This window comes from Rattus norvegicus, chromosome 2 (assembly GCF_021556685.1).
Source record: "Rattus norvegicus strain SHRSP/BbbUtx chromosome 2, alternate assembly SHRSP_T2T, whole genome shotgun sequence".
In the NCBI taxonomy this organism is placed as follows: Eukaryota; Metazoa; Chordata; class Mammalia; order Rodentia; family Muridae; genus Rattus; species Rattus norvegicus.
In genome coordinates this window covers 237,758,934-237,903,112 of record NC_141535.1, presented here as the reverse complement: position 1 = coordinate 237,903,112, position 144,179 = coordinate 237,758,934, and the positions used below count along the sequence as shown (strand labels likewise).

General features: G+C 44.7%; 3 protein-coding genes, 2 long non-coding RNA genes and 1 pseudogene across 8 annotated transcripts; 4 read left to right on the top strand and 2 right to left on the bottom strand.

Annotated features, from left to right (window-relative positions):
- Positions 1-53,434: 53,434 nt before the first annotated feature.
- LOC120100965 (uncharacterized) lies at positions 53,435-56,168 on the bottom strand. Of its 2 annotated transcripts, none has more exons than XR_015672646.1 (3): positions 56,008-56,168; positions 55,670-55,784; positions 53,435-54,381 (listed from the first exon to the last, which is right to left on the bottom strand). It is a non-coding gene; the product is annotated as an uncharacterized LOC120100965 (long non-coding RNA). The 2 variants fall into 2 exon arrangements; XR_015672648.1 differs by having other exon boundaries at positions 55,523-55,784; positions 56,008-56,088.
- Positions 56,169-56,262: 94 nt separating this feature from the next.
- Samd13 (sterile alpha motif domain containing 13) lies at positions 56,263-62,089 on the top strand. The gene is given in 2 exon segments (NM_020089.2): positions 56,263-57,062; positions 60,938-62,089. Coding segments are annotated over 2 exon segments (672 nt in total). The 5' UTR covers positions 56,263-56,418; the 3' UTR covers positions 60,966-62,089.
- An 11,622-nt stretch (positions 62,090-73,711) lies between these two features.
- Uox (urate oxidase) lies at positions 73,712-109,020 on the bottom strand. 2 transcript variants are annotated; one of them, NM_001433782.1, is given in 9 exon segments: positions 73,712-74,543; positions 77,044-77,127; positions 79,042-79,165; positions 81,319-81,502; positions 93,146-93,224; positions 93,318-93,434; positions 95,261-95,479; positions 98,276-98,437; positions 108,937-109,020. In NM_001433782.1, coding segments are annotated over 8 exon segments (891 nt in total). In that variant the 5' UTR covers positions 98,285-98,437; positions 108,937-109,020; the 3' UTR covers positions 73,712-74,468.
- Dnase2b (deoxyribonuclease 2 beta) lies at positions 89,519-124,965 on the top strand. Of its 2 annotated transcripts, none has more exon segments than NM_021664.3 (7): positions 89,519-89,755; positions 109,629-109,849; positions 113,000-113,177; positions 117,389-117,467; positions 119,477-119,638; positions 122,216-122,413; positions 124,372-124,965. In NM_021664.3, coding segments are annotated over 6 exon segments (1,071 nt in total). In that variant the 5' UTR covers positions 89,519-89,755; positions 109,629-109,736; the 3' UTR covers positions 124,713-124,965.
- A 12,532-nt stretch (positions 124,966-137,497) lies between these two features.
- Positions 137,498-142,221, top strand: LOC147996610 (uncharacterized). Its single transcript, XR_015677126.1, has 4 exons — positions 137,498-137,593; positions 137,675-137,790; positions 138,122-138,307; positions 141,228-142,221. It is a non-coding gene; the product is annotated as an uncharacterized LOC147996610 (long non-coding RNA).
- A 427-nt stretch (positions 142,222-142,648) lies between these two features.
- On the top strand, positions 142,649-143,335 carry LOC134485809 (small ribosomal subunit protein eS12-like; annotated as a pseudogene).
- Positions 143,336-144,179: the final 844 nt, after the last annotated feature.

The following is a 144,179-nucleotide window of genomic DNA, read 5'->3' as shown; positions in this document are numbered from 1 at the left end:
AGATTTTTGATGCTCAAGATAATTGTTAACGGGTTGGGGATTTAGCTCAGTGGTAGAGTGCTTGCCTAGGAAGTGCAAGGCCCTGGGTTCGGTCCCCAGCTCTGAAAAAAAGAACCAAAAAAAAAAAAAAAAGATAATTGTTAACATAGTTATAGACATAATTGTTAAAATAGTTTTCGACAGCCTGGAGTCTGTCAGTCAAATTAAAAATACAAAGAATAAATCATAACTGACTTTCATATATTCCTTTCTAGTTTATGTTATTGGTCTTTTTGCTAAAGAATTTTAAAAATATTTCTTAAAAGTCATTTGTAATGGCAAGAATTTTCCTCAGTTTTTGAACTGAGAAAACTTTGTTTCTGCTTCAGATTTGAAGAACTACGTGATACAATACAGAAGTGTAGATGATTTTTTGTGCCTATAATCATTCAAGTGGTTCACTATCCTGGCCTCCTGATTGTAAAGTTTCTATAAAGAAGATTAGCATCAACCTGACCCAGGTGTCTACCTACACAGGTGAGTTTATTTCTATGCCTTCTTCAGGGTGTTTTCCTCCAACTTAACTTCCTGTCATCAAGTGGCATGTCTAAACAAAGTTTTTGTCTGAGAGTTTGTGTGTGTGTGTGTGTGTGTGTGTGTGTGTGTGTGTGTGTGTGTGTGTGTGTGTTTCTGGGTTGGTTGATGGGTAGAGTTTGTTTTTGTTTTTGTTTTTTGTTTTTTGGGGGTTTTTTTGTTTTGTTTTTTTATCTTTTTGATCCTCTAAGATCCCCACATTATAGGCAAAAGGAGATGTATTCCTAGATGCTTTGGTCACGTGGACTTCAAGATGTGACCCAACCATTCTGTAAAGAACACTTGCAGTCTGAGCCTACAGGGACCTGCCTAGAGTCATCAGGGCTTCTGCTCTCTGTACCTGAATGATTCTGGTTCTGCCACAGGAACAAGCTGAGGGCGGTAAGTCACCAAACCGGACGATCAGTTCAGGGTTCAAGAGAAGGCACCTGTACCTGCGGGGTTGACACTTTGTGCCCCTATCTTGTGGGATGAGCTTGCTTTGCTCTAGGCAAGAAGGAGGCCAAGTATATCAACAATGCCTAGAAAGGAAGGAGAGAGGTATCGTTGGGTCCATGGGCCACTTTTTCCCAAGATCACTCTTATGAACCAGTAAATTCAATTTTTTTGACGTTAAGATGTTTGAGATAACAATTGCGGTAACTTGCAGCCAGAATGTTCTAGCTAAGGAAAAAAATCCATAATTTTTTTAGGGATTTGTGGGCTGAAGAGATGGCTCAGTGCCTAAGCGTACTGGCTGTTCTTCCAGAGGTCCTGAGTTCAATTTCCAGCACCCACACGGTGGCTCACAACCATCTGAAATGGGATCCGATGCCCTTTTCCTGTGTGCATGAAGGTGTCATACTCATATACATAAAATAAATATTAAGAAAAAGAAGAGTGACTGGTTAGTTAATAAATATGTGGGACATACAAAATGACCACAATGATTAAAAATAAGAAAAATTCAGTTGTATTCTAGTACTTAGGTAGCTTACTGTTTATGTATATAAAATATATTCTATGGTTTGTTTTTTTTCAACTCTTTCTTCTTCTGTTTCACTTCTTTTGACTGTTAGTTGATTTCTGGAAGCCAGCTGAAGGAATAGTTACCATCCTGTTAGTTGGATCCAGGACTGGGCAAGTCTCTCGGTTCTGATCTAGCTAATGACAATGGAATGAATATTAATGTGCTTTCATGCACCTTCTTCCTGCTTTTCTCATCAGTGTAAAGAAGCATAAACAGACCTACCTCCACTGCTGAGCCAACCAACCCTATCCTGTCCTACAGAGTCAGTGAGAGACGCGTATGCACAACCAAAGGAACTTCCTATCAGGGTAAACTGTATTGGCAGGACATTTTGTTGTCTTACTAGTTTACCTGACATAACTTGAGAGAAGAAGGGGTCCCTATTGGAGGAGTTAGAGAAAGGATTGAAGGACCTGAAGGGGCTTGCAACCCCATAAGAACAACAATATCAACCAACCAGAGCTCCCAGGACTAAACCGCCATCCAAAGAGTACACATGGAGGGACCCATGGCTCCAGCCACATATGTAGCAGAGAATGGCCTTGTTGGGCACCAATGGGAGGAAAAGCCCTTGGTCCTGCCAAGGATTGACGCCCCCCCCCCCGTGTAGGGGAATGTCAGGTGGGGAAGGGGTGGGTAGATGGTGGGCAAACACTCTCATAGAAGAAGCAGGAGGGGGAAGGGGCTAGGAGGCTCATGGATGGAAAACTGGGAAAGGGAATAACATTTGAAATGTAAATTTAAAAAAATCCAATAAAAAAAGGCAAAAGAAATGTTAGTAAAGGAGATGCCAAAAAAGTGTTAAAAAAAAAAAACAAAAACTTGAGGTAAGAAACATTTATAGTTCGTGATGTTTGTCCTGAGTCATGAGGCAGACTATCGAAGTGGTGGAGGGCAGAGGGAGCAACAGAAAGCAGCAAGGGAAGAGCTACCCAAGGATCAGCACACAGCGGTCTTCTCCCTCCACCAAAAGCACACTTTTGAAAGTTCCAGCATCTGCAAAAGAAAAAAAAAAAAGGAACCACCGTACCCAAACGGTGACAGATGTGTCCAGAATTTAACCAGTCAATGAGAAAAGATCAAAAACCAAACATTACTGTCTAAGCATCATGATTTGGGAATGGTTGGGTGAGAACTCTATTCCGGCCTCTCTGCAGAGGTACTGAATGACTGAGTCGAACCAGCGAGCCAGAGTGCAGAGCGAGCCTTGACAGGCAGGCAGAGCTTCAAGTACTACCACTTCTGATTACTCGGGCTACAGAGACGCTCCGTTCAAAAGTCACTTTAAAAGAAGCCATTTTTGAGCTCGGACTTAGAACAGGACTTGGCTCAGCCCTTGTCAGAGACCTTTCCTCTTGACGTAGATGGGAATTAGGGTTTTGTAGAGAATTAGGGTTTTGTGGGGAATAGAAAGTCGGGAAGAGCCAAAGGTGGTGGATGATGCTGTGGGACCAGGGACTGGGAAGTGGGGGGAAGTAAAGATGGAGTCCACGATGGCCGGGATTCAGACTCCAGAGACCAGCATCAGAATGTAGATTAACTTTATTGTTTATTATACAAACTTACATATAGCTTTTAGCCACCTAGTGTATGTTTATGTATCCACGGGCAAATTGGGGTACAACCTGTGTTGTTTAGCCAAACCTGACTTGCCGGTCCAGGAGCGAACAGGGGAGGGTCCCATCGCCCGGGGAGATTTCTATGAAGACCGGAAGCAGTCACTGCCCTGTCCTTGGGTCCTTTGTGTTGTGGCACAGGTATACCCGTTGCCATGTCTGATCATATACTGTGTACAGTGGATCAGAGCTCTGCAAGGAGTCGCAGGAGCTTATGGTACCTCACTCTCCATCCCTATTTCCTCTACCTGGTTTATCTCCACATCCCCCACACGACCGCAAGGAAGCAGCATCTTCCAGACACAACAGTATCTATGCCAGTATAAACTCACAGAGACCCTGGCAGCACAAATGAGGCTTACACTGGTTAGAAAAGGCAATCTCCCAGCACCGAGTAGAGGAATCGAACACAAAGAAGCCAGTTGCAATTGATACTTGCTGGGAAAGGGAAAACAGTTTTCTCCAGTGGACTGTCACTAAGTTTATCAACCACACTCCAGGGCAGGCACCACAAAAGGGACTTGGTGTTTTGGACACTCTTTTGTTTTATTTCAATCGTCCTTCCTCCTTCTTTCCTTCCTTTCTTCCTTCTTTCCTCTTTCCTTTTTCCTTTCTTTCTTCCCTCCTTCCTCCCTCCCTTCTTCCTCCTTCCTCCCCTTTCCCTCCCTTTTTTTGTTACTTTGTTCTGGTTTTTGGTATGAGGGAGGGAGAGAGAGAGAGAATACATGAAATTTGTGAGGTAGAGAGATGGGAAGGATCTGAGACGAGTTTGGGGAGGGGAAGAAATATGATCAAAATATAGTTTATGAAAATGTTTTAATTAAAGTAGAGAAGCTATTCTTGGAGAGGGATTCCCGGCAAGAAAGTCGAGGGTGGCCACAAATCATGGCAGGTTAAAGATCAGCTCACAAGTATGACCTCACTCCCCTCTGAGGTGGGGTAGCCTCTAAGGAGGTGGATTTAGTGACATGGAAGTCTGAGGAAAGCAGGAGTCATAACTTTCTAGATCAGGGAAGTAACAGAACAACGCACATCTACCTACCAGCTTCTGGAATCAATAAGAAAAGTTAAATGTCTCTTAAAAATGTGCAACTTTCAAAAATTTGCAAAAAAGAAAAAATGTATTTCAACGCATGTAGCCACCAGCAGTCAAAGACAAACTGATCCTTTCTGGCACTGATGGGCCAGAAAGAGAGATAAAATGGACTGAGTCACAGGCAGGATGAAGTTCTATTTTCAGAAACCAGCAGCCCTCAATGCAAACCAAAAGGCAAGCAGTGTGCATGCATTTGCTCAGAGACCAAGGCCCACATCAATCCCTCTGGTCACAGCTGCTTGCAGAGATAACAAAGCCCCATCTTCCCATCAGAGGAACTGCGATGCACATTGCATGACAAGATAGCCTTTCCACAAAGCAAGCTTATGCTGACAGTCACACTGCCTCTGTGTTAAGAATCTTTCCACACTATCTGCAACCTCAAATCATCCCCCCACTCCAGAAGTCCCTTTGACACACTAATACTTCTGGACGTAATTTTCTTTCTAGAATTTCTCCTGTTTTAGCTGCTAATTGGAGCAAGACGTAGATCTCCATATATATAATCTGAGTTCAAAAATCTGTCTTTTCCCCAACACTTAAACTAAGATTTCTTTTATCCCAGGTTATCCTTTCATCCACATTCAGCCAGCCAGGTGAGTGACAGGCAGGTTCTGTGGAAACAGAGTCAGATGAGATATTACGGATCTGCCTGCACCTCTCCAAGCCTCAGGTTGTACTGGGAATTAGAAGTAATGTGTGTAATTGCCTATAATTGCTCAACAAATAACTTATTGCTTTAATTAATGACTAGAGGGGAAGACACGCCAGAACACTGAAGGTTACAGAGCTCTGCGGCCCATGCTGTGATATAAGGAAGGGCAGGAGTTACAGGAGGGCTTAAAATCAAGTTCTGGGATATTGAAAGTGGGTCCTAAGAACAAAGGTGTGAGGGTTACACAAACCAACCAAACAGCCAACAAACCAACCAACCATCCATCCATCCAACCAACCATCCATCCATCCAACCAACCATCCATCCAACCAACCAACCAACCAACCAACCAACCATCCATCCATCCAACGAACCAACCAACCATCCATCCAACCAACCAACCATCCAAACAACTATCCATCGAACCCACCAACTGTCCAACTAACCAACCAACCAACCAACCATTCATCCATCCAACCAACCAACCAACCAACCAACCAACAAACCAACCAACCAACTGTCCAACCAACCAACCAACCAACCATCCAACCAACCAACCATCCATCCAACCAACCAACCAACCAACCAATCAACCAACCAACCATCCATTCAACCAACCAACCAACCAACCAACCAGCCATCCAACCAACCAACCAGCCATCCAACCAACCAACCAACCAACCATCCATCCATCCAACCAACCAACCATCCAACCAACCAACCAACCAACCAACCATCCATCCAACCAACCAACCATCCATCCAACCAGCCAACCAGCCAACTAACCAACCAACCAACCATCCAACCATCCAACCAACCAACCAACCAACCATCCAACTAACCAACCAACCAACCAACCAACCAACCATCCAACCAACCAACCAAAACAAACAAATGAACACAAAAACTTGACAACGAAAAGTTCTGAGTGCATAATGATCAAAATATTAATTCAAAATAAAATTTGAACTGAGATGAGGTGATGCTGACAGAGCTTGCATGGCTTCCCTGCAGCCCTGGCTCTGAACAAACCGTATGACATGCGAGCCCTCCCCCAAGGCTCAGTGAACACGGAAGAAGAGGGGACAGAAGGCTGTAAGAACGGGAAGATGAGAAGGAGAGCTGTGAGAAGCCTGCCTTTTGGACGTAGCATTGCTGTTACACACTCGCAGATCGAGAGAGCTAAACATTCAGGCTGGCAAGTAAGGAATGGAATGTTTGAGGGTGAGAAAAATAAACTTTGCCAGGAAAGAACACACCAATTGGTTACCCAGTACTAAATGGTCAGTCCTGAAAATATAAACATGCAACCGTCCTTCTATGGACTGAGCAAGCGGATTGCACTTATGAATTTAGGGAGATGCACACACACACACACACACACACACACACACACACACACACACGGGAAGAGACAGAGAGAGAGAGAGAGAGAGAGAGAGAGAGAGAGAGAGAGAGAGCCAGCTTTCAAGCCACCCCATCATGTCAGAACATTCCACATTTTAAATCAAAACTTCAGTATAAATCTCACAATACAGGGGCTGAAGAGATGGCTCAGCGGTTAAGAGCACTGACAGAGGTCCTGAGTTCAATTCCTAGCAATCACATGGTGGCTCTCAGCCATCTGTAATGAGATCTCTCTTTGGTGTGTCTGAAGAGAGTGACAGTGTACTCATACACATAAAATAAATAAATATCATTTTTAAAGAAAAATCTCACGATACAGTTGAGCAGCTGAAATGTAATATAAGGTAATGGGTAAGAATAAGGGCTATAAGCCAGATTGTCTGTATGGATAAAAGCCATGGTCCTCCTGACGTATGATCTTTAGGAAGCTATGCTTCCAAGTGTGTCTGTGAGACTCTGTGCTGAGTACCCAGTCTGGGCAGAGAGGTCACTCACCCCAGCTGACCAGTGTGGGAATGGGACTGGGGCAAGAAAATGTAATTGTCCTCTGACACACTCCAGAGGAACATCTTTATTGTCCTTGTGGCTTTCACTCCACTGAGCAGGATCCAAAAATCAGTTAAGCCACATGGGCTTATGAGAACTCTGTTCCCAAGATTATGCAAAAATTGCATTCTTTTTTTTTTATTATTAACTTGAGTATTTCTTATATACATTTCGAGTGTTATTCCCTTTCCCGGTTTCCAGGCAAACATCCCCCTCCCCCTCCCCTTCTTTATGGGTATTCCCCTCCCCATCCTCCTCCTCTTGCTGCCATCCCCCCAATAACCTAGTTCACTGGGGGTTCAGTCTTAGCAGGACCCAGGGCTTCCCCTTCCACTGGTGCTCTTACTAGGATAAAAATTGCATTTTTAATGCTTACTTGAATGTTTGCGCAGATTGTAATGCCTTATAGGGCTCAGTTAATTATTTTAAGCACCATAAAACTGAGTCACGTTCTGATCACATTTAGTTTTCTCTTTATTCTTATCTATTTCTCAAAATTAGAAATAGTAGATACCTCCCAAACTGCAATAGACACACACACACGCACACACGTGCACACAGACACACATGCACATGAACATGCACAGGAACACACACATGTATGCATGCACATACACACACGCACACACATGCACACAGACACACACACATGAACATGCACACGAACACACACACGTATGCATGCACACAGACACACATGCACATGAACATGCACACAAACACACACGCATGCATGCTAGCACACACACACTCAGACACATGCACACATGCACACACATACACGAATGCACACTCACACACATACATGCACCCACGCATGCGCACATAAGCGTGCATCTGTCGTGGAAGGTTCGTAAGCTCTGCTCATGAAGCTGCATGTCCTCCGTTTGCATCAGAGTCAGTCATTCGTTTTTGTCACTCTTTTGCTTTTATTTGCATACTATATGTACTTAAACGGCATGTCTGGCCTTTAGACATTTGAACTTCCAATAAATGATATTTTGTTTGCCGCTGGCTGAACAGTCATGGTCATCCTGCATAGGCCGGCATTTGGAGTTCATTGGTTTCTCTGCTCTCCAGGGGTGGTGTAAACCCGTAGTTTTAGTACTCAGAGACTGGGGCAAGAAGACCTTGAGAGTTCAAGGCAGCACAGGCTTTTAACTCTACATGTATGAGTGTTTAGCCTGCATGTATGTTTGTGCATCATGTGTTTGCCTGGTGCGCACCAGGGCCAGGGGAGGAGATTAGAGTCCCTGCAATTGGAGTTACAGATGGTTGTGAGCCACCGTGTGGGTGCTCGCAATTGGATCCCAGTCCTCTTGAAGAACATCGGTGCTCCAAACTGCTGAACCTGAACCGGTGCCCCAAACTTCTGAATCGCCCCTCCATCTCTTGGTTAGCTAATTTCAACGTATTGTTCTTGTCTGGCATTTTGAAGGTCTTCGATGTGTTTGGGTCTGGAGCTCTCAGTTTCTCACTGAAGATTTCTGGGAGTTTGGGGATCTTTCATCAGCCTTTAAATGCCTCATTTACTGTCTCCCTGATCGTTTCCGCTTGGAGTCCTACTTGCAGGATTGACTGTCTCACTGCACACTCGGCAGCTGCTAAGCTCACGGCTGGACTTTCCATCAGTTGATGCCCAATGCGGCGTTCTCTGTCAGGCACCCCACTCTACCTGACACCCCTTCCCCATTCCCTCTTCAGGACTGGCCTTTCTGCTGGTAAGCCTTACACGGCTTTAACGTTTACGTCTTTGAAAATGTTTGATTTTTAGTCTTAACTGAGATATAACATTTATACTTAGTTGTGAGGTACAGCGCTAATCAATTTGATAAATGTAACCAACGTATGACGACCAAATCATAGTAATTAACTCTTCTCTCACCTCAAATATTATCGTCTCTGTGTTGGGAGCCTTCTTACTGTTGTCTCACTTCTAGAAATAGCATTTTGTTCCTTTTCATCTACAATGGGTATAATTTCCTATTTTTATCGATTTGTTTTTAACTGACAAAAAATTATTATACATATTACTAGAGTATCATGTTACTATCCAGTACACATTAACTATTTCTGTCTCCTCAGAAATGACGTCCTTATGGTGAACTCCTTCTTTTGAACTAAGTAGTATATCCCTGATACAGTAGTCACCTTGTATGCAGTACCACCCATTGGCTTATTGCTCCTCTGTAATGTACTTAGTAACTATGAGCCATTGGTGGCCTGTTCCTCCCCCATCTGCCCAAGCCTCCCATGACCACTGTTCTTCTCCCTCAACCTCTGAGAGCTCAACTAGTCTAAAGTCTATGCATGAGTGAGGTCTTGTGGTATTTTCTTCCTGTGTTTGGTTGCTTTAAGTGGCTCACTGTGGAACATTGTTCTGAATAGTTTATCTTAATATAATATATTTCAGTATGGAATGCAGGCTTGCCCTGACAATTCAGAGATATTTTATTCTGAAAAAAATATTTATTTCATAGTGTTAAATCCTTCAGAGTGGGTATCCTTTATTTCTATCATATTCTTATCATTAGAAATCATTCAGATATAAGAATCCCCGTGTTCACTACTTAAAACCCCTTTCTGGTTGTCAGAGAACCCATACCATTCCAACCTAAACCAGAGCCCCACCCTTCTCATTTCCGTGTATTTCTCCTGATGGTGAGCCTGGTTCCAATGGCTCATCCTTCTACTACAAACTTCGGAATGTTGATTCAGAGTGTGTAATCACGTCTACTTCTCAAGGGTCTTGCCCCATCTTTTCTGTCCCACTAGCCTGATGCTTTATTTTTGGAGAATGTCCAAAAGGTTGATCTTTAGATAAGGGGCTCTGTGCAAACTTTTGCTTCTTAATTGCCATTTGCCTGGGAATTACAAGAAAAAAAATCACTGCACAGGAAGAAATAGAGGACTTGGGACGATTTGTGGAAAGCACACACGCACGTTCTGACCCTCTAGGGAGTATGAGGGAGGCAGCCTGTGTTTCCATGCTGAGTTTTCGGTGATGGAGTAGTTTCAACAGAGAATTCGGTCTGCTATCCCTCATTGCTAAGCCCTGGTTCACCACTTATTCCAAAACTATTCCTCATTCCTCATTGACTTGTGGCTAGTAGCCACACGCCACCCAGCCCTTACAGTAAAGTGTCAGCATTGTTTTGTAGACATTCTAGACTAAATCACCTCAACCATGCTCATCTGTCTCATGTGACAAACACATCACACACTGGATTTGTTTTCAAATACATATCTGACTTCCTCCACATGTGGTGTGATGACCAGAATTCTAGGTGAGAACCTCAGGTGTTGTACTGTCCACAGGGATGTCAACTCCGACAGTACTGGCAAGTTCTTTTTCGCTGGAAACACATGGAACAATTTTTCTATTTTTATTTCTGCACCCCCCCCAAAAAAAAACCAATTTTGCCACATGAAACTCTGTTGTACAATACATAACATCTTGGAAGAGCTAACACTTAAGAAAGATGGCAGAACAAACTGTAACCATCTGCATTAGCTTCCAAACCCAACTGTCTTAGTCAAGGCTACTATTGCTGTCAAGGAACACCGTGATCAAAGAAATTTGGAGAGGAAAGCATTTATTTGGCCTACACTTCCACCACACTGTTCATCGGTGAAGGAAGTCAGGACAGGAACTCAAACAGGGCAGGAACCTTGAGCCAGGATTCAAGGCAGAGGCCATGGAGGGATGCTGCTTACTTGCTTGCTCTGAATGCTTTCTTAAATAACCCAGGCCCACCAGTGCAGGAATGACACCTGTGGAGAGCTTTTGGGGCTGCCTTCTAGGAATTCAGCAGGAATTTGGCATTGGGCTAGAATTCGAAAGTAGGCGCAAGATGAGTACACCTAAGGAATGTGCTCTTTGTATCTTGATGGGTCTTATTAAGACCCGGAATACAGTAATCCTGGGACCTTCTGTCTATGCTTTGTTCCTTAACTACTTTGTTTATGACTTAGGACCGAACATATTCTTTGTATGTACCTGGAATGATATAAAAGCAGACTGGAAAAAAAATAAACCACCTTCAGCCTCAGAACTGGCTGGACTCATGCTACAGTGGTGTCTAATTATCTTTTTCTTTTTAATCCTCGTTCCCTCCCTGGAGAACCTGTTGACTGACTGCTCTGGCTTGATCAGACACTATTCACCATGGACTGGACTCTCCCCCATTGATAACTAGTTAAGAACATGGCCTACATGCTTGCCTACAGCCAGATCTTATGGAGACATTTTCTCAGTTGATGTCCCTCCCTCTCTGATGACTCTAGCTTGTGTCAAACTGACAGGAAGCTAGACAGTGCAGCTGTTTTGTATCACAACCCATGTTACATGAAAACAAGCATTGACAAACCCCCGCTCCCTCTAGCTTCCCCAGGAATAGGTCTATCCTTGCCTCTAATGGGTCCTTGTTGCTGCTGGCATCCCTTGGCTTGTGGCAGCTGAACATCAACTTCTATCCCTGCCTATATCTCTCTGTCTTCATCTCTATCTCCTTCTGCATTTTAGCAAGGACACCAGCACCACTGGGTTAAGCTCGACCACCAGCGATTTTTATTTTATCTCATTAAGCCCACGGTGACAATTTCTGAAGGAGTTTGTATTCTGTGGTCATATGGGAGATTTTAATCTTCCAAATAGGGTTGACTCATACGGTCTCAGAAACAGCAATGTACTCTCTGGACCATGCTTGGCTCTCCTGTTTGTGCTTTCATTAAGTACTACTATAAATAGAAGGTAAATGGACGCCACTACTCCTTGTACTAATCCTGTGATTAAAACATTCGCTCCATTTGGTTATTTTTTTTCCCCTAGAACTAAGTGTTTTTTTTTTTTTAAAAAAAAAAAACTTTCTCTGAATAACTAGTGGGTTTTATTTTAGAGCCGAGGGAAAAAAAATCACGTCTAATTACATGTTTCTTATTTTTGTCAGGAAGCTTAAGAATTTACTGACTCCTTAATTTTAATAACTTTGCACGGTGTCATAACCACATATGTGTGTATGTGTTTTTGCTTCTCTTCCAGTGTTAATGTTTTATTTCCATTCTGGCGCTGAACAGATTTTAGAATTGGTTCCTATTACAAGTCACTCCTAATTCTCTGTGGGGGGGGAGGGGGAAGCCAGTGCTGACTAGAAGAGTGACATCCTGAGGCTCCCTCATTCACAGCCAGGTTTTTGTTGTCAACAAACCAACAAATAGAAGCCATCAGCATTGGGGGCAGAACGTGTGAAGGACTCCAGCTATAGAGAGGGCAATGGGCTCATCCCCTCTATTCTTAAGAAAATCAGGTAGGTAGGTCTGCTTCCTTCAGTAATGGGGCACTGTGAGAAACAACACAGAATCTATATAATAGTAAAAGTAAAAGACACCTGGAAAAGCAGAGAAAATAAATGAAGAGGATATTAAATACACCAAAGAACAGGAGTAAAAACTGCAGCAAGCTGCAAGGGGACAGAAGCTATTTAAAAGCAAACAGGGCCCGATGACACAGCTCGGTGCATACAGGTCTTGCTGTACAGCCTGACGACATAAGCTCGACCCCCAGGGCCACTTCATGGGAGGAGAGAACTGATTCCAGCAGGCTCTTCCACCGCCTATGTGGGCAAACTCTCACTAACACTCTCTCCTCCCTCTCTAAATGCAAGGAAAGAAATGCATTCCCTCCATCTTGACTAGGAAACGGTGACGTGGAATGAGACAGATCAGAGGGAGGGTGGAAGGTCTGCTTCACCCACAGTGAGAAGTACCCAGAATGCTTGCTGTCATTAAAGACGTAGAAGAACAAGTGGAAATGAAAAGAAATGCAGTAAGGGAGCTTTATGAAATGCAGGCAGCCTTCGATTCTCATATCGAAAAGGGCTGTGATCATGTTCCAAGAAAGGCTGTGAGGATTTTTAAAAGTCTCTACGGATTGTCCGACAGAGGATGAAAATTCTTCATAAACTAAGAAATGAGATGCATTTTAAGCAATATTGGGGGCTAGAGGAGAACAGAACTGAGGTTAGTGAACGGCAGAAGGGGAGAACACACCTGTGTGATCTGTCTCTCCTCTACAGTGGCAGCCGGATTGGTGCTCACATAAGCATCATCTCAACCTTTGCAATGTCTGTGGACTTCAGAAGGCTCTACCAGGAAAGCCGAAACAGTGGACAGATGAGTAAAATAAGGAATTCAGGAAATCACAAAGTTATGAAGTCACAAAGTACAAAATCCTGGGCTGGGCGCAACTTTGAGTCTGTTTAATACAGAAAACTACAATTAAATAGCTGGCATTTAATTCATAAAATTAAGTGTAATTTTTAATACTGAAAAGAAAATTTGCATAATATAAAGAAAGCTATTTTGATGCTAATGGACTAGAAGAGGGCCACCATTTGCTCTACTGATTGACTGGGAAAGAGTCATCTTGTAGCATCTCTTTCTTAATGTAAGGATATTATTTGGGTCATACATGACACTTGATTGCCACAAAACTGTGTTGAAAAGCCTTTGACAAAGCTCCCAATAGCCCCCACACCCTGGTATTAATGCCTTCTCTCTAGGTTACAGTGTGCAATCTTGCCTGACCAAGAGCCTATAAAATCTATTTCTGGAATGGGCCTGGAAAAGATTATAATTTCTGTCTTGTTTCACTCCAGCTTTTCATGGGTCCTTTCTCTGATAAGCCAGGTGCCATGATGCTAACGACCTCTTCTTCAAAGCCCAAGTAGCAAGAAACTGAAGACCACAGGGGATGTACACCGCCACCAACCCAAGAGGTGTATTGAAAATGCATGCTCCCTAAGTTGAGCCTTCTGCTGAGACTACAGTCCAGGTCAAGAGCCCTGTGAGGGACCCTAAAACAACACACATGGAGTAGAAGATAATATTATCTGAAGCTACTCCATTTAGCGGTAGTTTGTTACACAGCAATAGCTAATGACAACTTTCTTCTCTACCAAACTCTAGCTAAAGTCATCTGCGCCTTATCTCTATAAGGTCTCAGACTTGGCTCATAAGACTTCAACAAACAAGCCAAGACCACATCCCTAGTTTGTTCCAACCACCTTAGAATGTCTAGACCAAAATGCTGAAGGTTGACAAATGAATTTTCTATGACCACCTTTTAGCTAAAGAGAGTTTTCTATTGTGGGTCTTACCTTAGTCTGCCCATGTACACCTGTATTCCCTAGATGTCAATAGTGTTGTTCTCCAAGCCTGAAAACCATTCCACTAAAAGACCATCAGAAAGACCGGGGCTTTGATGGAACTCTAAATGACACAGTAAGTGGAAGGCACAGGGAACAGGGAAGGTGCATTCTGATTAAGTCTGACTCACTCCTGGCAGAGGTCATGAGTGAACATTGTTCCAGAAGATTCCTACTCCAGGCTCTCAAGAGTCTACTTGATTCTTAGCCTAATTCTTCCTTTCCATCTACAGAACACAAATATATATGCTCACTCCCCACACTCACAAACTCAAAGCCACTGTAGTTCCAAGGAAGACTTCATTATCTCTGTTTGTTCAAATATATCAACAGTCATAAGAAGTCCAAGATTGGGGGCCACAACCAAAGTCTCTTTCCTCCAAAGGCCTCACATTCTTTGTCTACATTTTTCCTCCATCCTGAATTTTCTGTGTGCTCAGAAATTCTTGGGTTGCACTTTCACATCGAATCATTTTTTAAAAATGCCTTGGCTACCTCAAAGGCTGGGGACTCCTAAAACTTCCCCTGCTACTGGTTGGCTTTATTTCTTGCCACTACTGCATCCCCTTTCCTTCCCCCAGCCCTGGCAACTCTTTCTATATCCTACCCTCAAAACCCTATGTGTCCCGCCTCATATCCAGCCATTGACTGCTGGCATCTTTAGTGATAGAGCAAAAACCAGTTGGGGACAAGGACCTTCAGTGACTGTACTCACAGATTCAAAGCATCAGCACTAATCTCCAAGAGATTTTTCCTTTGATAAATATGAAGTTTCTTTCCCCGTCTCTTTTGATTAATTCTGGTTGAAGACATATTTGTGTTAGATATTAGATTGGCCAGCTTGCTACATGTATCCATTTGTTTGGAAAATGTTTCTCCAGCTGTTTACTCAGAGGTAATATCTATCTTTGCTGCTGAGATATTTCTTTTTTATTCAATATTTTTAAATTATATTTTTCTTGGATATTTTATGTATTTACATTTCAAATGTTATCTCTCCCCCCCTCCTCTCCCAATGCTTCTTTGAGGATGCTCCCACTCACGTCCACCCACTCCCACACCAAAGCCCTGGCATTCCCCTACACTGGGGAAACAAGCCTTCACAGGACCAAGGGCTTTTCCTCCTATTGATGCTGGACAACGCCATCCTCTGCTACATATGTGGCTGGAGTCTTGGGTCTCTCTATTTGTACTCAGTAGTTGGTGGTTTAGTCCCTATGAATTCTGGTGGGGTCTGGTTGGTTGATACTGTTGTTCTTCCTAAGGTGTTGCAAACCTCTTCAGCTCCTTCAGTCTTTTCTCTAACTCCTCCATTGTGGTCCCTTTGTTTGGTCATCTGCAATCATCTTCATCTGTATCAGTAGGGCTCTGGCAGAGCCTCTCAGGGGACACCCATGTCTGACTCCTGTCAGCAAGCACTTCTTGGCATCAGCAATAGTGACTGGGTTTGGTCTCTGTATATAGGATGGATCCCCAGGTGGGGCAGTCTCTGGATGACCTTTTCTTCAGCCCCTGCTCCACTATTTGTCCCTGCATTTCCTCCCGTGAGTATTTTGTTCTCCTTTCTAAGAAGAAATGAAGCATCCACACTTTGGTCTTCCTGCTTCTTGAGCTTCATATGATGTGAATTTTTCCTTAGGTATTCAAAGCTTTTAGGCTAATATCCACTTATCCATGAGTGCAGGCCATGTGTGTTCTTTTGTGACTGGGTTACCTCACTCAGGATGACATTTTCTAGTTCCATCCATTTGCCTAAGAATTTCATGAAGTCATTGTTTTTAATAGCTGAGTAGTACTCCATTGTGCAAATGTATCACATTTTCTGTATCCATTCCTTTATTGAAGGGCATCTGGGTTCTTTCCAGCTTCTGGCTATTATAAATAAGGCTGCTATGAACATAGTGGAGCATATATCCTTGTTATATGTTGGAGCATCTTTTGGGTGTATGCCCAGGAGTGGTATAGCTGGGTCCTCAGGTAGTACTATGTACAATTTTCTGAGGAACCTCCAGACTGATTTCCAGAGGGGATGTGCCAGTCTGCAATCCCACCAACAATGGAGGAGTGTTCCTCTTTCTCCACATCCTCACCAGCATCTACTATCATGTGAGAGTTGATCTTAGCCATTCTGACTGGTGTGAGGTGGAATCTCAGAGTTGTTTTGATTTGCATTTCCCTGATGACTAAGGATGTTGAACATTTCTTTAGGTGCTTCTCAGACATTTGGTATTCCTCAATTGAGAATTCTTTGTTTAACTATGTAGCCCATTTTCTGATAGGGATATATGATTCTCTGGAATCTAACTTCTTGAGTTCTTTGTATATTTTGGATATTAGCCCTCTATCAGATGTAGGATTGGTAAAGATCTTTTACCAATCTGTTGGTTGCCATTTTGTCCTATTGACAGAAGCTTTGCAGTTTTATGAGGTCCCATTTGTCAATTGTTGATCTTAGAGCATAAGCCATTGGTGTTCTGTTCAGGAAATTTTCCCCTGTGCCTATGTGTTCAAGGCTTTTCCCCACTTTATTGGTTTTAGTGTATCTGGTTTTATGTGGAAGTCTTTGCTCCACTTGGACTTGAGCTTTGTACAAGAAGATAAGAATGGGTCAATTTGCATTCTTCTACATGCTGACCACCAGTTGAACCAGCACCATTTGTTGAAAATGCTATCTTTTTTCCATTGGATGGTTTTAGCTTCTTTGTCAAAGACCAAGTGACCATAGGTGTATGGTTTCATTTCTGGGTCTTCAATTCTATTCCATTGATCTATGTGCCTGTCTCTGTACCAATACCATGTAGTTTTTATAATGATTGTTCTGTAATACAGCTTGAGGTCAGGGATGGTGATTCCCCAGAAGTTCTTTTATTGTTGAGAATAGTTTTCACTGTCCTGAGTTTTTTGCTTTTCCAAATGAATTTGAAACTTGCTCTTCCTAATTCTATGAAGAATTGAGTAGGAATTTTGATCAGGATAGCATTGACTTTGTAGATTGCTTTCGGCAAGTTGGCCATTTTTACTATTTTAATCCTGCCAATTCATGAGCATGGGAAATCTTTCCATCTTCTGAGATCTTCAATTTCTTTCTTCAGAGACTTGAAGTTCTTGTCATACAGATCTATCACTCCCTTGGTTAGAGTCATACCAAGTTATTTTATATTATTTGTGGCTATCGTGAATGGTGTCATTTCCCTAATTTCTTTCTCAGCCCATTTAAGTAGAGGAAGGCTACTGATTTGTTTGAGTTAAAATTATATCCAGCCACTTTGCTAAAGTTGTTTATCAGCTGTAGAAGTTTCTGGTGGAATTTTTAGGGTCATGTAAGTATACTATCATATCATCTACAAATAGTGATATTTTGACTTCTTCCTTTCCAATTTGTATGCCTTTGACCTCTTTTTGTTGTCTGATTGCTCTGCCTAGGACTTCAAGTACTATATTGAATAAGTAGGGAGAGAGTGGGCAGCCTTATCTAGTCCCTGATTTTAGTGGGATTGCTTCAAGTTTCTGTCCATTTAGTTTGATGTTGGCTACTGGTTTTCTGTATATTGCATTTACTACGTTTAGGTATGAGCCTTGAATGCCTTATCTTTCCAAGACTTTTATCATGAAGGGGTTTTGAATTTTGTCAAATGCTTTCTCCACATCTAACATGAGTTTTTTTTTCCATTGAGTTTGTTTATATAGTGGATTACGTTGATGGATTACCATACATTGAAGCATCCCTGCATACCTGGGATAAAGCCTACTTGATCATGATGAATGATCATTTTGATGTGTTCTTGGATTTGGTTTGAGAGAATTTTGAGTGTTTTTGCATCAGTATTCATGAGGGAAATTGGTCTGAAGTTCTTTTTCTTTGTAGGGTCTTTGTATGGTTTAGGTATAAGTGTAGTTGTGAATTGGGTAGTGTTCCTTCTGTTTCTATTTTGTGGAAAAATTTGAAGAGTATTGGTATTAGGTCTTCTTTGAAGGTCTGAAAGAATTCTGCACTAAAACATTCTGGTATAGAATTCTGCACTACACCCTTCTGGTACTGGGCTTTTTTTTTTTTTTTTTTTTTTTTTTTTTTTTTTTTTGGTTGGGAGACGTTTAATGACTGCTTCTATTTCTTTAGGGGTTATGGGACTGTTTAGATGGTTTATCTGATCCTGATTTAACTTTGGTTCCTGGTATCTGTCTAGAAAATTGTTCATTTCCTTCAGATTTTCCAGTTTTGTTGAGTATAGGCTTTTGTAGTAGGATCTGATAATTTTTTGAGTTTCCTCAAATTCTGTTGTGATGTCTCCCTTTTCACTTCTGCTTCTGTTAATTTGGCTACTGTCTCTCTGCCCTCTGATTCATCTGGTTAAAGATTTGTCTATCTTGTTGATTTTTCTGAAAGAATCAGTTCCTGGTTTTGTTGATTCTTTGTATAGTTCTTTTTATTTCTACTTGATTGTTTTCAGCTCTGAGTTTGATTATTTCCTGCCATCTACTCTTCTAGGATGAATTTTCTTTCTTTTTTTTTTTTTGTTCTAGAACTTTCAGCTTTTTGCTGTCAAGTTGGTAGTTTATGTTCTCTCCAGTTTCTTTTTGGAGGCACTCAGAGCTATGAGTTTTCCTCTTAGTACTGCTTTCATTGTGTCCCATAAGTTTGGGTATGTTGACCTTCATTTTCATTAAATTCTAAAAATTCTTTCTATATTTCTTTCTTGACCAAGTTATCATAGAGTAGAATGTAGTTCAGCTTCCATGTGTTCGTGGGCTTTCTGTTGTTTTTGTTGTTATTGAAGGCCAGTCTTAGTCTGTGGTGATCTGGTAGGATGCATGGGATTATGTCAATCTTCCTATATCTGTTGAGACCTGTTTTGTGACTGATCATATGGTCAGTTTTGGAGAAGGTACCATGAGGTGTTGAGAAGAAGGTATATTCTTTTGTTTTAGGGTAAAATGTTCTATAGATGTCTGTTAAATCCATTTGGGTCATAACTTCTATTAGTTTCACTGTGTCTCTGTTTAGTTTTTGTTTCTATGATCTGTCTATTGATAAGAGTGATGTTTTGAAGTCTCCCACTATTATTGTATGTGGTGTAATTTATGCTATAGTAAAGTTTCTTTTATGAATGTGGATGCCCTTGCATTTGGAGCATAGATGTTCAGAATTGAGAGCTCATCCTTGTAGATTTTTTCCTTTGATGAGCATGAAGTATCCTTCCTTATCTTCTTTGATAACTTTTGGTTGAAAGTCAATTTTATTTGACATTAGAATGGCTACTCCAGCTTGTTTCTTAGAACCATTTGCTTAGATAATTTTTTTCACAGCCTTTTACTCTTAGGTAGTGTCTGTCTTTGTCACTGAGGTGTGTTTCCTCTATGCAGCAAAGTGCTCGGTCCTGTTTATATATCCAGTCTGTTAGTCTATGCCTTTTTATTGGGAAATTGAGTCCATTGATGTTAAGAGATATTAAGAAAAAGTGATTGTTGCTTCCTGTTTTGTTTGTTTGTTTGTTTGATTTTTGCTAAAGGTGGAATCATATTTTTGTGGCTATCTTCTTTTGGGTTTGTTGCAAGAAGATTACTTTCTTGCTTTTTCTAGGGTATAGTTCCCCTCCTTGTGTTGGAGTTTTCTATCTATTATTCTTTGTAGGGCTGGATTTGAAAGGTATTGTGTAAATTTGGTTTCTCCATCTGTGGTAGTTGAGAGTTTTACTGGATTTACTAGCCTGGGTTGGCAGTTGTGTTCTCTTAGCATGTGTAAAACATCTGTCCAGGATCTTCTGGCTTTTAGAGCCTCTGGTCAGAAATCTGTTGTCATTCTGATAGGTCTGCCTATATATGTTATTTAACCTTTTTTCCTTACTGCTTTTAATATTCTTTGTTTTGTGCACTTGGTGTTTTGACTATTATGGGATAGAAGGAATTTCTTTTCTGGTCCAGTCTGTTTGGCATTCCATTGGCTTCTTGTATGTTCATGGGCATCTCTTTCTTTAAGTTACGAATGTTTTCTTCTATAATTTTGTTGACGATATTTATTGGGCCTTTAAGTTGGGAATCTTTGCTCTCTTTTATACCTGTCATCCTTAGGTTTGGTCTTCTCTTTGTGTCCTGGATTTCCTGGATGTTTTGGATTAGAAGTCTTTTGCTTTTTGCATTTTCTTTGACTGTTGTGTTAATGTTTTCTATGGTATCTTTTGCCCCTGAAATTCTCTCTTCTATCTCTTATATTCTGTTGGTGATGTTTGAGTCTATGACTTCTGATCTCTTTCCTAGGTTTTCTATTTTCATGGTTGTCTTCCTTTGTGATTTCTTTATTGTTTCTATTTTCATTTTTAGATCCTGGATGGTTTTGTTCAATCCCTTCACCTGTTTGGTTGTGTTTTCCTGTAATTCTTTAAGGGATTTTTGTGTTTCCTCTTTAAGGGCTTCTATTTGTTTCCCTGTTTTCTCCTGTATTTCTTTAAGGGAGTTATTTATGTCCTTCTTAAAGTCCTCTATCATCATCATGAGATGTGATTTTAAATCCAAATCTTGCTTTTCCAGTGTGTTGGGGTGTCCAGGGCTTGCTGTGGTGGGAGAACTGGGCTCTGATGATGCAAATAGTCTTGGTTTCTGTTGCTTAGGTTCTTGCGCTTGTCTCTCGCCATCTGGTTATTTCTGATGTTAGTTGGTCTTGCTGTCTCTGACTGGAGCTTGTCCCTCCTGTGGGCCTGTGAGCCTGTGATCTTAGGAGTGAGAGGGCTCCTGGGAGACCAGCTCTCTCTGGGTAGGTTTTGGGTCTAAGAGCTGTGGGACAGCCCCATCTCTGGCCCAGATGGCAACTGGAAGGTTCCTGTGGCTTCCATGCCCTGTGCACTTCTGGCGTGTCTCTCCTTGGACAGTCATTGGAGAGAAATTGAGGTCCCACCTGTGGGGTATGGACTTAGGAGGGAGAGAGCTGCTGGCACATCAGCTCTCTGTGGGCAGGTTTTGTGTCCAAGGGCTGTAGGACAGCCCCATTTCTGGGTGCAGATGAAGACTGTAAGGCTAATCTATCATTTTTAAGATTTCTTTTGTGTATACTGGTGTTTCGACTATATGTATGTCTGAACACCATATGCACGGTTGGTGCCCTTGGAGGCCAGAAGAAGGCATCAGATCCCCCAGGAACTAGACGTATAGATGGTTGTGGGACACCATACACATTCTGGGACTCGACCCTCTGGAAGAGCAGCAAGTGCTCTTAACAGCTGAGATAGCTCTGCAGTACCAATATTTAATTTTTTAAATTATGTATGTGTGTCCTGTGTCAGGGGACATGTGTGTGTCATCTTTGGGGGACAGAGGCAGCAGAGTCCCCAGAGCTGAATTATAATTGGTTGCAAGCCAATTGTGGTGGTGGTGGTGTGGGCACCAGGAACCAAACTCAGGTCCTCTGCCAGGGCAGTGCACACCCTTGAGAGAAACCCCTCGTTTTAAGTGCTATCGCTCTGGTTCAAGATTCTATGGCAATGTCCCTGTTATGGCAATGCTTCTGTTAGTCTGTCCCTACTTTGTTCATGATTGATCCCTGACAGAGTAGCCAAAATCATCCTTTAAAAATCTGCTCTGCTGTATTACTCCTCTGCTCAAATCTCTCCAACAGCTGCTCACCTCAATCAAAGTGAAGTCCTTGCCTCACCTACAAACCCACAGCACCTGTCTCCACGTCCACGATCATCCATAGCCTTCCTCTGACCAGTTCTCTAGTGCCTAATCCAGCTGTGCTGGTGACCTGGCTATTTCTTCCTTCAGAGATTCACAGAGTAGTGCTCAGCTGATGCTGTGGAGATTAAGGTGGAGGGAGAAATGAGGAAGGTGCGGAGCACTAGAAATGATCTCCTTACCTCAACTAACCATTCCCTGGTACTCCCTCACAGATCTACCCAGATGCATGCCTTAGTTGATCCCAGATCTAGTCCAGTGACCATTCAAATTTAACCATCCCAGGAGGTAATAACTGTTAGGAAGGAGAAATAAATGCTGGTGAAGTAGATCTTTATGTCCACATGCTACAGTCATGGGGGTGGGGGATGGGGGAATGGGCAGCCACAAGGTGAACTGGTGGCCTGAATTCCATGGAAGATGTCATCATTCAAGCTGCTACACTCCAAGAAAAGTATTTTAAAACGTATCTTAAAGCCATGTGAAAAACACTTCATATTTAAGTGTAGGCTGGGATGATTCAACATGAGTTTTCCCCTATATGAACTGTGGGGCTGTGGAACAATGGGGACACACAGGGTGTAAGACAATTCAGGAGTCCTGGGCAATAGAAGATGCCCAGAAGTTTTAGCTCTAGCAACTTCACCCTTTCCCAGTCAGCAGCAAGAAAAAGCTCACCCCATAAACTTCCAAAACAACCCACAGGCCAGTCATGCATTCAATGGTCTCTTAGTGTCTCTGTGTGACTGTGCTTCTGGCCTGTCCCCTGTCACTGCTCCCTCCTTCCTGGGCTCTGCTGGACTTCGCCCCTGCAGCCCTTGGCTGCCACTATCACTGGACATCTCAGCTCCTCCTGCCCACTCCTGCTTGTCTTCTCTTTGTCTCTGCCTGGGCTTTCCAACTTCCTCTCCTCCACGAATGGCTCTGAAAATTCTGTATCACCACGTATATTCAAAATAGCCCTTCCCAACTGTTATGTGGTCATTCACACCCAGCCAAACTGGGTATTTTCCTCCAAAACTTTGTATTCTGATAGCTATGTCTGTGTCTGAAACGACAACTCCGAACATATTCCTGATCCAGGAAGTGATAACTTCCTTGGATTCCCTCCGCTTCTTCCCCCACATGCAGAGGATTGCCCTGCTCTGCCTATTCTCTCTGAAGACTCTCCTAGCTGCTTCCTGTCTGTCACTGCAGCTTAAGATGCTGCTGTAGCTTAGAACACAGTTACAGCCTCCCAACAGGCTTCCACGCCAATTCATTTCTTGATACTTCCACAAAAGGAATTTCTGTAGATAATAATAGTAGGCAACATTAGCTCAGTGCTTAGAATAGGGCCACGTACTATTCTAAGTGTCTCCTGCCTATTTTAATCTGAGCTGCCACTCAGAGCTATTGTTACACAACTGGTATTTCATACATTTTAATGCTGAGGTCAAAGCGATCTGGAGAGGTTGAATAACTTTTTGTCCCTAGACCTAACTCAGGAGTGACAACACTGGGATTTTAGGTCTCTGTGGCCTCTGATCTCCTGGCTGCCATTGGCCTCCTGTGACCCTGTGGTGTCATATTTCATCTTAGAATCTTGCATTAAATTTCTTTCCCACTGCTTTTTCCTTCCCACTTTGCTCTCCTAATGCTTTGGGTGGCTACCTATGTTATCTATCACTTACCATTAATTTATCTATGTATCTTATCATTTATGATTAATTTATTTTTATTAACATAATATATATATTTATTATCAAAAATGGATTTTTCTTCTTAAAATATATTGGTTCCCCTCCCCCAACTCCTTCCAGATTCTTCCCCAACTCTCCACCTCCCCAAATCCTTACCCTTTCTTTTTCTCTTTTATTAGAAAACAAACAGGCATATAAAACAATAAAAATAAAATATGGTGAAATAAAACAAACAGAATGAGACAAAACAAGTGCAGAAGCCAGCGACAAGAAGAGAGCCAAAGAAACATACAGAAGCAGAGGCACATGCTTCCACACAGGCAGAACGCCCACAAGAACACAAGACTGGGGGCCACAGTGTATCAGCATTGGCAATCTACTGCAACATGTGAATCTGATCTTTTTAAGTCTTTTTGTTGTTAGTGGTGTTTTGTTTGTTTGTTTGTTTTCTCCCCCGGAGCTGAGGACCAAACCCAGGGCCTTGAGCTTGCTAGGCAAGCGCCCCAACCCCCATGGATCTGTTCTTAAGTGTGGTTTATATATCCTTTACACATGATTATCAACTCAAGATAGTTTCTGAGTTGGGGATGTGGGCTTGTGCCCACTGGTAATCCATCCGGCTTACATCTGGAGCAACCCTTTACTAATCTATTTACCAACTATTGCAGATGGGGGACCGGTGTGTTGGGAGCGTTTCTTTATGCAAGTGTCTTTGCGTGTTTCTGTGTGAGTATAGAGGCCGGAAGTAAACCCAAGTGCTGGTCTAAAGGTACAATCTCCATTTGTTTGTTACCTAATCTCTCTTTGGTCTAGAACTAGCCAAGGGTCCGGTGCTGGCTGGCCAGCAAGCCTTAAGGATCCTCTGCCCTCACAGAACGGAAGTTACTATATCTGGCTCCCCCCACCCCCCTTTGCTCGTAAGTGAAATCTGCTGTCACCTTTATTTCTCATTTTTCATAAGATGGGCCTAATTTCTAGAAAACTTTCTTAGATGTTTACATTTAACGGGGAGGAAGGTTATTGCCCGAGCTAGCTCTACAGCCTCACCAACTGCTTCAAGAATATGCTCCATGAAAGTTCCTCTTTTTTAGATTGGTGTACTATAGCTTTTTCCAGGCCTCCCTCCCTCTCTCCTCCTGAAGAAGAAGGGTGGGAGGAGGAAGTGACTAAGCACAGGTGACTCCAAGCTCCTCAGGTGCAGACACACAAAGCTTCATCTTTAGCTTTTCTTTGCTAAAATCCCAGTGTTGCTTTATGAATGTTAACAGAAGGGAGCAAATAAACAGGGCTTTGTAACGAGTGCTACAGAGTGGTCTGTAAATGGAGTCCAACTACCCTGTGATGGAATGATGCAGTTTCTCCCACAAGAAAACCGGAGTTTCTAAGCAAAGTATGCCACACGTGCTCCCAGTGAAGGGGAAGCAGGGCCCTACAAAATAGGAACTTGGCCTGGAAATGTCTTGTAATCATTATTGCTAAAGTTCGACTTACAACTTCTGCGGGGTTGTCCACAGAAAATGTCCGTAACAGAAAACCTACGCTGTACTAATTTTCCCAAGAGGAGCCCCTCCCTTCTGCTCTCTGGAAGTTTTGAAGCATTCGTAAATGTTCTGATTGGGTCCTTTCACTCTTAAAGCCTCTGCCTCTCCACGCTCCCTCCGCCCCCGCCTCCGAGACCCCCGGTGCCACGGTGGACTACAACTCCCGGCGTGCCACGCGCCCCGTGCTGCTCTGGGCTCCGCGCGTGGCGGCCACCGGGCGGCTGGGTGGGAGGTAAGTGATGGGTTCGCAGGCCGTCCTGGGAACACGCCCGCCCTCCCTCCTCTCCAGGATGAAAGGAACCAGAGAACACCAGGATAGGATCAAAAACAAAAACAACAACAAAAACAACAACAACAACACCCATATTACCCCAAACGCCCGTCCCGCGGTCCCCGTGAGTTTGGTGCCCCGCGGACGTGCACTTTGTCACCTGTAGTGGAGCGGGACAGAGCTGGCGGGACAGGACAGGTCGTAGGTGCTAGGGTCTGCACCACACACCTAGCAACTCCCACGCAAGGCTGACCGCCCTGTTCTCCCTCACAATCTCTGCAGAAACTTTCCCCTCTGTCACCCGCGCCACCGCCGAGTTGCTTAGCCGACCGCTGGCCCGGAGGACGCCCGTCCTTTGCCCAGGAGACGCCCTTCGGTTCGCATACCCTGCCCTCGGACTTCGGTCCAGCACGGGACCAGGTGGAAGGTTCCTACAGAGCAGCCTGGCTTTCCTGGGCCGTCGGTGCTTCCTGGAGGTGGGTGCAGGTCAACATAGAAGCCACTCAAAGTACCTAGTCTCCCGCTCTTCCTGACTGGCCTCCCCTCCCCAATCCGAGGGCGCTTTCAAGTGGTCCCAAAGGTTCCGTTCTAGAATCCAGAGGCCAGGTTATCCACAGTTACCTCAGTTCAGATGTACTGCCTTAGAAAGTCGTGTTTGGGCGCCCCTCTACACACAGCACGCACACACACACACACACACACACAGTTCTAAAATCACCTGCGAACAACACATTCACGAGCTTCACGTAACACAGATACAATGTTAACATGATTAATATACAGGTTCCTCATATAAGAGCAAGTGCCCGAGTCCACACAGACATTCACAAATGCCCGTTTATTTCCAAAGTTAGAAACTAGCTACTAAGTGAAACCTGGTGCCATCATTTAGGACACCTTGGTGGTTCACTCTTGATGAAACAGCACCAATTTTCTGTAACACTTCCAGAAACACATTTATGTAACTCGAAAACTTTTGAACACAGCAGGCAGGAAGGGAGACGGTGGCCTTTTCTATGTGAAGGGGAAGGTGCTTGGAGAAACTTCAGAGTCCTTCCTCCAGTGAGTGTGCCTGAGGAACTCAGGCCTGCCTACTTCTCTTTGAGCCTTTCCCTTAGAGGATGTGATCAGAGCTACTTTGAGAACTGTTCTGAGCTGTGCTGTCCCCCTGTCTCTCTTACCCACCAGGCTTAAAATGCAAAGCCGCTCCTTTTAGCCGTTATTGGGAAATGAGTCAGGAGTTCCCACGAAGTTCCAGAGCGTGGATCTGCTATTTTGGTCATTCATGATAGTGCACCCACATGCTGACCCCTGCTCAAAACAGTACGAAGAAATACTGAGCACTTAACAATTCACCCCTAAAAACTTTCAGCTGCTTTTGCAATCAGAGCAGTAGCAAAGCCCAGAAAAGAGAGCCTTCGGAATAAATATTTCTCAGCTGTGGTCTTCGGGAAGCTGAAAATTTCCAATGCCCTTCCTATAAAATCAGGTGTGTGGGTGATTTAGGAATTCGGGATGGAGATTTGGACTAATCTTGTTGACTTTTGATCTCTGAATGTCCTTAAGGGTTAGTAGAGAAAGGAGAAGCCAGTTTATCCTGGGTTCTGTCTAAAATCTACACAGCACACTTGCTGAGAACTGAGGATCCTCAGGGTTCTTGCATAGATCTTTGTGCCATTGTTTTGAGTGGGTTTAATTAGTTTTGTCACCAGTTTTTTTTGGGGGGGATGGGGGGAGGCTTGGATTTTTCTTGGCAGCAAGTGTTGGAGGTTGGTGGAGATCTTGAATTAAAAGCTTCGAAATGTTGATACCTGTTTTCCACTTACATACAGAATATTAAGGTTTATGGGACAGGAATACCCACCCCCCACCGACCCCCACACATACCTGCAAACCAAGTAGCAGTTTCAAGACAATCCAGGAACTCTAAGATTGACCAGGTAGCGATCGAAAACTCATCCCCAGTCTCTGTGCTCTCCTCTGGCTTCCAGAACTGGACCTTAAGATGGGGGTAGGTTGGTGTGCCTTGATTATATGTGACCTGAGCAAGACCGAGTGCTCAGGGTTAGAAGTGTTAGCTGAAGTTTTCTTGGGGGTGGCCGTGGAGGTGGGGGAACAGAGTTAGGCTTTTTATGAAACTGAGACAACAGTTCAATTTGAAGATTTCCTTTTGTAGGAAAAAGGTTCTGCTTGTTTCTGTTTGGTTTTGGTTGGCTTCCTGGAGTGGAATATGAATGTTTGCAGGAGCTCTGGTCTAGTTCACTTTCTCTCGGAGAGATGCTGCTTCCTCTGTCTGACGGATTTGCTAGCTAGCCAGAGCCTTCCTCATCCTCACAAAGAGATTATTGAAAAGCCAGCTCTGGGAACTTTGTCCACGCCTCTGTCAGGGATAAAAAAGACTAAGGAGCTACTGCAGCTTCCTAGTGTTCACTGTGTATCCAGTAAGCCCTGGGGTTTCTTTTATGTTTCCCACGGGGAGAAAAGGAAATAGTTTGAAACATAGCATGGCTACACAGAAGAGCAGTAACGATCTATGTAGCAACTGGGAAGGTAGGGAAGTAAGCAGCTACTGACCGGAACAGTCTTGTTTGTACACGACATGTGCAAAGAGAATTCTGCCTCCTTGGAAGTGGGGCTCATCCCCTCTCTCTAATTGTGCTGAAGGTAGTTCCTCAAAGTGAGCAAGCACTCTGTAGCTTTAAAAAGTCAGCCATGAACCAACCAGAAGTCAGTTTGCTGCTTGTGTGTGATTCCTAACGTCATGTAGGCTGTGAGCCAGCTTGGCTTTATTGCACTGTGTCAAATTGTATCTCCTTATTCAATCCCCTAGTCCCTCTACTTTGTGAAAGAAAACATTGGTGTTTCTTCAGTCGTTCTTGATAAGCCTATAAAAATGATATGTTTTAGTTGCTTCTAGGTAGGTTTTCCTTTTACTCTTTCATGAAAGGAAAGGGAGAAAACAGTAGTGATGACAGACAGTGTGTCTGCTGTCCCAGAGCATTGCTGTGAGATCTTTTCTTTCTGAGATGCATAGAAAACGGTGATTGTGTAATAGTGTCCAACTAAAGAGCCATTCTTCCTGTGGCTGGACCAGCAGCTCTCTCTCCCTGTCTACTCTGTGACTCTGTGGATGGGTGCTAATGTCTACACTATTCTATTAAATATCGGCTTTCTTTAGCAGTGATCTTAGAGACTTAGCAGCTGGAAGTGTGTGTGTGTGTGTGTGTGTGTGTGTGTGTGTGTGCGCGCGCGCGCGCGCGCGCGCGCGCGCGTGCAGGAGCACGCTGATCTCACACTTGCAATGTTGTTTGCTAACCATCCACTTCTGGCAGAGTAACAGCATCTTGTGAATTTACTGAACAACACGACGCACTTGCTCTGTGTGTCACAGTGATCCCTGGAGGAGTAGTGTCAAAGTCTAAAGTGATCTGAGAGGAAATGTATTTAAATTATGGCTTCAGCAGAATTCAAGGAAACAGATTTCCAGACCGGCTTTTGGTTTTGACTTTCTTGTATCTAAAGCAGGTTTTCCCCCCTGATTTGCTAATTGTATATGAGTTGGGGAGGGCTTTTACTTTTCCCCTTTATTATTATTATTATCATCATTATTATTATGTAATCTCTTTCTTATAGTCCAGTCTTTATTTTCCCTCCCAGTCTGCCATCTGACAGTTCCATATCCCATTCCCCCAGTGGCTTTTATACACACACACACACACACACACACACACACGTGCATATATAATTATATATGTATATATATATGTATATATTTATACATTCCCTCATCTGATAAGCAAAAAGACAGTGATGTTACTGTATCCCAAAAGTTTTCATGGTTTTACGTAAATCTGATGAGCTGCCTACTCCCCCACCCCACACATCCTAACATCTCAACACCCCACCATCACCACCACCTCCATTTCTGTGATATGAGATCTGGGTTTTGTTGTTGTTGTTATTTTGGTTGTTTGTTTTGTAGTTGTTTTTGTTTTGTTTTAGGTCCTTTACTTTGGCATGGGTATCTCCCAGATTGAGTTTTGCTGAGAATATATGAGGTAGGGAATACTTTCTGACAAAGGCTTTAATTCCCTTCTGTATTTCATTGGACAATAGAAGCAGGGGAAGAGGACCAAAAAAGGGAAAAAAGGAAAAAACAAAACAAAACCAAAACCAAAAAACCTCACAGCAGGTATTGGGAAGGGGCCAGAAACGGAGGCTTGTTTTTCTGAGTATGGGTTACAGTATCTTCAGAGAGCTGGGCAGCCAGAGGCAGCCCTGCCAGGTCACAGTCCAGCGCCCCAACCTGTCCTCCAGTCTCTGAGCTGTGAGCCTGTGTCCCCAGCAGGAGGGCACTGGAGATGTAAAGAACCATGCGTGAGCTGTGTGGAGTTGTGAAGAACCACTTACCAGTTGGGAAGATATATTCCCTCACTTTGGAAGAATTAAACCCAAGCTTTCTTCCCTCATTGATTAGTTGCGGAAGTAAAGGAACTCTGCAGGCCACCCCATGCTCTCTGTTGACGTGGACAACAAGGGAAATGGCTGTGTCAATAAGTAAGTGAGGCTGGCTTCTGAGTTCTGCTTCTGCAAGCACTCAGGGGCCCGGTTTCTGCTCCTTAGCTGCTGTAGAACAGAGTTTGGGGGGTCTGGTCATCTACACTGGACACCAGCTACCTGTCCCTTCCCTCTTAACTCCAGCTGCCTTTTCTGTCGTCCAGCTCTATGACAAATGTCGACATCAGGCCTGTGTGGAAGGATGATGGTTTCAGGCTGTGGATCAAAGAGGCTTGAGGAATTCAGCCCCACCGTCTCAAATGATGCAAAAACTGAGAAGGCAGATTCCCAAGTCCAGAGGTCGCTAGGTGGGGGCCAAAAGCAGAGTTTGGGTTTTTGTGTTTGCTTTAATAATCATCGCCTCTACCTTCAAAACGGGGCGTGATCATAGTGGGGAAAGACGTTCATGGTTGATAGATGCTGAGATTAACAAGTTCTCTGCTTGGCTTTTGAACCTTTCCTTGAAGGTGACATACTTCAGCGCATACGGAGGGGGTTTCTGAATATCTCCTCTCACTCGGGCACCCCGAGTGCTAAGGGTATGTTTGCTTTCTAAGGGTTTTGTGCTGGATTCTTTTTAATAGGAAAATAAAAGGAGACTGTATTTTCCTATACACAGTACACTGAGAAAATAGTAAGTTGCAGGATATCTTTGAGTCCATCGAGAGGAACTGTACTGAAACTGTAACCCTTTCGGTTACAAGGAGGAAGAAAGTTCCAGGCCGTTGTCCTTTCTTTTGTTTAGCTTCTCCACAGGAGTCGTGAAGGTGAGCAAGGAGCCATGTGCTCCGAGCAGAGTGTGTGTTTTCCCTCACGGAAATATTGCATTATAATTAACTTAATGAAATCTGCTTTAAAACAGTCCCAGCAATGGGTGCGTTGCGGAAGAGCCGCCATCTTTTCCATTCCAGTTGAGGCAGCCAGCAGTGGGCGGGGCGACAGAATCACGTGTTCTTTATGGGCGGGGCATGTGAAAGATAAACTACAGAACAAGCAGTGACCGGTGTTATTCCCTACTCTCTTGTCCGGCGTGGTAGCTGTGAGCTCCACATGTCTGCTAACCACGTAGTAATCCGATTAGTGTACCTGATGATCCCAACTCTTCATTCTTGTTCTCTCAATTTGAAGACGTACAAGGTTAGTCAAACCTAATAAGAAAGGCCTGTGAACCCAGCTACCTGGGCGGCTGAGGCAGGTTGAAGGCCCGACATGGGTTCTAGAGTGAATTCAAGGCTGGCTTTGAGCGACTTATGTGTGGCCCTGTCTCAAAAACAACAGAGGAGAGAAGAATTGGGAGGTAGGTAGCCCAGTGGTAGAGCACTCACCTAGGAAGTGTGAGGTAACAAAAACGTGGTGAAATATGATGCACGTATATAACAATTACGTGTATTTAAAAGTTAACTTTTGATAAGTTTTACTGTTTTTATACCCATAAAACCAGTTACCATAGAGATAATGAGCATCCCTCTAATCTCCACGGTCTTCGTTACCCTCAGCAGTCTCTCCTGCCTATGGTTTTCCTGGGTCTGTATCCCTGGGCAACCATGGAATGTCATTGAAAACTAATTTGACTTTTCTAGAATTTTGCATAAGGGAGTAGACAGTATTCATAAGTGATATGCATATAAAACACATACTTATATGTGCTGGTATCTCAACAAAGTCTGTCATTTTATGCATATTACTATATTGCTGGTTCATTACTTTTGTTGTTTTTTTTGTTTTGTTTTGTTTTTATTTTGAATCAAGGTCTTACTATGTAGCCTTTGCTTGCCTGGGACTTGTTATATAAACCAGGCTAGTTTCTAACTCAAAGATCTGCCTGCCTCCCAAGGGCTGGGATTAAAGACATCTATTACCGTGTGCAGCTACAGAGTGATGTTTTATTAGATGGCCACAGAACTATTTATCCATCTTCATGATGCTAGAGAGTTGTTTCCATTTTTGTAGGTATTATCCAAATAAAGTTGCTTTGATTGTTCGTGTTCTATGTGAACGAATGCTTTATTTCACTGGTGAAAGAACTTAGGAAGGAATTAAAGTGCTTGGCTCTATACCTATATATGTGTGTGTGTGTGTGTGTGTGTGTGTGCGTGCGCGCGCGCGCCATAGGATTTCTGTGTATTCTGAATACAAGTTCTTTACCATGACTTGAAACTTTCTCACCAGTTCATGGCTTATTTTGTTGTTTTCCCCTTAAATTCTTCGATTTTTAATTTTGCTGTCTTCACATTTATTTTTTCTCTTATGGACAGTGTTTTGGGAACCATAGTTAAGAGTTCATAGACAAAAGTCTTGGTAACTTTCTTCTAAAAGTTTAATAACTTTAGGTTTAGGGATGTAGAACTATGATGTTTAAGTACATTTTTTTAAATGGGAGAAAGAATTTATTTTAGTTCATAATTGCAAGTTGTGATCTATCCCATCATCATCATCATCAACAACAACAACAATAATAATAAGTGCTTTTTTATTTTGTTATTTTTATTTGAACTTTTAAAATTTTTTTATTGGTTATTTATTTACATTTCAAATGTTATTCCCTTTCCCAGTTTCCCCTCTGCAAACTCCCATCTCATTCCCCTCCCCCTGCTTCTATGAGGGTGCTCCCCCACCCACCCATCCACTCCCACCTCCCTGCCTTGGCATTCCCCTACACTGGGGCATCGAACCTTCACAGGACCAAGGGGCTTCTTTCCCATTGATGTCAGATAAGGCCATCCTTTGCTATATATGCAGCTAGAGCCATGGGTACCCCCCATGTGTACTATTTGGTTGTAGTTTAGTCCCTGGGAGCTCTGGAGGGTCTGGCTGGTTTATATTGTTGTTCTTCCTGTGGGGTTGCAAACCCCTTCAGTTCCTTCAGTCCTTTCTCTAACTCCTCTATTGGGGTCCCTGTGCTCAGTCTGATGGTGACCTGCAAGCATCCTCATCTGTATCAGTAAGGCTCTGGCACAGCCTCTCAGGAGACATCCATATCAGCCTCCTGTCAGCATGCACTTCTTGGCATCAACAATAGTGACTGGGTTTGGTGACTGCATATAGGATAGATCAGGTAGGGCAGTCTCTGGATGGCCTTTTCTTCAGTCTCTGCTCCACTTTTTGTCCCTCTATTTCCTTTAGACAGGAGCAATGCTGGGTTAAAAATTTGAGAAGGGTGGGTGGCCCCATCCCTCAACCGGGGCCATGCCTAACCTCTGGATATGGTCTCTACAGGTTCTCTCTCCCCTTTGTTGGTCAATTCAGCTAATGTCATTCCCCTTGGGTCCTGGGAGGCTCTTGCTTTCTGGGCATCTGGGACTTTCTTGTTGGCTACCCCCAGTTTCCCATCCTCCATTGCAATACACCTCTGTTCAATTTCCTGACCCTCTGTACTTCTCCCATCTCCTCCCACATCTGACCATAACCAACCCCCCCATTTTTTCTTTCCCCCTCCTCTCTACCTCCAAAGTCCCTCCCATCCTTTACTTCCTGCGATTATTTTGTTCCCCCTTCTAAATAGGACTGACACACCCACACTTTGGTCTACCTTCTTCTTGAGCTTCATATGGTCTGTGAATTGTATCTTGGGCATTCTGAGCTTTTTTCCTAATATCAGTAAGTGCATACCATGTGTGTTCTTTTGTGACTGTGTTACCTCACTCAGGATGATATTTTCTAGCTCTATCCATTTGCTTGCAAATTTCATGAAGTCATTGTTTTTGATAGCTGACTAGTACTCCACTGTGTAAATGTACCACATTTTCTGTATCCATTCCTTTGTTGAAGGACATCTGGGTTCTTTCCAGCTTCTGGCTATTAGAAATAAGGCTGCTGTGAACATAGTGGAGCATGTGTCATTATTATATGTTGGAACATCTTTTGGGTATATGCGCCCACGAGTGGTGTAGCTGGGTAGTGCAATGTCCAGTTTTCTGAGGAACCACCAGACTGGTTTTCAGAGTGGTTGTACCAGTTTGTAATCCCACCAACAATGGAGGAGTGTTCCTCTTTCTCCACATTCTCATCAGCATCTGTTGTCACCTAAGTTTTTTATCTGAGCCATTCTGACTGGTGTGAGGTGGAATCTCAGGGTTGTTTTGATTTGCATTTCCCTGATGACTAAGGATGTTGAACATTTCTTTAGGTGCTTCTCAGCCATTCGATATTCCTCAGTTGAGAATTCTTTGTTTAGCTCTGTAGCCCATTTTTTTTAAATAGGGTTATTTTGTTCTCTGGAGTCTAACTCCTTCAGTTCTTTGTATATATTAAATATTAGTCCTCTATCAGATATAGGATTGGTAAAGATCTTTTCCCAATCTGTAGGTTGCCATTTTGTCCTATTAACAGTGTCTGTCGCCTTACAGAAGCTATGCAGTTTTATGAGATCCCATTTGTCTATAGTGGATCTTAGAGCCTGAGCCATCGGTGTTCTGCTCAGGAAATTCTCCCCTGTGCCGATGTGTTCGAGGCCTTCCCCACTTTCTCTTCTAATAGATTCAGTGTATCTGGCTTTATGTGGATGTCTTTGACTTTAAGATTTATTTTTTTATGTATATCTTTGGTGACCGTACGGGTATGTGAGCATGAGTACAGCTGCCTCTCAAGGCTGGAAGAAGACGTAGGATGCTCCAGAACTGGAGTGTAGGCTGCTGAGAGCTGCCCAATGTGGGTGCTGGGACCCAAACCCAGGCCTGCTGTGAGAGCAATAAGCACCCTTAACCACTGAGCCATCTCTACAGCCCCTCGAGTTAGTTTTGTTTTATGTTTCATGTGAAGCATGTGATGAGTACCGAAGTAGTTTTTTGATATTTGTGATAGCTGGTTCTTTTGGACCTAGGGATGGCCAATTTTTCTAGCACCATTTATTCAAATGCTTCTGTAACTTTTTCTTTCGATTCTATGTGTGAGTCTTTTAGTAGACTATTCTGTCCCCTTGATTGTTTGCCTATATGTGTCGCAATGTAACACTGTGCTGATCATTAGAGCTTCAATAACGTGGCCTCAAACCGAGTGGTGTTAAGTAACTTTGCTCATAGTTGCCATGTTCACAGTTCTTCATGTTTCCTTATGGTTTTAGAATTGGCTATTTCTGCTACCACCATTGCCACCCTAAAAACAGGAATCTGATGGCATTTACGTTGACAGAACCCACTGGCATTTTAATTAGTATTTCATAAATTCGTTTGGGAAGAACTGAGTGCTTGGTTGTTTTTGATTGTAGGTAGGCAGCATGAATTTTACTCTGTCTGGTCCTGGATTTTTCATAAAGTCCCATAATTGCATGATGCAGCTTTTTGGGTACTGTTTTCTTAGAAGCTGTTTCAAGTATCTCTTTAAATTTTGTTATCCCAGGACCAGAGCTGCATTTGATCTAGGGCTGCCTGGCCTTTTACTGAGACAAGACCGTTCTTTGTACCAATCCAGTGTTCCTGAGTTATGAAATTTTCTTTGTCAGGTGAGAAAGGGCACTATTTTTGTTCATGCATGAACTCCAGTGATATTTTTTTTTACCTCCCTCTAGTACTTCTGGGTGCGTTTTTGGCCTCAGCCTCAGGTAAGTTCTGTAGAAATGCCTGTGAAAGTTCTGCTGAGCACTTCAGGGATGCCCTGTGTAGGTCCTTAGAGTTGGTTTCTATGTATCTTTCTCCCTTCCTATCCATCTAGAGTGCCTGCTGAAAACCTTTTCCAGGCCGGAAGTCAATGGTCTTACATTTCTTCTTTCCCTTCTTTCAGGGTCATGGTCTTTTAGTGGCTATGACCGACGTTTTATATATTTTTGTCTGCTTGTTCAGCTCTCTTCTATGAGTAGAAGAGTAAACATGGCTTCCATTATGTCATCTTGACTTGGAAGTAGGCATCCTGTTTCATCCACAGGTCCACAGGTGGCTTTCCATAGCATGGGAGAGGGGACAGTTGGGTTCTCATGTAAACTCTCTAAAAGCTTGAAACCTGAAGTCTTAATGATGTGGCTAGGCATCGTCGGATGTTTGGCAGCGTCCACAGCCTCTGCTCTTGGGTCTCCATTATACCTACTCTCTGTCATGGCAATCAGACAAGCCTCCTGATACTGCTGAAAGTTTCCCAAGGCACCAAAATCATCCCTTGCTGGGAGCTGCCAGCCCTCCTGAGCAGAGCTGTGCCTGAGGAGCACATGACACTGACTTCACACACCATGACTCATTACATTCTTGTACTGCTTGCAACTGTAAAAGGAGCATACATTTTAAAGGTATTTCAATCTGGAGAATTCCTTTGCCTTCCCTTTTTGTGCTTCTTGCTTTATATTTTATAGAATAAAGAAAGAGACATACTAAAGCAAATGCTGTAAAATAGTAACGAATTGGGGAATCTGGGTGAAAGGTAGATGAGTTATTTGCACTGTTCTTTAGTTTTCTCTAAATCTGAAACTACTTTTTAAAAAACATTTTGTGCCAACGAAGAAAGTGAACAGAGATGATATATCTCCCTTTAGGAAGAAAGCAACCCTCTCAACCAGATTAGGAAGCCATAGGCCAGAATGCCTGACATCGAAGGTTTGAGACTGAGTCTTTGAATCAAGTCGTATCTTCAGAACACTTGGCGTTCACCTTGATTTTGCTTCTTAGATATCAGAAGAATAACACTTAATTTATCCCTGCTTTGATTTTCTTGACAATAAAGAAGAGACTGAGAGTTGTAAGGATCAAAAGAAAATGTGTGTGCAATGAATTATACAATGACTTGCAGTGACAGTCATTATGTTCCCAGTCAGAAACCATCACAGTACCTACTGTGAGTCAAGCCTACCTACTATGAGTCATGCTTTGTGCTGTCTTTACAAATAGCATTTCATTTGATTAATGTGGCCTTTGATATTTAAATATATTATGTCATTTATAATGAATAGCCCAAGGCCATAAAGTCATCATGTGAAATAGATTTTCATTTGAAAATCACATGGGAAAGTGGCAACTCTGAGATCTGAACTCGGCTGTTTGGAATCCAAGATGGCTCATTTGGATCCCAGACGGATCCTGAGCTACCAACCCTTTACTCAGCCCCATAAGCTGGAGTGAGTCTGTGGTAGGCATTTTGGAGCAGATTTGTCTCAAAGTTGAACCGGGTTCTGTGTGGTGGCTACAAGAGAATGAAAGGGAGATAGAAACTCCAGTTTCAGGTCTTGGCTTTTTCAAGCTTATTGTCCTCATAGGGGAAGGATGTTTACTAAAGCACATACTTGATCCTTCTAAGGCGTTTTCAGCATGCATATTCATTCACTATTTGGTATATGTGGTACTGTTTCACATACAGACATTCTCGTGTGATACCTTCACAAGTTTAAAGAAACACCACAGAGCAGTACTCTTCCTGCCTGCTTCTGTCATTCAGTCACAGTTCAATCCCCCAGACTTGAGCCACCAACCTTGGGTTTCTAATACAGGTTCTTGTTAAAAAGTTTTGTGTTCTTTTTCACCTGCATCAGGAAGATATTGGCAAGCAACAGCCAAAGCTTTGATTACACTCAGCACTTCCTGAAGGCCAGGAGATTCCACAGGAGGTGACATTCAAATGGCCAGTTAACAGGTGAAGAGTCTTAGTTAGGGTTTTACTGCTATGAACAGACACAATGACCAAGGCAACATTATAAGGACAACATTTAATTAGGGCTGGCTTGTAGGTTCAGAGGTTCAGTCCATCATCATCAAGGCAGGAACATGGCAGCATCCAGGCAGGCATGGTGCAGGAGGAGCTGAGAGCTCTACATCTTCACCTGAAGGCTGCTAGCAGAACACTGACTTCCAGGCAGCTAGGATGAGGGTCACACCTCCAAATAGTGCCACTCCTTGGGCCAAGCATATAACAAAGCATCACACCCAGTACCGAAAGTGACAGAGACAATCCAAATCAAGTCACAGTCATAAACTCATTCACTTGGCAAATGTTTAATATGAAAATACCTGTCACTATAAAGGTGTGTGTGTGTGTGTGTGTGTGTGTGTGTGTGTGTGTGTGTGTATTCTGTAGCAATAAGTCTGTAGCCACTTAGGTAATTTAAATGTTTCCAGAGGTCATTTGTGAAACAAACGAATTTCAGTAATGTATTTAATTTAACTATCAAAAATGTTACTTTAACATCATGTTACCATCATAACATTATTGGGCTATTATACACTTTTTGCCATGTTTTGTAAATCTGTTGTGTAGTTTCCACTGCTCTGTATCTCCGGTTGAACACAGATTGTCTTCCTAGGTCTGTGTTTGTATTTCATATAATTCACAGTTGGAAAAGGCGTGACCGCACACCCAGCCGACTCCAAAAATTACTGCTTCGCTAATGTCCTTTTCACGAGGCCACAGGTTCCGGTGTTTATCAAGCATCTTGTCTCATCATAGACCCATTAAAATTGTATTAATTAATAATTGGAATTGGACATGTACTGGAGGTATTCAGAAGGGGACATTTAAACTGCTTCTTTAAAACAAGTGGGTAGAACCCTCAGTGTGTGCAAGGTAAACAGAGTGGGAAGAAGATTTAAGAGGCATAAGCAAGGGCAAGGGGGAGCTGAGGCCGTTGTCCATTTGATTCAGTCCAAACCGAAGCTGTATGTAAGTCAACTCTGAATGTCCAGCCTCAGACTTCAGGATACACAGAAAGCTTGGTGAGCCATCTGCTTCCCAGAAATCTCATCCCTCGGGGATGCTGCAGCCAAATGTACTCAGCCCCCATTCGGCTGAACATTTCTAAATGAAAAAATACTCCGTCAAGAACCTTTGAACCGTTCCTCCCTTTTCCTGGGTCGGCCTTTAGCCAGATCTCTGCTTGTTGCTGTGATGGGAGAGGGGGGGTGGGGAATGGAGAGAGCGTGAAATCCCGCTTAGCTTTAAGGCTTTTTTTTTCCCATAAGCAAACAGATCAACATTAATTTATTATAATCGGAGTTAAATTACTTTTAGCCAAAGGCTATTTTAAAACACGAGCAAGGAGTAGCGTAATTTGACTTAAAAATAAGTCATAAAAATAAAGGCAGTACAAAATTAGAGTACATTTCTGAGTGTAAAAATAAGGAACGTTTAGAGTCTTTTGGAAAGAGCAGCGTGACAGATATATTGCTGTAGTCATTAGCCAGGGTCTGAAGCGCCTTTTCTCTCCTAAATCGAAGGAGAGGTGTAAGGGTTTAAAAAAAAGGGGGTTGTGGAATTCATATAGGTTATATTTATCCACAGTGTCCTTGGCCAGCCTTTTATTTGTGTGTCAAATACCTGAGAAATGCAAACTTAAAAGGAAGAGGAGTTTATCTGGGCTCATGTATCTCAGAGGTTTTAGTCATAGTCAACAGTCTCCATGACGTGAGACACAGCACCATGGTGGGGAATTGTTGCCCAACGGCAAAGTAGGTCAACTCATGAGGAGGTTTAACTCCGTGATCTACTTCCTCCGCTAGGCCCCACCCCTTAACAAGTCACCTGCCAATCATGTCATCAAACTATGGCTCCATCAGTGGATCAATTCAGTGGCGAAGTTAGAGCTCGAATGAACCAGTCACCTTTGCCTCTGGGGACCATGTACTCCACGTCTAACCTCAGGACTCCACCTCTGGTTCCCAGAGACTCGCAGCCTTCCCATAACCCAAATGCACCTAGTCAAACGCAAAGAAGACCCTTATTCTTAACAGTTCCAACACCGTTCAAAAGTGTTAGCCCAAAGTCTCCTCTGAGATGGGCTGCACCCCTTTCCTGTAAGCCCCTGTGAACACAACTTGAAAATTCCACAATTACGAAAGAATTACAGTACACAATTACCCAAGAGACCTTCTTAGTTTAAAAAAAAAATAAGATATGTGCAGAGTAGAGATGAATGAAACCAAAGTAAAGCCAAAACCCAGCAGGACAAATATGGCGTCTGTGGCTTATTCAGGGTAGAAGGATGTGGGATCTGTGGAGCTCGGACCGCCCTGCCCCGAGGTCTTGCCAGTCAGGGCATGTGTATGGCACATCCCTTGAGCTTGTACCCCTCACTGCCTGCGGCTCTTCCTGGAGATGCTCATGTTTACGGCAGACATTGGGAAGCTTCCTGGGCTCTCCCTCGCAGCTTCAGATTTACTCTCATAGTTTAATGCATTTCCCTCTCTGGGGCTGCCCCCAGGGAGTTCAAGGCAGCCGCACACTTCCTGCTCTCCAGAAAGCTCTGGGATTCCAGAACATTACATTCCACACGCCTGCCAAACCAGGGCTGGCCTCCAGCTCAAGAAGCGGCCAGGTCTCTTGGGCTGTGACTTTTGAGTGGCTGGATCTTGGGAAACTGTTCGCTACACAGACAGTACAAATGGGATGTCCTAGAGATAATTCTCTTCTCCAGAAAAAAAGTCTGTCAGATGAATTTACATTTCTGCACCCTACAACGGGGCCATAAAATGGGAAGGAGTCTTGCATTTTCATCAGATGTCCTCAAAGCTTTGTTCTTATGCCCAGGACAACTTCCTTTTAGTGGCCAATCTCTAACAAACTACAATTCTTTGATCTCAACATTGAACACACACCCTTTCTGGGCAGACTAGAAGTATTTCCAACTAACTCGTGCTGCATTTGCTCCCAGTCCTCACTGTGGCTCTTGTAGTAAACCGTAGCATTACAACAGCGTTGAGCATTGATGCTAAGCAGGAATGAAATGCCCTCTCATGGATTAACTACTGCACCCCCTTTAACCTCAGCCTCCGCCTGGGATACTCAAGGCACAGACAAGATGCAGATAAATGTGTTGCCATTATACAACCCGAGGACCACTAATCCAATTCCATTTTAGTTCTTACCCCGAGACCTTCTGGCCAGGCATTCCCTGTCTGAAGTTTTCTCCGCTCTCCAGTTCTGGTTCTCCACCAAACTCTGCTTAGAGCCTTCTAGAGCCCCTCTAACCTTTACGTCCACATGTTTTCTAGTTCTTCCCACAAACTTATCCCTAGTTTTTCTAACTCAAATGGACATGTAAGGTTGTAGCAACAACTCCATTTCCTGGTACCAGTTTTGTTTATCAAATACCAGATATGAGGACATTGCATTCCCCTGGCTTTGCGTTGTTCATCACTCCATTCAGTGTTGCAGGTGGACCTGTTACACACTTAAGGGAATATCAAAATGAACAGTAGTGTATCAGCATTCACTAGAAGAGCGCTCTCTCTCTCTCTCTCTCTCTCTCTCTCTCTCTCTCTCTCTCTCTCTCTTTGTGTGTGTGTGTGTGTGTGTGTGTGTGTGTGTGTGTGTGTTTTTCTTTGGGAACACCCTCACCAACGTTCCCAGAAGTGTGAAAATTAACGATGAAGATCATCCAGCCATCATAACCCTCTGCTCTGACCAGTCCCCAGAGTCTATACATCACAAACACCATAAGATACACCTGGGGTAGATCCTGAAGAAGTTTCTGCTTTTGTGCCAGCATCCATGGAAAGAGAAATGGAGACTTGCTCTGCTAGGACTTAAAATTATGATGTGTTGTTCACTTGGTGCGGTGGGCAGCGTCTTGGTCTCGTAAGATCACGACTGTGTCAATATAAAAATATTCACAACATCTTAGTAAGGTTGCATAAGTATTTTATTTATTGACTATCACAATTATCGCATCTTTATCTCTTCTTAAACGTGAGTTATTTCATTAAAGGAGAAGGATTTTCTGGTGTGTATTATTCAGTCATGATATAATTTTCACTGGCACATGGCGTTTCTAGCCATATGCCCATGAGCTAAAGGGTAACGGAAACACTGACTTGAGAAAGTAAGAATATTGAAAAGAAACCCTGTCCTTTATTTCCTTGATATTTTGAATGAAGAACAATATCTATACATTTTAAGGGTATCATGCCTATAAGTTACTCTTGAATGTAACAAGCTTATATACATTTTCAAAGAAAGGCTCTGCTGTGACAGTAAATTAGAAGTACCAAAGAGACCAAGGCACACCTTTGTCCCACTTCATCAGTGCCAAACTCGGGCCACAGGGGAGCCACCATCTCAGAAGTGTCTTGAACGGCGCCATTTGAATTCCTACTGGAATCTGATGTGTACTCGTGACAGTATGTGATGACAACAGCCTATTTATAGTGGGAAAAAGTTGAGTATCTCAGTTTGGCAACCAAAAAAAAAAAAAGTCTTTGAACCAGACATAGTACTTCTTCCCCAGCAAACAAATGGCCATATAAACCCACCCTCCAAACTTACCCAGCCTCAGATAATGTTTGGTCTTAAATCCTGCTTCTCCACATTCCCTTAATGTCACCTTGAACGATACAGTACTGTCCTTGAAACTGTTGCTGAAGTCTCTGGTGGGGGTCAGCAAACACAACCCTCTTTGAAGGCCTAGCTTAGAAGCTGGGCATTTGGAGTAACAGGCATCTTTTAAAACAACCCGCCTTTAACTGTTCAAGCAGGAGAGCTAACTAGCCTTCGATTGCGTACATCCTAGTTAGCACCTTGCAACCCCTCAGTTCTAGCTTTACTTGGCTGTTTGTTTTTCCTCATGTGAACGGTACCTCTCCAGGGGCAAGGATTGTGCATTGTCTATTCTTTAGCCCATGCTACTGAGAAGAGCAAAGCTGCCAATCAATAGTAGTCCAAATGGTGAGGAAGAGCACAGGTTTGAAGAAAGACTCATCATGGGATGATTGATCTAGCATACAGTGCTATCTGGGGTGAGTTCCTTCCCTGATCTGAGCTTTGAGTCCCTAAAAGAGGGTTTAAGAAAGTGGGTTTCCAGTTCAGATAAGTGTGGAGACCGACGTCTATGTCCCATGAGACGCTTACCATGCTCCAAGTCTTCATGTGTCCACACGAACCTGTGGTAGATGCCGGTAAACAATGGTACCAGCTGCCTTCCTTCTTAGGATACGAGTGGTCCCACACTGTTATATTTTTCTAAATTACCTCAGTCTTCTTGGCTATCAAACTTGTCAGTTTGCTGATTAGTATACTGTTAAATGTATCCTGATTAGTTACTAACCCCATTTATCCTGGGTGGGTTCCCTCACCCTGCCTGTGAGAAAGTGACTGTCCCTCGTCACTCCAGTACTTGCCCACACCAACAGCAATTTCGCCAACCATTTTCTTCAATTGTCAGAGTCATCTCAGAATTGTGAAAGTGTTGGTGTTACAGCAACAAAAGGAATCCAGGGAGCCTCCTATCTCGATATCATACCATATCGCACAGTTATCGCAATCAAACACCATGCTTTGTGAAGGCAGATGGCTAACTGAAGTCAACCACAGGAAGTGTGACCTCAAGTATTTCCCAGGCACTTAAAAGGCTGCTCTGTGGCACAGTCCTTGTTGTTGGAAGTGAGGCTGTTAGAAAATCTAAGAGATTTGTTAGAATAGCAAACTCCTGCAGAAACATTCTTCAAGCCCTTCGCAACCAAGCGAGGGAAGGAGAGTGGAGCCTTGAAGACGTTCCTCATGGTCAGCTCATGCTTGTTTATTTTACAATGATGGAAAATCTCAGCACGTGAATCACCTCACCCCCCAAATCACATTGGTATAAAAATGTATAATCAGTGCTTGATTATTGTTATTATAATCACTTCAGGAATATCACTTTTTAAGAAGTAGAAAGTCATGTATACAAAAATACAAGGCTGTTATGGCTGGTCTTAGGGTTTCTGTTGCTCTGACCAAATACTATGGCCAGAAAGCAAGTTGTGGAGAAAGGGTTTGTTTGGCTTGCATTTCCACGTTGCTGTTTATTATTGAAGGAAGAAAGGACAGGAACTTAAACAGGGCTGGAACCTGGAGGCAGGAGCTGACACATGAGCCATGGAGGAGTGCTGCTTACTGGCTTGCCTTTCATGGCTTGCATAGTTTGCCTTATAGAACCCAGGACTGTCAACCCAGGGATGGCCTCACCCACCATGGGCTGGTTCCGCCTTGTCAATCACTAATTGAGAAAGTGTCTTATAGCCTTATCTCTTGGAATCATTTCGTCAGTGAGGCTCCTACCTCTCTGCTGACTCTAGCTAGTGTCATGTTGACATACAACATGTTGTTTTTGTTTTGTTGCTTGTCAACTTGACACAAGCTGGCTTTATCTAAGAAGAGGGAACAACAACTGAGCTTGGCCAGTGTTCCTGCTGTAACTCCATGGGCATTTTCTTCACTGATGATCCATGTCGGGGCGGGCATTACAAGTGGCGCTACCCCTATGCAGGTGATCTCAGGGTCTAAAGAACATGACAAGGATGGAGTAGTAATCAGAACCATGGCTCTGGGTCTTACCCTGACTTCCTTTCAATGGACTGCAAGGTAGAAGTGCAAGCCAAATGAACCCTTTCTTCCCCATGCTGCTTTTGGTCATGGTGTTTTTCCACAGGAGTAGAAACTTGAAGACAAAGACGAACACTGCTTATGATTCAGGCTAAACTTAGAGAGGAAACTTATCTAACTAGCAAGCATTGGCTCCAAATGTTTGTACATTGAGTACCACGGAGAAATGAGCGATGGCTTGTCCTTGGGGAGACACATGCACCCTTTCCTCTGAGAACGGAGTTTGGTTGGCTTGCTTGGTTGGTGTTTTGCTGTAGTGGTGATTGTTCATTTGTAATTGAGTCTTTAGGTTCTTACTATGAATGAAACATTATGTCTAGATTCTGGCCATTTAGATGTGTGAAGCCTTACTGGGATCCCTCCAAATCTGGGCATTTTGTCCTAACAGTAGCAAAAATCTTTTCTACTTGCACTGAATATTGACCAGCCTAATTCCAAAATGTCAGTCTTCTCACCACACTAGGGGTGGTGGGGTTGGTTCGGTTGTCACCAAGCCTCTGCCTCCCGGATGTCCTCCAGCTCCGCCTCTACTCTTAAGTTTAGAACCATTAAACCCTGACATGACAAAAACCCAGGGCTGGTGCCAGTGAAGGCACCACCATCCATTCAGCTTCGTGGAATGTCTACCCCTGCATTCTCTGTGTCTTGCCCACCACTGAGCCAGGCTGATATTATCATGTAGTATTTTAGGCCATGCCTTTCTTTTTCCTTTTCCACTACTCTCATCTGACCTGCAGAGGTAACTGCAGTACATTTCTCATCCACACCCCGTCTCCCCATCTCACTCCTCTCCAATACTCTTGTAGATGTGCCTCAACTAGACCACCCACTTCCCATAAGGCCATTCACCAACTTCCCGCTTCTGTTAGAAGTCTGGACTTCTCAGTGTGGCCTCCAACTCTGTCATGGCTCCTTGGCTGACTGCATCCCTACGACAGATCTTGGAATAATCTTCACCTGATGTCTTTATGTTAACCCCTGATGATGGCCTTTTAGACCGTGCTTCTGATGAAATGTTCTAGATCTGACTTGTGGCAGAGGAGGGTCATGTCCTTCCTAGCTGTTCAAGTAACTTGCAGCAGCTGTACGTCTCCAGTCTGTTGGTGATCGGCATCCTCTCAGAACACCAGGTGCATATAGGGGTCTTTTGCTCCCAATTGCATTCCTAGTTGGGGAAGTGGAGGTTTTTGACCTGAAGGACTTCTGTTAAGCTTGTGGGAATTTGTCACAGGAACAGGAAGCTGTTGAAGGATTTAATCAGAGAAACAATATGACCAGATGGACCTCTGGGAACTCCTTTGGGTGAAGTATAGACAGATCCATCTGAAGTGAGTGTGAAAGGAGACAGCCCCAGACACTGCAGGGGGTGCTTTTCTTTCCTGCTGTCATTTTTCCCACCTCTCTGAACCACTGAGAAGGGTTACCTGAGCCTCTCAAACAGATGCCTGATTTCCACCTACCTAATCACTGTAATGCATTTGAACAATGCTGACTGACTTCCTCAAGCACATGCTTCACACTCGGAATGACACCGTGAGAACCAGCCAGGTTCATATGTGTATCTTTGGTCTACATTTCTCACTGGAGTCCTGAAAACAGTGTTGACCCCAGGATGGCAGGTACTACGATGGTAATTTGAATGGAGTTTTGGGTCTCAGAGCAGGTTATAGCTTAATTACTTTCTTAGTAGCGCCAGAAAGTACCTTAGAGCAGAGGAGACCCTTGAGTTGGGTAGGAATGGTAAGGTTTCATCAGGTAGAGAGAAGGAAGGGGCAGAATGCAGCAGAGAAGCCATCTAAAGGAATGGCTTTCTGAGTTACATTGTACAGTGACCATTCATACTAAATTTACAACAGGCCTATTAAGCTATAGCCCACCAAAAATAAGTAGAGAGAAGGCACTTGTGAGAATCATTTTCATTAAAGGTCAGATACCTCACTAAGAAAGCATTGGCTTTGGAGCATGAGTAGTGGTCACAAGAAACCAAGACGCAGAGGAAACATCATGGCTCCTTCTGTGGGTAGACTGGGCTAGGCTCCGAGGGAAGGGAGCACCAGGCTCCTGCATGCATGCCTCACTCTGACTGGATTTGTATTTTGCAGTTCCATGGAAAATGAGAGGCCTCCCGATCCCGCAGACTGGGCTGTGATGGACGTTGTCAATTATTTCCGCACGGCGGGATTTGAGGAGCAAGCCGGTGCATTTCAGGAACAGGTAACTGGAGAGACAAGGTTCCTTGCCACCTCAATCGTTCATACCTGATTGACAAGGATGTTGTTCTGACAATTTAAAGGAAAACTATACAAATTTCCCCCAAAGGTCTTGGCATGGTGTTGATACTCAAAAGTGTTAATTTCTTTCTCTGGGGCCCAGGAGTTGACATCAGAGACAGGGAAGAACAGGCACCTCTTCTCCGGGTAATCTATGACTCCATGGAGTAGGCTGAGCCAGGTCCCCGGGAATGGCCCTCCAAGAGGCAGATAGGGGAAGAGCTTATGGTCTTCCCTTCAGAACACAAAGCTCCTACCCCTCACATAGCAGCCTGCAGTCTCTGAGCAGTGTAGTTACCCTCACTGTCTCCTAGTCTGGGTGAGAGAGTGGAAGCTGAAGAGAGTGTCTGGCTATGTCTCATATCCCGTCACCAGAGCTTACTAGCACGGCCCAAATTCAGATAAAGTAACCCTTTAGACGCCACATAGGCCATCTCCTCCAGAGCATTTCCTTCAAACTTGGTCCTTCTACATATTTATCTTTTTGCCAGTTTGGAAAATTTGCCAAAATAGAAGCGTAAATGAGTCTACGCCCACCAGAAGAATCAAAATTAGAAAGAGAGTTGATGCCAAACGAGGGTGTGGAGCGAAACAGGATGCTCCCACATTGCTGGTGAAAGGAACACTCACACCTACTGAGATCAGCAGGTTGACTCCCCGGTAGTCACCAAAGCATGTCTGTAAGGAGACCTGCCCGCAATGGCTGTCAGCAGCTTTTCCCGTAGTTGTCCGTCAAAACTCGGAAGCCTGGGTTGACAGTTGAATGCAAACTGAGCGCTCAGGCTGAGATGCATACATAATGAAGTAGCACCCAGTAGTGAAAACAAATGAATCCCTGATGTATACGGCATTTTAGATAAATATCAACAACATCATACTGGATGAGAGAAGCATCATGCACCAGAGTTCATGCCAAATGGGCCCGATACATTTTCAGACTGGTTAAACAGATCAAGTGGCCAAATTAAAAAAAAGTCAGTACTTGGATATGAATAGGTGGGGATGGGGAATGATTTCTGAAGAGATATGAGGGGACCTTATGGTGATGCCAACATTCTTTTGTTGATAGAGGCTAGAATTACAGGTGCTGTGTGTGTCTGTGTGTGTGTGTGTGTGTGTGTGTGTGTGTGTGTGTGTCTGTGTGTGTCTGTGTGTCTTACTAAGGGGTAGTATATTCATTAATTTTCTAGTGTGATAAAACACACTGACCAAGACAACTTACAAAAGAAAGAATCCATTTGGACTGATGGTCCCCATGGATAAGAATTGTGTGTGGCAGGCATGGCGGCAGGAGCAGGAAGCTGATAGCTGACATCTTGAACCACACATACACAGCAGAGACAGTGTTGGGGAGAGCCTGTGAGTAGGACTGCAAAGCCGGCTCACAGTGTTACACTTCCAACAAGACCACATCTCTTCACCCTCCCAAACAGTACCACAAACCAGCCATCAGGTGCTTACAGTTGAGCCTATGGGAGACATTCCCATTCAGACCACTAGAGTTGGGACAAGAAGGCTCTGTACCACTCACTGTATCCTGATCAGGACGGAAGGTGTCTACATATGTAGTCACTGCACAGACACTAGCTTGTGCAAATTATTCCTATCCTTATGTTACATGGCCTATAAATTTTATATTTATAGGAAAATAAACTGCGGGAATACTCAACAGTGACATAAGAATTGAAGTATTGAGGAACGGTATATACATATATGTGTGTATATATATGTGTATATATGTATGTGTATATATGCATGTGTATATATGTATGTATATATGTGTGTATGTATATGTATGTATGTATATGTATATATGTATATATGTATGTTTATGTATATATACATGTACATTTAGAAAATTTTAATTGTGGAATTTAAGAGGAAGGATGTAAGTATTCACAGAACGTTATTTTCCTCATGCCTGAAAACTTTTATGTTAAAATCCTAGTGAAAAATAATAGCTCAAGTTGGAAAGTAGAAACTAATATGTCTAGAACATATTTTTATTTTGGTTTTTAATGGTACAATGTCCATTTGTGTCATTGAAATTGAGTAGCTTGCTTCTAAAATTAAATTTAAGTGATTCCGTAAAAGGCTTACAGAAAAGGGGCTCAGGTAAAAGGTTTCCTGGCCAGGTTCCCAGATGCTCAACCTTCCCAGGCTGCATCTAATGCTCAGACAACTGCAGACACCCCAGGTAGGGAACAGCATGCTCTCTGGGCCTTACAGACTCTACACAGTCTTGCAAGTGAGATTGGTCAGTACAGAGTTTGGCCCAGCAGTGGCATTTTCTTCCCAGGGATGACTCATTCTGGCACTGGGAACACTGAGGTGTAAATTGGAACCCTTTCATTGAGAAATCCCTCACAACATCGCTGTATCTAGTCTGCCAACTCTTGAGCTTGGTAAACGAATTCCCGGAAGATGGTGCCCGTCCCAAAATTTGATTCCTTCATTCATTGGAGGTAGCTTGGTGGATAAGGAGTGGGCCTTGAATTAATCTCTGGAAGTGATTCAGCTCTTTCTCCCGCTCTGATAGCTTCAGTCCCATTGGAGGAATTATAGATCAGGGGCTTGTCACATGACGGTATGCCATGTCATGATGTGATTCATAGGGATGGAGGCATGGCCTCTAACACATTTACCTGCGTCTTCCACCCATACCTTTGCCTCCAGCATCTCCCTGGCAATTATGTTCATGTCAGCACTCACTGGGCTTATCCTGAGATGAACACTGAAGGTCACCTCCAGCCCAAAGCTAGGTCCCTTTCAGGAACACTGTTAAGTCATAGCAACCAAAAACCCCACAGTAAAGCAGCTTTAAAATCTCCCCAGCACTAGACTCACCATTGGGCAGGAGCAGTGCAGAGACAGAGAACCACCATTAAACCATCCTTGAAAAGAACGGGCCCCAGTGCATTGCTTCAGAGCTGATCCCCACAGCCTGGATGTTTGAGTTCCCCAAGACCCACAGTGAAAACCTAACACTAAATGAGATGATCCGAGGAGCAAAGGCTTTTGGGAGGAAATGAGGCTTGGATGAGATCCTAAGGGTGGGGTCCCATGGTAAGATGAGTGCCCCTTCTGGAGGAATTGAAGTAGCTCGCTGTGCTGCTCTGTCTACTCTGCCCTCACGAGAGACTCTAACCCAAAGCTGGCTACCTGGAGCTGACTAGCCTCCTTTCCCACTTCACTTCGCACTTGGAACTATTAAGTTTCCCTGTGGCTCAAAGCCTTGCATCAGATTTTCTGACAAGCCTCGCTGAAGCCAAGCTTCAGCTGGAAGTGTGTCATCCGCACCACTAAGACTAAAGCCTAGCATCAGGACCACAGGGCTCAGGCCACATTGCTATTCTGACCAGGCCTCTCCATGGCTCGGGATGTGGTCCTCCCTGGCTTCAGCTGGTGGCTGCTGGCATTGGAACGCTGCTCTTCAACCTCTGGGGGACTTTAAGCAACTGGATTCCCTGACATGGCTCTGCAGGAGGATCCACTGGGAGGGAAAGTGGGTGGAGGCATGGATGACCAAGCACCAGCACCATCATCCCACAAACTCTGATAAAGTGACTGATTTCCCAAGTATCCTAGTAACAGCCATGAGTAGAGTCATTCCCTTGGCTTATTGTCTCCTCATTTCTTCACAGTCACTTGGTGGTCCTGCGATGTCTGCTTTGATAGGACGCAGCTGTCTACATAGTTGATGTTGAGTTAAGCAATGGAACATTGCCTACACTCCAACTTTGAGTCCAAGATACCATCTTGAGATGGGTCATCCTTCTGAAGTAGACCTCCCCGAGGCATAGAGCAAGACACGGAAGTAACTTGAGGCTTAGTGGCTTTTTTTAAGTGGGTGATTAAAGAAAAAAAAAAAAAAGAACTAATGCCTACCCAGGGGCATGGGTTGCCTGATGTCAGCAAAAATGCCTCCTTCTATCCCAGAACACTATGATGGGATTCACTGTATTAGACTCCAAGGCTAATATGCAACATGTTCTGGTTTAAGCAGTGTCACCTCATGACAATGCGTTCTCCACAACCCTTCACCACTCAAGCTGGATCTGATCCCAGGTCACAGAGGTAGTCCTCCCAAGGGTTGTGTTGTGCTCCCAGATTACAGAGGTAGTCCTCCCAGGATTGTGCAGTCATTTCACTCCTCTATCTCCATCCTTCTGACTCACGTGTATTCGCAGTGTGGAAGGAAGACACAGGCAGAGAATTGACATTTAGTCCCTGTCACGTGATTCTGACTGTGCCGCATTCCTGTGAGTGAGTGAGTGATATCAGTCATTTTATTTCTGGAACACTGTGTATCACTGAGATCATTTTCCCCCTCAGGGTATCCTAACAAAATAACATGCAACTCAAAGTGGCAAATTAATCTGACTCTTACTACCTTCCCTTACCCCACAGGCTGTCTCTCATGTGAGACACCCATCCGGGTAAGTCAGACTCTGTCTCTCATGTGAGACACCCATCCGGGTAAGTCAGACTCTGTCTCCCGTGTGAGATACCCATCCGGGTAAGTCAGACTCTGTCTCCCGTGTGAGACACCCATCCGGGTAAGTCAGACTCTGTCTCCCGTGTGAGATACCCATCCGGGTAAGTAAGACTCTGTCTCCCGTGTGAGACACCCATCCGAGTAAGTCAGACTCTGTCTCCCGTGTGAGATACCCATCCGCGTAAGTCAGACTCTGAAACCGGAAGGGTAGGCTTTGCTTTCACCTGGCTTGTGGCTGCTAACATTGAACAAATTCTGAAGGCACTATCCCAAAAGCAACAAACAGAACTTTGTCTCCCTGCATTTTGCCAAATCCACTTCTCAAAAGCCAGTAGCTCTGTGGGCAGCCTATCAGAACAACGGCGCACTCTGTGGCCAAACCCAGGCAAGTGCGGTGGCTGGAGGTTCAGGATCCTCATTAGACCAAGAGCCCTGCTTTCGTGAAGCTTCAGGTTCACGCTGGAGCCCTGCTTTGAATATGTCACAAAATTGTGACAAACGTATGTACGAAATTGTTGAAGTGGACCGTGAGTTTCTCTAGCTTCTTGACAAATTCAGCTCTAAATTGGGCCAAATTGGGCCTCACACCTTGGGGGGAAACTTGATTTACCTAGTCAGATTTTGTGTGACCAGCAGTGAATATATCCAAGGAACTCGGATGCTTGCTGGGGGAACTTGGAATTGCTTATTCTGTAGTAGAGTGCGTATATAGGGGATGTGGCAACTCACTCCCTTCAGTCCTTAAAGATTAAGAAAAGAGTTAAAGAGCAAGCAAATAAGTAATGCTAACAGAACGTAGCCAAAGGGAGTTAATTGAAGGCAAAATTGGTAATGAAAGATACTTAAAATATTTTTGTTTATTTAGTTTATTTGCATAGACTAAACTAAGCAGCTAAATCAGTTGTTGGAGACAAAACCAACCGTAAACCAGAAAGAGAGCCATGCATGGAACACTTACTTGTTTGTTTAGGGATTTCTGTAGTTGTGATGTAAGACCACGACCCTCGGTCAGTAGTACTTACTTCGAGACACCCCTGAGTGAGACTCCGAGATGTAGACCGATGCAAAAGCAAGAGGTGTGTTTTTGGGCTTGTGGGGGTCAACATTCAATTAGTCCCTCAAGGCGAGTGACTAGAAGGCAACCCCAAATGGATATTAAAAGCAGTTTTTATACTTTTTAGGGGCACAGATTACCTCAGCAAGGTTACAGTTCAAACTTATTGGCTAAGCATATTGACCTTTAAATCTATTGGCTAGCAAGCATCAGTCAGTACATTCTGAGAACTTTCTACTCAAGAGTGTTCCTGTGGGTGGAGAATGGAACCTGGCCTAGCCTAGACCTGAGGTGGATGCATGTAAGGCTGGTGAAAGCCCTAGGGCCCTTCACATGCAGTGGAAAGACCAAGCACCAAAATATGGGGCCGTGAAACACTTGTCTTGGCAACTCCAAGACACTTGTATTGAGAGCGCTGAGCAGATTGAAGAGCTCATGGGGCTGAAAGGCAGGCAGGGTATAGAGAAGAACTTGGCTCACCTAGCTGAAGAGAGGCCCTGAGGATCCACTGAGGAATTTAGATCCAACAGTGAGGGGTCTGTGACTATGACTGGGACTGTCTCACACACACGCACACGCACACGCACACGCACACACACACACACACACACACCTGAAAACTTGAACCTTGACTGGTGACACTGAAACATTCTGGAGCCTTTGGGAAACAATTGAGAAGACACCCTTAGAAATAGGGGGACACTGATGATAAGTTTTCTAGAAATCTCTGAAGGGGGAGGGTTTTATGGAGAGTAAACTAATCAACAAGTTCAAAATTCCTCTTAAAGGCCATGTCCAGCAGGATCTGGGAAGTTGGCCAGGGGAACTTCAGTGGTGCAGGTGGGGAGGAGGCTGGAGAACCCGACCTTGTTAACACAGGAGTAAGTGGAAGGCAGGCAAGTACAGGGAGAGACAGATACCGGAAGCTTGTGAGGATGTTGTGCTCTCTTTCATAAGTCTAGACTTATTTACATGCAGGAAGTGGCCAAAAGAATTAGACCAATTAAAATGACAGCAAGTGGAGAACAGTTAAATGAAGCAGAACTCCCCCTGGGAAGGGAGCTAACACTGCTTGTAGAGGAGCCCAAATGTAGGGAAACTGGAACTTTGTGTCCCGAAGATCAATATAAAATGGTATAGCACTCTGGAAAATTGTTCAGTGGCTCTGTAGAAAATCAGGCATAAATTACCATGGCTCAGCAGAAAGTTGGGCATAAATTACCATGACTCAGCAGTTCTTCAAAAATAAATCAAGGAGAAAGCTCGGCTGCCTGCACTTGTGCAAGGGCCATGGAAGCATCATTCACAATAACCAGGCAGACACAACCCAAATGCCATGAGGAAGTAAATAGGTAGAGAAGATGTGTGCATAAAATGAACAGTTATTCCTCCATAAAAAGGAGTACAACAGGGATGAACTTTGAGAACATGCTAAGTAATTGTTATATTAATTCATCTATATGACATATCTAAAGTAGACACTCATAGATCCAGGAGCATATTAGTGGTCACCAGGATCTGAGTCACCCATAATAAATATAAAGTTTATTAGAATGACAGCAAAATTAAGAGTAAACACTGAACAACATGGTAAGAATAATTACTATGTTACTATATAATCAGAAATGGTTAACATTGCATAGTTAATTTAAAATTTAATTTAAAAATCAAACATTCTTTAATTACTATTTATAATTAATTACATGTGTATATGGTACAGTGGAACACACATCTCAGAGCATATATGTGGAGGGCAGATAACAACATTAAGGAGTCACTTCTCCCCACCCACCTTCACATGGATTCTGTGGATGATACTCAGGTCACCATGGTTTTGGGGTCTCACCAGTCAACGATATAAATTTTATTACAATAAAATTTTATAATGTAATCCTAACCATAATATATGATGGTTCAGTTGGTTAATAAAACTTTAAAATATTTTATTTAAAACATATAAAAGAATGATCAAGGCAAAGCTTAAGCTGCACTGGAGACATAAGTGATGATCACTTTATGTGTGAACTTGACCAAAGTAAGGGGTACCTGGATAGCTAGTGCAGGATTATGGTCTGGGTGTATCTACAAGGGTGTTTATGGAGGAAACTAACATTTGAATCAGTGTACCCGGGTTAGCAGGCATCATCCAGCCAATGATGTCCTCAGTAGAAAGTAAACATAGAGTGTCTTAGTTAATGTAACTGTCAACTTTACGTAGTCTGGGGTCAGCTGGGGAAAATGTCTCAATTGAGTAATTGTCCTTGTCAGGTTGGGCTGCGCTCTGTTTGCCAAGGGACAGTCTACTTTGGTAGTTGTGTTGGAGGCCCCGCCCGTGTGGGCAGTCTTTGCATCAGAAGTACTAGAGTACTCAGGGACATAGCCATGCCAAGCCTGTGAGAAGTCAGCAAGCAGCCTTCCTCCGAGCTTCCTGCGGTGACACCACTTCCCTCTTCTTCCCTCAGCAATGGACCATTGACCTGGAAGTATAAGCCACATAAATCCTTTCCTGAACTCAATCACTTTTTGTCAGAACCTTTTATCATAGCAACAAAGGAAAGTAGAACACGGAGGAAGAATGAATCTCTCCTGTGGAACCTGAGGTATCTGTCTTCTGCCATCAAACGTAGTAGCTCTCACTTCTCAGGTCTTCAGATGCTCACCAGGACTTACATCATCCACCTCAACATTTTCCAGTCCCTAGACTTTTGAATCAACACCACAAATTACCTTGGAGTCCAAGTTTACAGTTTAGTTAGACCTAACTAATGAACCACCATTTGGATCATTCCTTGGAGGACCCAATGCGCCGTCTTGGGGAGACATTTTGGAAATCCTGCCAGTTTCTCTTTTTGTTTTTTGTTTTTGTTCTTTTGTTTGTTCCACTTAGATTGAAGTGGGGGCCGAGGTTTAATTAGAAACAAGAGAACAGCAGTAGCCCTTAAAAATGGCCGCCAAGGAGAGTGGAAAAGGAAGAAGTGAAGGAAACTGGCTCCATCTTGTACTTGCCCTGCTGTGGTTGTGGGGGGTGGGGGGTGTCATCCCGGCTTTGTTCCCTTGTTGTTGGCAGCAGTGAATTGGGAGTTAGAATCACAGGATCCTCCTGGCTGGGGTGCTCATAGCATAGGCACACAAAGACTTTAGTCTTAGAGGGATGCATTGAAGGATTAGTGGGAGAATGGCTGCCCTGTCAACCGTGGACTTCACATAGAAGGATGTAAAGGGGTCTTGGAATGTGGCAGAACATGGTGTTGGAATGAAAGGTGGGTTTGTAAGAGGGAGAGAAGACAGGAAGTTGGGTCTTGGTGCTGCAGTGATCAGGCTTATCGAGCTGATGGCGTGTCAGTAATGGGTTCTAAACATAAGCAGACCACTGTCACAAACCATAGACCAGTGTCCACCCCTCCCCTCTCCTCTACACCCCTCCCCTCCTCTCTCACCTCCACCCTTCCCCTCTCTCCTCCCCCTCACCTCCACCTTCCTGTCTCCATGCTATAAGTCAGTGGAAGGCTATACTAAACCATGCAGTATGGGGAATGTGAAGTTGTGTGTCCTATGGAATGGGCAATGAGACATCTAGTGCTCAATGTGTCAGGGTCTAGAATCACCTGGGAGACAAACCTGCAGCATGACTGCCTGTGGGGGGAGTATTCTTGCTTGTATTGACTGACATGGGAAAAGCCACGCACGCATTTGAAGTTGGGCTGTCCATACACAGAGCCATGGAGCCAAGCCATAGCATGTAGTCAGTGCTGTCTTCTTCCTCACCATGGATCCCATGTGATCATCTGCTTCAAGTTCTGCTGCCTTGATTCAGCCACCATGCAGGCACCTTGAACAGGAGGCCAGAATAAACCCTTTCTCCTTGTAGCCTCTGCAGACCCTGCATGCAAACAGATCATAGCACTGCACATAAGCAGTACACAGACATATGTACAGGCAAAACACATACACATAAAACAGTAAAATAAAATCATTTTAAAGACCACAGAGGCAAACCCCAGTGACACGGAAGAGGGCACGGAAAGCATTTGCTCCCACAGTGACCCAAAGTAGATGTTGAGTCTGCTGGCTTGTGGCTGTTAAAAACAAGCAAAGCAAAATACCTTTTAGCTACACAAGTGGCTTCTCTCTGTTCACAAGACACCGAGTGCTTGCTTCTTGTGCGTGTGTCTTTGAATCAGATACGGTCTTTCCAGTTTTTGGAGTGCCCTCCTCAGATTCCGCATCACCATGGAAACAAGGTAGGCACAGCATCTGAGAGTTTGAGTTGCTGAAGTGATGACCTCATAGTCATTTCCCCACCAACAAAGGCAGGACAGGGGTGTGGTAGCATGTAAAAGGCCAACGCACTGAAGAGCAGTTTGTCCACCAGAAGAGGCTTCACCCCAAGAACCATGTGAGGAAATTCAAACCTGTGAACCTGAGTAGTTGAACACCTTCCGTTCTGAAGTTATATGGAAATTCTTCAAAATCTCAACCCTGCATCTTGGTGGGGCCAGGCTATTTGAAGAAACATGGTGAACTATTACAAAGTACTCGGGGTGCCACAGGACGCGTCGTCCTCTGATATCAAGAAGGCTTTCCACCAGCTGGCTCTGCAGGTACACCCAGATAAGAACCCCGGAGACAGGGAAGCAGCCGAGGAGAAATTCAAGCAAGTCGCAGAAGCCTATCAAATCTTATCTGATGCCAAGAAGCGAAAGGACTATGACAGGTCCCGATGGAGCCGGACCAAAGAGGAGCTCATCAGAGGTGACGGCAGAGACGAAACCAATTGGGAAGAAGAAATATGCTCTCGGAGGCCACGCCGCACCTTCCAGACGGTCATCGAAGATGAAGACCTTTTTTCAGGAGATTATTTATTCACTGGTCCCATGACGCATTCCAGAAGAGGTTCTTCCAACTTCTTTACAGTCACCCCCATTATAGACACAGGGTTTTCTACTTTTGTGTCCCAAGAATCCAAATCGAGTCCCGATGACTCTGAAGCCTTTGTGCCGTATATAAGCCATGGAATGGGAAAGTTCAGACTGGTCACCACTTGTAGCCAGATAATGAATGGTAAGAGAGTTGTCACAAAGAGAGTTGTAGAGAACATTCAAGGACCAAAGAAAATAGAGAACGAACGGCTATTTCGTTGGAATCCCTCACGTGGTTGGTAAGGAACAGCCATTGTCGTCTTCACCAGGAGTTGCAAATGAGATTTGTGTGTCTTGATGGCTGTCGGAGACAGTTGGAATCTGGGAGGGATAGTATAGACAGGGGGGTAGGGGGTTGGTTAGCCCGAAGCTCCCTCCATGATGGAGTGTTGTCGTGGGTCAGGTACTAACACAGAGAGCCCATGAAGAGCAGAGCTGACCTCCGGCCTGTCCTCTCAGAACTGAGCTTTCTTTCCTCAGCCAGGGTGTGGGGCCGGACACCACACCACAGTGAAAAGCAGAGTCTCGGTGTTCTTCCCGTGCCGTTTCCCACACAGTGGTCCCCTTCTTGGTGACTGCTCCTGTACTTTCCTTTAGTCTCTCTTCCCACGAATTTCCCATGGTTCATATCATGATCAAGTGTCTTCCACATAGATTAATGCTGACAGAGACAGTGAGAAGTACTTCGTTAAGGGTTTATCTGCTGTCATGTGTTGGCTACTCAGTAGATGTTCTCTGAATCCAGCCAGAGGTGCAATCAGGTGCTGCTTTCTCCATCTAGAGGAAACGAGGCTTAAAGAGATGCAGTATTAGGTCCTCGGTCTAAGTGACCACTCCCTCTTCTTGATTTATAAATCTGGGTCCTCCTTGTCTCCATCAGGAGTTCACCCTGTATTTCTCTACCCCTTGCTTGAATCAGTACTTGCTGGAACTCTCTAAGTAGACAAAAATTTTAACTTTCTGGCCCGGCAGGAATGTGGAGTTTGCTTATCCAGGAGGACAGTGAAGCTAGCAAATGCTTGTCTATTAACACAGAAATCCCAGCCTACAAATTAATGATCTCTTTGCTCTGGCTTTAATTGGGATGTATTTACAGAATCTTGGGTTGTTTGTTAGGCTGGGCCGGAGTCAGTTGGTCTCACTTCACCCCTTCAATCCGTAGTAATGAGCGGCTGGCATCTGAGTGAGTTTCTCCTCAGGAAAGCTACTGATAGAGTCACAGTGTGGTCCTGGCTGCTTGGCGGGAAAACTGGGCTTCATTTGCAATTACAATCTATTATGGAAGTTAAATAACAAATTATTAGCTCTTTTAATCTAGGGGCTTTCCCTGTGCATGCGATTTTTGATGAGGTGGGTTATTTTGTGCAGTTCTTGAAAACTTTCAACTGGTGAATTTTCTCACCCCAAGTGGGGACACACCTACATCCCTCATTTCCGCAAAGATGTGGAAAGGAGGCAGAGAGTAGACCTGGGCTCAGAACGCACTGCTTTCTGTCAGTGCCTATCATTTGCAAAAGGGAGGAGAAACATCCCTGCTTTGGAGTGGGGTGTATTGTAGCTTAGTGCAGCTGGGGTCCAAGGTTGCTCACACATTGCTAGGTACATTAAGGGCACATGTGCTTAGTACACACAGATGAGGGCGTCACGCTGCCAGATGCACTAGAAGATGGATAAGTATATAGCTCAGAACGAACAGAACGCCCTGCTGCTACATCATTCCCTGTGCTTGTCTGCCCCCTAGGTTGTGGTGACAGGATTCAGATTGCAGCCTGCCTGACCCGAAGCTCACAATGCACCGAGTACTGCATTCTGGGTCTGAGCTTCGAGAGCATGGGTCAAAGGGGAAAGTGTGGGAGTTGATACCAATGCATTTCAGCACAGTGACATCTCCAGATGCATCCTTCTGCCCCCGCTCCTCTGTGAGCTTCAGTGTGTCTCCAGGACAACAGAAAGACATCAAATTGGAACATAAGACAGGATTTTTCTGTTTTCTCTCAAGTAAAACCCAGACATCAGCATTTTCACAGACACACTGGGCAGAAACGCCAAGTCGTAGAGGGATGCCTGGCCATCACTGATTTCTTCTGTCCGCAGTTTACTGAGTTAGTAAAGGAAGTCTGCTTGGGTAGAAATGAAAACGGGGTCTAAAAACAGAGGTGCCTGTTTGAAAAATAGAGGGTTGAGTCTTAGGCAGAGCTCTGCGTCTCAGGCGTTCCCAGTTACGGTCACCTTATCCAGAGAGGAGGCTGAGCTGACTGCTGAGGCCACCAAACTTTGGAATGCTGTGGTCACATTGTGGGAACACGGTGTCTTGGTTTCTGCTGCCATCACATAGTGGCTTCTGCTCTGCTCCTGGTATTCTGTAGGGACAATAACTCTTCTCAAGTAAGTTCACCTCAAATCATTTGACAGGTGACTGGAACTCACGCATGTCTCTTTGATGGGCAATCGTGACCACTGACTGCAGTGTGAGGTACGAACTTTAGAGTCAACCCTGGGTCTGTATGTAATGCTCAACTCTGCCCTGAAGGAGCAGTGGCTTTGCCCTGGGCAGTGGCTCTCTCTCACACATTAGCAGCCATTTTAGTAGCTGAAAAACAAAGAAAAATAAACATTTGCCCAAATGAAAAACACTGTAGGGCCACAAGAGGCAGTGCCCTCTTCTGGTGTGGTGACAGAGGCTGACGCATCACCTGAGGTATGGAGAGCACCACCGGAGGGGACAATGACAAGGTAGTGTCATTCAGCTCAAGGAGCACATGCAACTGGGTGCATGGAATCTCCCTAGAAACCCCATGTTCCCACATCTCCTAGAAGACAGTAGGAGGTCCTCCAGCCCTCCACCTGGTGCTATTTCTCCACACTCTTAGAACCCAACCCATTTTCTCCACAGCCTGATGAGGTCGATGAGAGTTGGAGCAATGACCTCCCTATGAGCCAGAGTAAACAGGAGTCACAGTTTATGTAGCCACTTGAGGGTCTTCTTGTATCTTCAACCCAGATCAGCCCAGGAGTACTCAGGCAAAACTATGACCGAAACTCAAGCACATCTGACCCATGCCTCCTAAGGACCTGTTCTGCCTTAAGAGACACGAAACGTCCACACGTAAGCAATAACAAAGGCAGGGCCACAGACGCCTGGAGCTTCCACTTGGTAAAGTCAGAGCGCCCTCTCTATTTGCAGCCTGCATCTCCTTAGGAGAAGCCCATTTTACTCTCCTCCTTTGTGGTCCCCACAATACCAGAAGGACCTGCCTGAGAGAATCAGCAGAGAGGGATTGGCAGCTGGCTGGGTCCTAGTGCTCACAACCTTCATCTGTCCAGAGGAAGCATGGTAGGGAGCCTTAGCATGGCGAGAGTGGTTTTCAGAATGCGGTATAACCAGAAGAAAGACTCTCCATGTTTACCATTGCCAAATATTTCAATTAACAAAATTTCCAGAAACCTTTGAGTCAGGCTCACTTAGGCCATCTAGATAACAAACTTTGTATGTTAAGTAGGGGTGGGCTGGGAGAAGGGTTTGGGGGTAGAGTGCTGGCCTAGCATATCCTTAAAGCCTTCTTTTCTTTCCCTGACAGGAGAAAGAGGTGTGGGGAGATAGGGAGACAGCAGCATACAAAGGCTGTAGACAAGAGTTTATCCCTCTTCCCTAATTCGTTTTGTCTCGAGCCAGTAGGCTTCTTGCTATATTCTTGTTTTGTCTGTAAATTAAGAGTGATTATCTCTGTCTGTTGCAATTAATACAGTGGTTTTAAAACTTAAAGTATATAGGGAATTTTAGCAAATTTTAATGTATTTTATGGTTGGAGCATGTCTGTATTCCTTTCAGAAGCAACTTCTGTCCCCTGAGGTAGGTAATACTGTTTTAAACTTGCCCCTGAGTTTCTTAAGACTTGTAATGGTATCTTGAAAACAATATCAGCTAGAGATTATGCTCAATCTCAAAACAAAGAGAGAAATTGGAAGATACAATAGAAAATTGCATTTCAAACACAGCAGTGTTTTAGTCAAGGCACAAATTGTGTGACTTCTGCCTTCAGCCTTCCCTTATCTTCATCCACAAGAATGCCTGGGCTTACTCACAGACTGGCTTTCCTCTCTGTTTCCCTTCTAGGAAATTGATGGAAAATCCCTGCTCTTGATGACGAGAAATGACGTGTTGACGGGACTTCAGTTAAAACTGGGGCCTGCTCTGAAAATCTATGAGTATCATGTAAAACCTCTTCAGACCAAGCATTTAAAGAACATCTCTTCATAGTAAAATCACACTGAGGTCTCAGTCCTCAGAACAAAATACACAGTGTTGTAATTTAGTTTTATGTTGTTCTGCAAACAGAATAGCTAGACGTGTATATGTAAATCCAGCGAAGTGTTATCCTGTTGGATAGATGAGGCAGTCCATCCACTGGCCTGATTCTGTCTGGAGGAGCAAAAACAGAGCAGACATAAGATGGCTGTCGATGACTCTTAGGTACTCCTCCACTCAGGGGCTTTGGTGTTATAAGAACTTCCTTTGTTTCATCATAGTGTTTTCCGTCAACCCCGTTTTAAAAAAGGGTGGGAGTGGAATGTGTGTCCCTGGATTATAGGCTTAGAAATGGGAATAAACAAAACTCCCTGGGGAGGGGAAGAGCGAGGAGGAATGCTGTCTCCCTGGAATCGCTCTGCTCCTAGACTTCTGTGCCTTGGATGGTGCTGCCAACACCCTTTTTCTGTAGAGGGTTCTCCGCTTGGCCTTGCTAAGGTTTCACCAGGATGTGCCATGCTGTGTTTGAATGGAACAGACACCAGGGCCCCCTTCAGGAGCAGAACTCTCTCTGAGAAGAGACACTGGTTTTGTACTGGAGATATCTGCTGTAATCAACTCACTGTCACAGGGTTAAGAATATTTCCTGCTCACGTCGGTTCCTTATTGCTGAAGAAAGCATTTAGTGTTTTGTTGTTATTTTGCTTATTTTTTTATGGTTTGCATTTATAATAATTTCTTTTTGAAGCAGTTTGCCAAGAGTTAATAGATGATCTCAAAGCTTTGTTGATAGCACAGAATATTTTTATATAATATATATAGCCTTCCATGATGCTGGAATAGTTTTTTTCTTTAGCTGTCCTCTGCTGTGTCTGGTCCCTGGTTTGAGTCCTGTCTTCCAGAACTTGAGAAAGTAGGCTTGCTACATCTCTGTTCCAAGAGACACTGAGTAATGCATGTCCATGCCTCGTGGATTTGGTGCTTGGTGATGGCAATAAAACACGGTTTCAGTTCACCAGATATGTCCTCGGTGTCTTCTCATTTGGTCCCCCCTTTGAGGATTAAAGATTACTATCTCCTTCAAAACACAGGGAGAAGGTTATGCCTTAAAAAGAAAACTTTAGAGTGAATGAGGTGGCTTAGTGGGTAAAGGTGCTTGCCACCAAACTTGAGGACTTGCGTTCAAGCCCTGGGTGTACTCACACTCACACACTTACGTCATGATGATGGTGGTGGTGGTGGTGGTGATGGTGATGGTGATGATGGTGATGATGGTAAATTTTAAATTCTTAAAAATAAACCATATGATTTGAGCATTGTATAAATTAAATCACCCCAGCAGATCTCATTCATTCATTATAGTTCGACAATCAATTTTTGGTGGGCTGTTAACAAAAACTTTTTTAATTTGCCTATCACTACTGTCAAGATTTTTTGACACAAGACTCTTAGCAGGAAGTTTGCCTCTCCCTGTTTTAGAGAGTACCCTGTCACTCTACAGGGATCATTTTTCTGAATAACAAAACCTAATTCTATTTTTTTATTATATTTTCTGCATATGGATGTTTTGTCTACATGCATGTCTAGGTATTTATGTGCATCTTTAGTTCCCACAGAAGACAAAAGAGGACACCAGACCACCTGGAACTGGAGTCACAGACTATCTCGAGCCAGCCTGTGGATGCTCGGAACCAAAGCCCAGGACTCCGCTCAATAGCTCTTTATGAGGACATAAAACCCAAAGACGAGAGAGGAAAGACCTAGAAAATGGGAATAATTCAAAATTCAAAGATGCCTTCCAGGCTAACGATGTCATTTAGTTGTTTAGAGTGCCTGCCTAGCACACACTGGTCCCTAAATTTGACCCAGGAATGGAGGCAAAACTCTGAAACTTAGGAAGGTACAGGGTGTCAGGAGTTCAAGCCAGCCTGGGTTGATAAACTGAGTTTGAGGCTAGCCTGGGTTGCAGGATATCCTCTTTCAAACAACAACAAAATGAGTTTCAAATTACTTCAGTTAAGGAGTTTATGGGGTATCTAGAACTTAAATGTTTTCACTTTGCACTGTAAATAGGAAACGTGACTATAAAAAGGATATCTTCTACTCCATCACAGGGCACAGACACAGTAGGCAGAACATAGTTAAGCACTGAGAAGTGACAGAGGGAACCAAGACAGCACCCTGAGCCTGTGAAGACATGGGCAGAGGAAGAAGAGGGCAGAAGGAAGAGTTTGGTTAAGGTTCCTGTAAAGGAATTAGCAACGGTGAAATTCCATCAGTGTCTCAGCTCATAGAGCTCAAGGGATCACTGAAGGGACACCCCAAACCTCGTCTGCTCTAGCAGCTCAGAGACAATGGGAAACAGCGCCTGTGAAGGAACAGAAACTGCCCTCCTCGCCCTCTTTACCGGCTGGTGTCACAAGATCCAGGTCTAGGTTGTCCCTTCCTAAATGTCCAAAGAAAGGGAACTGATGACACACCCTCGGCAAGCATGGCACATAGCTCTCCCTGTCTTCTTGCTCTGTCACTGTACAGCACAAATTGCTGTCATAGATGCTGCCATCACCACATGAATTTTAACCAATGAGAAAGCAAAGGAAGGAGGACTGGAACGTCTTTCTTTAGGACATTTCTGATGCTTGATCTTAAACTGAGTCAAAACATTCAGAAGCTGTGGAGACACTAGAAACACTCATTTCCTGGGGACCTAGAAACCCAGGTGAGAGCCCAAGCGTCATCATTCTGTTACAGAACTCAAATAGATTTGCCCTAACCCAGCTTGCATGAGCAGTAAAGTCTGGCCAGAGATGGTCTCTCTCTGTAGTATATGCCCTGCACCCTATTGATGGGCACATTGTGACCTAAGCCAAAGAATACCCTAGTGACTGGGACACTGAGCCTGAGCCAATCCCGAACTGCAGGTTGTCAAAGCCCTAACAACATATAACACCAAAGTGGAGCAACTGTGGTTATGAAAGCAGCCCCTCGTGGTCGGAAGGCGTCCAGCAGCTTCCTCAGCCTGCGGCAACGCCTGTTTCTAGAACCTCTTTCTTGCTCAAGCTTTCTTCAATTTCAGGGTTCTTTTTTTTTTTCCTTTTAAGGCATATGAAGAACAAGGGCTATTTGGGAACAACTTGTAGTTACTACCACCCAAGGGTCACCAGGCACTCAGAGCAAATGATACCACATGAGGGTTTGTAACTTCTGCAGATCAGAGCTTTTATTCCTCACGCTGGATGTCTGTGTGCGTTGCCTTGGTCTATAACTGGTCACAAATGCCTTTGCCACATGAGAACGCACACCATGTGTGCACTGGGAAAAGCCTGGCTGGATGCCAGGATCATTTATGGTAAAATGTATGTGAGAACTGATGGGTATTAATTTTAACAGCACGAGCACACAGGATACCAGAATGGGAGGGATTCAAGGAAGTCCGTGCTGTTCTGTTCTTCCCACAACACACTGAACGCTGAGTTCAGAGACCCTACAAATTAGATGCAATGGTTATTGCAAGTCTAGGTCACAAGCTTGGTCTCTGTCCAGTGGAATTTAAACGGACACGTTTTCCTTTGGCCATTATGTGTGCATGCGTGCGTGTGCATGCGTGTGTGTTTAAATGATACAAATAATATTAGGACACTTCTAATGGAACTGAAATTTCCAGTGTGTGAATGCCTTCCATTTTAGCTCCAGGCCTTTGCAATAATTGGATTCCAAAGGCACTTGGGTTTTAGTCACTTAACTGTGCTCCACACTATTTTAATAACACACACACACACACACACACACACACACACACACACACACACACACACAGAGAGAGAGAGAGAGAGAGAGCCTATTTAGATTAAGTTAATTCAGGAATTAAAGATTGCAAGCCAATTTAATTGAAAACAAACAAACAAACAAAAAAAAACCCACCACATTGCACCAGAGCATGCAACGAGCAGGAGCACTATTTTAAAAGAAATTTCGATTAAAATATAATTACACAATCACTTCCCTTTTCTCCCTCCAATCCCTCATGAGATTTAATTTTGGTAGCAGATAGCTAACGGGCATCAATGTGGAGAGAGGAGAAAAAAAAAAAGGTCACTTTCTGACACACTCTTCATTTTGTTTTTAACAAATAACCAAATGAATATAATTATTTTTATGTCCTTGGAGTTTAATATATACCGTCAGGAACACAAATCATCTTTTTACTGCATTAGTGAAATTCATCTTTGGGGGAATTTAATTTGCAAAAGTCTAAAACCCACTGCTGCCAAACCACTGCTAGATTTGGAAGGGAGAGAGAAAATGTCCTTACTGGTAGTGAGTGATTCATCTGCCTTCCACAGTCCTCACAAATGGGATCTGCAGGGGTCAGGGCTGGGCCCAGAGCCATGAAATGCTTCTCGGTAATGATGTGGGGCTGAAGTTAAACGTTCAAAGAGCTCACTCCTTCAGGACAGAAATGCTTCTTAGGGAAAACTTGTTCATTCTGCTTTGGGACAGCGAAGAGCAACCCCGGGAAGGAGAAGGAGGTGTATCCTGCACACTAATGGGCAGCTTGTAAGTTCAGGCAGGAGCTCCCTAGGCAATCTGGTACCAGTTCTGGCCAGTTGTGGCAGTGTGATAGCAAGAGGTAATGAAACCCAAGATCATTTGGCGATTCTGACAATTTGCCTCTTAGAGTCGCATGGAGTCAGTGAACCCCGGGGGAGAGCTGCACAGAGACAAGCAGTGATGTCCAGTGATGGACCACCCTGTAAGTAAGGACACAGAGGTCCTTGGTTACCCACAGCAGGTAGCTAAACTCCACCCCTATGAAGTGAAGTGGGGGTGTTTTACCGTTTTCTAAGGAGGAATCAAGAAAGCCTGGGATACAAATCCCTCTCCCCTTAGAAAATGTGCCTTTCTTCTGCAGAATGAGACCATAGGCTGGCCTCTCTCCTCAGCAGACAGGCAAGGCTGGAGAGTGTTGTAGGCAAAGACCTGCGTTATGACACTCAGCCTTGAGCTGAAATCCAACCCCACCGCTGGCTTGACACAGGGTCCCGGGCAAGGTGGTGGATAATGCCGAATGTGCCTGTCACTTGCAGGGCTTACATTGTCTGGGAAGCTATATCTGTGCGCCGTTTTCTAAGGGAGAACATGCATCAAGACAGGCTATGCTGTCTCTCAGGCACCACCCAGGGGGTACCTTGGGTTGGAGACTTTAAGCTTCCAGAAAAGTGAGATTAAGCAAGCAAGCAAGCTTTCGACAGGAGGCCTCCAGCTCTGGCATGGCGACCCATGTGAAACGTCGTCTTTGAGAGTCAAAGGCAGCAGAGGCATTTGGTAAACTGTGTTTCATACACTTTCCTCAATGGATTGCACTCAGCTCTTACATACTGGAAGCCAACTGACTTGAAATTAATACTACAGGATTTATAGGATCATAAACATGGTCTTAAGGAACAGCCACGAAGGCCAGCAAGCAGCCAGCGTCCCTGCTTTAAAGAAGTGGTGTTTGGGGTGTCATTCCCTCCGTCACGCTGAACCCAGTGGCTCCGGGTAAGATTCCCTGTATGCAGTTGGAGGAAAGCGTCCACTGGGATTCCTCAGGCAGCCAGAGGCATTTGACAATGCTGTCTGCAAGGCAAAGGGAACCACAGCCTTTGTTTCAGGGAGCCATGGGTCCACCTAGTCAGGAACATCAGAACAGATACTGGGGAAACCACCAGCTCTAACACCAGAAGCCTGAGGACAGGGGGGAGCTGGATGACAGTACCGAGGCAGTCACTGGAGTCGTACCCATCGTATAGTTTTAAATGCTTTTATCCTCATAAACCACAACAAATGAAATGAAGCCCAACATGTAGCCTTTAAGTTCCCTTTAAACATGTTTTGATCAGTCAAAGGAAACATTGGGCAAAGAACTGCACATGAATTTGTACGGGGTTCCAGAATCTACAGGAATTGATTCGAAACCCGGTGAGTTTAACGCTGTTTCATCCTCAGCGTGAAGTGGGCATTTAAAATGTGTTTGTGAAATTCATGAAAGAGAGGCTTTGTGGTGCCTGATTGTTATGCAGGTGGGCTTAGGTCAACAGTAAACAGGAAAATTTAAAAATCTGAATAAAATATTAATCTGAGCCAGTTTGGTTAGTAGTCAGTGAGGGTTTGTATATGCTTGGGCCAGGGAGTGGCACTATTAGGAGGTGTGGCCCTGTTGGAGTAGGTGGGTCACTGAGGGTGTGGGCTTTAGACCCTTATCCTAGCTGCCTGGAAGCCAGTCTTCTGCTAGCAGCCTTCAGATGAAGATGTAGGACTCTCGGCTCCTCCTGCACCATGCCTGCCTGGATGCTGCCATGTTCCTGCCTTGATGATAATGGACTGAACCTCTGAACCTGTAAGGCAGCCCCAATTAAATGTTGTCCTTTATAAGACTTGCCTTGGTCATGGTGTCTACTCACAGCAGTAAAACCCTAAGACAGACTTGGTCTGTTCAGTTGTCTGTTTGGGTAGAATGCAATGGTGCATTGTTAATGCTGAAGCGAGGTCTCCCAGCCACCAGAACGTCTGTGTTGTCCGTCTTACAGGGGTGTCGATGCAGAGTGAAGAGTTGATGAACACAGCCTTAACCCACCCACCATTGCCAGGGCAAGCTCCCAGAGCCACAGATCGCCAAAGGAGGAGGAACACAGAAATAAAAGCCAGGGAGCTGGCTTCTGGCCTCAGGCTCACTCTTCCAACTTGTCTATTTTGTATAAAGTCCACTTCATACAAATCTCTGAGGTTTCCCCCATGATCTAAAATGACCACAGGTTTGTTTCTACCCTCGAACTGTACTATGCTCTAAGAATACAGGGGTCTGGACTGTGCGCATCCATCACCCTCTCCACCATTCAGTTGGCACTCAATGATACACTCAATTCTACAGCATCTTTCCCTGCTCATAAGACCTCTTTGAATTTGGTTTGATTATGGCTCTTTTTGAAGAAGGCTAGAACAGCTGGTTTCTTTAAAAAGTGCCGATTGCATGATCCTGTGACTTAAAGTCTAAACCACTCCTGTTGTGTCCTCTGGTCAAGTGTTGCCCTGGGGATACCCCACACAATCCAGACCGGAGACTGGGAAGCATCATTTTCCAAGTGAATTATTAGAAGGGAAAGGGAAATAGATCCTTCTGACGATCACCTTATTCTGCCAAACCCAAATGTCCTGCCTTCTTGAAACAAAACCATGCGTATGTCAAGTGTTTAGAGACCACGCTTGCCTTCAGGACAGTACCCTATCATCACAGGGTACCAAGTTCAGATTGGCAGTACAGCTGCACCTCCAAGGGGTCCTTCTATCACTGTGGTACCCTCAACGCTGTGATACACGGTCACTCACAGATGGCCTCACTACCTTTAAGTGAGACTCTCCATAGGAAGTCCCTGGATTGTGGTGCCAGCAGGGTCCCTGTGGGTATAAAACAAGTGTCCATTTTAGTCGAGATGAATCACTGCCCCTTTTTAGAAAAAAGGAGGTAGTGTATTTAACGTGCCACCAAATTAATATTAGTTGCTACATCAAAGTCCCATTCAATATTAGGGTCTATTGCAGAAGGTTGGATATGGAAAGCCAGATCCCATTCTGCTTGACTCACGTGTGACTCGATATTGACTGTGAAATACTCCCAAGGAATACATACTAACTTGGATGAGACCACTTCCTTCTGCCAAAGACATCTTCTGCAGAGGGATTTGATAATCAGCCACCAAGGACCAAAGCTTCCATCCCTGGAGGGAATGAGTTCTTTGGTCTCAAGTGGTAGCATTCCCATCCTCTTTAGCAGTCACTTTATTGTCCATGTCTGAGGATGAAGATGGCAGAATAGAGGTGGGTGAGCCTGAGTTTTGGCAGCATCCCTGAGTCTCCAGTCCGTCTGGGACAGTCTATCTCTGTGGTTCTTCCGTCCGAAGACACAGATAGATATCCAGCTGCAGGGAATCAAAGGCGTTATAACTTAGGTGCCACCACAGATAACGCTGTCACACTGTGTCACTGTGTCCTGTGAGATAAGTGGAGCTATCAGCACCACCTCAGAAATGAGAACTTTGAGCGAACTCCAAAGCTCCAAAGCTCCAAAGCTCCAAAGCTCCAAAGCTCCAAAGCTTTGAGCGAACTTGCTTCGGGTCACACAACTAGGGACGGATAGAACCTATCCTGCAACTTGGTACCATCTGGACCCAAAGTCCAAGCCCTTCATGAATGTATGGGTGTCTACGTGAGGCCCGATCGTGGAGAAGGTGATAGCCATTCTCCAAGTCTGATGGGAATTGTAACATGTGTGTAGCTAACAAGCCACGTGTTCCAGCAGAGATGCCATCGAGAAACCTACTGACCTCTTTCTGGAGTGAGTTACTAAACTCAAATGCTAATTGCTGAGATCTATGTGGGAAAAATACCCTTTCTAGAGCCTATCAATTTAAGACTCTTAGATGGAGAGAGCACACTGAATGTCTGAATGGACCTGGAATCCAATGACAAGAGCCATACAACAACAGAGACCTGACAGAGGAATTAGTATGACCCAGGAAATAGAAACGGAGGTGATGCAGCTATGAGTCAAGAACCCCTGAAGGAGACAAGAACAGAATCTTTTCGGGTGAGGCTTTTCAGGGGGTGCACAACCGGGCTAAAACATTGACTTTGGACAACAAGCCACAGAAACTAACCAGGCTGGAATATATATCTGCTGTTTTATGCCACCATGTTCTTGGTGACTTGTTACAGCAACCCCCAGAAGCTAATCCAGCAGGAAGCCTACTCTTCTGTTCTTTCTATGTTTACTCTCCTTCTCATAAAAGACGAACAGGATACTTACCTCCGTGTTCGATTGCTTGCATTCCTCATGCAGTAAATTTCTATTGGATTCCTTTATGCTCTAAGGATAGAGTGGAAATGACTTCCTCAATGGAACCAAGTTCATGTCCTTACAGAGACACGAACCCATATTTTCTGGGAAAGGGTACAAAATGACTATATTCTCAGGCCTGAGCGGGCTTCAAAAACGCTCGAGCATTCCTAAGAGCCAGTCTGGGTGAAGGCTATGGGGAGAGATGCTCAAGAGAGGGAAGATGGGACACGGTGGTATACACATATACATACATGTACACATACACCTTAAAATACACATATCAATACATACACACGGAGAGAGAATTAGTGTGTGTGTGTGTGTGTGTGAGAGAGAGAGAGAGAGAGAGAGAGACGAGACAGAGAGAGAGAGAGAGAGAGAGAGAGAGAGAGAGAGAGAGAGAATATGCAGCTTACCTACAACAGACAACAACTCCCTTACTGGACAGGGGGACAGGATAATACGTAGGAGTTCGGTGCTGGGTATGACTGGCTTCTTTTGTAGCTGCTGGTCAGTAAGGTTCTGTCTTAGGCTTCCATTGCCATGATGAAACACCATAATGAAAAGCAAGTTTAGGAGGAAAAGGTTTATTCAGCTTACACTTTCACATCACAGCTCATCATCCAAAGAAGTAAGGACAGGGACTCAAACAGAGTGGGAACCAGGAGGCAGGAACTGACGTAGAAGCCAAGGAGGAATGCTGCTTACGGGTGGCCATTTTTTTTTAATGGAAGCATTTTCTTAATTGAGTTTCCCTCTTCTCAGATGACTTCTTCTTTGTGTCAAGTTGACATACTAGCCAGCCGAGTACCATAGAACCCCCCTGCCCCCCAGCATTGCAGGGTGTTTCCATGCTCTTAGCGACTCTTCAGAACTTGATAGCATGACTCTGTTGTTGAAGAAATACAAGTTTGAGTCACGGAACATGACAAAATCCAAGGTGTTCAGGCCTGGAAGCTTCATCCCTACTGGCTAGCTTGCATGGAGCTGGAAGGTGTTGTGCAAGCTACCAGAGAAGAAACATAATCTTCAGTCATTCAGCTGTGAGCCCTGTAAGACCCGCTAATGACAGATCTAGAAAGACGTGCCAGCTGCTGTAGTAATGGCATGAGTGAGTGTCGTGGAGTATCAAACAACTTTCCGTTTAAACCAGCCCTACTCTGTAGGATGAGGCCCATATCTGGCACCATTATTCAGCTAAGAGCCTATAGGTAGACAGGTCCCAAGCCCCAGGGGACACCGTCTTCTGTTGTGCTGCCAGATAATATTCTGACTATCACTGACTATCAGATAACAGGCTGACTCCTATCACTCATCGTGACAGCCACAGATGAAGGAGTCTCTCGTTCCTTGTCTGAGAAGCTTCAGTTTGTGGAGACGGTAATAGAATGAGCCGCCCTTAGCCACAGTGTGGAGAATAAGAGACTGCAGGTTTCTCAGGCCTAAAAGGAACAAATACGCTGCACTCCACTCCCAAGCCTCAAGGATGCTGCACTCCACTCCCAAGCCTCAAGGATCCCTCACGAGGAAGAGAGGGCAGGAGGAAGGTAAGAGTCTGCTGTGGTAGGGAGCTGTAAGGGACCAATACCCGCTGAGTAGAGCACAGCACTCCTAATCCCTGTGCAGGCTGAAGCCAGACAAATCCCCAGTAGAGAGGTGGATGAGCTGGACACACAATTCCAAGGCATAGCCATGGCGCTATTGGCAATTATTAGTCGTTGAGGGAGGGAGAAAGAGACAGAAGATTTTTCCTAAGAGTGCAGCCCCTGGTGAGTCAATCCTACCACACTGGAAGACCTCACATCCAAGAATATTTGAGTGGTGCAAGTTCGTTTTAAGGAAAAGAAAAGAAAAAGGGTGGGAGGGGAAAGGGTGACGAATTGGGAATTAGTTGGGGGACGTGGGCAATGTCACCTGAACATGTGGTTCAGTGCAGTCACCTTCAGAGACAGTCTTAAAGAGGATGACCACGGTAGGAAGATAAGGAAGACAGAGAGCTGGGACCAAGAGGTCTTATATAAGCTATGCCTTAAGCCAAGCAGCTTTATTAAGAGGATAGCATCTTATACCCTAGTTCCAGAAGAAAATGGGATGAAGTCAACAGGAAGCTAACAAACGGAGGGATGAAGTCAGCGGGAAGCTAAGTAAGCAATGTTGTACAAAGGGAGCACAGGATATCACAACTGTGTCACAGACCAAGCACACAGTGGCCTTGGGACTGATAGCCACAGCCCTTTAGGGCGGAAAGGGTTGGATTCTCAGGTTTGGAAGCTGTAGCTCCCCCATGGCTCTGGCCTCAGGATATTGCTGGCTTTTGTTAGTGCATTTCTATTTTTAGAGAAGGAACTGTGCTCCTTCTCCACATACCAGAGCCTTCGGGAAAGCACTGGGTTGGCCTGGCTCTCTGTAGAGGTATACTTTTTAAAAAATGTTGTATGAAACTGTAAAATAACTAATAGAAAAATATAAAATGAAGATAAGGCAGATGGAGGAAGGAGGCCACTGAGAGACCAGAGCCAGGCCATGAAACACATGAAACACAGGGGTGGAGTCTTAAAACCGATGTCGTTTAGAAGCTGGACTGTGTCTGGTGGGAACACTTGAAATACGTGGCTTTGGAACTGTATCTGACTTCCTCCTTAAACAAAGGCATAGAGGCAGAAGTCACAAGGGTTTGCAAAGGCCACTTACCAGGGCAAAGGTCACACAGCCACGTGTCATTCACATCAAAAAAAGCATTAAAAGGATTGGAATAAGAAAAGTTCAAATTTCTACACTTTGATGAAAGTCTAATTCTATTTCAAGGGCAAATATATAAAACACTATTTCAAAGGGGTAATTCATTTAAGACAGGGTAGACAAAAGGGAAGGGGAAGCCAGGTATTTTTTTTTTAAGTGAAGAATGATATGAGTTTATTCCAGGAAGGAAAAGAAAGGGGTCTTTCCAACAGTTCCAAGTTTTTCACTATGGGATGAGATTTGGATGGTATAAAAGAAACCTCCACCAGAACAGTAGCAAAATTCCAGAGGTCAGAGTTCAATTACGTGACAATTACACAACTGTCTGTAACTCCAGTCCTATGGATCAGTGCTCTTTTCTGGCCTCTGTGGGCACCAAGTAAACATATAAAGCACAGGTATATTCAGGCAAAACATTTATGCACATAAAATTGGCATGAAAGCACAGAAAAGATGGTGGGTTGTTCATATACACACGTCTTAACCGTGCATTTCTAAAGACCTCCTCTTAAGCTTTGTAGAGCACACATAATGAATCAAGCTAATCACCTCTCCATTCGGAATCCATTTTCAGTCATCAGTTAGGCTTAAATTCCTCTGATCATGAAAGCAGTAGGTTTTCATAATTGGAAGAGTCAGGAAAGTACATCATCCCAAGTAAATCTCATTCACGAATCCTATTTTCCAGAGTCTTAGGAAACATTTTCAGAGACCTGTGTTAGAGCCTCCTTTCCACGTGCATTTTCACCCACCTAGCTGCTGACTGTAAAAGGGACTCCACACCAGAGGGAGGGACACCCACTACTCAAGCAAAACCAAGGTGTACTCATTTTAAGGTCCCCGTATGTACTAAGTATTCTGCAAGGGTTGTAAAAATCATAAAGCCACACTACAAGGTCATAAAGTCATCATTAGCCTAGAAGTAAATTGTCAGTTACAAATGCCAAAGGGCTTTCTTTTTTTTTTTTTTTTTTATGTTCTTGCCTTTATTCATGTTGACTGGTAGAGGAACTTAAAAATAGTCTTTGAACATTTAAAATAATGTTTTTATTAAGTATTTGAGAATTTTATATAATGTATTTTGATAATAGTCACCTCCCATCCCAGTTCATCCCAGATCTTCCTCACCCACCCAACTTCATGGTCTTTCTCGCTCTCCCGAGGCCAGCTTGGGTTCATGTGACCCCTTCTAGATGTGCCCTTCAGTCTGATCCACAGACCAGGAGACTCACCCTTCAAACAAAACTGTCTTTCCTCTTGGAGCCTCAATCAAATGCAAATCACTCCTCAGCTGGGGTTGGAAGTTCAAGCCCCCCTGCCCGCCTCCATGAGGAGCTTCAGCCAGAGATTTTCAAAACACTAGGATGATTTTTTTTTCACATGGTTTTATTACGTTTTTGGTACAACCCAGACATCCCTAGGATGATGACAGTGTTTGATCTCATGTTCAGATCAACGGATGTGGCAGCAGCCAGTGCTTTACGACTATTTCCTTAACGATCGGATCCTAAAGACAGAGTCTGAGGCAGAGGGCACAAGAACAGCAAGGAGAAATATCGCTGTGATTCTCCGATCACAGTTTTAAAGGAATCTGCCCAAGGCCACGGAGCCTGCGGTGTCTGCTAATGCAGGGCTCCACGTGCGCACAGCTACAAGCCCCTTGCTAAACTAGAAACGGAAGAGCAATTACTTCACACAGAGCAGAGCAATCAGTATCCTGAGTTGAAATTTTTGCAGGTGAGCACACAGTTATCCCAAGCATCACAACTGGCTGGAGCCATAACGTCACAGCCTGGAAGGCAGCTTCCTCCTCACCGTCCCGGTTATTTTGCCGTAGGGGTTGTCCAGAGGCAGCAAAACCTGGAGAGGAAGCACACGGGGTAACTTCAGAGATTTGGGGCCAGCAGCGTTCTCCTTAGGACGCTGAGCCAATATTAAAGCAAGAGTGTCACATTGTCACGGGGAAACTCCTCTGCAGGACAATGACTTAAGTCTAGCAGAGCCTGCTTTTTCAGGAAGTAGAGGAATTTTGAGAGTTTTGTGTGGGGTTTTGGGTTATTGCACTTATGTGTAAATGTGTATATGTGTGTGACATATGTATATATCTGCGTGTGTACGTGTGTGTGTGTGTGTGTGTGTGTGTGTGTGTGTGTGTCAGAATTGAGAAGAGCACTGCGGGTGTCACACCCCTCTTGGGGAAGTCAGAGGGTAATTTGGGGTAGTAGCATCCTCCTTTACCTTTATACAGGGCTCAGGGCTCTGGCTCAGCATGGGGTTATACACCAAGTGCCTTTACCTCCTGAACTATCTCCCTGCCCTCAGCCCATCAGTTCAGCTAGACTGGCTGGCCCGTGACCTCCACGGGTCCCACAGTCTCTACTTTCTCAATGCTGTGACTACTGACACATGTCACAGTGCTTGGCTGTTCACCTGGATGCTGGGGACCCAAGCTCGGGTCCTCATACTCGCACAGCAAGTGGTCTACTGACCACAGCGCTCCGCCCACCGGCCGCCAAGAAGCATCTTATTTGTAAGACGTTAAGATATGGGTGTTCCTAAATGCATTATACAATCCTGGTTTTTTCTAGAATTTGGTGACCTTTTCTGATGATGCATTTTGCACATCAATCATTGTCCATAGCTACACTCTGAAGGAAGAGCCTCTGAGGCCCACAGGGCTGTGAGCGCAATGCGAAATGTCTAGACTGCTGTGTTATAATGTCTTTCTACCTTCCCACCCTGTCACTTGTGCTTCCTGCTTCTCATAGGTTGCCTTCACATGGTACACGTGCATGAGGATACTTTATTCATGATGTGTGTGTGTGTGTGTGTGTGTGTGTGTGTGTGTGTTTAATGTGGAGAAAGAGAGAGAGAGAGAGAGAGAGAGAGAGAGAGAGAGAGAGAGAGAGAGAGAGGCTCTCCTGAAAGAGCTTTCTCTGCAGCATTTTGTTTTGCTCTCTGCCCCCTCCCCCTCTCCCTCCTCTTCCCCTCCCCTTCCCTCCTCCCTCCCCCTCCCCCACCCCTATCCTTCCCACCCTCCACCTCCCACCCCCTCTGCAGCAATGACATCCACTTAGTTCTGGAGGGATGGATGCAAGCCTGAGGCTCAGTAGACATCTCAGAAACCCTCCTGAGCTGATGTACCCTGAGCTGAGCCTTAGTCTGGCTGTTTTTTTCTGTTTGGAGCTCATTTGTTTTGCCTCTGGAAGACATGGCTAAGTTTGGTTTCAGATTTCTCCCCTGCCATTCAGCAAGAAATCACTCCTGAAGGCTTCCTCCTTGTTCACAAATGCAGCTCACTGCCATCCTCTCCTTCCTCTGAGGTAAATAGTGCTGCCTGTCCTTTCCACTCAGTGAGCAGGAGGCCAAACTTTCCCTCTTCCATCACCAGAGCCCTAGGTCACCTCATACAAGATATGTATGCCTGGTGTTCAATGTCCAGCACCAGGGCAAGCATCCATGTGTTGTGTGGCTGATGGGTCCGAGCCCGTAGAACCCACCAACACTGTGTGCAAAAGAGAAATCAGGGACTGGAGGGAGGGTGACTCCTGGTCAGCAGTCTCGGGCTGTAAGTTTCTAGAGACTCCTCTGTTAAGCTTGTGCGTCTGACAGTGTGGTTTCCACCCACAGAGCCATTCAAAGCAACAATCTCTTCCTTCCCTCTCTCCCTCGCACACACTAAAAGCAGTTATCCAAAAAGATGCTGCAGACAGGTCAAAAGACCTGTGGCTGAAGATGTCCACGGAGCAGGAAATCAGTTCTGATTTCCCAGGAAGTGACCACAGAGGCCACCAATCAGGGCTCCAGGCTGCCTAGTCAGGCAATTTGATTGTCACAGCTAAAAGGAAGTCGGGCGGTATATTTCCTGAGACAAAGGCTCTCTTTGAAAGCATCCATTTCCTGTTCTTTCCATCCGTAGCACACACTTCCATGTCTCCCAAGCGTATTGTGTGCTGCTGAATCGACTGATTAATCGAAAGGTGGGCATTGATAAAAGAAAATGAATACAGCCTTCCTTTCCCGTTGCCTCCTGATGGGAGAATAACACAGCTGAGACCTTGGGTGGCACTTTCCCAAGGAGATCTTAGAGCTGCTTCCTTGGGCACACTCTGTTCCTTCTTTTTGTCTCTCCCTGCAACTAATGTGCCTCCCCTGTGATCACTCATCCATTTCTGCAGTACTCAGCCTCAGGCATTGAAAGACCCAGAGCCAAAGAGGCGTCTAATCAGTGACAGCTCTAAATATTGTCCCTAGCGAGCAGCTGCTACAGGTTTTAGGTGTTGATATTGTCCCAAATTGACGAGGAGACTGAAGGGAGATGGGGCAGAAATGTGCTTTCACTGTTTTTAAAGTCTCTTACCTCTTCCTTGTTGATCAGCCCCATTTTGGACATGTCGATGTTAAAGTAGTGAATGTTTGGAAGGCTGATTTCCATGTCTTCTATCTGGAATTCACAACAGCACGGGTTACACTGAGCACTGGAGATTCTCTCTTCCTCCGTCTGCCTCATCCATCCTGACCACTTACTTCCTGTGACCATGCTTGTTTCTTAAGGTAACCTCCCATGATCCTTTGCTGCCAATCGCTCCCTCCCTCCACACACACTAGTCGTCCTATGAAACTGATAGCAGACCCATTCCTCTCCCTTCAATATTAAACCTTCTATGAAGAGCTCAGGCTCCTTGAGATGGGAATCTGGGTGATCCCTTCCACATCCAATCGGCCTTCAGAAACTGGCCGGTCAACATTCTAATGTCTTCCCCACTCCTTCCCTCCCAAGGATGGTCCCTAACATTCATAGGTCCCAGAATGAGTGCAAAATTGTAGACCCATATACATGACATAAAGATCTAGTGACTATACTCTTCTAATTGACAAAAGTACTCATGTTAAAGGTCATATTGTAATTTAAAATTCTGACTCTTCGTCATACTGTGCCAGAACATGACATCATGGGAAAAGCCAGCCCAGCCCTTGGGTGACCCATCTCCTCCTTTGGATCATGTAGATAGATATTGTTTTTGTATGTCAAGCCATATCCACTTCTCCAATCCACTTCCAGCCCTAAGAATGTGCTGACTTGTGGCATGAGCCTTCTCTCATGGAACAGGTCTCTAGTAGAGATCTGGCAGGTTCTGGAAGGAGTCACCAGGTTACTGGGTTAAAAATTCTGGGGGAGCTATGGGCACCTGAAGAATCTGTCGGCTTAGTTTTACCAACCCCACCCAGTGGAGGTAGGCAAGGCAGAGGAAGCAATAAGGAGGATGCTATGGTGCTAACTAAGAAGGAGGAGTCAAGCTGGTCCAGGCGATGCTTCTCTTAATTCAACATAGCCTTGGCCCATGCTTTCTTGGCCACACCATCATCCCACAAGTCTTCTAGCCTGTGGTCCATCGTGACTTTTGTCATACTGCTTCCTGTGCTCACTCTAGAAGGCAAATCTTACTACATTATACTTTGCTGTGCTAAGAGGACCCTGTGGCTCAGAATAAAGTTTATTCTATAAACAAGTCTACAAATGTCCTCTTGACCCATTTCCACCTTATGCCTGCACATGGGAAAATGCTTCCCTCCTCGGGGGTCACATGTACTTGGCCCTTAACAGTAAATGTCTATGTCATGCCTGTTTCCCGTCTCCACATTTATCCTGTCCCCTAGCCCTTGAGTATAAACCCAGATTTCCCCTATTGTTCCTGAAGAGTCAGCACACTTCTCTCCTAGGAAATGTAGCTAGTGGCACCTCTATACCTCAGTGAGACTTCCCCAATATTCCCATAATAACCTATTATTGATCTTTTAAAATTTTTTACTTGTTTTCTGTGTTCGCATAATGATAAATATTTGAGGGTGGGGACCATGTCTAGGTTATCTTGGTATCTCTCGAGTCCTACCAGAGATACAATGTCCATGAATATCAAACAGATAAATAGATGGATGCATAGGTGGATGGATGGGTGGATAGATGGGTAGATGGATGGGTGACTGGATGGAAGGAACAATGGATTGAATTTCTTTACATCTATCATTTATGCCTTGAAACATACACCCTGTGTCTAATTATCCTTCCATCAAGGCATGGAAGTGGCCTGAACTTGAAGTTTAAGTCTGTGGTAGGTTGAAGGAACTCAAAGGGATTCTCAACAAAACTACAGCACTGTGGCGGCGGCCGGTGTTTTTAGGTTGAACAGATTTTCCCATGTTCTGCTGTCTTCTCACTTGCTATAACAAGCTTTTGAACAACAGCAGATGTCACTTCTCAAGTGTCTTCCACTCTCCTATTTTAACACTCAACTCTTCCTCAGAGCTGACAGGAGACACAGTTCCTCCCCATCCTCCAAATACAAGTGACAAAGCATACCTCAGGAAGCTGGCTCAGGGTCAGCACTTGTATGTCATAGAGGGTCTTCTGCACGGAAGGTGAGTATTCACCTCTGTCATAGGGCCCAGCAAATTTCTTCAGGACAATGTCCCGGACAGCGCCCCTAGAACACGAGGGTGGAGATTGGGGGAGCTCATAGGATTTGTTAAGAATGCATTATAAAGCTAGAAAGTAGGAGTGCCCAGAAAACCATTTTATGGATGGTTTTAGGAAGGATTCTTATTCTGTAATGCTAAAATCACACACACACACACACACACACACACACACACACACACACACACAACACTGCATTAAACAAACACTAAGCAGCTACCTCTTCTCATAGAGTGATACTTAGGCCAAACAGTGTTTCAGCATCAATCTTTTACCACGCATGCAGACACGTAAGGGTGACTCCCAAACACAGACCCTCTCCAGGTCATGGCTCCATCCTTGAAGCTTTAGGGGCTTAGTGTCATTCCGTAAACCAAACACGTTGTGTGATTAAAACCGTTAGAACCTTCAATAAAATGGAGGCAGTGCTGTGATCATCCCCCCACTTGGAGATGACAGATCCGAGCTCGAAAGTTAAGCAGTTCCCTTCTGAGGCCTGCAGCTCTCCCCTGCCTGGCACCTTCAGTGTGATGTTTCTCTCAACACCAGCACATCAGGCTCCGGCTACAATGGAGAGCATTTGAAATAAGCAAGGGAAAAGAGGACTGGGGTGAGGATCCTTTCCAAGCATTCAAAAGCTTCTCCATAATACAAAAGAGCAGACAAAACGACCAGCGGGGGAGAAAGTGCTTTGTAAAGGAGGAATAGATCCAGCTCATCCCAGGGTGTAGATGTCTAATGATTAGCATTTCAGCAAAGGAATTCAATCTCCATACTTCTGATAGCTCTGAGTTCAGAAACCAATTGTTCCTTCTCAGAGTTATGATAAAAACACTTTACATGGCTTAAGAATTTGTCATTTTCCCTCCCTCCTTCTCTCCGAGTCTCTCTCTCTCTCTCTCTCTCTCTCTCTTTCTCTCTCTCTCTCTTTGTGTGTGTGTGTATGTGTGCTTATGCAAGCACATGTGTGTGTTTGTGTGTGCTAGCATATGTGTGAGCATGTTTGAGAGTGTGTGTGTGTGTGTGTGTGTGTGTGTGTGTTTGTGTGTGTGTAGCACAGAGGTCAACCTTAGGTGCCTTTGTCAGTTGCTCTCCAAGCTTTTGATTCTGAAGACCAGGTCTCTGATATTGATCTGAACTTTGCTACTGCTTCAGCTATGCTGGCTGTCGTGAGCTGCAGGGACCTGCCCAGCTCCATCTCCCCACTGCTGGCTAAGTACACACCATTGTGCCCGCTTGTACGTATGAGTTCTGGAGATCAAATGCAGGTTCTCATGCTTGCAATGCAAACACTTTACAAATGAGCTCTCTCCTCAGCCCATTTACAGAATGCTTCTATAAATATTAGAGAACTTGGAGCTTGGCCTTGGGTGACCAATTGTCACCATTTGTCCAAAACCAAGGGGTTTTCTGGGCATGGAAATGTCAGTATTGAAACTAAGACAATCCCTCACAAACTGGGAGGGGTTGGGAATCTTAGTTCAGACCCCTGCGCACCACTGTACGACTAGATATTATCTTCATTTGATGGAGTCCAGCAGACGAAATGTCACTTGGGGTGTTGTCAGAGATACAAATTCTCTCACCACCAGGGACTCAGGAGCGGGCCCAGGAGTGAGTACCGTGATCTCTATTTTAACATTATCTTGAGTAATTCCATTGTACACATATGTCTGAGAGCCACTGATGTAATTTGAAAAAGAAGGCCTGGGAAGATAGTTTGCCGTGTGAGCTTAGGAACCTAAGTTCCATTTCTAACACTCACATCAAAAGCTATCCACTATGCTACCTGTTTAATTCCACCACTGAGAACACGGGCAGAGCCTGGCCTAGCCACTTAGCCTCGCTGAATAAACAAGTCTCAGGTCCCAGTAAGAGGCTGGTCATAAAAAGTGGGGGGTGGGGGGGGGAGATAACCTGGGAAACACCACCTGGAGTTGTTCTCTGACCTCCACATGCATGTGCATACAAGTGCATGCGTGCATGTACACACACACACACACACACACACACACACACACACACCCCACGGGGGGATGGGGTGCTGTCCTAAAGAACTAAGAATTGAGTTGACAGGCCTCTAAGTCTCCTAGTCTCCTCTTTGCTCCAGGATCCCTGTAAGCTGCCCCAGGTTTCGGTCCTAGCAGTTGTTTGCCCTACCAGGTAGCCTCGAAGTCCACGTCCCGATTCTGGTAGCGCCACTTGCAGTACACTTGAGTGGCAAAGCATCGGTCCTTCACCTCGGGGAGAGTAGTGAACTGGTCCTTGATGAATCCTTCAAATCCAGACTGGGTTGTTTTCAAGACCTTGAGGTCTTTGATTCCAGAGTGAATGATGGGAGGTCCTGTGTCAGACAGAAGGGGAGGGGAGGGTGAGTGTAAGCGGAACGGTGTCTTTACTGATCACTCGTCCCTGCAGATTCTTCCTCTCTGGATTGCCAGGTTCTCTGCCCTCTCCTACCTGAGGAAAATAGAAGGGTTAAGAATATATAGACTTATGCTGACATAGCTTCCTCCCGGTACCTGCAAAGGTGTCTCAGGCAAACCATCTTATACAATGCAAGATGCCAATCATTCAACTAGCAGTCTGATATGAGTTGATGGGGTCCCCTGGAGAGCGTCTGTCTTCTCTCTGACACTGCGGTCCCTTTCCTGCAGGATGTCCTCTGGTTGATCTACAGTGGCTGGTGGTGTCAGTCACCACTGTACCCTGAGAAGATCTTGATGCCCTGAGGGCATAATAAGCCCAGCCAAGACCAGACAACCTCGTTAGTGAGTACTGGCGTGGACCTGTCTGAGACTGAGACTACACAGAGGGGATGAGGAGGCCTCGGACCCAGGCATCGGTCTGTCTGCTCGATATCCACACAGACTTCTGGGTTGGGGCTGAAGCTGCTTCCTGAAGGATCAGGGGTTGGAGAAGGGGTAAACACAATGAAGAGAGCGATTTATCATTCTCTCTCCCCTCCTAAGAGAATGGGTGGTGGAAGGTGATGGGTACATTTAGAGGACACTGCTCACCAGAGGGCCAAGTGCTAGCTTAATGCCTGTGGCAATATCATGTCATTAAAAAATCCCTGACGTTCTAAGAAGCTAGGACTTGCACTAGACCTCATAGCCAGAGTTAATAATGCACCTGAGGTCACTTGAGACTTAAGTTAGCTATCCTACTGTGTGCCCAGACTGTTTGTTCAGACTGCCTTTAAAAGAAAGTTAAACAACCAACCTTACTTGCCCTGGATTTCCCACACAATTGATCTTTACACCCTAACTTAATGTATAGCTTTAACTGGAAATTAGGTCTGTGCCCCTAACCCAGAGAGCAAGGTATATGTGTTTGCATGTGTGCTATGGCAATCACTTGCTGTAAACGGCAAACAGAACAAAAGCGTTCTTAGAAACAACCATCAGTAGCCGCACATACTGAAGGCAGCATGCCCATATTGCTTGGTAACATTGTGTCTCGGTCAGCTGGGCTCAGTAGTGTCGGTCCCTATAAACCTCCATCAAAGATTTCCTTAAAACACCCCATGCCACATGTTCTGTGTCACACTGTTTAATAAAACAGTGTGGATAAAAGCCCCTTGTTAGGGATAAGACAGACAGACTGACAAGACAGGCAAACACAGACTCAGTCAGACAACAGACTGGAGATAACAGAAGAGAGAAGAAGACTCAGACCTGGGCTTGCTCTTGGTAAACGACTCCAGGAGGAAGTCTTTGATTCCTTTCCCTTCATGCAACCCTGACTTACCCTGGGCTCTTTGGGGTCATTACTGATGCATTTAACCAATACAAAGACCCAGATGATGGAGGGTTTGTGCTGAGTTAGGGAAGAGGGGTTTTTTTATCTTTACATTTTGAACAAACTTTAGCTTTAGCAGCATAATGGGACCTGGGGGGGGGGGGAGCATCACACTGACACACTGGGAGAGCCCAGGGTAGAGAAGAAGGAGATAAGGCAGCTGACAGCAAAAGCCAGGCAGAGTCCTGGGGCAACAGCTGTCCCCAGTGGATGGAAACTTCTTCCTGAGCATGGGTAAGGCAGCCTGGACAAACTATCACAAGGTGAGGGAATTTAGCTGGACCGAGACAACTGCAGAACCACAAAATTTCAGTAAAGCAAATCCCTAAGACCTTCTATGCATCCACAGGCTCGTGAGGACAGAGGACATTTAGGGAGCTATTAAAAACCATAAAGTCCAAAAGCAGGGTCCCTAAGCCTACTTCTCTTCCGTCTGTAAGTCAGACGGCTTCCATGCCCACCTCTATGATATCAATGCTTGGGAGCGAGACAAGACAACCGCTGAAAGTTAGAAGCCAGACGAGGCTACATATGGGGTTATATAGCAAGAAGGGTCAAGAGGCACCATCAAAACTCTTAAAATCCCATGGTTTCCCTTGGTATCCCCATGGCATCCCCACCTGTGTGGCTTCACTTGCTGGAACTCATTCCAGGGCCAGATCTGCAATGCCTATATTTTGATATTTTCGAAGCTATTTAAGGTCCTACCATCAGAGAACACAATGGCCAGAGGTTAGTGGTAGATCGGTATATTCTGATTAAATAAAGGGTTCTGTATAGAAAATCCTCAGATAAACTGGCATGACAGAAAAACTTAACTTTCAGAAGCTCTCCCTGGATGCTGTACTTGAAGAGAGCCCAGGAGAAAATGCCGGCAGCCTTCCAATGCCCTCATCCGGCCTGGTTTGTCTAATTTCATTTTTTGTGCTTTCCCTTTCTGTTCCAGGTACAGAACGGCACAGGTTCTTCTGCATGCTACGTCGGTGCTTTGCCACCACAAGTGCATGCCCAGCCTGGATTCTAAACGGATAAAGGCACTGGGCCACAGCATCCGTGTGTAACTGCAGTGTCTGCTTCAAACCTGAGAAAACAGCAGCGCCCACAACAGCTATCTGTTGACTGGAGAACTATAAGGTTGACTTAGGTCAAGGAGCAGCAACGTCACAATGGAGTCTCTCGCCTAGAGAGTGGACTTCCACCAGTGTTACTGTTTGCCTCCCCCGCCCACCTCTATTTCTCACACTCTAGGAAGCCAAGAAGAAGAAGAAATGGGCCTCAACTCGGACTGAAACCACCCAGTTTGTAGGCAAGCTTTTGGCAGATGCCTTTCCAAGATATTTTTTTTTTTACTTAGTCCTCAAAAGTCCCCGGAGTAAATGTCTTTGTGCAGGAGATTTTCATGTCTGTGTCCGTCCTCACACAGTTAGAAATGGGCGGAGGTGAGGTTTAAATTCAGCCGCACACCATGAGATTCCGTGATTTTCTGCTCCCCTTTTAGATCATTCCCCATCTGTGCAACGTTTCTCCTTCCTGAAGCTCCCTTTGTCTCATTTCAGAATGTCGAGAGGGCTTCCCAGGAGAGCAGAGGGTTCCTTCCTCCCATGCGCTTTGGGGGACTCAGCCATTGAAAAGTATCTCTGTCTGTCACCGGCACTGACTGGTGAAGCATCACTTTCCAAAATGGCTCCCGTGTGTCTTGAAAGCATGGTATTCCTTAAAAATTTACGGGGACTACAGAGACAGCTCAGCAGCTAAGAACAGTCACTGTCCTTGCAGGGGACACAAGTTGAGCTCCCAACACCCAGGTGGATGGATCACAAACACCTGTAACTGCAGCCCTTGCAGGTTTTGACACCTCTGGCCTCTGTGGGCACCTCGTGTGCACACACTCAACACAGAGACATACAGCACGCATAATTTTAAAAGGATAAAAACAGAGCTTTAGAAGAGCAAACCTCCTATGCATCGCCAGTGAAAAATAACTCCAGTCGTTACTGTACGTACAAAGTCATGTGATCTGACATGCTTTCCCCATCTCTCCTGGAAAACAACGCCCCCCCCCAAAAATGAAACATTAGGCAGCACTAAAACAAACCAATAGTAGAATCCCTCAAAGGTGAATGAGAAGATGAGGGGAAAAGAGGCGAAAGGCCCTGTGCTTCCCATCTTCTCAATGCATCTGCCTTTGATCTGCAAGCTCGGCTCCGCTCAGCGAGCTTCGGCTCCTCCCACGATCTTACTCCTAAGGACACTGTAGTCTAGCGTTGCGGATCTAGAATGCCCAGCTTTGCCATTCAAAGTTCCCTCAGATCAAGTCCCCGTGCCCTTCCTACCACAGCATTCTCCGTGCCCATGGAGACAGTGCCTCTGGAGAAGCCCCTTTCCCTCTTCCTATCTTGATTTTCTCATCTTTGAGACGAGGATGGTGGCCATGCCTGGATTTTGAAGTTGACATGTTTCTAAAGCCACTATATCCTAAACGCACTGGGAGAGTCTTCGTGGTGACCTTGCTGCAACTGGCTTTCCCACACCCACACTAATCACCTGTCAACGTTTCCTGTGCCCTACAGGCTCAACGGACCCTGGAGCCATAGCCTTCGTCCTGTGTTCCACCAACTCTGGAGTGACACATATCAACCCCGGCTGGCCATCTTGAGATGATTAACTCTCTCACTGCACTCTAGAGAAAGAGAAAGGCCTTGCACTTTCAAGTGTGCTCTGGCATCCGATTCCCACAGTATGTCTTCCGTTCCCGAGGACGATTGACTACTACCAGTTCTGTCGGAGCAGAAGCCACAGACTCTGATGCCCTCTGTCACTCTGAACAAAACCAACAAAAACTATCCTCTCTGACTGTTGAAAGCATTTTTTCCTCCTTGGCACACGTTAGACAGACTGGATGAAATCAGAGGGCTTATTCTATCTTCTCTGTTGGCAGTGCCCCAGCCTGCTGAGCACTGGTAAAAACCTGAGGCTCTCAAATGCATGGGGCCATCAACTAAAAATATGCCACCACACGCATACTCTAAAAAGATCCCAGTGTAGATCCAAAAGAAGCAATCCAAGCAGGAGCAGTGTCATCTGGGTACCGTGCCATGGGAGCACTGTGATCTTGCACCAGGAGCCTGTACCCCACCTTCTCCCAGAACCACCATGGTCGAGGGGTAATGCAACAGGAAGATTTTCCACATTTTACATCACTAGAGTATAATCTCTCCAGCTCCCAGTGTCCTCCTACACACTTAGCAGATTGTGGTTTATCTCTCAGAGAAGCATGCATCCACCCTTTCGCTCTCGAAGGGAGAGAAACTCACTTCAAATGAATAGGAAACAAGCCAGAACCTTACCTACGCATCAGGTGTCAAAAAAAGCACAAAAAGCTTTACTGAGCTGTGGGGGTAGGGGGGAGACTGTCATGAAGAAAATAATTGCTTCCACAGTTAACGCCTCCAAAAATGGACGAAAATAGCTAAAGGGAGGATATTTAAAAACTATATTAAGTCATTCTACTATCAAACCGACAAACCGCAAACTCGTGAAGGGCTAGAGAGAGGCAAAGATCAACTAAATCAGTGGTTCTCGACCAATGGGTCTCGACTCCTTGTTGGGGGGTGGGTGGGTTGTCAAACAAACCTTTTAACCTTTGACAGGGGTCACCTAAGACCATCAGAAAACACAGATATTTACATTATGAGTCATAACAGCAGCAAAATTACATTATGGAGCTGCAACAAAAATAACTTTACGGTTCGGGTCATCACAACACAAGGAACTGTATGAAAGGGTCACAGTGTTAGGAAGGGTGAGAGCCACTGAATTAAAGGGTCTGCCTCTGTGGATCCATTCTGCACCCCCAAGAATCTTCAAAGTCCATGCTGAGAGATTCTGGGAGTGAAAGAGATGACGTCACCAGGCAGAGGGCTAACTCAGCTTTACTTCAACTTGGTGCCAAGCAAGGTGATTTTAGGACCTTGTGTCTGCCAAGAACCAAAGAGCTGCAGTCTCTCTTGACCACCCCCTCCTTACTTCTTCATTTTCCGCTTGTCACCCCTTAAATCTACCTGCCCTGCTTTGATTACATCTTGTCCTTTGCTTATCTCTGCCTGCCAGTAGCCTTCAGTAAATGGGAGGACTTTCTTTATCCGACATCTAAGATGGTATCTCTTATCTGCAACCGCTCTTTCACCTTCTGCCTTTCTATCTAGCTCTGTGTGAGCTGGTACACTTTTGTTGTTTGGCTTTGCTTTGTTTTGTAGTTAAGAGTCAGAACGGGAGCCATTGAAATGCTTAAATAATTGTGAATTTTTAATTCAAATATCTCAAAGGCTCAGGGACTAATTCAGTTCAAATTAGTGATTCAGATCACGGAGGTGCCCGGGCTCAGCTAAGCTCCTGGTTTAGCAGAGCCTCAGGGCTCAGCACTCGTCCTGAAGATCCAATGACACTTACACTAGCAGCCTCTGCCGTGTCTTGTATGAAAAGCTTAGTTCTCTTATCAGGGCATAGGATGTTACCAACATCAGAGCAGCCTTTGACCATAGTGTTGGTAATTTCTCTTCCCTGATTCTCTCAAGGAAATATCAGACATTTAAATACTCAAATTTTCAACATGCTGAGGTCTCTGTAAAGGATACACCAAGAACAAACCATATAGTGAGTTGTAGAGCAGCATCAGGATCCACATCATCCAAGACTCAGAAACTTTCCCTGAACCAAAATTCAGGGAAACAGGAAGGAGTTGAGTCCACCAAGTGAAACTCATTCTCTTGTAAGGACCCCTGGGGACTCACATGGGTGACTACGTGTTGTGGGGGGAGGGCAGGATTCTCACCATTCTTTCTGGCCCCCAACACACCACAAGGGCATGTAGCACTGGCCTGCGCTGTAAACGTTGGAGTATATGGATTGACACAAGGACATTTCTTCTTTTTTCTTTGTTTTGCATGTTGGCACATGTGTTATGGATACATGTGAGTATGTGAGTGTATGCACCCCTGTGCACGTGTACAGTAGCCAGCACAGGATGCCAAGCGTCTTCTAACACTCTCCTCCTAACTGCCTGGAGACAAAGTCTTTTGGGAAGCTCACTGATTTTACTAGACTGGCTGACCAGAAAGCTCTTGGGATCAAAGTGTCTTTTCCTCAGTGTATGGAGGTTTCATGCGCAAACATCCATGCAACGAGTGTTAGGAATCCAAACCCAAGTTCTCGTGCCTTCACCGCAGGAGTTCTGACCCACTGAGCCGTCTCTCCAATGCTCCACTGCTTACAAAGATGATGACACCATGGATTCGTATCCGTTCCTTCCAGTTTAGCACTTAGATAATAAGCAAATTAGGAATTGGACTTTGCCACAAAGAGAATGTCCACCTGTACTCTCAAAAGAGGGGCTGAGTGGAAATGGTCTCACACACAGAGCCCTGTGTACACACGTTTGCATCCAGTGCACACAGGGACCTGAATTCACTTACTTCACATCAATCTTCTTACCCCAACCCTGCTAGCCCTGCAGGATATCAGGTCAGAGCGGCCTGAGCTTTAGCTCAGTTGACTGGAACTTCTGGACAACTGCCACAGATCTGTGTGTACCCAGAAGCTTGGGAGCCATCTGCAGAGACAAAAGACTTGAACCGCTCTGAGGCCGATCTCTCTACTCAGCAGTGCTGGCCTAGTGATCAGAACTCAGGCAAATGCTACCTCCTGGCATGCAGGCCTGAAGAGAAGTCTGTGCTCTTTGATCATCAGCAGTGTCCTGGACTTAACCACTGTCACATCCTCATCCACTCCCCTGCCCGAAGATATCTTTGTGGAAATCACCAAGGATGTTTACCAAGTCTAGAGTTCCTCTCCAGGCCGCTTTTAACCAAGATTTCTTAACCTTTTGTGGCAAATATCAAACCAGTTTCCACTTCTGCTTGGACACTAGATGAGAATACATTTCCGTGGCCTCCTGCAGTCAAATGTGACTGTTGGAATCTCCGCAGGGGACGTGCTAGGGGCCATTTATGACCTTGTGTCTGAGGGGTCTTGCCTGCTTTTCTTCTTCAGTGTCTGCATCTCCTACTTATCCAGTGTGGCAATTTATGACCAAGGTGAACCCCAAAATAAGGAGTAGCAACGTAAGATGGCCAAGGATTCTGTCCGACTTCCCCACAACCGAGATGTATCACCTGTTACTCCCCCTCCCCAAACTGGGCTTACAGGAAGAAGTCCTTCTGCCAAGCCATTCACATATGTGGCTCTTTGCTTCATGCTATCCCAAAAAAACATAGTTTTCTTCTATTTCCATGATACCACTTTATCTAGACATCTTCTTCTGCCAAAGTCTTGAACTAAGGAATGTCCCCAGAGCCTTATCATCTTATCTCACCTTTCCTCGTGCCACTATCTTGGTTGTCAACTGGACTGGATCGGGACACAGCTCCAACCCAAGGCACTAGGCATTCCTGTGAGAGACTCTCAATCAGATTATCTGAAGCAGGAAGACCCACCCTAACTGTGGGCAGTGCATACTGGAGGCAGCGCAGATAAAAGAGCACGGAAGATGGAAAGATCTGCTTTTTGCTTGCTTGCCTTTACTCTTGCTGGCAAGTGCATCCATCCTGTGGTGGAGGCATCCCTTCACGGGCATCAGAAGCTTGTCCTTGGGGCCTTCCAACACATACTGAAGACCAGCAGCTCTGCAGGAACGCTCCAGGCCTTCCAAGCCAGGTCAGGCTGCTGAGACATCCAGCCTTACAGACTAGGAAACTAACTACAGGCTGCAATTGTTGGACCACCAGGAGCAAATCATGTAAGCCAATCTACTAAATTACCTTCTGATAGACACATATTCATTCCATCAGTTTTGTTTCTTTGCAGAATATAGCTTATATGTTATTTCTGTTTTCCAGAACTATTTCCCTCCCTTTCCTGTCCCTGGGGCTTCAGTCAGTTATTGTCCACCTGTTGATGGTCCCCAAGTCTATTCCACCCCTCATTTCAAAACTCACTGTCTTTAGCCTCCAAACATTTTTCATGTGTATATTCTCTCTAGCTCCCAGTCTTTCCCCTTCAAGTCCTTCGCCGCCAACCTTCCAGCCCCTACTCAACCCCTATTGTGGTGGTTATACTTATTGAAGGTCACACAAAATGATCTCCAATAAGCTGCCAGTCCGTGCAACTCTACCTCTCCCGCCTTGTTCATCACTCCAATTCATCTCTAGAGCAAACCCCCAGGTGTCTCACTCGTTCCTCTCTGCCTTTCCGGCCTGCAAAGTGTGGCCACTTTGATCACAACTACTGAACAGAGAATAGGCACAGTCTATGGGAAGAAAGCTTTGTTTGGGGTCAGTGTTTCGTGGGGTTTCCACAAATGACATTGGGGAGAGCAGAGTAGAGCAGAGAGGCATGTGGTGGAGAGAACACGAGGCAGATTTGTGAATGTGGAAGCAGACCAGGAGCTTGAGAGCAGGGTCAGAACCAAGGGCTTGTCACCCCCTTCTGCCAGCTAGGTGCCAACCCTTAAATATGCCAGAGGCTCCCAACATAGTGAGCAGCTGAGAAACAAACATTCAAAATGAGTGTCTGATAAAGACCTTACAGATTTATACACTTCCCCTCCTCTCTCTCTCACACACACACAAACACTTATAACACACACACACACACACACACACACACGCACGCACGCTCGCTCGCTCGCTCGCTCGCTCACTGACCATTACAGACCTCTGATTTTTTTTTTGTTTTTGTTGTTGTCGTCGAGCTAAGCAATAATAATGGCTACCATTTAAGAAGTTCTTACATGCCAGATACTATGCCAACAGCTTTAATGAAATGGATTTAGCAATCATATTATTATTTTTCTGGACAATCATAGAGGTGGGCCTCAGAATCCTCATGCTACTGATGAGAACCCACTAAAGAACTGTGACTCATATGTTCATCATCATGCCATTAACTAACAGAGCTCAAACTCAAACACAGTTTATTCCACCCCCTAGGCTCTGGTCTTGACTAGCTATTCATTTGATAGGAATTAGAATGTGTTCTGTGGTTTATTATGCAAAATGCCTTAAAGTTAGATGATGCATGTTAGCTCAGCACTGGCAGTCCCCCGAGAAACCAGTCTCTCTGATCATAGTACTGTTCTACCAATGTCTTGCCCTTTCAACAATTAAATAAATACCTGTCCAGTGTGGGCTTCTCATGAGGCACGTGCTCAGAACGCCCTAACCCACATCCTCCGTTCCTTTCTCCATCCTGCCTCCACTCTAAATCCCAGTGCTTCTCCAGGCAGACACTTCCTTTTTGTGACCAGCACAGTGCAAATCACTTAGTCAGCAGAAACATTTCTTCTCTCCTGCCAAGGCCTTCTACACTACCTTGGGAAGAGTTGCATTTTGGACTATCTCTGTTCCATGCCTCTAAATCCCTCCACTGTGGTCTCTAGCCGGTCATGTTGCAATGAATTTGTTGGAAGTCTGTCTCCAGTGATGAAGTCTACCATAGATTCTCTGAGGTCAGGGAGAGGTCTGTGCGTCTCTCCTCATCTACCACCTTCTGTGGTAGTATAGCCTGCTTGCTCAGAGGATAGCTCGTGAATGAACGACACCAGCACTTCCCCTATATGGATTTGATCTTCATCAGCTCTCCTCAGGCAGATGTCCCATCATTTATAGTCTTTGAAAGGGAGTTGAAGAATGGGATTGAGAATGTGCTAAGTTCCCAGACGTTTGTGAACATGGATTGGGAACTCTGCTGACCAATACAGTGGTCTCCAGGCACCTGCCGTCAGTCAATATGAAAACATGGCTGATGTGACTGAAGCATTGCTGCAAATATACCACATCTACATGTTAGAGATGTGGTATTTCAAAGAATGAAAATGACTTAGATAGAATCTATTCCATACATAACGTTTTGGATTGAGCTAAATCTATTACTAAAAAATATTTTTCCTCATTTCTCTCTGGTTCCCTAAAGTGACTCTACTAAAAAAACTTTAAAATTATCCCGAGTTAAGCAGAGCTGGCTTACACTCTAATTTCATGACAGTAGTTAGGGTAGATTAAGCAGGAGAATGTTGCCTGTGAGCTAAAAAAAAAAAAAGTTTCCCTTTTTTGTCTCTAAAATCGCACATAAGGAAGGGAGGGAGAAAAGAGGCTGAGATTGAGGAAAAAGAAAAAGGCAGGGAGGGAAGAAAAAATGGAGAATACATCTGCGCCGTTTTAGAGAACAGCGCAGCGGGGAGCTCCACTTCCATGACTAAGCATCTGGTGATCAAAATTGTCCTTTTGGTTTAATACAACTTTTTGATTTCTCCCATAATAATGTTTTTACACTGTATAATATTATATTTTATTCAAACCCTGAGATAGCCTTAATTATATCTAGGCTTAATTCAAATAGAAATATTAATGGAGAAAGAAGGAGGAAAGGAAACAGAAATAGGCAAGGCTCAGAGCTGACTAACGCGTCTCTTATGGAGAGAGAAGTGTTTCCGCCATCTTGGCGTCTCTTATGGAGAGAGAAGTGTTTCCTGCCATCTTGGTCTCTGTGCTTCGGAGATCTTTGCTCCAAATCCGAATGGATTACTTAATTCTGCTTCTCATGACCTCAAAAAATCAATGAAACATCGGCTTTAGGAGTCTTACTTGATCAGATTAATTATCTCATCAAATAATGTCTACATTATAATGTTTCATAGTTTTAAATTGTAAATTTCTTGCTAAATAGCTGTTGCTATTTTAAATGAGACTCATTTTAAAGAGATTATAATACTATTAGTATTTAATTATGCAAATGAGATGTCAGGGAAACAGTCATTTCACATATTGGTTACTGGATCATTGGTACAGTATCAAGATTACTGTACAAAAACATTGGTTAGAAAATGTGAAATTTGTATTCTGGTCATTTCCAGTATTTCACTTCAAAACTGGGTAATACACAATTCCTACCACTCAAACTCCAGACTTTGTAATAGAAAGAATTACACATTTGTTATTTTTTAGCCAAAAAGTAGGTAAGTTTGTAATGTAAAATCCAAAGTCCTAGGGTGTAGCCGCATCTCAGATGTAAAAGCTTTACAAATTCTTTAAAGTTTTCCTCCTTGTTAAGAGAAGGAATTGCTTAGAAATAACAACAAAACAAAACAAAAAACCAAAGAAGAATAAAACGGTAGAACTCGGTTTCTTACCGTTCCTCACCTGCTCCACGTCACAGAAATGAGTTCCCGTCGGGGTGTGGATGAAGGCATGGACGTGTTTGACTCCATTCTGAAAAGGAGGACAAAGCTGTTGCCAATCCCATTCCAGCACAAACCACGCTAGCAATTTCTTTTATTAAAATAGGGACATAGATGATGAAACCTTTTCAAAACGCTTCCAGGGGACCTCTTCCACGTAGACATGGGCTCGGGTGACATGGCTAAAGGAAGAGAGGAAGTGCTCGCAGATGTTCATAGCGAAGGTCTCGATGCTTTTGATCTGGAGAGAGAGAGAGAGAAATGCTCACGATCAAAAACATCTTATTTAAACGTTTCAGCTGATTCGCTTGTTTTGTTTATTTTGAGGTCGGGGACTCACTGACTATACAACCCTGTCTGACCTTGAACTCATGACCCTGCTGTCTAAACCTAGAATTATAAGCCTCTGTCTTAAAGTATTTTTTGTTGTGTTGTGTTTGTTTAAAATAAGCCTCAGAGTTTAGCCTGGGCAAGCTTCAAGCTCATGGCAGCCCTTCTGCATCGGCTCCCAAGGGCTGGGAAGATCGGTATCCACCACTAAACCCAGCCAAGAGTAATTGCTAAGCACTCCTGGGGCTCTTTCCTGATGAGTTGTTTCTCCCAAGGAGAGAAACAGAGAGCTAGGATCTAAGGAGATAAAATAGCCCAATCCAGATTTCTCGCAACCGTTCCTGGGGGCGGGTCATAGATTTTTATCACTGAAGAGACTTTATCCTGTCAGTACTTTTTTTATTATTATTATTTTTTTATTTTACATGTATGGGTGTCTTGGCTGCATGCGCGTCTGTGCGCCATGTTCGTGTCTGGTGCCATGGTAACCAGTGGAGGGGGTTGGATACCCTGGACCTGGTGTTACAGGTGGTTGTGAGCTACCATGTTAATCCTGGGAGTAGAAGCCAAGTCCTCTGGGTCTCTTAACTGAACCATCATCTCACCAGCTCCATCGTGTGTTTAAGAGAAACCTGATTTGCATGACAGGAAGTTATCAGCAGCGAAGCAAAAAGTAACTGTGTTCCTGAATCTTTTCTCAGTGTGCTTGTAGCGCCGCTTCTTTTCCTGAGCTTTGCTAATGGGCCGCAGCATTCCCACAGAAACAGCCAATCCTTAGGCGTGTCTGCTTGAGCGTTTCCACAGTGGGAAGACCCACCCTGGAGGTGGGCGTGCCCATCCCATCTCCTGGGATTGCAGAATAAATAAAAAGGTGAAGGCAAACTGAGCCCCAGCTTTCACCTCTCTGCTTCCTAACTACAGATAGGACAGACTGACAGACTGCTTCACACAGCAGCATGACTTACCACTTCCCAACCACGCCACCGCTCCATAGCTTAGCAGCGGTTCTCGGCCTGTGCTTCTCTGCCTCTTTAGTGCTCACTGATCAGATATTTACATTACGATTTGTAACAGTAGCAAAATTATGGTTTTAAAGTAGCAATGAAATAATTTTATGGTTGGGGTCACCACAAATGAGGGTCACATATTAAAGGGTCACAGCATTAGGAAAGTTGAGAACCACTGGACTATACCCTCAAACCATGAGCCCAAATAAACTCCCTTCCTGCCCTAAGTTGCACCCCCCACATCCTGGAGTATGGGGTATTTTGTTACAGCAACCAGAAAACTAAAACAAGAAGCACAAAATTTGACAATTTATTTTTGCTAATAAGTAGAGTATCTTATAATCAGTGTTCTCTTCGGTCGTACAACAATGGCACTTTCTGCTACAAATGCACATTCTAGAAGTGATAGAGATCAAAGAAACGCATGTGTTAAATTTAGTCTGAAATCTTCCTGTGACCTTGACTTGCCCGTTATTCCAATGTGAGGTAACAAGTTAATTTGCCCAGAAGCTTCTTTTCCTAACTAACGAAGTAAATTAAATGAATAAAATGGAGCAAGCTTTTCTGTAAACCTGGAAAATTTAGGGTAGAAAGGAAAAAATCTAAAAATGGCATATACACAAAAATAGGTTAAAAGGAAATGAGAGCTTAAAAAAAGCAAGTTCCGCCCCCACACAAGCTCGCACTGAATTTGCCTCAAGAAGTAGCAAGCATCTAAGAATGATTATACCCCTTTGAACTTCGCCAGGACATGCACTGTGTTCTTGATGGTGTCTGTGGGGATGATGTCGGAATTATCACCATGGAGGTAATCCTTTTTGGACCTCAGAGTCAACTGCACCGAAGTCGCCACCTCTTTGATGCTGTGGTATTTTCCATCCCTCTGAATATGGAGAACTTTGACCATGTCCTTCCCATAGCCAGTTCGGACAAACTCCACTTCATCATTCTGTAATAAAAATATAACCGTCTGATTGAAGAAGGCTACGTGACATTAAGCATGCAGCTGCGGCCTTTCTAGCTTTTCATTCAATCTGACACCTAGAACAAGGGAGCTCAAGAACACTTAGGAAAGCAATGGTATGCCCAGTCTTTGGACACTGGTCTTCCATGGGAAAAAGAGACTCCTGCGAATCTCCTGATATATATATATATATTAAATATTATATATAAATATATTTATAATCTGATATATATATATATCTCAGATTACCCGCAGGATAGACAGCCAGATGGCTTTCTTGATAAGAAACATTCACTTATGAGTGTGCATGAAAGTTTGTGAATATGGTGAAATGAATGCCCATAGAATCCAAAGGTGTCAGGTCCCTTGAGCTGGAGTTAGAGGCAGTTCTGAGTCACCCGATGAAGGTTTGAGGAAATAAACTCGGGTCTTCTGCAAGAGCAGTATGTGCTCTTAACTCCTGAGCTCTTCTCCAAACTCTCTTGATAATATTTTTTGAACCTCCTGTTCCAAAGCTGCATCCTGTCTGTGACACGTGACCTGTCCCTGTAGCATCCCTGTAGTCAATCCCCTGTGGATTGACTCTCTTACCTGAGTGGACAAAGATGAAGTGGCTTGCCTTCCTTCACACGGTTAGTAAAGGCAAAGTTATATACACATGCAGGTCTGCTAACTCCGAACTCTACAGTGGCCACCATGGAAACCAGCTTTCTTCTAGAAAAATCCCATGACTGCATTAACTGGAAATATTTCCATGTTCCCACATCCACTTTTTAAAAAGTGATATTTCTGAGAAAAATGCTCTGTGATCATGGAAACAATTTGAAAATTGCCTTTTCTATTTGCTGCCAGGAAGGAGATGGGTAATTGGTGATAGGGTCCAGAATACTGTCTGGATCGCAGGGCCAGGGCCATTTGATTGCAGGGAGAGCTAAGCCTCTAATGGAGAGACATTTAATGAAGGGATGGTGATTTATTAAGACCTGTGTCTGGAGCTGGAGCCTTAGCTAATGAACACATCCATTTCTACAGCTGGCATCCGCCAGACTTGTTGCTAGGTGTTTGAGAGGAGCAACCAGTCGTAAATCTAAATAGCCCCTTAGCATGGATATTGAACATTAAAGTGGTTATCAAGGTAGTGAAAATGAAAACAATCAGAAAACAACGTACCATGCACACACGGTGCACATCAGTGCACACACAGTGCACATACTGTGCACACACAGTGCACATAGTACATATAGTGCAATGCACATACAGTGCATGTACAGTGCACACACGTACAGTGCATGTCTGGGTAGAATGTCAGGAAACCTCTCCTGCTGCTCTCATTTAGGATGCTGGGGATTGCCTAAAAATCTCTATATGAGAAGTCACCATTTCCTCTGAGGAGAATTTAAAGATATTAGCCAACATCAAAATTAATCTTATTTCCTTAAGGAACATGAGGTATGGGAGGCGGTCTTAAATCTTGCAGATGTAGTCAGCTGGGACAAGCTCTTGATCATTGACATATACCAAAGTGCAGCATGTCTGGATTTAATTATGTCTATCCAGGAAAGAGATTCTTAGAGATGCACCCTCAAAGTCTTTGATCGAATCTTTGGAAACATCTTCAAAACAAGGATCAATAGGGCTCTGGGGGATGTAGCTCAGTTGGTAGACTGTGCTAGGTTCCGCACTGTGTTGGTTCTGCACTGTGCTAGGTTCCGCACTGTGTTGGTTCCACACTGTGCTAGGTTCCGCATTGTGCTAGGTTCCACACTGTGCTAGGTTACACACTGTGTTGGTTCCACACTGTGTTGATTCCACACTGTGTTGGTTCCACACTGTGCTAGGTTCCACTCATCCATAGCACCACACGGACTGAGCACGGTGGTGCACACCTGCCATTGTAGCACTTGGGAAGTGGAAACAGCAGGATCAGAAGTTCAAGGTCATTCTAGGCCACTTAAGCAGGTCAAGGTCAGCCTGAGATACACAAGACCCTGTTAAAGAAACATTCATGTGGGAAAGAGGATGCCAGTAAGAAATGACTTGCTGTGCAATACAGAGTAAGAAATAATCATGTTTCTTTAAAGACCCCAATGCTGGCAGAGAAGGAGAAGCTGTTGTGTTGTTACAGTAGCTTTGGGTTCAGTTCAGACCCAATTCCACCTTGCTACGCCTAGCCTAGTGGCTTGGGACACGTGGTTGAAGGTCACCAAGCTTCAGTAACGTTTGCACCTAAGGGGGAAGCCACCGCCATCATGGCATGGGATGACTGGGGACTCGGCAAGCTCCAGCTTTGTTTCTAGTGGCAACAGTGGCCTTGCGAGGCAGTTGGATGTAGCCGCAGCCGAGATGATGTCAGTTAAGGATGATATTGACTAGTTGACTTGTCCTAAGCTTCCAGGGGTCTACCGAGGGGAGGAAAGGACGTGGATGCTTGAGCACCTGTGATAGCTGGGATGGTGATGGGGCCAGGACCAAAAGTCTCTGAGCATAAATCATCTCCACCTCACGGGAGCACTCTTCTCCTCAGCACCACCTTCTGCCATTACATATTCAAGCTGGGGTAGCTTGGCCTGTGCAAACACAGGGCATCCAGCAGACATGCAGATGTGACCCACCCCCAACCCCAGGCCTGTAGTCCACACATCATCTCTAATGGCTCTTCTGTTCTCACCTTAACTCTGCTGCTGCCATTCTGAACCCATTGTAGATCAGATACTTTCTCTGCCTTAGGCCTTGCATCTTTCCTTTCAAACCTCCCTTCCCTCTCACTCCCCGACTACCAACCTCTTCCATGCCTTATTTCTCCCAGGCATCTGTCTTAGTCTTTCAAACATGGAGTAGGTGGCTCCTCTGATGTATTGTCAAGATATTTGATATTACCTCAGAATCTTTATCAAATTGTATTGCAAGTACCTCCTCGTGTGTGATTCATCCTGAAGCAATAAACTGTGAAAGCAGGAGAAAGTTCTATGTTGGTCACCATGGCAACCCCAGCACTCAGCGCACTGCCTGGATCTTAAATAGGAGCTTGATAAATGTGTCATGAATGAATGGATAGTGCTACTAACCACCTCCTCTGCTTGCCGGATGACACAGAACGGCTAATGAAAACACACAAAAGATTCCAAGACAGGAAGAGTGGGTTCAGTTCTAATGCCACCAAAAACAGTCCTCTTCCTGAGAAAACAGGAAGAAGAAGGTGGGCCTTCTGATGGCCACAATCTAAGATCACAGGCATAGGCTGTCCAGAGAAGAGAGAGCCATGGCTGGTGAGATGGCTCAGCAAATAAAGGTACCTGCTACCAATTATGGTGGTCTCCAAGGACTCATGTGGGGAAAAGAAAGAACCAACTCCCACAAGTTGTCTTCTGACCATCACACACGCTAGCACGCATGCACTCGAACACACACACACACATACTACACACACACACACACACACACACACACACACACACTGATCAATCAATTAATCAATCAATAAGGAGTGGGGAGAATCCCAGAAAGACAAATGGAGTGTAGTGAGTAAAGAGAGAGCCCATGATACAACGTGTTGCTAATAGGACAGCAACCACATAGAAAGTAGCCATCCTAGATCAACAACGTTCAAGACTCATGAGGAAAAGAGGTCAGAGGTATTGAGTAAGATCCTAAGCCAGTTGTCAGAGGGCTTGTGTATAATCTCAGCTAAGGAAGAATGATCATTCATTCAAGTCCAACTGGGGTTTCACAGCAAGACGTTGTCTCAGAAAACTGGCCGCCTGTGCAAGCTTGAGTTGGCTGAGTTTACTGAGAAATGAGTTAGACTTAAAAGGACCTAACCACTGACATTAGTTACTTCTCCAGTGACCAAGGAAACTTATAGAAGATGTCTTAGTTAGGGTTTTACTGTTGTGAACAGACACCATGACCAAGGCAAGTCTCATAAAGGACAGCATTCGATTGGTGCTGGCTTACAGGTTCAGAGGTTCAGTCCAGTATCATCAGTGCAAGAAGATTGGTAGCATCCAGGCAGGCATGGCACTGGAGGAGCTGAGAGTCCTACATCTTCATCTGAAGGCTGCTGGTAGAATACTGGCTTCCAGGCAGCTAGGTTGAGGGTCTACCTACAGGGCCACACCTTCTAATAGTGCCACTCCCTGGGCCAAGCATATACAGACCATCACAAAAAACATAGTTTATTTGGTCCAGGGGACAAGAGTCCATAATGGCAAGCAAAGGCGTAGGAGCAGGAGGAGGAGGCCGTGTGCTCACATTTTGATCAGCAAGCATGAAACAGAGAGAGTGAATTCAAAATGGCACGAGTCTTCAAACTCTCAAAGCCTGCCTCCACTGACATACTTCCTCCAGCAAAGCCACACCTCCCCACACAGACTCCCCAGTCAGCACCCATCACTGGAACCAGTAGTCAAATGCACAAGATTATGGGGGGCTTCTCATTCAAACAACCATGGCCGTTGAACCTGAGGTGGGGGCACCAAGTCTGGCCTAGAATACCTGAGTCAGTAGATGAAGCCTCCATAAGAACTAAGGCCGTCCTCCCCCAGTTCCGTAAAGAATAGGAGGCCAGTGTTGGAACCTCACTGTGCCCAATGCAGGTAGAGATCTACAGCGAGGGCAACTATTTAGTGCATACAGAGGGCATTGTTTGGAGAGGGTGGGCTTTGATTGAGGCAGCCCTGGTGGGCGTCTTTGTTGAGCTACCATTGAGTCCAAATGGATATAAATTTATCCATCTACACGATGATGATGATGATGATGATGATGATGATGATGACGACGATGGTGATGATGATGATGGTGATGATGATGATGATGATGATGTTCCCTCAGAATCAATGTGAGAAGTAGGAAGGAGTAAGCATAAAGCAGCCAGGAGGGTGCCGGGCAAACATGTGCTCAATAACTGTTATCTATAATTATCAATGACAAGTAGCGATCACTTACCCCATTTCACATGAAAGGGTCCTTACAGATAGAGATAAACTAGGGTACACTCCAAACCAGAGCCCAGGCAGGTAAGACCAAGGAACATCCGTTCAAAGAGAGCTTGCTTCCAACTGTCTCCCCTCAGGTAACAATGGCCTGACTTGAATTTCTGTCATCACTGACATCCATACCTTAGGTTTGTAGAACTTAAGGAGCAAAGCACAAATGGAGAGAGACCGCCTGTGTCCTACAGTAATACTCTGAACAAATCCTGACCAGGCTCTGCAAAAGACAAATCTCATTTCCTGGATGGATTTTGAAATGTACCGGGATTCAGACTCGCAAACTGTCTACAGATGATGTTGGCAAGAGCTCTGAGATTTCAAAGGGCTCTTCTGAATGCCTGTGCCTACGAGTTTGCAAATGTTATTTCTAGCTGCCCTAAAGAGGGTTTGGTCATCACAAGTCTCAAGTCTGTTAAACTCTTGAGTACCCAGTAGACGCTTGTTAGGCAGAACTATGTACTTCATGAAGTTATAGCTAAATCTTCGTGTGTTTGTGAGAGCAGGTGTGGGGTTTTTTTAGGGCACACACACAGATTTCATTCCATGACAAAAGAGTTGATGGTCCATGAAACGTTAAGAACCATTTCTCTGTGTAACCGGGGCCCAAACGGTTCGGGTGGCTTTGCTCAGTCTGATTTTCTAGAATCTAGTCACCAGCCCTGAGACAACATGAAAGAGATGATTCATCATTCTGAGTGTATGACCTTCTGGAAGCAGGGAGGCCGTAACATGGGGCTAAGAACAGTGCCTTGGAGTCTGATAGCCTGAACCAACTGCCTGTCTAGGCCCCTGGGCAAGCACTGAGTTTTTTGTTTTTGTTTTCTTCATTCCTTCCCTTTTCCATCTATAAAATGAGATGGTGACCGCACCTACTGTGAATGCTTACTTGTGAGGTTGCAAGGAACTGCCCAGAAAAACGGCTGGCATGTGGTCATCAGTAAGAGAGCCAGCACTGCCATCTAGCATGTTTGACCAGATGTGATAGCCGCAGTGCTTTGACACCAACTCTGTTACCCCGCAGCCCTGCCTCTCCTTGTGATAACACAATGATGAGCTGCACAGTGGACTCTTTTTACTTTCTAGATTTGGAACGAGGCAGAAACCGGTTCATCTCTCTAGCTACACGACTAGGAATTTAATGTCACGTTTCTGTGACTTTCATCAGCTTGGTCAACACCCATCCCCTCTGCCTGGAATGCCCTGTCTTCATTAGGACACACCAGTCCATTGCACACCTCTCAGTTTTCCCAGTGCTGGATCCTGAGAGCAGAGTGGATCCTCTCCACACCCAGCCCAGCATTCAGTGGTGCCCTGTGCACTGCCACAGATGATTTGCCCAAGACACAAGACTTTTCCTTGGCAGACTATTTCAAGAAAGTTAGGTCATTTTTAGTTCATTAGGGGAAATTGTTTTGAATTCTAAAACACCCTAACAAGCTTCTAGTTCTTCTCAGGTGTCAAGAAGTGCTCCCCACATGAGTCTAGGGCAGATGGAGGCATACAGGAAGTGCTCCCCACATGAGTCTAGGGAAGATGGAGGCATACAGGAAGTGCTCCCCACATGAGTCTAGGTTTTCCTTATAGAAAGTTTTAGTCAGGGCAGGAGAGATGACTGGACAGTTATGAGCACTTGCTGCTCTTTCAAAAAACCCAGGCTCGGTTTCCAACACCCACACAGTGGTTCACAAGTGTCTGTAACTCTAATTCCAGAGGATCCGGCGCCCTCTTCTGACCTCTGCATGCATCAGACACACACATGCTGCACAAAAACGCTAGCAAACAAAACATTCATATACACAAAAGAGAAGTAAATCTTTTTAAAATAAGGATTCTTTACAAGAAAAAAAATGAGGTTGCCTCATGGACCTTAGGAATTCACATCATTTCTAGACAGTAAAAGAAAGAAAAACCCTTGAGCCAACAGGAACCAACCCCCTCTTATTAGATATTATCTGACGTTACAATGGTCTGGCAAGACTCATAACAACAGAACCCTCTAACACACACTAGTTTTCTTTCCACAGAGCCCTATTTTAGTAGCTTCTTCCAGTGCTCTGTCTTCCATGGTCTCCCCACTGTGCCATCCTTCAGTCCCTGAACCCCTTTACCCTGTCGACCAAGGATGTCACTTTGAGGTTACTGCCACTGTTGTTAACTTCAGCTCTGTTCAGTGTTTAAAAGCAAAGGTTGGTGTAGCCTGTTTGCATCCTATAGGAATAGATTTAATGTCAGGAAAGCTACTGGGATAATCTTAGGCAAAACAAGAAGAGATTTTTATCAACTTAAAGCAACTAGAGTTTTCTCTCAGGTCTTAGAACTAATTTAAGAACCATGTCTACCTTTGACAAGAGCGATTTTTAAAAAGCTTATCTACTTTGCATCTAAATAGCATAATTCAGTTATAGTGTGGTAAGTAAGAATTGTGGATAAGGAAATCGGTCTCTATCTGTCGCTCCTCCTCTTCCGCCTCTGTCCCTCTCCTTTCTTCCCTCTCCATTTATTTGTTTCCTTAAAATCTGTCAAGGAGAGTTTTCAAATTCTCTACCCAGGTTTCTCCTTCCTTGAATGTTTTCTTGGGCAATTGTGAATATAAAAATCTTCTCAGAGGGGAAGGAATGATGACATAATAGGAGAAAGGCAAGCAAGCACTCATATGACCAATGCTAGAGTCACCTTCGTAGACCTAATACATAGTAATGATAAGAAGATTGATAATGTTAAAATAAGAAGAGATGATGTTAGAGGCAGCCAGTGATGTGGTGTCTGTGTGTGTGTGTGTGTGTGTGAGTATGAGTGTGTAGTATGTGTGTGAATGTGTGTCTAAGTGTATGTGTATGAGTCTCTGTGTGTAGCATGTGATTGTGCGAATGTATGTGTATGTGACAGTGTGTGTGAGTGTGTGAGAGAATGTGTGTGTGAATGTGTGTATGTGTAAATGTATGTGTAGCATGTCTGTGTGAATATGTGAGTGTGTGACAGTGTGTGTGTGTGTGTGTGTGTGAGATAGATAGATAGAGAGAGAGAGAGAGAGAGAGAGAGAGAGAGATTGTATTATGTTTGCTTTGTTGCATGAGATCTACAAAATATACAACGACACTATGCTGTTGTGTGATCCTGAAGAGAGGTTTAACACTCAGGGCAGAGACGTGCACTCTGTTGAAAGTAAACCCTAAAGGATGTTTCAAGTGGTATTTCAAGAGAAGAATAAATTCTCGTCGCATCTCCATGGTGAAAAGAAAGGGTGACCTGTTAGCTCCCTGAGACTCCAACTGTAGGTGCTGGGCTATTTTTATCTTTTACTCATCATGAAAAAAAAGCCAAGGGAGAAGCTAATTTCCCTGCCAGCCTCTTCACCAAAGCCCCAGGATAGAAAACTGGGAGGAAGGTACACAGAGACTCCTAGAATAAGGATGGGAAAGCTCACATAGAGAACTGACACAGGCATCTGAAACGGACTGGACAGAAATGCTACTGTGCTGTAGACACTGGAAGGGTCTGCTTCGTGGGGGCTAGGCTTGAAAACAAACCCAAGAACAATAACCATGCATTGAGGGCCTGATACGTGTCAGGAAATTCACATGCACCATTTCCTCTAGATCTCCACAAGAGTGAATAAGGAAGACACCAGGACCAGTCAGGCTACCTTCTCAGGACACACTGTTAGGGGATAGAGAATCAAAGAGAGACCCATGTGCTGCCAAGCATTTAACCCTTTGTCACAGTCCCCTCCGTCTACCCTACAGTCCCCTCCTTCTACCCTACAGTCCCCTCCGTCTACCCTACAGTCCCCTCCGTCTACCCTACAGTCCCCTCCGTCTACCCTACAGTCCCCTCAGTCAACCCTACAGTCCCCTCCGTCTACCATACAGTCCCCTCAGTCAACCCTACAGTCCCCTCAGTCTACCCTACAGTCCCCTCCGTCTACCCTACATTCCCCTCCGTCTACCCTACAGTCCCCTCCGTCTACCCTACAGTCCCCTCCGTCTACCCTACAGTCCCCTCCGTCTACCCTACAGTCCCCTCCGTCTACCCTACAGTCCCCTCCGTCTACCCTACAGTCCCCTCCGTCTACCCTACAGTTCCCCTCCGTCTACCCTACAGTCCCCTCAGTCAACCCTACAGTCTCCTCCGTCTACCCTACAGTCCCCTCAGTCTACCCTACAGTTCCCCTTTGGCTCTTGTAATGAGTGAGGGGAAGAGCACACTGACCCTGACAGGAGGGATTGGCCACTACCAGACATTCACAGTTACATTGTGTTCTGTCATCTAATTTTCCACCCACTGGGACTGATGTCATCTTTCCTACTCCTCATGACAACTCTATGATCTGCCCCCCTCCCCAAAAAATCAGTAGCTTAAATGAACAGACTCATCAATGTGAAAGAAGCTGTCCAAAGTCACTCGAGGGACAGCCTGGGGACCAAGACTGGACTGTCTCAGGCAGAAACTTAACCCCAAGCTGTGTCTCCTCCCACACCACCAATCTTAATAGTGTGAGTTCTACGTCCGGATGGCATGTGTTGTTGGCATTTTGTGCATATGAATGTTTTGCCTGCATGCATGTGTGTGTGTGTGTGTGTGTGTATGTATGTATGTATGTATGTATGTATGTATGTATGTTCATTTAACACATGCATGCCTGATACAGAGGCCAGAAGAGAGCATCAGATCCTTTACAACTGCAGTTATGGAGCATTGTGAGCCCCTATATGGGACCTGGAAACTGAACCCAGGTCCTCTCTAAGAGCAACAAGTGCTCTTAACCACTGAGCCACCTTTCCAGGCCCCCCTCACCTACTCCATGCCTTCGTAGAGCTACACTGGCTTAGTGCCATGGAGTTGACAAAGCAGTGAGACATGCTCAGAGAGGGAAGGGCAGACAGGGCAGACAGTGCCCTGCCTTTGGAGAAATGTTCCCTTGAAACATTCTTCTCCTGTGACAATCAAACAGTCGATACTCTGGGCTTTTCTGGCTGTGTTCCAACAACTCGGCTCTGCCATTATTGCATAAGAGAAACTAAATACACACCCCAGTGGGTGCAACTGTGTACAAATAAAACTTTATTTGTGACAACAGCCCGTGGGCCAGATTTAGCCCATAAGAGTTCCCCACCACTTTCTAGGAGAAGACTCAAAAAAAGAAACAAGTCAGCAGTGACACATTGTGTTAACTACATTATGCTAAACATTAATCACTCGACTGGATTGATCACTCTACTGGTTCAGTAGAGTGAGCTCTGGGGACATGTGGTAGGGACACCAAGGCCAGACTAAGGATTGCTTCAAGAAGGAACTGGTGTTCCAAAGCAGCTTGGAGTATGAATGGGACCAGCCGGATGCAAGTGACTTCCCTCTTCCCCCGGTGACACTCTCCTTAACCGCACCCCTTGCGAGCATGTCTTTGTTTTACATTTGCTTGTCTTGCCTCCTTTTTTATTTCCTTTTCAACAATTCAAAGCCCCTGTCTTTGCTCACACATCGGGCACACATCAACTTTTCCTTCAGTCTGTCACGTTCTAGACTCCTCTTGGTCTATCAGCAGACTTGTAAAATCTGCTCAGAAAGAAAGCCGTGGTTAAACAGATAAGTCGTATGGGAACAAGTCAGACCTCAAACACATAATTAAAGCCAGCAGCTTGACTTACAGGAGCCCTCGCAGATGACTGCACATCAAGTCAGCAGCTGCAGAAGCTGAAAAACCCCCATCCTTATCTTTGTCTTTTAAGCAACTTCACAGCTAAATTTGCAAGGAACGAAAACTACAGCCAAAAGCAGAAAGTACACACCAGTATTGACGACAAGTAGCAGAAACAACCAGCCAAGTCTAACCTGTAAATCCAGGAGCTAGTAGAACCAGATGCAATGGGCGAAATAATACATTTAACATGTTAAGAGAAATAGATGATTGGGTATGAAGCAAATGACAAGCAAATGCTCGAAAAATTAATGAAGGGGGGGATAAGATGGAGATGGTTCAGAAGCCACACAAGCACAACGACTGGAGTTCAATCCCCTCCTCCACTTGCACACACACACACAGACATACACACACACACACGCACACACACACGCACACACAGACACATGCACACACACACACACACACATACACACACATACGCCTACACATGTGCATGCATACTTCATGTAGACACATAAAAAAGATTCTAGCAGTGGATTAATAATCAGATAAGAATCCATTGAGCACAATTTAAAAAAAAACAAATTGGTTATTTTTGAGAGGTAGACTAAGTAACAGATTAATTCTCTAGAGAATGCAAAAAGCCAAATAAAGAATCAAGAGCTGGGCTGGAGAATGGCTCTACAAATAGGGGCTATTGGAGCTTTGGCAAAAGGGCCAAGTTTGTTTCCAGCGTCCATGTCTAGTTGGCTATAACTGCCTGTCACCTCCAGCTACAAGGTGATCCAAGCCTCTGCACCCCCGCACACTCGCACTCGCAGTTACACACAATTAAAAATAAAGTACGATGTATGTTAGAGGAGCCCAGTGCCAAGGCAGACACCCAGGAGCTGGAACATGTGAACAATGAGAACACACAAGGGTGTGAGAAAGGCAGAAAGAGGAAGAGGCGCCTTCCAAACAAGCAGGACTCAGATCTTCCAGAAGCTCTGGGTGAACAAAATACAAGGTCAGTCCGTTTCCAAGCAACAAGCTCATCCCTATTTACTTGGTCACGGCAAGAAGAAAGCAATTTCTACTGTTTTTACAGTAGAAATCCTTAGGCTGGGAAGAAACATGGTATATACAGAGTGGCTTCAGAAGCGAGGGACATCATGAAAAGCATTCTGTCCTGTTTGCAGTTTCCTCAGTCTTCTGGTTTCTCTCTAGAATGTTGCTTCATTGGATTTAGTAAAAAGGAAAGGAAACAGAAAGGACATATTGGCATCTAGGAATTGAGGCCACACTGGAATCCCTGGAAACTCAAAAGGTGATTACAGGGTCTGACGGTGACGAGGTTGCATAAAGGGCGATGTTGACAGGCAGACAGACAGACAGACAGAAAGACAGGCAGACAGACAGGCAGGCAGGCAGACAGACAGCCTGTATGATAGAGGCAGCTGCACTAAAAAAAGAAAGTTTACTCAAAGTGTCTTTCTGGACCTTGAAATGAAATTGGATTTAGCAAATGAAACCTAACCACAGATGTCCTTTCGCCCCACTCACGGGAAGGTAAGAATAGCCCTGGCTAACACCTAAGGGTCGTTTACTAAAATGTCGCCGGCCCGGCATTGTGAGAAGTGTGCAGCAAGGAGGAGAGAGCAGAAATCATTCTCCAACCCGATCCCAAAGCTGCTGTTAGGTTCCGGAAGTGAGGGCGAGCTGCTTATGCTCTCCAAGTGAGCCAACAAGTCCCCATACTTGCTGTGCCCTGCCGTGTGTGTTAAGGTAAAAGGAGCAAACGATACCTTTTTCTCATTTCAAAATAAATTAAACTTCATGCCATGAATATCTCATTGTTGGCAGCTATTGAAATTGTTTTTTGGAACACTATTATAACCTACAAAGCAAAATGCAGAGATGGTAAGGAAAATGTTTCTGGATTTAGTTGATTCTGACACCTCTCCCACAGAAAGCCATTGATCTGCTGGATTTGCACATCAGTCTTAACTCAGGGAAGTGGGTTTAAATTTTAGGAGGAACCTGCACTGTCCATAAACTTAGTTAAAGTATAAGTTCTAGGAGTCTGGAGAAACGGTTCGGTTCATAAAGTACTTACCACCCAAGCATAAGGATCTGAGTTCAGTTCCCAAAGCCCACCTTTAAAAGGCCTGTGGTGACAAGGCCTGTAAGAGGATTCCTAGGGCGTACTGGCTAGCCAGCCCAGCCATGACAGTGAACTCCAGGCCAGTGAAAATCCTTACCTCAAACAACTAAGACAGTGAATGAGGAAAATACACAATATGGACTTCAGACCTCACTCACACACATATACACATTACTACACACACACACACACACACACACACACACACACACACACACACACACACACACACTATAGACTTCTGACCCCAGCTGGAGGGACCCTGATTGACTGTTTGAGATGAAGCCCAGAATTCTGCCCTTTTGTGGGTAACACAGGTAATGTGAATTTTGTCAGTGGGTCCATAGCACTCCTCTGTATTAGGAGAAAAAGATCCGCAAGCCCTTCCTTTCCTACAGACGAGAATCTTGCAGAATATCAGCTAGACTAGTCCATAGAAGTGACCTGATTGTCAGGACTCTGGTTTGGTCTGGGTCTCCAAGAGGACTCCGATCTGAATCCATAGCCATGGAGGGACAGAGCCGAGGCACCATGATTCCCAGGCAGGAATTGGCAGCTACTTAGCATGCCAACTGAGTGTGGATTCAAGAATATGTAAGGGAATACTTGCAGATGTGTGTATATCCATCTATCATTTCCCTCCTCTCAAGAGCGGGTATCTCACCTTTCCATAGTCGTCATGGTAATGGGCCATTTTCCCTCAGCCTTTAACTTCAGATTCGGTTTCAAGAATGAGAGAGAATGGTGTGAAGTGAAGAAAGGTTGGTAACGGCTTTTATGTAGCCCCAAAGAGTAGGCGATCAATATTGACCTGATTGCGTACTGGACAGTGAGACAAAACGGCCTTTCAAAGCCAAATGCCTTGCTGAGAGGTCAGAACCAGGGGGGTGTGGAAGATATGTCGACATTTTTGCTGAAATGCAACTGCATTTGCTCTTAGTTGGAAGCAACCTTCAGAGTAGTGTTTAGAAGTTATTCCCTTAAAGCCTGGGCTTATTATACGTGACAAATCCTAATTACTAAGAGGGCAAAGGTTCTGTCATTTCTAGCTAATGTATGAATTACATGCATTTACGCGTTCAGATAGTCGATTAGAAGTGAAAAGAATCACGGAATACGCCTCACTCAACATCAGTATGCCAAGAATTCCTTTACTCAGTGCCACACACTGTTAATTCTCTCCAAAGAGTTGACTACTTAGGTAGCTAGATAAATACCCTTTTCCCTCCAGATTTTTCCATGACTTTGCAAACCAGTCAACAATTGAGCACAAAGGCACCCAGAGTCACACTGGAATGCTGTGACAGAAGCATCAGATGACATGAGACTCAGCCTCTTCTGTTTGTGCCCAAGCAGTGAACGGCAGGAGTGGATAGAACCCGCAGCGGAGCCGGTGCGGCCTGAGAGAGATTTGACGCTCTGACTCCACAGTCTGAGGCATGGAATGAAAGCCACAGACAGAAAATGACAGCCCAGCCTCTAAAAGCAGCTCTTCCTTTGCTCTTCGTTGCCCTGTCCGGAGTCCTGGGGACACCAGTAATCTCGTGCATAAACGAAGATGGTAAAGCCGTGGACTGGTAGGTCAAAGAAATGGGGCGATCGTTGTGTGCAGACAGAGAGTCGGGGTATGTCTGTGGTGGCCCCCAGGAGGACCTCCACCCGGCATCCTCCCGTTAAAAAGAAAGAGGCCAGGGCTGGCGACATGGCTGGGTCGGCAGGGTGCTTGCCTAGCACGCATGAAATTCTAGGCTTAGTCCGCAGTGCCACATAAACTGGGCGGGATGGCACACACATGTCATCTCAGCAGGAGGGCCTGGAGTTCAAGGACATCCTCAACAACATGAGTTCTGGGCTAGCCTGGCTTATATGAGATCCTCTGTTAGATAGGTAGATAGATAGATAGATAGATAGATAGATAGATAGATAGATAGATACATACATACATACATACATACATACATACATAGATACATAGATTCATAGATTCATAGATACATACATACAACATACATACATAGGTAGATACATAGATAGATACATAGATACATAGATAGATACATAGATAGATAGATACATAGATACATAGATAGATACATAGATACATAGATAGATAGATGATACATAGATAGATACATAGATACATAGATAGATACATAGATAGGTAGATAGATAGATGATACATACATACATACATACATACATACATACATACATACATACATACATAGACAGACAGACTAAAAGGAAAGAGACTTAAAGTGCATGAACAGGTTCAATTCCCAGGCAGAGCAGGCTGCCGAGCATGTGAGATACCCCTGAGGAAGGGCCACGTGGCTCTCTGGAGCCTGAGTCAGAGCTCTTGGGAGGACACAGCTGGGAGGCAGAAAGGGACTGATGACTGTCCCTTGGCAATTTCCTTTCATCGCACGTATCTTTCCTGAGATACAAGGCTGGCTTTTTCTAAAGCTGAGCTATGCCTTTCTCCCTATGGGGACAAGAAGAAGGACCTGATGGTGCCCAGCATTATTTGGTTAACCTTCGTTCACGAGGCAGCTCAGGCGGTGGGCAGGAGGTGACTGGTCTCTAGCACAGTGTCAAAGAGATGAGCTACACTAAGTCACTGTGGTCTGATCCTCCTTGGAACTTGGGCCACATTTCCGCTCTTCAGCTCTGGTGTTTAGGTCTGCCATGGTGGTCCACCTCGTAGTGTGAAGTCCAAGCTAAAGATCAATTCAGTCTTTCACCATTCACGAGCTCTGACCAGGCCCTGCCCTGAGGTTTAAAGACAGAGCTATGAGCAGCACATAGTTCTTTCTGTTGAGGAGCTCAGATCTGTGGGATAGACATAGGACATTAGGGAACACACAGCCCAGGAGGAGTCCTTGAAGAAGTAACTTTGGGCTAAGTTTTAAGAATGATTATGAAGTTGTCTTAAAGATAGTGAGGAGATGCCATGGGAGCTCCAGCCAACAGAGGATCAAAGGATTAGCGCAGAATCAAGGGGCAGCGTGTCACGTTTGGCATTTGGAGAGGAGTCCTATGCCAAGGTGTCTGCGGATGAAACCACAGCGGGAGGCATAGGTCATGAAGGTCTTTGTGGGCCATGCTTTGGGATTTGAACCTGATGTTTGAAAGGGAACTGCTGGAGGACTTAGAACAAGGTGGTGATACAATCCCATGTGCATGCCAATAATGCAAAAGACAGATGGGAGAGACCCAGCCCGGGGCCACAGAGTTAAAGAACGTCCATCGTATCACAATGGAAGACCCGAGTTAAGAGGTGTCAGTGAAAATGGGGGAAAAGAACAGTCTGGAAAGATGGAGGGTGGATGGGCAGCTGGGGTGGGAGGCTCTTGAGGGCATATGTTCCAAAACGGCATAGGATGAATTGGTTTGGTGCAAAAGACTGTAAATTTGGTTTCAAACATGCGGAGCTGGAAGCTTCTGGGCATCCTTTTGTCTGGGTGTCCAACTGAACCTAGAGGTCTATGAGTATGTAGGTGAGCACCCAGGAAAAGTGAATGATGGAACCACCATCACCGAGTGACTGTGACACAGTGATAGTCTTCAGACGCTCTGCTTGGGAGGGGCGTCCAATTGTGATTGGTAGCCCCCCCTTTTGTCACAACTGCATGGGTCTATTACTTAGCAGTACATGTTAAAAAGACAAGCAGAGCTGCTTATCAGAGAAGACGCTGAGCTGTGACAGAGTTAGCATAGTTCCTGCCACATGTGAGGACCTGGCCTTGGGAGTAAGACGGCAGAACACTTGAACAGAACTGTAAGTCTGTAGAGAACTAAGCAAGGAGGGGGATGTTCTCGGGCAGACCATTGCACTGTAATGATGTGTGCATTCTGTTTGGCTTACCGGGGCTCTTGGGGTGAATTACACATCTTCATGCTTTTATAATATCTTTGGATAGACCAGTAGTTTTTAATTAGGGAGAATTTGCTCTTGGGAAACTTTTGACAAGGTCTAGAGACAGCTTTGAGGGTCACAACATTGGGATATTATCGGCATCTAAAAGTGAAGGATCAGATGTTCTACGGGACACAGGCCAGCTCAGTAAAGATTAGTTTGACCACAGTGGGGCTAGAGCACACAAGAAAGCCTGGACTGGGTGATCTCTACATAGGTCCAACCACTTGTCCTCACTAGGAGATATTCAAAGGAGCTGAGAGGCAGAAAACAATAGATACAGATAGAAAAGACCTGCTTCAAACACTTAAGGAGCAAATCCTTAATCCAGAGCATTCTGGGAAATAGCTGAGGGGTGTTGCTGAAGACCAAGCCTCACAAAAGCCCCCACCTCTGTCTAAGCCCACACCCGGATCTCATGCCCACTGAGTAGTCACAAAGAAACCAGGCTAAGCATATGGTGAGAGCAAATCCAGCAGCTCCCCAGTGAAGACCTAGCCCCTGACCTTCTCTTCCCCGTGACCAGTGGGGTGATGGCAGACAACAGAGAGAAACACTCTCAGGACACATGGGCTCCCCTTCCAGGGAGCTCCAGCCCCTAGGCCAGCCAATGTTAAGGAACATACGACCCACGCCAAGCTCGTTCCCCCTGGAGAAAGGCAAAGGTAAGAGGTAGGGAAGAGGCAGAGGCCTTGAGCATTCCCGTTCCGTACAGGCCTCCCATGAAGCGCCACTGTCTCAGACGTGTTGAACGGAAGTGTCGTCAGAAAAGTAAATGCTGGCAGGTCATAACTCTTTGCTCTGTTAGGTTTGCCTTTTATAAGTTACCCAGAAGGACCAGCAGAGGAGGTACAGGGATGGGGCTGGATTACCTGTACCTGGACTCCACAATGAGAACCTGGAGCAAGAGCCACCACCTGATTAACAGCAGCAGGAGCTCCCTGGGAAGGACCCTGGAGCAGCTGTATGAAGCACACAATGCCAAGGTGGGTGACAGTCAGCCATTCATGGGAACCATAGAAAGTATGGAAACAGAGTCCAAACCTTCCTCAAAAAAGCATGTTTGGAATATATATAGTTTTACACACATCATATATGTATATGATATATATATATGATATATATACATATCATATATATATATATATATATATATATATTACACCTACCTAACCCCAGAAACTTGTGATAAACTCACTCAGTACTGGTCTAGGACAAGCGAATCGACCTGACCAAGGCTTTGAGAAGCACATCATCATAACCCACACCAATGTCCAATTGTTGGCTCACTCTATTAAAAAAAAGACCAATCCCTGTGCCGTGCCAACAAACACATGAACCAATCAAAAGCAACCCAGCAAAGCATCCAAAAGGGTGTGCAGAGACCCGAACTGGGCTAGCTAGTTCACTTGGTCAAGATGGCGTCCATCTCTTATCCCTGACTAGCCAGTGACACAGAGGGGACCAGCACAAAGGGAGACAGGAAGTTTCAGGAAATATTAGTCCTTGATGCGCTAACTACCTGTGGTTAAGACAAAACAGAACAAAACAATATCTCACAATTTGGCCCCCCAAGCGCTACAGCATCACTGGGTAAGGTGTGAACTGATCGCTGAAGTCTTCAAGCTATCCGACCTCTCCCACAGTGACACGTCTAATGGGAATGGGGTTAAGGGCCCTCTCATGATGCTGGGCAATGCGGGTCTGTGAGCATTATGCCATGAATGATGGAGGGTTGATGAGTGCCGATGAGTTCCTCTGGGTTTTCCTTTTCATCAACTATTTTCAGAAGTGTGGGCAGACAGCAAAGGGTCCCAAACCTGGCTCACCCAAGGGAGACGAAGCCTGTGACCTAGATGTTAGGTAACAAACTGAATGAAGGCCCGGATAGGAAGGCCTGCTGCCTCAGGGTGGCCAGCCCTGCAGTATTCCAGGGTCTGCCTTTTTACAGTGACTGCTTCCCAAACGGGTGACAAGAAAGACCAAGCCATATGTGTGGTGCACAGCTCCATCCCACGAATGCTTTCCCCGACAGTATAGACATGTCTGAAATGACTGTTCTTATGCCGTGCCGTTTGCTGGGTGTCTCTATGAGATACTAGGTTCACTGCTGCGGCTTTTGCCTGTTAAATATTGTGATGCTCAGCACAAGACTGCGTGAGCTTCCAATGATACTGCACAAGTCTGCCTGAGCATTCACTCGGGAGCCGTCCCTGTGTGCGGAGACACTCGTTTGATCCGCCTGCAAGCTTGAAGCAAAATCCCACGGTTGAAATGACTCTCTGGGCTGATTGAGTACATGAGATGTGCCGAGCTCTGTTTCGGGTGTTTTTCAAAGTGATTTGATCTCCACAACAACCCTATTTCGAATAACCAGGCTACTGTGTAAAACGAAAACTGGCTGAACCAATTCTCTTTCCAAGGTCAGTGATGACAGCCTGGAGCAGAACCCATTACCGAGAAAGCAAACCCCTGCATTGTTCTCATCTCTGTCCCAGGACTCCCGGAACAGAGAAAAATAAGAAGATAACACTGTCAGGCCGCTGTCATCAGCCTTAGTTAGAGTAGATAAGCATTTGATTCTCAGATTGGCAGACCCCAGTGATGGCCTGGGCATGCAAAAGCAGCCCAGGACTTAGGAGAGAAAACAAAAACAAGTGCAAAGTGTGATTCGCACCTATAATCCCAACACTGAGAGGGTGACTGAAGCAGGAGGATCACCATGATGAGTTCAAGGCCTGCCTAGGATCTATGTGACTTCCAGGCCCGTCCAGGTTATAGACTAAAACCTTGCCCACCCTCACCCTAAAACCTAAGGAAGCGAGGAATCAAAGAGTGTGAGAGAGAGAAAGGGAACTCTGGAGGCACCATGAGGACAGTGTAAAAGCATCGGCTGTCGTGGTGAAATCCAGGCCCACACGGCGCTCTGGGCACTTGGTTCTAGGACGGAGAAGGTCAGGAAAGGGACTGTCTTCCACATCTGACTGTCTGAAAAGAAGAAAGCAACAGAGCAAATGGCAGGTGGGTGTGGCTGCGTGAGAGCACACTCCAGTGGTGTGATTGGAAGAGAGAGCCACCTGCCCCCAGAGAGGTCTCTAACCTCTGACCTGGTATTGATCACCTAGTGATAGTGGGACGTAAGATAAGACCAACTCCTTTTGCATCATAAATGTCAAGGTGACTGAGTCCAACAGCCCGGTTACACTTGAATTGTTTTTATTCTTTTACCATTACAAATAAGGACCCTCTATGCTCCTCAATACTCAGATTACTGTGCAACGACTTACTCTTGCCTAATAATACCTCCTGCTAGACTAAGGTCAAAGAATAGCCCCCCTGTCCAACATCCAATTACCCAGATATGCTTGACCTACGGGTTCAAGGATTACCTCTGGGTCCTGGGAGGTGACTCAGTGTGTCAAGTGCTTGCTGTGCCAGCATAAGGACCCCCCCAAAGCCAAATGTGGGGTGCCATGCCTGCAACAACAGCGCTGTGGGGTTGAGGCAAACATTGTCTAGGATAATGGCAGCTGGATTGACTGAGCCAGCGAGCTCCAGGTTCAGTGGGAGAACCCATCTCATAATAAGATGAACAAGTAGAGGATGACCACACCCCAACATTGGCTTCTGGCCCTCCCGTGTTCATAGTCAGTCAAATGCACCTAGACACACACGTCCTATGAGAAAAGACCTGCCCATGTAGCCTAGGCTAGTCTGCTAGTCTTGAACTCATGATCTGCCTCCCTTAACCTGCTTACTACTGCAATTACAGCCACATGCCACCAGTCTATCCCGCCAACTCTATTCATCAGTGACATCCTTTCCACAACTGTCTGCTATTATTACAACCACAGTCAACACCAGCTCAGGGCAACTGCCAGAATTCTCAGGAGAAGGATGCATTGCCTATAGCTGGAGATTTTATATATATATATAAAATCTCCAGCTAATAAAACTGCTTATTCTCCTGGGAATGCCAAACAGGTCAAAACCCTACTATGCATTTTTAAGTGTTTTTAGATTACCTCAAATAATTAACTTCAAGGATAGGTTTTTGTTGTTGTTTTTATTGTTGTTGTTGTTGTTGTTGTTGTTGTTTTACAGAAATGAGTTTGCCCTTGCTGCTTTTATTATGTCTCTGAGGTTTCCTTTTTCAATATCGACATCATCGGTTTCAATAAAAGTCACTGCATCATGGATGGAATGGACCTCCCACCCAAAACAAACATAAGAGTTTCCCCCAAAATGACAAAGAGACACTATCAAAATAATAACAGCCTTTCTCTGACTTAGAGAGTAAACAACGTGTTTGGAGAATCTTTCCAGCGGAAAGCCAGTATCACACATTAAATTTCACCACTGTTTCTAAGCAGGGAAATATCACTGTCAGAAGGTGAGGTGGTGCTGAAAAAACAGCTCTCACAGGAGAGAGGAAGGGGGCAGACAATAAGGAATCCTGACTAAATCAAAGCAGGGAGGCACGGCACAGACAGAGGAACTCAGATCCAGACAGCCCACTTCCGCACTGCGCCTACACATGAGTGGAAAAACCCAGGTGTAATCTTTGGCTGGCTATTCCAACTCCATTTCCTGAACAAATATTTTGAGCTCTCTTTATCATATGCTGGTTGCTGGATCAGAAGCCTGCTTCCAAAATGACCAAGAAACAATGGAAGGTTCATCCTCACATACACACACGGCATAAGGCTCCTGTCACATGGGTTAAACTATGCTCAGGAGTTGAGGAGACAGCTTGGTCAGCATTTGCCATTGAGATGGGAGATCTGAGTCTGCGCCCCTGCGGCCCATGCCTGTAATCCCAGAGCTAAGGAGAAGGAATCAGGGGGATCCCTGAGACTGGCTGGCAAGTAAATCTACTCCATTTGGTTAGTTCTCTGCAGACAAAATACCCCAGGTTGGTCTCTAGATTACACCCACTCACACAAGCGTACATGCACACACATACCACAGATACGCACACGCACACACACACACACACACACACACACACACACACACACACAATCTTCATGGTTGAAAATGGACTTCTCCTCCCCCTCCGTCTTGCGTGCCCCGGAATTCGTGTGCCTGTGTGTTCATGAAAGTTCTGCACTGCAGACTGGGGAGCTGAGAGAACGGGTGAAAGTCGTGGGGAGTGGAAGTTCCGCACTGTTCTAACCCTCCTGTGCTCTTGCAGAATGACACAGCCTATCTGATATACAATGACGCTGTCCCTGCATCTGTGAATTACAGCGGAAATTACGGGCATGCCAAAGGTACGTTGACGGCGTTTGCTGTCTCTTTCCTATTGGGAGTCAACATTTTCTTAAACTTATCGTCTTTCATATCCTCAGATTCCACATTAAAAAGGCAGCTATTGTTTTCATGGTTTATTTGCATTTACTGAGATGTGAGTTTTATATGACAAACTACAAAATAATTATGACTTGGCATACCAACACCCTTTTCAGAAACATTATTTCTTAGCGTTTAAAAAAATATGCTTTCAAGCAAGCATCCAAGTCCTGGTTGTTCAAATATCAGCTATACATATATGCACATACATACACACCAATGTGTGTGTGTGTGTGTATTCTGATACATATATACTTAAAGTTTTTCTTTATAGTCATTTAATATATACTTTGTTACAAATTATTACTTCACACAGTAATTCTTAGCATAGAAATATTTATTATTTTCCATTTGCAAACTATGCATAAGTGTATGTGTTATAGAAAATGTAAAAATGTAGCTAAACCAAAAACATCTGTAATGGCAATGCTCGGTAGATTATAATCCTATCATCATTATTTTTTTCCAACTTTTCCAACTTAACATGTCACAAATAACTTCTATGACAATAAGTATTCTCCAGAAAGTTTCAAACCCAAACACCTTCAAAGGAAGCCACATAAGGTCAGCACGTGACATGCGCTGAATGGGCAGGCGACTAGAGAGCACATAGAATGTCCAACAAGGGCACTGGTCACCGTGAACTGTGTGCAATTTTTCAGTAGATAATGGCAATCGGTATTTTTAGAAAATATTTTTGAATTTAACATTTGTCAGTGAATAAATTCATGTCTAGCAATACACTGAACTCCTAATATATCATCAAGGTGCGTTTGACCCTAGGGCAGTCAATTGCAATATCTGATTAAAAACATAGTGTATAACTAGGCATGATTCAAACACCAATAATTCCAGTATGGCAGAGGCTGAGGCAGGGGCACTGCCATGAGTATGAGGCCAGCCTAGGCTACAGTATGAGGCTTTGTCTACTCCTTACACCTCACAAAAACAAATCATGGGCAATGCCTGTCGAACATTGTGAGCGCTGGAAGCTTCTGACCTCGCTGCTGCCCGTATGGTACCTCGGGGCATTTACCGAAGCCTTCCTCCCCCAACCCGTTAGTTGCAGCAAGGATTTGGTCCACAGGTACCTAACACCCAGGAGGTGGTAACACCAAGGTCATGAGACCTCTTAGGAGACAGACCCTCCCACAATTTCCACCACGATTACTGTTCGTGGTGACTCTGAAAGGCAACAGTCAACTGACATTTGAATGGTTTTGCTGGCACGTTCACATGTGCACAAGAAAGTCTTGTTAACCCGCCATACATTGATAAGCACAGGAACGTGCTGGACCCAAGGTCTTGCTGCCACATTACAAGCTGGTGACAGTCTACTTGCTCCTCCTGGCTTTCATTTTAGTAGGCTCCAGAGATTTATTTTTAAAAGCATGTTCAACAAGGATGCTTTTGTGTGCCTACCTGTTTTCCTCCCTTTGTCTCTTTTAAATCAGATCTGTAGAAACTGGGTTACCCTTCTCCAGTGAGTGAGCAGCTGTCTCTTAAAACAAAGTGCCCTCAGCATCCTCTCTTGATGTCGCCTCTTCTAACTGGCTTTCGTTACCCTTTGACAGTAACTTAGCACTGTGGACTCTAGCTGAAGCTCGCCGGGTGACCGCATGTCTAACAAGAACAAATTCCAATCTGGCGAATCTGCTGAACTAGTTTCAACATAGAATTACCCTTAGCTCTTCACAAAGTGTCTGCCCTGGCTCCCCGTTTTAGCAGGGGGACACCATGATGTCTGACTGGGTTGCCATTGAAATCCTTGAAAAGTAAACATAATAATTCTCAAGGGCCTAAGGAAACATCAGGCTAGCGTATGCGTAAGTAGGCTTCAGAATTACAGCTTTGAACTGTATTTTGAGAAGGAGATCTGTTTGTTGTTTTTGTTTTTTATTTATCCAAATCAAATGTCTTTCTCTGGCAGGTCTGCTGGTATGGAACAGAGTGCAGGGGTTCTGGCTGATTCATTCTATTCCCAAGTTTCCCCCAGTTCCGGAAAAAGGCTATGAATACCCAAACTCGGGGAGGCAATATGCACAAAGTGGCCTCTGCATCACTCTCAAATACAGCCAGTATGAGACAATAGGTAGGACGGGATGGCGTGAGCAGAGACCCTGAGTGGAGAGGGAAGCCCCCTATGTGAGATAGGGAGGAGCTTGCGCGTGGACGAAGGGGGAAGCCCCCTGTGTGAGACAGGGAGGAGCTTGCGCATGTGCAGAGGAGGAAGCCCCCCACACCCGGGTGAGACAGGGAGGAGCTTGCGCATGCATGGAGAGGGAAGCAGGGGTCATGTAAGTGAGTGTGCCCCTTCATCTGTAAGTCTATTTATAGACGTCTTACACAGTCAGTGTGTGCTATGGTGAAACCTTGGGCAGGAGCCCTTACTTAGCTAGCCCCAGTTCCCAGTCTGTAAAGGACATTGTTGAACTTGACCAGGATAATACTTTCAAATTAATTCACGGCCAGGTGAGGAACAAAAAAATGGAGAAGAGAGATACTGCTTGAGGGGTTGGGGATTTAGCTCAGTGGTAGAGCGCTTGCCTAGCAAGCGCAAGGCCCTCGGTTCAGTCCCCAACTCCGAAAAAAAAAAAAAAAAAAAAAAAAGAGAGAGATTGCTTGAGTCCTGGACAGTAACAAACTTGGGTGTTGGCTTTCCCTCTGATCCGTTGGGAAACATAAGACTACTCACCACCAGAGATCTCTGTACTTCTTACAAGGAACTAGAAACAGTGTTGGGGAGGGGGAATAAGAGACAAACCATTATTTACAAATGGAAGTTCAATGTTCATTGTTTTTTTAAATTTCTTCAGGGGTTGGGGATTCAGCTCAGTGGTAGAGCGCTTGCCTAGCAAGCGCAAGGCCCTGGGTTCGGTCCCCAGCTCCGAAAAAAAGAACCAAAAAAAAAATTTCTTCAGACAAAATGTTGCCTCCCCACCACCAACATCACACCTCAGCACTATATAAACTTCTGAAATCTCACACTCAAATAGACCGAAATACTTATATTTGGCAAAGTATGGAGTGTAACACAAGGTGTAGGGTTTTGACCTCCAGGTATAGGAAGCTTAGAAAATGTTTCTCACCCAATTTTAATTTTAAGTCCTTGTATTAGTTGGTTCTCTAGAGGAATAGAACTGATTAAAAAATTGATTTATTATATATATGATTTATAAAATATACATAAATTATATGTAAACATATATATGATTCATAAGTACATTATATAATTTATAAACATACATGATTTATTAAAACACATACATGTATGTGTATGTATATGACTGTCTACCAACTAAAAGTTCAAGAATCCAATAGTTATTCAGACCTTGAGCCTCAGCTCGACTACTGTATGTGGCTGAATCTGAAGAATTAAGCTCTAATTTCAGTGAATGACTGAACTTGATGACATTAGGAGTGCAGAAGGCAGGCAGCCAAAGAGGACAAGCTTCTTTCTCTCATGTCCTTCATGTATGCTGCCTCCAGAAGGTGCGGCCCAGATTGAAGGTAGATCTTCCCACCTCAAAAGATTTAAATTAAAGGTAGGCGTTCCCACCCCAAATGACTCAAGAAAAATCCGTCCCAGTTTTCAACTCCGGATGTAGTCAAGTTGACAACCAAGAAGAGCTGTCTCATCCCTCATTTAACTCCTTGGGTTTCTACTCTAATGAGAGTGGCCGAGCAGTACAGAAATGAGATTTACAATGAGTTTATTACTCTTCAAGCTGAATAATTGGCAAAGGAGTTCTCTCCTCCTGCGTATGTACATAGAGGAAAGAAAACAAGAGCCTCCGAGGCAAGACTGCTACCTAAGAATCAATTTTAACTCCAGCTTCTACAAGCTTTATAGTCAAAGGCATGTGGCCCCGAGTCTCAGCTAATTCATGTCAGAAATGAGGCTGTCAGCAGTAACAGAATTTACCTAATAATGTTATTGCGAGGATTCCACGAGGAAAACATAAAACTCAGCCTGGGGAGAAGGCTTGAACAAACTGTTTGCCAGGACCTAAGTTCAAATCCCCAGACTCCACATAAAGTCAAACATAGTACCATTGAATCCGGCATCGCTACGCTCCCACCTGAAGAAGAGAGGTGGAAACAGTAGCTCATGGGCCAACCAGCCTCAGGTATGCAGTGGCGAACAGCAGAAGGACCATGTGTTAAATAAAGCAGAAGACAAGGGCTGATACCTGATGTTGTCCTCTGACCTCCACACATGGCAGGCACATGGACCAACATCATACATACATACATACATACATACATACATACATACATACACACACACATACATACATACACACATATACATACATAATACACATACATACACATATATACATACATAATACACATACATACACATACATACATATATAATACACATACATACACACATATACATACATGTATACATATACATACATACATACATACACACACACAAGCATTATACATTCCCTCCCCCGAAAAGAATAAAAACTACGTATATCATGAAAATATGTATGGAGAGCTCAGAAGGCTTCAATTACATTAACCACAAGGCATTCAAAGGCTGTTGCTTTTTTAAAAAAAGACATTTTAATCTTCATAAAAATTCATAATTCAGGAAGCATTTCCATTTATGCTTAAGTTCTCAACTCTTCCTTTTTGTCTCTTGGTTTAGATTCTCAGCTCTTGGTCTTCCAGCCAAACATCTACAGCTGTTTCATCCCAAACATCTTTCGCTGGGAACTCATCCACATGCCTCAGATGTGTGCCAAGTCCAGTGCCTCAAAGATCCCTAGCCGGCGCCTCACTGTACTTCAGTCAGCCCAGGGTCTAAACTTCCTCCATTTTGCGAAATCAACTTTTTATACTGATGGTATGAACGGCTATCACCAAAGATAGTGTTGGAAGGGATCGTTGTGGATCGCTTAGAGAAGACACTCTGGTTGTACGGCATAGAGATGTGGGAAAGAGGGGAAGCTAGAGGTGGGAGAAGGAAGAGACAGCTCAGGTACCAACTGGTGCGTTTCCCTGCTCGTGTGAATGGTAACAGTCGCCAATTCGACTGCAGCACATTTCGGACACGTTTATCAAAATGGAAGCTCAGTTTCAGATTCTGCTGGCCATGAAGCCACAGCTATTTCTGACAATGCACTAACATTCCCTAGACAGTTTTCATGAGCCTTCCTCATTCTCAAACCCCTTGTCCAACTCTCCCTCTCCCTCTGCCTCTCCCTCTCCCTCTGCCTCTCCCTCTCCCTCTGCCTCTCCCTCTCCCTCTGCCTCTCCCTCTCCCTCTGCCTCTCCCTCTCCCTCTGCCTTTCCCTCTCCCTCTCCCTCCTTTCTTCCCCTCCCTCCCCTCATCTCTCTGTGAGAACAAGGATCACAAGGGACCTATCACTTCAGTGTCACACCCCTCACACTTCTCCTTATGCTTTTGTACCTGGATTTGTACATTCCAGCATTCCAACAGCTTCCTTACACCAACTCTACCCCATTCTGTCGTCAAAATACCTTGATAATTTTTCCACTGGATGTGCGTTCCCTCTCAAGCCTCCTTCGCTTACAGGCTCTTTCCTTGTAGCTCACAAGCTTATTTAGAAGCTGCCCCTTGACTCCAAACTGCCAACTCTCTGGTTTTCCTTTCTCCACCCAAACTTCTTTTAACAATCTCAGAGGTTTCGGCAGCTTGACCCTCTTCGCTCTGAGTCTTGCTCCTGCCCATAAACAATCTCCAGGCAGGAGCGCCTGTCTTACATAACCTTGTGGTGGGACATGCTTTGTGCTTTCTTCTTTCCTGTATACAGTACAGGGAGTTTACTGAACACCTACAGCCGACGTCAGAGCCTGGAGATCCAGGAGCTAACGGGATAGAAAAGGGCACTGCCGGCCGCTGTGCTGATGAACACCTTCCCTTCCTGGGACGTTCTCCTTCCCTGATTTGGGGAACAGAGCCTCTTGGTCTCCTCTCTGGTTTATCGAAGTCCCTTGTACCAGACCTTCCTCCCTGGGAGATGAGAGTGCTATGCTTTTTGCTGACCTCTGAGTTTCGTGATTTCCAAGGCTGGATCCGCACCCCAGACTTGGACACTAACAGGTGTACGCAGTAGGGAATGGACTGTTCACACGGAGACGGTAGTTACACCAGATGCAATGTGCCAAATTGGTCTCCCCATCTCCCCCAGGTACCCACTCCTTCCTTCACATTCTATACAGTCCCAAGACATCCCACACTCCATTCCCCATCCTTCCACACCACCAAATCCATCCAGGTTCAGGTCACATTCACCACATGCTCGCCAACTCTCTATAGTCACCACAGTCCACACCAGTGTCCTTACCACAGCTGTGAACATCTCATCTTTCCTTCCTCCTCTGAAATCCACCCTTCCCAATCCATCCTAGACAGTATCTCTCAATTGACATTTATGACCGTAAATTTGTCTCTCTTCATTCCCGACTAACATTTTCCTAAAATGCCCCCACCACTGACTTCAAGAAAATCCAATCACAATACCCTTCACAAATACCCTTGAAAATGCTTCTAATTCTCTACCCTTATTATTTCCAGAAGTCTTTTCATAGCTAAAACATATACTGCTTTCTTTGTGTGGAAGAGAAGGCATCCAACATCTTTATGATGTGACAATAATAACTTTTGTTTGAACATTGCTTTAGGAAATGTTTTTCCATCCACTGTGTTAGAATGTGGTCACGTTGCTACTATTACCAAGTGCATAGGACCAGGGTGACGGGAGCTTTCTACCCCCTGGGGACTTTTCATTGATTAATCTGGTTGACCTCATTTATTATTCATCTCCTCCTGATCCCTAGACATCTTTGCAGCCTGGATAGCTCAAAAGCTGAAGGTGCATTTGCTGGTAGAATCCTGGCAGCGAAAGAACCATGAGCTTCCTTCAAACTGTTCCCTGCCTTACCATGTCTACAACATCAAGGCCATTCGGGGACCTCTGCAGTCCGACTTCCCTTCTCATCACGACCATTCCAAATGGTGTGTTTCCACAAAGGACTCTCAGGCTCGCTGGACCTGTATTGGAGACCTAAATCGGAGCCCACATCAAGCCTTGAGAAGTGGAGGATTTATCTGTTCGAAGAATCGGTACATTTACCAGTCATTTGATAGGTTAGTTTCCCATTATGCCTCCTGTAACTAAGCTTGGGGGAAGGTCCCACCCACTGCCCTTAAAGACACTGGCTCTGGGACATCTTGCCTTGGATCTATTCTCCATATGTTAAAGGTTTCTGAGTGTCCTAACATCTCATCCAATAAAAAACTATGAGTCCACATTTACCATTCTGCGTTCACATCAGGAGAAATCTGAGCCATTTGTATTTATCAAATTAGAAATCCAAATCATGGTATGTAAATAGCATGGGGGAAATAGAATAAAATATTTTCTTCCACCAGTGGTCTATCTTGTGGATTAAATTTCACCTATCCCAAAGCAACCCTGACCGTTCCATTTGAAGAAAATAAAAGTGTTCCTTCCCTTTCTCCCTCTCTTGCACACTATTTGGCCATATGTCATAGTACCCATAACGTTCCTAACCACACTGGTTTATAGTTTAGCCTTATCACCTTTGCAGGCATTCTTTACTGCTAGTCTATTCTTGAGCCACTCACTTGAGTTCACTGTAAAATTTTTTAAAATTTTTTTAATCTATAACAGGGAGATCATATCCAAGCATGATATGAGTCAAGAAATCGCAAGACTTGGTTGCTTAATAGACTGTTGGGATGTGGGTTCCAAGTTCAAATGCTCAGAGTCATGCACAGTGGTTGGCATTGTAGCTAACAGAACACTAGAGGAAGCCAAGCTTACAATCCCAGCTATTCAGGAAACTGAGGCAGAAAGGTTGATCACAAGTTCAAGGCCAGCTTAAGATACAAAGTGAGTTCAAGGCCAGCTTAAGATACAAAGTGAGTTCAAGGCCAGCTTAAGATACAAAGTGAGTTCAAGGCCAGCTTAAGATACAAAGTGAGTTCAAGGCCAGCTTAAGATACAAAGTGAGTTCAAGGCTAGCTTAAGATACAAAGTGAGTTCAAGGCTAGCTTAAGATACAAAGTGAGTTCAAGGCCAGCTTAAGATACAAAGTGAGTTCAAGGCTAGCTTAAGATACAAAGTGAGCTCAAGGCCAGCTTAAGATACAAAGTGAGCTCAAGGCCAGCTTAAGATACAAAGTGAGTTCAAGGCCAGCTTAAGATACAAAGTGAGTTCAAGGCTAGCTTAAGATACAAAGTGAGTTCAAGGCTAGCTTAAGATACAAAGTGAGTTCAAGGCTAGCTTGGGCAAGTTGGTGAGAACTCACCTGATAAAGGGTGCAAAACGGCTGAAGATGTATCTCAGTGGTAGACATTTGTACAGCAGGTGCAAGGCCCAGAGTTCCACCCCTCCCTCCACTGCAGTGAAGTGCAGAGGAAAAAATGCCAGTGCCACTTGAATTGGACCTCTGCCCAATAAAAGATGACACAAAGAAGTTTTATGAATGATGTTTAGGGAAAAAAATAGGTAAAGAAAGAGTGTGAAAACACTGTAAGTACAAACACATGAATTCAACGGAAATAGATGTAAGTGAAGACCCAAACGTGTCAGAATCTTAGTTTCTCTTTCTGGAGTTATCACCAGGAAATGCATGATATGCAGAAGGACAGAGACTTGGTTGCTTAATGGACTGTGGGATGTGGGTTGCAAGTTCAAAAGCTGAGAGTTAAGCAGAAGTCATCAGACAGGGGTCCCGCGCTTAGTGACTGCGAAGCAGGCAGCCCACATTCACGACCCACTCTCTGACTTCATCTTCATAGCAGTTCTTCTCAGCAACAAGTTACTATCCCCATTTTAACAATAAGTCAACAGAGGCTTCCAGAACTTCAAACACTCGCCTAGTATAACGGAGGTCTATTTGGCCTCTGAAGCTATGCTCCAAACGGAGATTCCAGAAGACAATAAAGGAAGTGGCTAAATATAGGATTGAAACTATCTTGAGACCTCAACAAGGACCAAAGCTGGTAGGGCCTAACAGGCTGCAAAAGGTTCCTTGTTTCTGTGTCAAAATCAAGTACAAGAGACAGGTATTTAGGATGCTGTCTGCCTGCTTGGGAACAATGCTTTGGTTTTGCAGAAAACACCCGAGTATAAATAATCTCTGTGAAATGGGTTGCTAATGGGAGGGTGACAATGAGTCCAGGTGGAGAGGGTCAAAACTGACCCAGCAATACAGCAAAGGATAACCAAATGTAAAGAAAGCTCAACTGGAAGGATTCTATTGAGCTAAAACTATACGCTAGGCTTAACTGTCTCCCAATATATCCCATGCTCACAAAAAGAGATAAATAAAAGTAGGAAGACAGAATAAAGTCAGATTATACAGAAACAAGAGTGTAGAAGCAGGAGAAGAAAAGGAAGGTGCTGGCCCACTACAGACACACTCCTGAAGGGCATGACTTCCTCCTCCTCCTCCTCCCCCTCCTCCTCCTCCTCCTCCTCCTCCTCCTCCTCCTCCTCCTCCTCCTCTTCTTCTTCTTCTTCTTCTTCTTCTTCTTCTTTCTTCTTCTTCTTTCTTCTTTCTTCTTCTTCTTCTTCTTCTTCTTCTTCTTCTTCTTCTTCTTCTTCTTCTTCTTCTTCTTCTTCTTCTTCCTTCTCCTCCTCTTCCTCTTTCTCTTTGTCTTTGTCTTCTTCTCTTCTAAAACTTTTTATTGATTCTTCATGAATTTCACATCATGCACCCCAATCCCACTCATCTCCTGTGTCTTCATACCCACCCTCCACCTTTGCAACCTACCCCTAAAAAGAAAAGAAAACAAACAAATACCATCTCACCATAGAAGCTGCTATATGTCACGGTGTGTCACACAGTACACCCTTTTGCCCAAACAATTTTACTTGTAAATGTCAATTGCAATGGGTCTATGGTCTGGATTGAAGCCTCTGGCTTCTGTTACACTATCAATACTAGATCCTCACCGGGACACTTCTCTAATATCCTGTTGTTGCCCTGTGTCATGGAGATCCTACAGCTTTGGATCTGCAGGGCCAGCCCCTTCACAAACTCCAGAAGTTCATAGTTCATATATGTTGGGGTGGGACACCTCAGAGCTCTGGATCTGGCCATGGGTGAAGTTGAGTTGGTCATCCTTATAGCTCTCCCATATGCAGGCCACCAGGGCCAGCTCTCCAGCTTTGCTCAGACAAGGGGCCAGGCCACCTTTTCTGCAATCCTGTCCTTGGGACCAGCTCTACTGTGCTGAGGCCACCAGAGTGAGCTTTATTATCCTGCCCATATGAGGGGCATGGCCCTGCTTCCCAAGTGCTAAAGCTCTCTTGCTCTGTCTCATTCTCCCATCTTCGGAGCCAATGACATGGTTTCTAATGAGAGAGAGATGGAAATATTTACCCTCCCTACAAAAGAAAAGAAAGGGAGAAAAGGAGCAACCCTATTGGTCTCAAGACTGGAAGGAGGAGTTCTGTCTATGTTTCTTTGTGTTGGTAATTTGTGTGGTGGAGTTTAAAGGCAATCACAATGCTTTACAAGGAGCAAGTCATACTTTCTCAAGCACATCCCTCTGGAAGATCTGGGAGGTGTCTTTAAGGAATAACATCATTAGAAGGAGTCTGAGATACCTCAGTGGTACCACAAATGTTTTCACTAACTTCTCTTTGGAAGAAAGGGGAGAATATAGGACATTATAATGAATTAAATTTAAGTCCTAAACTATGGTTTAAATATTGGAACAAGAGCAAGCACAACGGCTCACTGGGTAAAAGTCCCTGTCTAGTAAACTTAGCAACATGAACTCCGTTCCTGGAAGCCACAGTGGAAGCAGAGTCCCAGCTCCCAAAAGTTAGTAAATGTGTGTGTGTGTGTGTGTGTGTGTGTGTGTGTGTGTGTGTGTGTGTTGAGAGCTTAAGATGGTTGTTTTTACTAATGTAAAGAATGCTGGACTTTGTGTTAGGAGGACAGTGTAGACACACTACAAGAAGCCTGAGAGCATTGAGCAAATGCTCAGCTCCCCGCCTCGGGCATCAGCTGAGTTCCTTGTGGAGCCCAGCGACTCTCCTTGGTCATATATGTTCTGTGACATTGCCCTATATTTTTTCACTAAAAGGGAAACCTAAGTAAGTCCATCCTAATTAAAGATACTATTACTATGATGAAACAGGGTGAGCAAAATGCAAGTTGGAGAGGAAAGGGGTTTTTTTTAGCTTACAGTTCTGCACCATAGTCTATCACAGACATAAGTCAGGACAGGAACTCAAAGCGGGAACCTGAAGGCAGGAGCTGATGCAGAGGCCATGGAGGGTGCTTCTTACGGGCTTTCTCATCATGGCTTGCTCAATCTGATTTTTTTATAGCACCAGGACCAGCAGCCTAGGGGTGGGCCCACCCATAGTGGACTAGACCCTCCCATAACAACCACTAATTAAGAAAATATTCTATGGGCTTGCCATAGCCCAATCTTAGGAAAGCCTTCTGTCAACTGAGGCATCCTCCTCTCCTGTGACTCCAGCTTGTGCAAGTTGACATAAAACTCACAATGGAACCCTTGCTCCTCTTCAGACCCCATCTGCCCACAGGTAGAAGCAGCAGTGACAGAGTGGGTTTGGTACCAAACCTTTCCAACAGAAATAGCAATTGGGACATGGAGTATACACTCATCGCGTCCCAAATATAAGTGCCTTACATACCAACATACAGCATGGATTAAGGCAGACACAAACCTGACCATTGCAGCATGGGGTGGAAAAATAAGTTTTCATAGGAAGCAGTGGAAAGAAGTTGGCGAGATGAGATGAAATGAAGAGTTTATGTTATATAGACATTTGTTAAAGTTGTTACTCAGCTAAAAGAATTCTTGATTGACTTTCGGCTTAATACACTGGCAATTCAATCAACAACCAACCAACTCCCAAGGAATAGATGTACTAGTTAGACAAAAATCCCAACTCTGAATCTGACTTGTGAAAACAAAGACCCTTTGGGTTAAATAAAGATAATAGCATCCTCAGCTACAGGGGCATCTCAATGGTTGTGGGGTTAGAAGACTGTGAGAGCAGAGGACCTGGTCTGGAGCAAGAGTAAGGTTAAAACATGTCCAAACCTCATCTGGAGACCTACAGGAGTAGGACTACTTCCTCCCAGCTCTGTTCTGCATGTCCTGTCTCTGCCACCCTAGAGGTAATCACATAGTCTGATGGCCAGGTTAGCACTCTACCTAACCCACACCCCCCAACTCCCTCCCATCCAACCCAGGAGCTAAATGGTGCCTGGATACCCCCAAGGGAAAAAATGAGGGGGGTGGGGATTGATAGTTAGAAAGGAGAGGTTGAGTAGACTTCAAATTCATGAGATCTGAGATAGAGCCATAAAAGAAAATACGGCTTGGTGGAAGAAGACGCTCAAAGGGAATCCGGTTCAAGATGTCAAGATGAGACAGTGACTGTGTGAATTCTCCCCTAGGAAAAGAAAGGAGCTGCAGAGACAGCTACACAGCATCTATTTTACAAGCTCGACTATGCCTTGAGTGACCTGAATAGCAGCTGTTTACAAAAAGTGCTATGGTTAAAAATATTTTATGGGGCTGGGGAGATGGCTCAGCAGGTAAAAACACCACTTGCATAGGCTCGACAACCCAAGGTTAGATCCCAGTTGCTCATGTAAAAGCCAGACAGAGTAGGGCATATCTGCAATCCCAGCCCTCCTGTGGTGAGAGGAGGGGGCGGGAGGCAGAGTCAGTAGAATCTACTGGAAGCTCCTGGGGTAGCTAGCCTAGGATGTAGAGCACAGTTGTCAACAAGGGAAACTGTCTCAAACAAAGTAGAAGAATGCCAGAGGTTGTCCTCTGACCCCCACATGGGTGCTGTAGCAGGAACACACCCTCACACACATCACACACACACATACACACACACACACATACACATACACACACATACACACACAAACACACACACATAAACACACACATACACACACAAACACACACACATACACACAAACACACACATATAAAAAAGATACACACAGGCATGCATAAAAATAACAAAAATCAATATTTAAAAATACTTATAGTCTTACCAGAAACTAACAGTAATTTATGAAATCTCGACTTAGGAAAAAAATCATTGTCTCCTTTCTTTCCAGTGAAGTAGCTAACATTTGACTTAGATGTAGAAAAACGATCAGAAATAATTCAGTCAAGATTTCTATAAAGCATCTTCAAGACAACAAGTGCCCTACAATTAAGTTATATTCCCAGGTCAATAGGTGAAAGTAAGGACATCTTAAAGTGGTGACCCAGAAAGCAGACAAAATCGCACCCCAACTAAAGCTGGCTAGAAGTTAAGTCTCAAGTACATCTCCCAGCCTGAATCTTCCGTGATCTCAAGAACCGGGTCATAAGCATCAAGAAAACTATCATCTAGATAGCCCGCAGCATGAACCAGCTTGTCTGTGAGTCAGACATCTCAGAGGTGATGCTGACAGAACCCAGAAACTCATGGGAGCTGGGTAAGTATTCTACCTCTGAGTCCAAATCCTGACCCAGACATCCCTGGAGGCCACACTTCCATTCACGACGAGTTTTGAGACTGACTCGTTATAAAACTGTCAAAGGTATAGTATCCTCGGATGGTAACAATCAAAGGCCTCTCTTGGATTAACGTGGTCAACACAATAACTTGGGGTGAGGGAGAGCACGGCCCAGCGAACCCACACACTTGTCGAGGGTAGCAGAAGTGGGCTTCCGTCAACTGGGAAAGACTCCGAACGCTTTTCCAGTTTAACCCGAGCGATATTTTCTGTCTCAGGGACTCTAATGAGCAGAGGAAAGATAAATGGCCTCTGCTCTGTCCTCACGGTTTGCTCTGTCTTTTGTGTTTTCAAAAAAAAAATGTTTTTAGCTAACTGCTGCACTTTGAATTTTAAGTGTCCCTCAGATGTTCATGTGTTAAAGGTGTGGTTCTCAGAGATGGAGTCCTTGGAGGAACTTCTAAGAGGTGGGGCCTAAAAGTCATTGCTATAGCCATGTTCTGAAAGTAAAAATGGATAAACATCGTATTCCCCCTTCTCTTTCCTCTCCCTCTTCCTCTTCTTCCTCTCCCTTCCCACTACACGGTGAGTAACTTGGCTCTGCAATGTGTCCCTACCAAGATATGCATGATCACAGTATCAAACGCAATGAGACCAATCGATTACTCACCTGAATTCCCAAAGCTTTGAGCCAATATAAGCCCCGTTTTCTCAGGTATCTGTTACAATAGTGGAGAGTTGACACCGTGATTTGAGGTGAGCATTTGAAAAAGCTATTGTTGCCCTGTCAGGGGGGTAAGAGGAAGAACAGATCCAGAAAAGATACCGAGATCGGCTTCCCACGGGATCCCACGCCGTAATGGGTTAAATCGAATAAAAAAACGAAATGTGTCAAGGGTAGGTGTGACACCCAAATAGAACACAGTGGTCACCAGAGAGACACGGGGTGAAGAGACGTGTGCTGTGTAGAACATGATCTAGGGGCTCCAGCAGAGGTCTCAGCAGGGCTGACAAGGTGAGACAGGCTGGAGTAAAGGAATGGAGAGGGCAGAAGACATCAGAAGGAACTGTCCTACTCTCTCCTCTGCTGGTGGTAGAAGTGTAGTTTTACAAGAACTACAGAAAACACCAAAAACAAAAAGTATTGGGAAATTACTAAGACGAGCCAGCTCCAAGGATGATAGAAGGAGCAATGGGAACAGTTGAAAGTGTTTGTTCCCAGCCAGTCTCCTATGGGCAGGCGAGGGATCGTCTGCTGTGTGAGCCGCTGACGGGATGGGGCTGCCGCTTGTTCAGTTTGTTGCATAGAGGCTGGGGTGAAGACATGGAAAGCTGAAGTAAGTGTGCTTCAAACAGAGCACAACCCTCTTGTGATAGCTACGAACACTGGATCTACCTCTAGCTTGTCCCCTAGTGATTCCACCGACCTCTTCCACGGAGACACGAGATGTCATCCACGACACGTCATCTACCGCTCTTCTCCCCTGTATTTCAAGTGCAGCAATTTAACCATTTAACTACCACCCCACCCCAAGCCATGCACTTGCTTCTCCGGTTGTCTAAATATTTCCCTCCAGATGTGTCTGCTGGGCATCATTAATGTCTTCAATATTAAAATGAATTTTTGCCAGTGAGGTAATTATAGAAATGGGGTGTCTGTGTACTTCGGCCTTTCTCTAGGTTATACTTGATGTTTGCTTCATAAAGCTGAAGGCCCCAGTTCCAGGCCCATTGCAATCATTCTTAACTTCTTGGTGAGTTTATCCCTGAATCACTATATGGTGACCTTTTCTGTCCCTTTCTACAGGTTTGACATCTGTCTCAGTAGATCGGCCGCTGCCCATGTAGCTCCCATTTCAACATAACAGCACATTTTATACCTCCTACTTTCGCCTCTATGTCTTCAACAATGAGATGGCAAATGTACCCAATGACAAAGCTGTGACTCGAGGAAGTGACTGTGGGTGGCCGAGTCCCTCGGGTCTACAGCAGTACCTTCTTTTCTTCTTTACTCCATGTTATAGGACTCCAAAGGACAATCCTGACATGACATCCTGGCCCCAAGCCAAAGCCAATGGAGCAAGACAGGCTCAACATGCAAGGCATTTAAATAAAAGTGTCCGTATCTTACTTCCAAGTTAAAAACAACCGCATCCCCACACTCACAGCCCAGGCTATGGCGAGTATCTAAGAAGCGTTTACTTATGTGGCACAAAACCCACCGAACACTGGCGAGGCGCCTGCAAGCCTTTGTGTAGGAGTAGCATCCTTTTTCCTTCGGATTTCTTTGCTAGGGGTGCCCCAAAGGTGCTTGCCGAGCGCACTGGGGCCAAAAGGATGCCCTGTGTGGCGCACATAACAGCCCCTTGGCCTACATGATGAGACCTTTTAGAATCGTGTTCTACCTGGGCCATTGGGAAGCCCTGTGATGTAACCAGACTGGGAAATGATGTCTTACCTAACCTGCCAGCACTTGTGTGAATACACTGCTTCCCTAGTTAATCACTTTCAGTGAAGAGGCAGCCAGGCCTTTTAGTGAAGGCTTAGAATGTCAGATACTCTGAAGGCTGAAGCAGGATGACCGTGAGTTAACGGCCCAACTGGGATCCCTAGTGGGTTCTAGGCCCAACTGGGATCCCTAGTGGGTTCTAGGCCGGCCCTGGCAGCCTACTGTGACTTTGTCTCAGAATAAAAAAAGCAAAAAGAGGCTGGATGTAGCTCGGTGGTAGAGTGCTTGCACAGCATGGGAAAGGCCCTGAGTTCATCCTATCCCTTCCTCTCTTCCTTCCACCCTTCCTGCCACTTCTCTTTAGAAATGTTTTTAGAAGCCACACACCAGCCAAATGATGAAATCACCTCATCCTTCTGCAGCATTGACCCATGTCCTGTGACTCTGCCAAATGCTCTCCCAAGCAGCCGCATGCCTCCCCTCTTTAGGCTGCCCTGGGTAGAGAACAAGATCAACTATCTCGAGCCCCACTTCCCCCTTCCTTGTTAACTGGCTCCTGTTCTCATCTCTTTCTACACAGACCTCTCCACACAGCCTGTTTATTTCTAATACTACTCGATTTTGTTGCTATTCGGGATTGTCCATATTTTCCCCCAAGCTCTTTGAATGGAATGTTAAATGTATCCGTGTTACTTGAATCAATTAGAAGTGCAACCCTCGAGAGCCCGGATGAATCCGGGAGACATCACAGCACTGGTTAAGAGTTTCAGAATCACCCAAGCTTGTTGCCAAACGCTACTCCGTTGACCTCGAGCAATTACTAGCCATGTGACCTTGAACAAATTACTTAGCCTCTCCATGCCAGTTTCCAAATGGAAAAGCAAGTATGATCATAAAAGGGATGAGGTAATTAAGGAAAAAAGTTCAGGGCTTAGCATTTAAAATATTTCCTCTGTCTTCCATTTTTATCTGCCAGGAAAGCCATCACTATGAACTATACTAATTAATCATGTTAATGTAGAGGTTCCGGGAGCCAATTCTCTGAGCTGCATTTTAATTACTCAAGTGCATGAAGAAATCCACCTAACAGATTGCTTTAAATAGAATAGAGACATTGGCAATACTATTTGCCCCCCAACACACACTTTCCAGGCTGATGGTGTTTTCTCCACAACAGATAAAGAAAATCTGGTCAGTTCTACTTTGTCTCACACCGGAAGAATCCATAAATGCTCTCTTCAAATGCCCTCAGCCACACGTTCCCAACATTGCATTAACACCTGACTAAAGGACAAGGTTGCAATTATTTGCAGAGCAAACGGGCACGCGGCCACGACCGCATGGGAGGCTTCAGTTCCAGGGAGGCTGTCCCTGCCTAGCTACATGCGCTTTACTTGACTCCTCAAGGACTTGGTTTCTGGTTCATAAAATAGAGGCAATTAAGGAAAACAATGCATGTAAAGTCTGTAAGCAGGTACTCAGAGCGTATGAAATCCTTCTTCTGCTCGGTGGGAAACGTTAGCTGAATCAGAGTGTGTGTTCTGACCGGGGTTGCTAAGATACACCATCTCACGTACACACAGAGTCTGAGTACAAAGACGGACTTTGTATCTGGATGTTAGGCAGGCAGGTGATGTTCAACAAACATCTGATCATTTGCTTTGGCTCTGATAGAAGTACTTTGTGTACCCACTACCAAGCCTAGGATCATCTTCATAACCTTTGCAGGCAGGGAAGCTCCTGGTTTTCTATGTCTCCAGCATCCTATCTCCTTCAGCAAGGTTTTCTTAATTTCCTGTGGTACGGAACCCTCTGCAGAAAGCAAATGCTTTGATGCATTTGGATTTCTGCTCAACCACTAGCTGTAGGATGATAAGGTAACCGGAGACAGAATTAAGGAGTAACTCAATAATTACCTTAAATCAGTACCGATACCCTAATGATGTGTTTATATATCATCTAAAAATCGAGCAGTTGTCTTCTTCAGTCTGGAGCAAGATGGTTAGAATAATCTTTAGAAGCTATTGACTCATGAGGAAGGTAGGCGCTTTGCTTTGGAGACAAGGCTGGTCAAAGGGAATGGGTCAGCCAAATGGCCGGAATATGTGTTCGAGATAGGGTTGAAAGTTAGAGCAAATCAAGAAAATAAAAAGCCCATCAGTATTTTTTAAGACTTGTTTTATTTTTATTTTGGTGTGTGTGTGTGTGTGTGTGTGTGTGGTGTGTGTGTGTGTGTATGTGTGTGTGTGGTGTGTGTTTGTGTGTGTGTATGTGTGTGTGGTGTGTGTGTGTGGTGTGTGGTGTGTGGTGTGTGGTGTGTGTGTGGTGTGTGTATGTGTGTGTGTGGTGTGTGTGTGTGGTGTGTGTGTGTGGTGTGTGTGTGTGGTGTGTGTGTGTGTGGTATGTGTGTGTGTGTTTGTGTGTGTGTATGTGTGTGTGTTTGTGTGTGTGTGGTGTGTGTATTTGTGTGTGTGTATGTGTGTGTGGTGTGTGTATGTGTGTGTGTATGTGTGTGTGTGTGTGTGGTGTGTGTGTGTGGTGTGTGGTGTGTGGTGTGTGTGTGGTGTGTGTATGTGTGTGTGTGTGGTGTGTGTGTGTGGTGTGTGTGTGTGTGGTGTGTGTGTGTGGTGTGTGTGTGTGTGGTGTGTGTGTGTGGTGTGTGTGTGTGTGTTTGTGTGTGTGTATGTGTGTGTGTTTGTGTGTGTGTGTGTGGTGTGTGTATTTGTGTGTGTATGTGTGTGTGGTGTGTGTATGTGTGTGTGTATGTGTGTGTGTGTGTGTGTGTGTGTGTACATGTATGTGAAGGTTCCCTCAGAGGAGAGCATCAGATGCCCTGGAGCTAGAGTTTCAGCTAGCTGTGAGTTGCCTACTGTGGGCGCTGGGAACTGACCTGAAGGCCTCCTGAAGAATAACATGTGCTTTGGACGTCTGAGCCATCTCTCCAGTCTCCTCAACTCTGTTCCTAACATAGCTTTACATTAAAAAAAAATACAGTCATTTATTTCTTTTTTAAAAAATGCTTGCTATAAAAGATCATAACTGCCCCTAAGCAACAGAGAAAACTCAGTGCAACCTGAAAGAGGAGGTCAGCAGTCGGCGGGTGACGGGACGAGAGACAGGAAGCGTGATAGGCCAACAGAGACGTGCAGCAAGTTTTGGAAGATACATGAAGGCATGGCTCTTTATTTGGTAGCGTTTACAAACACATATACACTTGGAAAATTTTTTAAACCATATTCTCAAATGATAATACTTGACTGTATATAAATTATTCCTCTAAACACTTAGTTACTTTAGAAACTACGGTTTCTTTCATCCAAAGACTTGGTGTCATACACTTACATACATCTTACATGCCTTTTACTGTACATTCCAGTGTGTATTTACAATGGATAGCATCACTTGTTAAATTAAAGCTAGCATGATTTTTACTTATTTTATTTCCTTCCCCCTTACCTGAATGTGTGCTTTACTATCCAAGCCAGCCACAAAACCCCAGAGGGAATCTTGGTCCGGGAAGGGAGAGACAGGAAGCTGCTTGGACTATCACAGCCCTTGGGATCTCGTTATTGGTGACTTAACAGCCATTACACACTGAGTGAGTAAGGCCTTGCTATATAAAGACTGTGTTGCCGTGCCTGCTTGTTGGTAATTTAATGGCAACTGATTGCTGAGAAACCCACTAGAGGCTCCTGCTGATGTCTGTGAATCCAGCCCACTTGTTTCTGAAAAGGTGGTTCAATCTATATTTTGGTGCCTGTCACACAATTCTCTGGACTTTTGACAGATACATTAGGAGAGAGGGCTCAGACAGGAGGACATTCTCAATGTGTCACCCAAAGACAAAGGCAGCGTTTGCCAGGGTTTAGAATTCTGAATCCCTGAGAACTAGATCTGTCTTGCCGGTATAAGACCAGAGAGGGTAAGGAAGGACTCTGGGTACAAAGTCAAACCAGCCCTGCTGTTTCTGTGGCTGCCAGTCTGGAGCAGAGGCTGTTGGACATGTGTTACACCTGGCCCTGCCGCTGACCCCGGGAGTGCCCGCCACCATGTGAGCAGGTAACTGCAGCCCAGGGAGGTAGTATTTTCAGGTGCTCGAAGTAAACAAAGAATTCTAACTATGGCATAATCTGTCTCTAGGATTGCTGGTTCCTGGAGACCAGGAAAAATAGCTCGGGAAACAGCCACTTTCGGTAGGGACAAAATCAATTCCTCTCAAATGACAGAAAAGCAACAGGCTCAAAGCACTGAACTTGGTGAGTCATGTAGGCCAGTGCCCAGTAGCTCAGAACCATCTGTAGATAAAGGCTTAATCAGAGCTTCCTGGTGAGTCAGTTTTACACGTCTTTGAGGAGGAGGAGGTCTGGGAACCAGGGACAGGCTGGTCCATGCCGTATGACTCGCTGGATTTTCCCCATATTCAGGAAGTCGGCTTGTAGCTAAATTTTAGCTCCTTCCTGATCCAGGTGGGCAGGAAGGCCTGAGTCCTTTGGGGTCATACCTGGGGGGTGGGGGAAGCCACCAACTTGGACTGGCTGTCCCTGTGTGTTTGTACCTTGGGGATGTTTTGAATCTCTCATTCTGCAGGTGTACACAAGACGAAGAAGTTGGAGCACAGTGACAGAGAATGACAAATGACAGGGTAGGAACACAAAGCTCTTAAGCGCGGCAGTCTGCAGCCATTTAGCTCTGGCCTGCAGCCCTGCGTGCGCAACCCAGACACTGCTGAGGGCACGGCTGGATTGTTGCACTGCAAGATGATGGATGTTCAAAGTGAGTTATGAAGAAAAGGTCAAATTGTGTTCGGAACATTCTGTTTAAGAAGGGCAAAGCACTCCATAAAGCATCTTAGAGAAATTACTTTTCAAAATAGAGATGTTAGATTGGCAAGTTTAGACTGCGTTGTTCTGGCTTTTAATGCCATCTCTACTTAAAATATGTGATTTACTTCAGGTTACAATGTTAAAAATCTCACCCAAAGATAATTGGGGTTTTTTCCCTTCATGTTCTTTCTGATGTATGAACTATGCACACATCGGCTATGCCCATTTACATACATATATTTGTGTGTTGTTTAAAAGATGTTTCCTCTGTGTGTGTGTGTGTGTGTGTGTGTGTGTGTGTGTGTGCATCACATGTATGAGTTGGATCCTTTAGAACTGAAGTTACAGTTGGTTGTGAGCTGTGTGGGTGCCGAGAAATGAACCCAGGGCCTCTACAAAAACATCAAGTACTCTTCACTGATGAGTCATCTCTCCAGCACAAAAGTGTGTGTGCATGTGTGTGTGTGTGTGTGTTATACGACATGTGTATGTGTTATGTGATATATATGTTTGTATGTGTATATGTATGTGTGTATGTGTGGTATGGGTAGTATGTGTGCATGTATGTATTGCGGGATGTGTCTGTTGTATGTATATATGTATATATGTGTAGTGTCTGTATGTATGGTGTGTGGATGTATGTGTGGATATGTGTTATGTATGTATGTGTGGTGTGTGTGACATGTATGTATGTGGGGTGTGGGGGGTGGTATGGTATGTGTGTCTTCTGTATTTTAATCAAATGTCACCACTGCTTAAGTTGCTCTCCTCCCATAGCTCCCTCTGCACTAGATCTGTTCTCCACCACACAAACATGGTGGAATCTTTCCCGCCCAGAAATTAAAACCCAGCCTTAGCTCTCCAACACTAGCCTACACCTCCCCTTCCCTTCACAACCACTCCAGAAACTCTCTCAGTCACATGTTAATGTGTCTTCTCTTGCTAACACTCAGAGCTTTTGAAGGAACAAGCCTTGGTTACAGCTTTGCTCACTGCACCATGGTTTGCCCCTCTTGAGCCCTCCTCCCTGTGGCATGGCCTGCTTGTCTCTCTCCTCTCTCCTGTCACCGTCTTCCAAGTTTTCCTTTTTTCCACATGAACTCAAGTTGTTTTGCTCTTCGTTCTGTCCAGGACCTCATCTCATTAGAAATACTGTCCCCAAGCAATCTAATCCACTATTGATTACTCTGATGGCCACCATATTATACTTCTGATGCAGTTCTCACTCATATGAGACTTTGTACAAGACGGTGTACAGGAACACACGGGAATCCTATCTGGGGGGAAACCCAATGCATCCAGTAATGTAACTTTGGGGACATGAGGACCTTTTCATTTTCTTCCTTCCTCCATTCTTGCAATCACCTCTACCCTCAACTCCACCTCCTCTGTGCTATTCCCCATGTGACGTGTCCTGAAGTATTTACAGTGCTGAGAGTCTTGCTTTGCACTGAGCACTTCATACTTGTGAAATCGTTTCATGACTATGACAAGCTGGAAGGCGGGAGCCATTCTCTCCTCTTCTGAAGGGATCAGGACTGAGAAAGGGTGAGGGACTTGCCTAAATGCTCATGACTGGCACGTAGGGAGCCAAGATTCCACTGCTGCGTCCCAGTGCTCATCCAGACTTGCATGGCAGCTTTGGTCTAGTGAAGAACAGGTTTGCAGGTCTCCTGCTAAGTATAAACATTCTGCAGGGATTTTTCCCAGGATGATATGGAAATACTTAAAAGCAGGCTAGGGAGCTTGATGGAGACTGTTTTAGCTTACTCAGAGAACCGGCTTATTGCCTGGTCTCTGGTCTGAACGGCAACAGCTTGTGAGATAAAAGGTTATGTAGGATTAGCGATGTATCTGTGGCAACGGTAAAGCCTGAGCCACTCGGGAATTAAATTTACTGCCCGACTTCATTAGCACCTGAACCTCTGAGCTAACTGGCAAGATCTAATCCCACTCCGCACGGTTCAGCAGCCACACACGCCCCATTTGCCCCATTTGTGCTCTTTAATCCATTGTTGTTGTTGTTGTTGTTGTTGTTGTTGTTGTTGTTGTTGATGATGATGATGATGATGATGATGATGATAACAATTTCAAATTAAACCCCCTACTGCTATTCAGAAACACAAAAAGATTTACTATGGGGAAAAAAAGTCAGCCATTTCAGAGTTTTGGTGAAGAAGATGTATGATTTCTTAGTGCTAACCAGATTTCCTTTTCTCTTAAAATGTCCATACGATTTTTTAACAGTGGGTGAGGGGAAGATTCCTGACAGGGTGTCCAATCAGGTGTATTATTTGAATAAGAATGGGTGCGTGTTAAAAGATTTAGTTGAGGCATCGCGTCTAATTCTTTCCTTTGGAAATGTACTTGTGAAATAAATGACATAAATTTCTCTGAATCAAATAAGAATTTTAGGAAGTAAAGGGTTTTTTTCTTTAATCTTTAATATCTCTGCCCGAGAGCTATTATTATTCTCAGTGAGAGAGCAGAGAAATTGTTCTAAAAGTATAATCCTTTGAAAAAGAATTATCTCCATTTTGGTACCTCTGTATTATTGGTTTGAGTCTAGATATATGCAGATATGTCTGCTAAGTAGATATAAATGTATCCACAGAGTTATGCATGTATATATGGAGAACATACGCTCTGTCAAGCACAGCCTACGGGCACAGATATTAATGAACCAAGAGAGGTCTCTTGTATGACTTGCTCTGTAGAAATATACTGGCTTGATTTTTCAAATCCATTGTGCCTCTTCCTCTTTATAAACTATGGAATGTAGAAAGAACTATACAGAACATAAATGTTTTCTTCAAACTCAAAGTAGAATCCAGGTAAAAGAGAGCCTCTCTTCTCTCGTTCTCACCCAGGGCCTGTAGCAGAATCCTTCCAGCCGCCTCTGAGGACATTGTGTCCCTATTCCTGTCTCCTTGAATCAATTCACTCAAACAAAAGGTCATCGCAGACAGCAACCCAGTCTGGCTGATTTGACCATTTTAAAGAAAATGAGCAAATCAGAGTCTTTGTTTCTATATCAAGAGGATACTGACCTGTGTATGCTACCACCCCAGCCCCCATTAGCGCTTTTAACACCCTCATAGCCTCGAATAAAACACCCACACCCCCTCACTTCCACCCCACCACCCACGGCACCCCCTGCCACCCCCAATCAGAAAGTGACTGTGCGGAACAGAGAAACAACAAAAAGACAGCCAAGGACCCCTTCCTATGGAAACACGCCTCAATTATACTGGCAAGAATAGCTATTTTAAAAAATAGCAACCACGAGGGAGAAAATGTATCGATTTTTTTCCCCATTATTTTTTTCCTCCTGTTGCTAGGATGTAGTCATTATTAAAGAAGACTTGTTGCCTGGGTGAAAAAAAATCTTCCCAGAGGAAAGGAACAGTGCTCCCCCTGCTGGCCAGAAACACAGGTTGTTGGATTTGATTTCTGAGGTGCTTTTATTGTTGTTGTTTCTGTTGGTTTTGTTTTGTGTCCTCCACCCCCAAGTTTAAAACAAAACAGATGAGGCGGTTAAACACTTTGATCAGACAGCTTCGGATTTCACCTGCAAAATTATATTCCCAGGATTTCAGAAATGCACATGAAAGAATCTGGAGAGGTTCCCCCCTTCTTCCAGAGGACGAGGCATGAAGGAAATTTGTCAGGGCTCAGGTCTTCTGCCACGTGTGACTCTTTACCTCTTAGTTTTTTAACTGTGGTGAGCCTGGCGCTGATTTTAGTTATTCGGCCGTCAGAACTTGTGGGAAAACCCAAGAAAAGAAAGTACTTGTATTGCTAATGAGTAACTTTTGATGACCACTTAATACTCATAATAAAAGAGAGAGAATTCCATAGAAATGTGGGTTTCTTTCTCCCTGGGAATAATTGATTTCTGACATGAAAACCAAGGAGGGGCAGACGTGGGCCCATACAACACAGATGAACAAGGAAGAACACTTTACTACACCAGCCCACAAAGCTAGTATCTGACGGAGCCCAGCTCCATAGCCAGAGTGAAGAATTATTAATATATTAATCTGTGCGTCTGAGGTACAGAGTACCCTGGAATTGGTTTAGTCAGCCAAAGAGAGGGTGTGGGGAATGAAAGGGGCTGATCCGGACGGACATTTGGGGTACACCACCAACACTGTTTAACAGTCTGTTATGGGAACTGAGTCAGGGCACCCAAAGACTCATAGGGACAGATTATCGGAAGACAAGAAGATTTCGGAAGAGCAATGGGCAGTGTCACAGGCAAAAGGAAAGTCGGGAGAGATGAGCCCCAATGACCTCAAGAGAGTCTCGGTGGAAATCCAACTTTAATGTGAGGTTACATGATAAACAAGAAAGTAAAGACAATAAGCAAAAAAAAAAAAAAAAAAAAAAAAAACCAATAACAATAATAGTAACATAGTAACTGTGAAGAAAACAACTGGATAGCACGCAGGGAGAGGGCACAGAAGCTGTTTCCTAAGGTTAGCACACTGGAGACCGAAGCCTATAAGGAAGAGTCGCTTTTTCCGTGCACCCTTTGAGCGGAGGCAGAGGCTCAGGTGCGTTCAGGATTCAGCGTCAGCCATAATTCACCACCAGGGCCGAGGAAGGCATTGCTCTAGAGATGTAGTGGACCTCAACACTGCACTACCAGAGGCGCTGAAGACCACCCTCACCCACGACTGGCTAGCACGTGGCCTTCGCGAAGCTGCCCGAGCCTTAGACAAGCGCCAAGCCGATCTCTGTGTGCTTGCCTCCGACTGGGATGAGGCCCTGTACGTCAGGCTGGGAAGGCACTTTGTGCTGAGCACCAAATCACCAAGGTTGGTAACAACAAGAAACCAGGGGGATGGGGAGCCTCTGTAAAACCGATCCAGAGGGGAAGCCATGGAAGGTGGTTGGTTGCAGCTATGCAGTTGGTTAAGGATGTGGTAAAGAGTCTCAGGCCAGGGATGTCATCGAGGAGTACTTGGAATGAGTGAAATGAATTTAAAAAAAAATGGCTTAAAGAAAAAAGGAGAGCCAATGAACGGGGGAGATGAGGGAATGCCTGATTGGTCTGTGGGGTTCAAGAGAATGTGAAGAGAAAGCCACATCGCGATCAAGCATTCAGGCCGAGTCCCGGGAGGGAGGAAGCGTGCATTTTTTTCAGGGAGCACTAGAAGCTAGGAAAGAAACGCCCAAGGTGTTGAGTGGAGCTGGTGAGTTAGGGATGGCGGTGCGGGGATGAAAGCCTTGGAGCCTGGTCACATCTCCACGGCAAAGCAGGGCTTCAGCTATAGATATCCGAGGAAAGGGAAGGAAAATGCTCTGTTAAAATCGTAGATGTCATGGGGTGAGAAACACAAGTGTAACCAGGGCAGCTTTTCTATGCTCACCTTGTTCCTGAGGTCCCTGGAGGTTTATATTTATTAATAAATGCCTAGACCTTAAGCTAGGCGTATTCCCCTACTAGCTCCTAACTTATATTAACCCATTTATATTATTCTCTGTCTGTCACGTGGCTGGTTAGTTACATCCCCATACATCCAACTTCCTCCAGCCTGGGTGGGGAATCTCCTGCACCGTATTCTTTCCCAGAGTTCTCTCTGCCCGGAAGTTCCAGGTTACTATTCTGCCTCTTTGCTATAGTCCATGGGCTTTTTATTTTAGCCAATCCGAAGGTGCCTTAGGCAGGCAAGGAAGGACAAACACGCATCTTCACACAGTGTACAAAAACATGACTCCAACACACCAGTCAGTGGGAGAGTTAGCTGGGAGGAGGGGATCAAAGTTGGAAGCTGGGGTCTGGGAGGGCTTTGAGAATTCCTGATCTTGGGAAG

Excerpts from the sequence above, each read along its gene's own strand:
- Dnase2b (XM_087631804.1), top strand. The coding sequence starts at position 109,737 with ATGACAGCCCAGCCTCTAAAAGCAGCTCTTCCTTTGCTCTTCGTTGCC. Across the intron at positions 119,639-122,215 it reads CAGCCAGTATGAGACAATAG|ATTCTCAGCTCTTGGTCTTC; the intron begins GTAGGACGGGAT and ends CTCTTGGTTTAG. Across the intron at positions 122,414-124,371 it reads ATCAACTTTTTATACTGATG|ACATCTTTGCAGCCTGGATA; the intron begins GTATGAACGGCT and ends CCTGATCCCTAG.